The sequence below is a fragment of the Somniosus microcephalus genome, chromosome 19 (genome assembly GCF_052327205.1).
Source record: "Somniosus microcephalus isolate GS21.2 chromosome 19, FLI_Smic_1.0, whole genome shotgun sequence".
Classification (NCBI taxonomy): domain Eukaryota; kingdom Metazoa; phylum Chordata; class Chondrichthyes; order Squaliformes; family Somniosidae; genus Somniosus; species Somniosus microcephalus.
The window spans coordinates 36283191-36415260 of NC_141005.1; the positions used below are offsets into that span (position 1 = coordinate 36283191).

Genomic DNA, 132070 nt, shown 5'->3' on the forward strand with positions numbered 1-132070 from the left:
CGACACGCCATGCTTTATACAAAATTACTGGCGAACAGTTAAAGGCAATTGGAAATTTAAAATAACAACAGAAAATGCTGGAAAAACTCAGCAAGTCAGACAGCATCCGTGGAGAGAGAAACAGTCGAGGACCCTTCGTCAGAGCTGCGCAGAGTGTTCCCAGCATTTTCTGTTGTTATTTCAGATTTCCAGCATCCGCAAGTATTTTACTCTGGAAATTTAAAAGATTGTTTAAGAAGCTACAAAAAAAAATCATTCATAAATCGGTTTGTCTTTTTTTATCTCTAGGAAGGGTTAATGTGTTGTCAATTTAATTTTCACCCGTCAGCCTGGATGCAATTTTCCACTTCAGATCCTGTGGATTATTTTGTTGTTGTGTTGGTAAAGTGGAGATAATCTTATCTGTGGATTGTTAGTTCAGTAATAATGCCCTGGAGCACTTTTCCCTTTTTTTTTGCTCTGAGGTTTTTGGATGGGTGGGCGGGGCTCCGAACCGGGACACGCATGCGCATTTGGTCGGGAGGTTTTTTTTGGGGCTTGCAAAGGCAGTCGGTGGCTGGGAACGCGCTGAAGGGGAAGCGGCTGTGGAAGTGGTTCGGTTGGCCTTTTTAAAACGAACGAGCGATGTGAGGCGGTGGGGACTCGGGAAAAGGCGAGCGGCGCGGGGAGCGTGTGAAACTCCGGAGCGGCGACGACGCAGCGAGTCCGGTGGGTGGGCAGAAAGAAAGTTCCCGGGGTGCGGGTGGTTGTTGGGGAACGAGAGAGAGAGAGAGAGATTAGTTCCGCACTGGCCCCAGAGCCATGAAGAAGAGCCGGGAGGACGATGTGAGCGCGGCGTGCCCGCTGGGCACCACCGAGAGCCTGGCCGATCCCGACCTCGGCCTCCGGGCCGACGTCAGCTCGCTGGGCTCCGACTCGGAGATCAACGGCTTCGTCAACGACGACCAGAAGATCGACAAGTACGGCTTCGTCGGCGGGGCGCAGTACACGGGCGAGCTGTAAGTAAAGAAGACTCCCTCCTCTTCCTCCTCCACCCTCGCCATTCGGGCTGAGCTCCCCCCGCCGGGGGGATCCGCAGCCCATCAACTCTCAAGCCACAGTTCAGCCTCTGTTTTCAAAACAAATCACAGCGGCGACACTGATGCAAAACTACAACCCTGAAGTTTTTACACAACTTTCCTCAATTCGCTCCCTCTCTTGTGTGGTCCCATGTTTAAAGATGCAAATTCCAATTTTTTTTCCCAATTTTTTTTCCCCCCCCTCCCTCGGGCTGGAGTACTTTTTGAGTGAATGGTGTTTTTTTTTGGTTGAAGTGAACACGTTATTTTCCCGAACTAAGTGCAGAGCGCATGTAACAGGGCCCACTGTTTGACAACTGACTGGATGGTCATGTAACTATCAATCCCCCCCTTCCATGAACCTCGGCTAAACATTAAGGATATCCGTTAAACCATCGGTGATATAAATGAAGTTATTACTGATGGTAGGGAGAGATAAAACAGGGGCTTTTCACACAAAAAAGCCCTAATCGGAGCCACTTGGAAAATACCAAGCAAAAAGATACCATGGGCAAAATGATGGGAAATCTTAAGCTTTTGTACGGGAGTGAAAATCCAGCAATGTTTCTCCGCAGTTTTGGTGATGACGTGGGATAATTAGAGCTTCACTCCAAGAGGTCTGGAAAATGCATGTTCTGAGCCCTGTTTCTGCTTATGATGCTAGAAAGCCACGGAGGCATATAGTGATAGGTACCCGCCTGAAAGCCTGTGCTTTTATTGGGAAATTTAAAATAATTGACCGTTTTAGTTTTGTAAAAGGGACCTTTCTGGGAAGGGATTTAAAACGGTTGGCATAAGGTTTGTGAACTTTTTTTGTTGCAACCTAGGTGAAGGGCCATGGCAACAAGGATGTGAGTTGGGAAGTGGTAGAGTATATAGGTATTGTGACTTATAGTTTATTATAACAATGCTACCCCAGTTTATAAACCCCAGTAAAATTGAATATTTTTTTACCTGACCGTGATGCCTCTATTTTGGAAAATTCTAAAATCTGCCAAAATGATTGAAATCTTAAAATCCTTTTTGACATTGTAGTCTTGTAGAACTATTGTAATATGACTAGAGGCATACCCTGCTAGTGTCCAGAAATGACAGTTCATTTGATTGGAACTTTGTTCTTTATGGTGTAAATATTTAAAAAGCTAATTATTGCATCAGTGTCTGTAAATATCTTTTGATGCAGCCAATTTAACCAATCATAATTACAGCTCTAATGATGCTGGAAAATAATCAGATTAGCCAGAATAATCGGAGATTTATTCTGAGCCAATTTGTCAGTTACTAAAGCAGATTAAGAACTTGTTTAACAAAACATTGTTTCTGGTTTGGTTCCCTTTTTTCCTTTCTCCTACTCCCTTCCACTCCAAGGATAAGCGTTGACTTCTGATAGGCTACCATTTCACAGGTGCTAGTTGCTTTCCAGTCTTTGCTCAAGTGGCCATTCTTCATGTGAGCCAAGATAATGTGTTAACTGGCTACTTGCCCCTTTTTTGAGGGGGAAAGAGGAGTGAAAGTGATCACAGCGTAAGCCCACACATCACACATGCAATTTCCAGCAGGGATTACTAAATAATAATCAGATGCAAGACCTTTCCCTAATGTAGGGATATTGTAGCTTATTATAACACCCTTAATGTCACCTTGGTTAAGCGATCTTAACATTGCGCGCACCTGGAATTGAACCTGGACCTTTTAACAACTGAGTTGTCAGGAGAGCTAGTGAAATAATAGTAAAGGAACTTTTTTCCATATTACGATAGCAAAATACTGCAGATGCTGGAAATCCGAAATAACAACAGAAAATGCTGGAAAAACTCAGCAGGCCAGGCAACATCCGTGGAGAAAAATTAGAGTCAACGTTTCGGGTCAAAACCCTTTATCAAGACTAAAGAGGCACAGGAAATGAAATAGATTAAGAGGCCAGGCTGGGAGAGAACAAAAGAGAAGAGACATTAAGAGGTATTCAAAACGAGACGAGATGGTGATAGGACTAGTGGAGACAAAAGACAGCTAGACATCTAGAGCTGTCTTTTGTCTCCACTAGTCCTATCACCATCTTGTCTCATTTTGAATACCTCTTAATGTCTCTTTTTTGTTCTCTCCCAGCCTGGCCTCTTAATTTCATTCCCTGTGCCTCTTTATAGTTTTGATAAAGGGTTTTGACCCGAAACGTCGACTCTAATTTCTCTCCACGGATGTTGCCTGGCCTGCTGAGTTTTTCCAGCATTTTCTGTTGTTTTTTCCATATTAGTTTTGCTTCAGATTTGAATGAAGTTTTTTCTTCTTCTGTCTTTTCATACTCTCTTGGTTTGGAGGGTTAATGGGTACAACAACAACTTGCATTTATATAGCACCTTTAACGTAGTAAAATGTTCCAAGGAGCGTTATCAAACCAAATTTGACACCAAGCCACAAGGAGATATTGAGGCAGATGACCAAAAGCTTGGTCAAAGAGGTAGGATTTAAGGAGCGTCTTAAAGGAGGAAAGCGAGACGGAGAGGTTTAGGGAGGGTAACTCCAGAGCTTAGTGCCTTGGCAGCTGAAGGCACGGCCGCCAATGGAGAAGTGATTAAAATTGGGTATGCGCAAGAGGCCAGAATTGGAGGAGCACAAATATATCGGTGGGCTGTTGTCAGTGCTGCTGTTGAGGTTGTAAATAAAAGGTGCTTGAAAATGACATTTTCTGAGTGACTTTGTGGTCTGTTTACCCTTTGTTCTGGACAAACCACTGGAGCCACACCTGCCGCCTAGAACTCGCGGGGTCAGAGATAATGAATACGGATTTGTGTCCACACCATGCTGCTCCACCAGGTCACCTAGATTGTTGTTAGATTGTTTTCATAGTGAATTTAGAAGCAGCAGGAAGGAAAGAGAACTGAATTGTCTGCCCTAGTTCCATCATTGCGAATAGGAATCCTCCAAGGATTTACAGAAATGCTACTGTACCGTGCTAAGCCTTATTAAAGACAACCCTGTTATTGTGATTGAAATGTTTAAAACTGAATTAAGAAATGCTGTGTGGTTTTGTAAATCTTTCATTCTATAGTATACTTTGCTGCAGATTTGTTTCTGAAGATACTGAATTGTAGAAAAATGAGTGCACATTTTGAAATTTGAAAAAGATAATCCGTGCTCAAAGTAAGTCAGCCTATAGTGCAGGAAATTAATGCTAAAAATATAATATTTCAAAACAAAATTTCTTGCTCATTCCATTAATATTTACCCTATCTTTCTAAGTGGGCAGATTTTTTTTTCTCTGCCAATTTTTAAAAAATTCACGGGATGTGGGCATTGCTGGCAAGGCCAGCATTTATTGCCCCGTCCTGAGTTGCCCTTGAGAAGGTGGTGGTGAGCCGCCACCTTGAACTGCTGCGATTTGTGTGATGAAAGGGGTACCCCCATGGTGCTGTTAGGTAGGGAGTTCCAGGATTTTGACCCAGCGATGATAAATGAACAGCGATATATGTCCAAGTCCGGATGTTGTGTGACTGGAGGCATCTGTTGCCCTTGTCTTTCTAATTGGTAGAGATTACAGGTTTGGGAGGTGCTGTCGAAGAAGCCTTGGCGAGTTGCTTTCGGAAGTCAGGAGGTGAATCACCCGCCATCGAACACCCAGCCTCTGACCTCTTGTAGCCACAGTATTTATGTGGCTAGTCCAGTTAAGTTTCTGGTAAATGGTGACCCCAGGATATTGATAGTGGGGGATTTGACCATGATAATACCATTGAAAGGTGAGGTGGTTAGACTCTCTCTTGTTGGATATGGTAATTACCTGGCAATTCTGTGGCACAAATCTTGCGTGTCACTTATCAGCCTAAGCATGTACGTTGTCCAGGTCTTTGCTGCATGCGGGCATGGACTGCTTTGTTATCTGAGGAATTGTGAATGGAACTGAACACTGCAATCATCAGCGAACATCTGCACTTCTGCCCTTACGATGGAGGGAAGATCATTGATGAAGCAGCTGAAGATGGTTGGGCCTCGGGCACTGTCCTGAAGAATTCCTGCAGCAATTTCCTAGGGCTGAGATAATTGGCCTCCAACAATCCCAACCATCTTCCTTTGTGCTAGGTATGTCTCCAGCCAGTGGAAAGTTTTCCCCCTGATCCCCATTGAGCTCAGTTTTACTTGGGCTCCTTGGTGCCACACTTGGGCACATGCTGCCTTGATGTCAAGGGCTGTCACTCTCAGCTCACCTCTGGGATTCAGCACTTTTGTCCATGTTTGTACCTTCCCTTCTTAGGCAGTCCCTCGGAACTGAGGATGACTTGCTTCCACATTAAAAATGAGTTCTCAGGTGACTGAGTCCAATGTGGGACCTACAGTCTCTGTCACAGGTGGGGCAAACGGTGGTTGAAGGGGTGGGTGGGGTGCTTGGGTTGACGTGCGTTCCTTGCGCTGCCTGCATTTGGCTTCCGCTTGCTCCTGGCGAAGAGACTCGAGGTGTTCGGCACCGTCTCAGATGCTTCCCGGATGTTTGTACCAAGGCTGTAATGAGGCCTGGAACAGAGTGGTCCTGGTGGAACCCAAACTGAGCATCGGTGAGCAGATTATTGGTGAATAAGAGCCGCTCAATAGCACTTTCGACGACACCTCCATTACTTTGACGATTGAGATTAAGCTGATGGGGGCGGTAATTGACCGGGTTGGATTTGTCCTCCTTCTTATGGACAGGACATACCTGGGCAATTATACTTGTAACTCATCCTCACTCACTGCTTGTTCATTTTTCCTCAACCCTCTTGGTACCTCATCTTAGTATTCTTTTACCTGGGTCTGAAAAATTACTGTTTGTGAATCTTGGGGAAGAAGACTAGAGTAGTATACCTCTGAGCGCTGACATGATGCTTCACATTTTCTTCATTGTCAAAACCTGCTAAATGGAATGATTATCGCCAGATGATTACGTTTTTGCAAGTAATAAAAAAAAGATCTTGCATTTATGTAGTGACTTATCAAGTTTCTGCGGATGTCCCAAAGTGCTTCTCGTACAATGAATTACTTTGAAGTGCATCAGTTTTGCTGCGTTGCTGAATGTGGCAGCCATTTTACACACACCAAAGCCTCTCAAGTAGCAATCACATGAAAGACTAGTTAATCTGTTTTTGGAGTTGCAAGTTGAGGGGATAATGTTGACTCGTACAGTGGGAGATCTCCATTCTCCTCTTCGAGTAGTACCCCAGGGGCTTCAAAATCCCCTTGAACAGTCATCCGAGAGCACCTCATCCGAAGTGGAGCGCTTATGACAATACAGCACTGCCTCATACTCCACTGAGGTGTCAGTCTATTTTTTGTGCTCAAGTCCTGGACTGGGAATTGAACCCATAGCCTTATGAATCAGTGGCTTGTGTGACTATCGTTGGGCAGGTGATGTCAATACTCCTATTCGTATGGCATAATATGTTACTTTAACCTTTTTGTGTGTTTTTTCATAGTGGTAAGATGAAAAACAGCGTGCAAGTGTTTTTTGGTTTGTTGAGTTATTTACTTCCTTGGTTACTGAATAGTGCTAGATGTTTAAGTAAATACACACATGTGAAGTACGTGTTGCCATAGCTAGTCAGCAGTTTCTATTGGACAATCCTGTTCTACGTGAAAGTAATATTTTAACTCTCCAATCACTTTAGCCAAAAGAGCTTTTGTGTTCTTTTGGATAAGTGGCCATTTGATGTGGTTGCCAACTATGTAATGTGCAAATAGCAGACGTGAGCCACAGGTACATTTGCTATGTTTATATAGGAAGACTGTAATATTATGCACTTTTTCTTGTCACTAGTAAAGTAATTACATCGCATCTCTAATTTGATGGACTAAAGACTGAACCAGATGTACTGAATAGGTCAGTTCAACTATATTAAAATTAAATTGCATTAGAAGATGTAGTGGCCTAAAAATGTGGCTTATACCACAAAAATGTTAAGGTTTAGTTCTTAATTGTAGGATTTTTTTCTGAGCGTTGTTAATTTAAAAAAAAAAAAAACCTGAACTTTTGATAAATGTTAAATCACCATATGTAGTAGTTCTTGATCTTGGTTAGCTAGGTCAACAGCAAGAGTGGTATTCTCTTTCAATTAGAACAAGTTGGAAGTCAATGAGTATATGTCAGAGGATGGTGGTAAACCTAGTGAAAACCCTTAACTAAGTAGGAACAGATGAGCACTTTCATTATTTTACAATTAGCCTTGTTTTACCTACTAATTAAAAGCCTTCCCTCACCCACAACTTCCTCTCCAACTACCATCCTACCACTCAATTCTGTGCCACCTCTCTCTGTTGAAATTCCTTTGGTCTGGTTTCCATCCCACCTACAATACTCAGACCATCTGGTCAAAGACCTTCCTTCTGTTTGACTGAACTCATTCTCCACTGCCCTTCCTCCATGGTACTGTTGACTCAGGGTTCCATTGTCCTTGCTGTTGCTGAAACCCTGAAACATACCTTTTTGTCATCTCCAGACTCAACATATCCCACCACTCCTTCCAGCCTCCAAAGCCCCACCCTCCTTAAATACCAATTCCTCCAGAGTGCTACCATCCACATTCTATCCTGCACAAAGTCCTGCTCACTTACCACCCATGCCATTGCTGATCTCCATTGGCATCCATCCCATGCGCATTGAAGTTCAAAGCTGTAGGATACAAATCTGTTCCCTACCTACACTACTTCCTCCAGCCTTATATTCCTGCTTGACCCTGCATTTTTCCAATTCTGGTCTGCTGTGCATTTTCCCTCTGTCCTATCATCACTGGCAAAGCCTTCAATCATCTTGCCTTCATAATCTGGAACTTTCTTCATAAATCCTTCCACCTTGCTACATTCCTTGGCTGTTCAATAGTATATTTGGCTACAACCCCTTCATTTCATTACTGTTGCTCTGTTCTGAACCTCCATTCTGAAGTACTTTGGAATGTTTTGCTATGTTAAAGGTGCCAAATGTTTCTTGGTATCATCCATTTCCATCACAATATAAGGTATTCAGTTGCCTACAAATTTGGAAGGAGATGTAAGGCGAGATATTCAGTACACATCATCCTTTTTACAGGCTAATGTATTACACATTGCAGGTTTAAATCCAGATCTCTCCATTCTTGCCCATTGACGTGGAACATGAGATTTATAATGGATAACAACAACGGCTTATATAGCGCCTTTAACACAGTAAAATTTCCCAAGACGCTTTACATGAGTATTATAAGACACAAAATTTGACCAAGCCATATAAGGAGAAATTAGGGCAGGTCAAAGAGGTAGGTTTTAAGGAGCGTCTTAAAGGAGGAAAGAGAGGTTTAGGCAGGGAATTCCAGAGTTTGGGGCCCAGGCTCGGTCACCAATGGTTGAGTGATTATAATGCGGGATGCTCAAGAGGGCAGAATTAGAGGAGTGCAGATATCTCGGGTGGGGTTGTGGGGCTGGAGGAGATTAGAGAGATCGGGAGGGGCGAGGTCATGGAGGGATTTGAAAACAAGGATGAGAATTTTGAAATGCTGGATACTACACCACTGAAATAGCTTTAATCTTTAAAGAGGGGTATAAATTGTGAGTAGAGTGTCATTGTGACTGACAAGCATGTAATGTAATAGTCATGATCATTTTGATTTAAGTTTTTAATTGAAAGACCTCTTGGGAATTAAATTTGAAATAAATCTAAAAGTATGAGTACCCCCCCCCCCAAAAAATGTCCTTAGATTAGAATCTCCAGGTCACTGCTGTCTGTTTTTAACTTGTTATATTAGTGATAACAAAGTATCTTGAAGATTAGTTTTTAATCCAGATGAAGAAAGAAAGACTTGCATTTATATAGTGCCTTTCACGACCACCAGACGTCCCAAAACACTTTACAGCCAATGAAGTACTTTTGAAGTGTAGTCACTGTTGTAACTGAAGCATTGTTCGTACTTCAACAACTTCTAGATTAATAACAGAACTAAGTCCATGTTGGCACTTCCTCTTTATATTGTACTTCTGTGAAAAATACATTTTGCATAATCTATGCTTGACCGCTTGTGGTGTAGGTAGTGGTAAAGGTGTGTGTGCTTGGTTTATAGTGAGTAGTTTGTGTAGAGAAGCTCTGAACATTCACTCTTGTCCCCAATTATTCCACAGACCGTCGGTAGTGAATATATTTGGCCATTTTGCCTTCCCACTCTGGAACAGCCTATTTTTCACAAGTGTACTTGAAAGAGGAAGTGCCAGCATGTTGGCAGCTTGGATTTTGCTTTCAGTAGTTATTGTTTGCCTTTAGATCCGATTGTAGTGATGTGAATTCAAAGCGGAAACTCGTCTTCCTGAAATTCCTAGAACCCAGGCTACTCTGGATATATGAATTCCCCCGCCCCCCCCCTCGAAATATAGCTTTTCATCTCCTCATTAATGCTGCTTGGGAGCGTGGGGAATGTGTGGGATTCAACATGACACAAATGTTGAGACTGATGGCAAGACTTTTTAAATCCTAGTTTTTAGGCTTCAACTGATGTCCTGCATCAGAGTTATTTCCAGCTCAACATCTTGAATTCCATTATGTTGCTTCACAGAACTACCTGTGTCAGACAGATGTGAATTCCCCACCTAGTCAGCTGCTGCAGTCAACAAAATTAGCATGCAGTTGAATTTCCTTTACACTTCTTTATTTGGCTAAAATGAATAAACATTTCAGTGATCGATGTTTACTGCCCCCAAGCCACAACCAAAGTACTGTCTGCCCCCCCCCCTCCCCCTTTTTACTTAGTAAAAGTTGCTAACTAAGATTGTTGGGAATGATTTTATGAAGCAATGTTATTCCCAGGACACCTTGCGTTGCATTGAATGGGAGGATTTAGAATCAAAGCTAAATTCTCTCTGAATCTGTATTGGGTGGGGAAATTGTCAGCATTAAGAGTTGGTTTTGTTTCTGTAAAGTTTGAGTTCAGGTTTCTATTTGTTTCCGTGGCTCCTGCAAAGCTGCTTGTTCACCATTACACACATTATCACTATAGCATATTTACCAAAATATATTCACCTAATGTTGTTCACAAACATTGCAACTGGCTGCCTGTCTGCCTTTCTTGAGTGCTCTTCTCCCTTCTTAGGCAGTCCCTCGGAACTGAGGATGACTTGCTTCCACGTTAAAAATGAGCTCACAGGTGACTGATGAGTCCAATGCGGGACCTACAGTCTCTGTCACAGGTGGGGCAGACGGTGGTTGAAGGGGCGGGTGGGTGGGGTGCTTGGGTTGACGTGCGCTGCTTGCGCTTGACTTCCGTTTGCTCCCGGCGAAGAGACTCGAGGTGTTCGGCGCCTTCCCGGATGCTTCTCCTCCACTTTGTGTGGTCTTGGGCCAGGGATTCCCAGGTGTCGGTGGGGATGTTGCACTTTTTCAAGGAGGCTTTGAGGGTGTCCTTGAAGCGTTTCCTCTGCCCACCTGGGGCTCTCTTGCCGTGCCGGAGCTCCGAGTAGAGCACTTGTTTTGGGAGTCTCGTATCGGGCATGCGGACAATGTGACCCGTCCATCGGAGCTGATTGAGCGTGGTCAGAGCTTCGATGCTGGGGATGTTGGCCTGAGAAAGAACACTGACGTTGGTGCGCCTATCCTGCCAATGGATTTGCAGGATCTTGCGGAGGCAGCGTTGCTGGTACCTCTCCAGTGCTTTGAGGTGCCTGCTGTACATGGTCCATGCCTCTGAGGCATACAGCAGGGCAGGTATCACTGCTGCCCTGTAGACCATGAGCTTAATGCCTTGCCCTTTAAAATGAAGTTCGGGACCTGGAATGTCAGGACCCTCCTGAACAACCCCAACAGTGACAGACCGGAACGCCGTACTGCTATCGTTGCCCGGGAGCTCAGACGCTTCGACATTGACATCGCCGCCCTAAGTGAGACCCGGCGGGCAGGGGAAGGCCAGCTCAAGGAGCAAGGCGGTGGTTACACCTTCTTCTGGAAAGGCAAACACGAAGAACGTCGCCTCCATGGGGTAGGCTTCGTCATTAAAAAATGAACTGGTCGGGCGTCTCGGAGACTTCCTTAGTGGTATAAATGAGCGCCTCATGACTCTTCGACTCACCCTAGCCCGAAACCAGTGCGCTATGGTCATCAGTGCGTACGCCCCAACACTGGAAGCCACAGACGAGACCAAAGAGGAATTCTTGAGTGCTACATGGCATGGCACAACCTGAAAAAGTAATGGGTGGGGTAGAAAGGAGCACTTTATTTAAAAAAAAAAAAAAAATGTAATTAAAATATCCATAGAATGTATTGTGTGCTGTCTCTGCTGCTTTGCGTTATAAGCCAAACCTGAAATTGTCTGTACTCTGCAGATTCTTGTAGCTGTGCACGATCGCTTTAAGGGATTTGGTTCTTTCAATTGTCAGGTGTGTATTCACAGACATCACAGAAACCCCACAGTGCAGATAGAGGCCATTTCGGCCCATCGAGCCTGCACCGACACACATCCCACCCGATCCCCGTAACCCCTACACCAACACATATCCCACCCTATCCCCGTAACCCCACGTATTTAATCCCCCTAACACTAAGGGTCAATTTATCATAGCCAATCAACCTAACCCGCACATCTTTGGACTGTGGGAGGAAACCGGAGCACCCGGAGGAAACCCACGCAAACACGGGGAGAATGTGCAAACTCCACACAGACAGTCGCCCGAGGCTGGATTCGAACCCGGGTCCCTGGCGCTGTGAGGCAACAGTGCTAACCACTATGCCACCGTGCTGCCTCAACCCAGATTTGAATTTAAGCCAGTCAGATGAGAGATTCTATACATGCTTACACTCTGGTGTGAAATTCTATGTCTGTTTGCTCTATAGTGAGGCAGAGGGTGTAATGTCTAGCCTGGGTGCTTTAAAATGTGAGCCACCCCTTGCTGGCCTGTAAATGGGGGAGCGACGTGCAGGGATATTAAAAAATTGTACGCACACACTGAGTATAAGATGAGTGTATCTGAGTGATGCTCGAGCACCTTGAATGGCGTTTGAACTTTTTTCCAGTTATTATAGGGTGTGAGGTAAACCAACAATTTTTTTAATGACTTGGAGCACAGCTTTCAGTTTGAGTTAATTAGAGATGTCTACAAAGAAGCAAATTCAAGCACTACTTCCCTCCGGACCATTTTTGTGGTGGGAATTGGGCAGATCGCTCAAATTTCCCACGAAAACTATAAACCAAAATTAAATTATTCCTATCAATTCGCAGAGGAGGTGGCTATTTCTGTTATATGTATGTGAAGAAGTCAAAGGATTTGGCCGTATTGTTGAAAATAATCTTAATGGTGGGTTCGTGAGTGCAAAAGTAAGTAGCCCTGAATTATATCATAAGTAAATTTGAATATTGGGGTATTTTTCCCCCCCATATCATGTTTGCTTTATGTCTGCCCATTTGACATAACCAAGGTTAATTACATTTGTTATTTAGATGGAGTGTGTTTATTAGGGTTTATTCACAGTACAACTACAGTGTTGGTGTGGAGTAGTTTTACTTTGCACCAATGCTGTAGTTAAAATGTAAATATAGCCTGAATCCAGAGTCCAGATCTGACACGATACTGGTGTGAAACAGTGATGTGGTAAATAGTGAGCATTAATTATAGCACACTTCAGGAGGGCATAGACAGACTGGTGAAATGGACATGTGGCAGATGCAGTTTAATGTGGATAAGTGTGAAGTGATGCACATTGGGAGAAACATGAAGGGGCAGTATAGTCTAAATGGTACTATTTTGAGGGTGGTGCAAGAACAGAGGGACCCGGGGGTGCATATTCACACATCTTTGAAGGTGGCAAGGAAAGTTGATAAGGTGGTTAAGAAAGTGTATGGGATACTTGGCTGTGTAAATAGGCGCGTTGAGTACAAAAACAAGGAAGTCGTGCTAAACCTTTACAAATCTCTGGTTAGGCCTCGGCTGGAGTATTGTGTACCGTTCCGAGCACTACACTTTAGGAAGGATGTCAAGGCCCTGAAGAGGGTACAGTCGAGGTTTACTAGGATGATACCAGTGATGAAGGGCTTCAATTATGAGGAGAAATTGGAGAAGCTGGGATTGTTCTCCTTGGAGCAGAGAAGGTTAAGGGGAGACCTAATAGAGGTGCTCAAAATTATGAGGGGTTTTGATCGAGTAAGTAGGGAGAAACTATTTCCTCTGGCAGGTGGGTCGATAACCAGAGGTCATAAATTTAAAATAATTGTCAAAAGTAGTAGAGGGGAAAGGAGGAGATATGTCTTCACACAGAGGGTAGTAAATATCTGGGATGCATTACCTGAAAATATGGTGGAATCAGATTCTATAGAAACTTTTAAAAGGCAATTGGACATGTACTTGAAGAGGACTAATTTGCAGGGTTATGCGGGAAAAGCTAGGGTGTGGGACTAAATATGGACAGCTCTTTCAGTGGCTGTAAGATTCTATGATTCTAGGTGCGTTGGAGGAGATGGCCTTACTCCCATTTTACTTAGTGAGTTTGGGCTTCAACACCCAATTTACACTCCAAGTTTAGTATTTGTGCAAAGCCACATTGTGCCGATACTAAACTCTTTGTGAATGCACCATTGGGTAAAAAGGCTGAAGCTCTGGGCCAAGGTTAGTTAACTTTGTTATGTGAATGCTATTTAAGATTCATTACGGCCTTGTAGACCAATTGTAGATCCTTGTGATGTCCCTGGGACTTCAATGTTTTATGTTAGATTGGCAAATTTCTGTTCTTCACACAACTATAAGTGAAATGGTATGGAAGCAAGTTGTGGTCCTTAAACCATTTTCTTTATTATTTCCTGAGGTAAATGTTTGCACATTTTGGAATGTTAACTTCTGAAACTTGTATTTTTCCTACAAACATTTGGAAATTAGTATACTTTTTAAATAAAAATGTAGTATGTATAGGTCATGTAATCTGTTATCTCCTCTTCGGCAGTCCCTCGGGAACCGAGGATGACTTGCTTCCACATTTAAAATGAGTTCTCGGGTGACTGAGTCCAATGCGGGGCCTACAGTCTCTGTCACAGGTGGGGCAGATGGTGGTTGAAGGGACGGGTGGGTGGGGTGCTTGGGTTGACGTGTGCTGCCTGCGTTTGGCTTCCGCTTGCTCCCGGTGAAGAGACACATAGAATCATAGGAGATAGGAGTAGGCCATTCGGCCCCTCGAGCCTGCTCTGCCATTCAATGCGATCATGGCTGATCATCCAAATTCAGTACCCGGTCCCTGCTTTCTCTCCATGTCCCTTGATAGAACTCGGTGTTTGGCGCCTTCCCGGATGCTTCTCCTCCACTTTGTGTGGTCTTGGGCCAGGAATTCCCAGGTGTCGGTGGGGATGTTACACTTTTTGAAGGAGGTTTTGAGGGTGTCCTTGAAGCGTTTCCTCTGCCCACCTGGGGCTCTCTTGCCGTGCCGGAGCTCCGAGTAGCGCGCTTGTTTTGGGAGTCTCTTATCAGGCATGCGGACGATGTGACCCGTTCATCGGAGCTGATTGAGCGTGGTCAAAGTTTCGATGCTGGGGATGTTGGCCTGAGCCAGAACACTGACGTTGGTGCGCCTATCCTGCCAGTGGATTTGCAGGATCTTGCGGAGGCAGCGTTGGTGGTACCTCTCCAGTGCTTTGAGGTGCCTGCTATACATGGTCCATGTCTCTGAGGCATGTAGCAGGGCAGGTATCACTGCTGCTCTGTAGACCATGAGCTTAGTGCCGGGTTTGAGGTCCTGGTCTTCAAACATTCTCTTCCTCAGGCGACCGAAGGCTGCACTGGCACACTGAAGGCAGTGTTGGACTTTGTCGTCAACGTCTGCCCTTGTTGACAGTAGACTCCCGCGGTATGGAAAGTGGTCCACGTTGTCCAAGGCCTTGTCGTGGATTTTGATAATCGTGGGGCAGTACTGTATGGCGGGGGCAGGTTGGTAGAGGACCTTTGTCTTACGGATGTTTAGTGTAAGGCCCATGCTCTCGTATGCTTCGGTGAAGGTGTTGACAATGATTTGGAGTTCGACCTCCGAGTGAGCACAGACGCAAGCATCGTCTGCATACTGTAATTCGACGACAGAGGATGGGACGACCTTGGATCTGGACTGGAGGTGACGGAGGTTGAACAGTTTCTCGTTTGTTCTGTAAATTAGCTCCACTCCAGTGGGGAGCTTACTGAGGGTGAGATGCTATCGTTGCCCGGGAGCTCAGACGTTTCGACATTGACATTGCCGCCCTAAGTGAGACCCGGCGGGCAGGGAAAGCTAACTCCAACGGTACCCTCCTGTCGATGCTTAGAACATGGCCTTGTCATAACCAACACCTTGTTCCGTCAGAGACAAGTACAAGGTTTCGTGGCAGCACCCTCGCTCCAAGCACTGGCATCTACTGGACTACTTCATCGTCCGAGCGAGGGACCGCAAGGACGTCCACATCACCCGCGCCATGACAGGAGCTGATGACTGCTGGACAGACCACCGCCTAATCCGCTCTGTCATCTCTATTAATGTAGCCCCAAAACAGCGGTGGCAACAGAAAAAATGCCGCAGGAAAATTAACGCTGGAGCACTCAAAGACCCCGCTAAGAAAGCCCTATTCAGCCTGCGCCTCACAAACAACCTGACGACTTCCAGTGATGCCGAGACACAGAGTGCCCACTGCGCCTGGTCTGCACTCAAGGCCTCCATAATCAGCACCTGTGAAGAGATGCTCGGTCACTCGACCAGGAAAGACCAAGACTGGTTCGACGAGACCTGCTAATGAGCTGCAAGCGCAAGGCATTCCTGATCTGGAAACAGCAACAGAACTCGAGAGCAAGAAAGCAACTCTACAGAAGCCTGAAGGCCGAGGTCCAACAAAAATCTCGCGACCTAAAGAACAGATGGTGGGTGGAGAAAGCGCAGGAGATCTAGCAGCTAGCCGACAACCACGACGTGCGTGGATTCTTTAGCGCAGTCAAGACCATCTATGGCCCAAGCACCCAAGGCCCTACCCCACCGCGGGCCAAGAACGGAGAGGTACTCATCGAGGACAGAGAGGCAGTCAGTGCCCGCTGGAAGGAGCACGTCGAAGATCTCCTTAACCGCGAATCTGTTATGATTGATAAGTGACTGTCAAGTCTGTTTCAAGCACTGTTTCTGTCCCTCCGTTATTGTACAAATTTCTGTTCACTTGCTTTGCAATTCAAATTGCCAGTAGGAAACTAATTTGGGAGGTAAAGATGCTTGCCAACATGCTTGGGGAAATTGTTCACTCATTGAGCTAAAAATCAAACATCTGCGTGCTTTCTAAATTGGGACCATGGCCACTTGATTGCATTTTTTCCCCTTTCCTCCTGCCCCTCCCCAGACCACTGGCATTTGTCTCCACAGGCCACACACCATTTCCTGGCTGTGAGCACAGTGGCGCTATTGGTCTTAATCAATAACATTCTTGGGAGATATGAGAGCAGCCTGAAGAGATGAACATTAGTGGTTCCGATATCCAGTTGTGGATAAGCTGCAGTTTCCTGCATTGGGAAGACTGAAGCAATTTTCTGTGGCCCCTGCCACAAACTGCCACCGATTTTCATCCCCCTCCCCAGCCATTATCTCAGGCTGGACCAGACTGTTCACAGTCTCGGCGTCCTATTTGACCCAGAGTTGAACTTCTGACCCCATATACTCCATCACAAATCCGTCCACCTCTGTAATGTTGCCTGCCTCCACCTCTGCCATCTGTCACTGAAGCATGCCTTTGTCACCTCCAGACAATTTTAGAGTTCACAAAAATAGGCAGTAAAATTCGTTTGCGTACATCCACCTCTGAGGTGGCTTATTTAGGTTGCAGTGTATAAAGGGCCAAACTAATTCATAATGAGAGTGTGAAAAAAGCAAGCCTGAAGGCTTTGTATCTTAATGCTAGAAGCATTAGGAACAAGGTGGATGAATTAGTTGTGGAAATAGAGGTAAACAAGTATGATTTGATTGGGATTACAGAAACGTGGCTGCAGGGTGGGCAAGGCTGGGAACTTAACATCCAGGGATATACAATATTTAGGAAGGATCGGCAAAAAGGTAGGGGAGGTGGGGTAGCATTGCTGGTAAAGGAGGGGATTAATGCAATGGAAAGGAAGGATATTAACTCGGATGAAACGGAATCTGTATGGGTAGAAATGAGAAATAGCAAGGGGAGGAAAACGTTAGTGGGTGTGATATATAGGCCTCCAAATAGTAATATGGAGGTGAGGGAAGGCATAAAAAGGGAAATTAGAGAAGCGTGCGATAAGAGCACAGCTGTCATCATGGGTGACTTTAATTTACATATTGATTGGACTACCCAAATTAGTAAAAATTCTGAGGAGGAGGAATTCCTGGAATGTTTTCGGGACGGTTATCTGGACCAATATGTCGAGGAGCCGACTCGAGATCAGGCCATTTTAGACTGGGTATTGTGCAATGAGAAGGGACTTATCACCAATCTTCTTGTACGAGGCCCCTTGGGTCAGAGCGATCATAATATGATCGAGCTCTCAGTCGAGATGGAGAGTGAGGAAATTGAATCAGAGACTAAGGTCCAGAACTTAAATAAAGGGAATTACGAGGGTATGAGACGGGAATTGGGTAAGATTGATTGGGTGGTGTTTCTGGGGGGATTGACAGTGGATAGACAATGGCAAGCATTCAAAGATAGAATGGAAGAATTCCAGAACATGTTTATACCGGTTTGGCATAAAAATAAACCTAAAAAGGTGACTCAACCGTGGATAACGAGGGAAATTAGGGACAGCATAAAATCAAAAAAAAGGGCATATCAACTGGCAAAAAAAAGCACCAGACCGGAAGATTGGGGGCAGTACAGGATACAGCAAAAGAGGACAAAGGGATTAATCAGGAAGGGGAAAATAGAATACGAAAGTAAACTTGCAGCAAACATAAAGACAGACTGCAAAAGCTTTTATCGGTATATCAGGAGGAAAAGACTGGTAAAATCCCAAGTCGGTCCCTTGCAGTCTGATTCGGGAGAATATATAATGGAGAATAAGGAAATGGCAGACCAATTAAACTCATACTTTGGTTCTGTATTCACAAAGGAGGACACAAATAACCTCCCAGGAATATCGGCAAACATAGGGACTAATGAGAGGGAGGAGCTGACAGAAATTAGTATCTCTAGGGATATGGTGTTGGGTAAGTTGAGGGGACTGAAGGCCGACAAATCCCCAGGGCCTGATAAACTACATCCTAGGGTACTTAAGGAGGTTGCCCTGGAGATAGCAGATGCTCTAAGGATCGTCTTCCGGAACTCCATTGACTCGGGAACAGTACCCGTGGATTGGAGGGTAGCTAATGTTACCCCAATATTTAAAAAGGGGGGTAGAGAGAAAGCAGGGAATTATAGACCAGTAAGCCTTACATCGGTTGTGGGCAAAATGCTAGAGTCCATTATTAAGGATAAAATAGCGGAGCACTTGACAAATGGGGAAAGGATCGGACAGAGTCAACATGGATTTACAAAGGGTAAATCGTGTTTGACTAATCTGCTGGAATTTTTTGAGGAGGTAACTGGTAGAATAGATGGGGGAGAGCCAGTGGATGTGGTGTACCTTGACTTCCAGAAAGCCTTCGATAAGGTTCCACACAAAAGATTATCATGCAAAATTAAGGCTCATGGGATTGGGGGCAAAGTATTAACGTGGATAGAGAACTGGCTGGCGGATAGAAAACAGAGAGTTGGAATAAACGGCTCGTTTTCGGAGTGGCAGGCAGTGACCAGCGGGGTGCCGCAAGGATCTGTCCTGGGACCCCAGCTGTTCACAATATATATAAATGATCTGGATCAGGGAATTGGATGCAATATTTCCAAATTCGCTGACGACACTAAACTAGGAGGAGGGGTGGGCTCTGATGAGGATGTCAGGAGGCTACAGTGTGATTTGGACAGGTTGGGGGAATGGGCGGATACGTGGCAGATGCACTATAATGTGGATAAATGCGAGGTTATCCACTTTGGGGGTAAAAACAGGAGGGTAGATTATTATCTAAATGGCAATAGATTGGGAGATGGGGAAGTGCAGAGGGACCTGGGTGTTCTTGTGCACCAGTCACTGAAGGAGAGCATGCAGGTGCAACAGGCGATTAAGAAGGCAAATGGTATGTTGGCCTTCATATCAAGGGGGTTCGAGTATAGGAATAGGGATACCTTACTACAGCTGTACAAGGTGCTGGTGAGACCGCATCTGGAGTATTGTGTACAGTTTTGGTCGCCCCATCTGCGGAAGGATGTTCTTGCCATGGAAAGAGTGCAACGGCGATTCACCAGGCTGATACCTGGAATGGCGGGAATGACCTACGAAGAGAGATTAAATAGTTTGGGCTTGTACTCACTGGAGTTTAGAAGATTGAGAGGGGATCTCATCGAAACATATAAAATTATGGCAGGCCTGGACAGGCTGAATTCAGAGAGAATGTTTCCAATGGCCGGGGAGCACAGAACCAGGGGCCACAGTCTAAAAATAGCGGGCAAATCATTTAAAACAGAGATGAGGAAGAATTTCTTCACTCAAAGAGTGGTGAGCCTGTGGAATTCCCTGCCACAGAGGGCTGTGAAGGCTAATTCAATAAATATTTTCAAGAGAGAATTGGATATATTTCTGAAGGCTAAGGGGATTAAGGGTTACGGAGAAAAGGCGGGGACGGGGTACTGAACTGGTAAGATCAGCTATGATCTCAGACGAAGATCAGCCATGATCTCATTGAATGGCGGAGCAGGCTCGAAGGGCCGAATGGCCTACTCCTGTTCCTATCTCTATGTATCTTTTGTCTTTTTATTTGTCATTGTACTGTAGTAGGTTTTAAGTCTTTCAGGCTGCAGATCAGTAAGCAGGTAATTATTCCTGTCAGTTCAGATGGATTAATGCTTAATTCCTAAATAGGTCATGTGTTTTAGTGTGAGTTAATTGTAACTGAAACTCAGCTGAAAGTTTGATCAGTTCAAAAACTGGTTTCGAAGTCGAATACCAGAAGGAAACTAAGGTATTCCACCTTGGGAAGAAGGAACAACCAGTTGAACTGCCGCTTATTCTGGCCAGTTTGAGCCCAGAGAATGCTTTATGGGGCAATTGTTGGCTGATTATAAAAAGTTAGAAATTGTAAGAAATTCTAATTATACTGTATTAATTGTTCTGTGAACCTAAAATATTAACATTCTCCTTTATAAATAATTTTTCCTTTTTTTTTGTGCACACACATCAGTCACGTCATTTAATTTAGGCTTGGTACCATTTTAATGTGTCCTTACAGCAAGGTTATGGTATTTGCTGAAACAGTATGCAGACTTTTCTACTTGTTCTCAATTGATCTGTGCAAGATTTAGTCTGATCTTTATTAATGGACTGAAACCTTTTGAATGTTAAGCCCAGATAACTCTCTTCATTCTTGAGCTGTTTCCTTTTTGCATTATTTACTTAAGGATAATAAAAAATGAGTTTGATGAGAACTTGTGTGCAATGATCTAGATTTCCCAGATAAACCCAGTAAAGCCAGTTTCTGCATGGTAGCAACAGAAAATGACAAATATTAAATGAAACACTGTACCTGATGGCAGTGACTTCCTCACGAACGCTAGACATGCTGCACAAGTCTGGGAATTTGACGAGAGTTACTCCAAATTGTTGCTAACTCAAAAGCAGAGATTTAGGTGGAAGTTGCCAGCCAAGTCTCTTGGCTGGAACTAGTATCTGGGGCTAAAAGAATAGAAAATGTTTACATGAGTTGTACATATGAGGTACACTCCAAATGGCTCAATGCATTTCTCCAGTGAGTAGTTCAGCCTCGCAAACCAGGAAAGCCACCCTTGCAAGTTGGATCCTGCTGCTATGTTGGGTTGTGTTGGCTGGAGAGAAGTTCTAATAGCTTTGATCCTGGCCAGGGATGGAAAGATTAGTCAAACAGTCTGTTCTTGTAAGTGCTGCTGACCCCTGTTTGAATGTGTGGTTATTGGATAAGGGCAGAATTAGGCTTGACTAACTGCCCGTTTCCCCCCCCCCCCCCCCCCCTCCTGTCCTCCGTCCCCCCGCCCCCTCGGGTCTCTTTCTTCTCCCCCCCCCTCGGTCCCTCTCTCTCGCTCTCTCTGTCTGTCTCTCTCTCTCTCTCTCTTTCTCTTTTCCCCCCCCCCTCTTCAGATTATGACTGGTATGGAAAGGCTGTTCCCACTAGTTGATGGTGCAAGGACTAGGCGACGCAGATTTAAGGTTTTGGGCAAGAGATACGAGGGAAAAACTTTTTTTATGCAGCGAGTGGTGAGGACTTGGAACTCGCTGCCGACAGAAGTGGTGGCAGCAGAGACACTCAATGTTTTCAAGGGGAGACTGGATAGGTACTTGAAACTTGCAGGGATAGAGTGGGGGAAATGGGACTGACTTGATTGCTCTGCAGAGAGCCGGCACGGACTTGATGGGCCGAATGGCCTCCTGTGCCGTTATGACTCTTAAGATGTTCCTAATGAGTGTTGTCAACAATATCTGTGCTCCAAGCCTAAAGTGACGATTTTGTTCAGAATGGTGTGGCAATAATATCTGAAACTTAACAATTGAGAATTCTGAAAATTACAGCAGATTCCATCAGTGCCAGATATATCCTGAACGCCCTTTATTCTGGCAGCCATCTATAGCTTGTAGTCCTTTACAAACTTTTTCTTAAGACAAATTCTCTTCTTTTCCTCTTTCCTTGATTTAGTCTTGTGAAACTGTGCTGTTAGATTTCCCATGTTCTCCCCTATTGAAAACATTTGAATGCAACCAAACAATAAACTCGGGGTAGTTTGGATGTGTGTTGCCCTCATTTCCTTCTGTTTTTGTGTCTTTGCTCTAGATTTTTCTTTTAGTTCTCATATCTTGGATTGCTCCCTCTGCCTTTGGGACTGACTTCAGTAGCCTTACTATTTAAGTGAAATGTTCTTTAATGCGCTCAGGACAACAATCGGAAAACTTTGATCTGCCCATTATTTTTAAGCTACTGCAAGTATTCTTATGCCTTTGCAAGGTATATTTCCAGGCCTCGAGAAGCGATAGAACGTCACATCAGACCTCGTTCTAGTTTTAAACTAGCTTTTTATCCAATTCTAGTATCACAGGCACTAGCTAAAGTGGTGCAGTCTTTAATCTTAGTACAAGTTTTGTGTAAATCAAAGATGAAACGCTCAACTGTTGTCTGTCTAGAACTAAAGTACAGTAGTATTTTTTAGGATCTTTGGCAATAGCTGTTTAGCAAAGAAAATAAAAGTAAACTTTTTGGTCGGAAAGATTAAGTGTTTTGTGTTAATGTAAACTGGGAAAAAGTGTTTGAATATCAGAAGAGAAGAGATTGAGAATTGGAATGAATTTTTTATTGCTGAACATGGGATTACAGTAGAATATATTCTGTGCTCTTTAAAATAAGTGTAATGATGGATAAATGTGACTTGTAATAAAGAAGCATTTGTTGCTCTGATGCACCGACTGAAGAGAGATTTTTAGCTCGGTCTGACACTCCTGGCAATCCATCACCATTATTAAGAGCCTCAAAATGAAGCGACTGAGAAATCCATGTACTGTATGTTGTTTCACTTTTACTTGATCTGGAGTACACATTCACTCTCCCTGCAAGGGCAGACCCCACTTAACATAAACTGAAGAAACCTGTGACCAGGTTGGCAAATTGGGATTCTCAATGGGTAAAGAGTTACTGTTGGCTCAGACCCGTTAGGATATTGGCTCGCAGACTTACCTGGCACCAACTGGGAAGAATCCCAGCCTGAGTGATTGGTAGGATGTGGATGAGTCCACCCATGAGGTAGACATGCTGGTCAATTAACAGTGCCTTGGAGTACTGCTAACCTACCTGCATGAGGCTGCCACAGAGGATCAACTCTTCCATTGCCAGGTTTACCTTAAAAGTGAAGGTACTGCATTGACTTAAATCTCTGCAGTTTTCAGTATTTTAGCAGCATAGAAATATAGAAGATAGGAGCAGGAGTAGGCCATTTGGCCCCTCGAGCCTGCTCCGCCATTCAATGAGATCATGGCTGATCATCCAAACTCAGTACCCTGTCCCTGCCTTCTCCCCATATCCCTTGATCCCTTTAGCCTTAAGAAATATATCTAACTCCTTCTTGAATATATTTAATGAATTGGCCTCCACTGCCTTCTGTGGTAGAGAATTCCACAGGTTCACCACTCTCTGGGTGAAGAAATTCCTCCTCATCTCTGTCCTAAATGGCTTACCCCTTATCCTTAGACTGTGACCCCTGGTTCTGGACTCCCCCGCCATCGGGAACATCCTTCCTGCATCTAGTCTGTCTAGTTCTGTTAGAATTTTATAAGTTTCAATGAGATCCCCTCTCATTCTTCTAAACTCCAGCGAGTATAAGCCTAATCGACCCAATCTCGCCTCGTACGTCATTCCTGCAATCCCAGGTATCGGTCTGGTGAATCTTTGCTGCACTCCCTCCATGGCAAGAACACCCTTCCTCAGATAAGGCGACCAAAACTGCACACAATACTCAGTGTGGTCTCACCAAGGCCCTGTACAACTGCAGCAAGACATCCTTGTTCCTTTACTCGAATCCTCTCGCTACAAAGGCCAACATACCATTTTGCCGCCTTAACCGCCTGCTGCACCTGCATGCTTACCTTCAGCGACTGGTGCACAAGGACACCCAGGTCTCGTTGCACTTCCCCCTTCCCCCAATCTATTGCCGTTCAGATAATCTGCCTTCCTGTTTTTGCCACCAAAGTGGATAACCTCGCATTTATCCACATATGGCAGATGCAGTATAATCACCCAACCTGTCCAAATCATACTGGAGTTTCTCTGCATCCTCCTCCCAGCACACACGCCCACCCAGCTTTGTGTCGTCTGCAAACTTGGAGATATTACATCTAGTTCCCTCGTCTAGATTGTTAATATATATTGTGAATAGCTGGGGTCCTAGCGCCGATCCCTGCGGTACTCCACTAGTCACTGCCTGCCGCTCGGAAAAAGACCCGTTTATTCCAACTCTTTGCTTCCTGTCTGCCAACCAGTTCTCTATCCAAGTCAGTACCTTGCCCCCAATCCCTTGTGCTTTAACTTTACACGCTAATCTCTTATGTGGGACCTTTATCGAAAGCCTTCTGAAAGTCCAAATACACCACATCCACTGGTTCTCCCTTATCTATTCTACCAGTTACATCCTCAAAAAATTCCAGTAGATTAGTCAAGCATGATTTACCTTTTGTAAATCCATGTTGACTTTGTCCAATCCTGTCACTGTTTTCCAAGTGCTCTGCTATTACATCTTTTATAATTGACTCTGGCATTTTCCCCACTACCGATGTCAGGCTTACCGGTCTATAATTCACCGTTTTCTCTCTACCACCTTTTTTGAACCGTGGGGTAACATTAGCTACCCTCCAATCCATGGGAACTGTTCCAGAGTCTATCGAATTTTGGAAGATGACCAGCAATGCATCTACTATTTCTAGGGCCACTTCCTTAAGTACCCTAGGATGTAGATTATCAGGCCCTGGAGTATTATCGGCCTTCAATGCTGTCAATTTCCCTAACACCATTTCCCTACAAATACTGATTTCATTCAGTTCCTCCCTCTCATTAGACCCTATGTTCCCCAACATCTCTGGGAGGTTATTTGTGTCCTCCTTTGTGACGACAGAACCAAAGTATGTATTTAATTGGTCTGCCATTTCTTTGTTCCCCATTATAAATCCCCTGAGTGCAGAATACTGTCAATTTGAAACAGCTTTTCAACAAAGTGAGTGAATTACAGTTTATAATCCCATCTATAAATATTTAACCAGAAATCGGCATCTTAGTAAAATATAATGGATTCTAACCCACTTGCTGAGTTTAAAGTCCAGTTTATGGTAAAATGTATATAATGCTGCAAAGGAAATGGCTAGTCTTGTTTCTGTGGACCAACAATTGACATGGCATCCTGTTTTACAGCAGCACATCCTTGTTTGCAGCTAAAAGTAGAGTGAAAGAATTGACTGATAGAATTTGATGTAATCCACCATCCTTCAAATATAATTGCTCCCACTAAGTCTTGTATAGCAAATAAATGTAGTCTGTAGCTTAATGTGAAACAGCACAAGCAAAAACATTCCTTTATGCTGCATAGTATGAAATTAAAAATGTTTTTTTACATTTTTGTTTTGACTGGCTTAGAAAATCTTCAAGTAAAAAATTAAAACCTGACAAACCAGGTTAGTAATTTTTTTTTTAAATAGCCCCTCAACCACCATTTCCAAATGTCAAACCCATCCAGTAATAATGATGCCAACATTCACTAACGAGGAGTGGAATTCTAAAAATGAGACGCACTTCTAGACCCTCTATACCAAGAACATACAAAGACAGGAATGTGCTGGGCCAAGACACACTACATCTGGTTGTGCTAGGAGTGGAATGTAAAATCCAACAATCCAGGCAAGAGCCAAACCTCAAATGATGCTGAGTTCTGAATGATCAGTAGAAGACACTTGACCAATTCAGGGTCTGCACTCAACGAACCCCAGCAGCACCACTTTTTCTCCCTCCCCAGATAAATTATCATTCATATTTGTTCATTCTAAAGTGTTTGGACCAAGGTGCTCCAAGCAACAGTTGAGAAAAGGAACTAATTTGAAATTAACACATTGAAGCCTAATCTTTTCAGACCAGACCATTTGCTAGGTCACCTGGAACTAGGCAGACCATGATGCCAGTGCCATACAACTGGGTTGTTATAAACAGTACAAGGTAGGGAGTCACCAAATGTATTGACAATCATTTGAAGGGTATCAAGAGCTATCAGTATTCCAGTAATACAATTGACCTCCTAATAATCAAGTAGAATTGGGCCCATCGGCTGCTCCACAAATTGTGGAGAGGGTTGCAGTTCCTCTAACACGTTGGGACAATTGACATTCTTAGTTCTATAATCCTACAACACATTTTAAACTGCCCTTCTATAAGGGGTTGGAGCAAAGTTGAGAGATTTTCTAGTCAAATGGATGGAAAGTAAGAAACTCCTTCAGAATTGCAAATGGCCAACCAGCTTCTCTAGAATTTGGACATTACGTAGAAAATGTTGCTTATGTTAAAAAAAAAAAGTTGCCACCTCCAAGGCAATATTATCTCTCGAGTATTATAGGATCTGAGAGTTTGAGGTAATAGAGAGCGGTGTCATAGAATCTTTTTACTCTCCACTTGGGAAGCCTGGCCCATCACTGGAAGGGATGTCTTTGGGGTAAAAATGACACATTATGTTGAATTTGTACAAGATATTGGTTAGGTCACACTTGGGGTATTGCATGCAGTTCTGGGCACCCCATTATGGGAAGGATTTTAAAGCAATGGAAAGGGTACAGTGAAGATTCACTACAATGATGCCAGGTTACATTTACAAAGGAAGCCTCATAAACCTTGATCTTTTTTCACCTGAAAAAGAAAAGGTTAAGGATGGCTTTAATAGAGGTTTCTAAAATTGCAAAAAACTTTCAAATGGAAAGACTATTTCCATTTACATAGCGCCGGTAAAATAGAAAAGTGTTTCAAGATGCTTCACAAATGCAGGATCCTTTCCACTAGTTGGTGAATTGGTAACAAGGGCACATGGATTCTGGGTCACCAAAAGAGTAATGGAGGAAATTGAAATAAACTCTTTCCTACAGAGGGTTATTGAAACATGACCTACTTTAAGTGGCTATTGAAGCAAATTCTATTCAGAAAATTGATAAGTATTTGAAAGGGAAGAATATAAAAGGATATTGTGACAACGTAGGTAAATACATTAAGAGTAGACAGCTTAAATTGAAGAGCAAGTACAGGCAGGATGGACTGAATATTCTGTACAATTCTGTGACATTTCAACAGACCAGGAGCATGGCCCAAACCAAGAGATGAGGTAGTATGGAGCCACTTGAGAAAGGGGAAGTCTGATGTCAATAGATGTCTAGGCAGTTGGAGCTAAACCTGCTTTTACTGTCATGTAGATTGATAGATTTTTAAATAGTGACACTGTATGTTTACTTTTCAGAAAATATTGTTGATGCTTATGTGTTTTTAAGGAAATGTTCTCTACCTCCTCTAGTGCAGTGCTGAGGGAGGGCTGCATTGTCAGAGCTGCTGTTCTGGGAGGAAATGTGAGGAAACCGGCTTCATCTGCCTATTCAGGCAATCATTAAAAGATCCATGGCACTATTCAAAGCTGAGCTGCTGTCCCAACATTCCCCTCAACCAAAACCATCAAAAACAGTTTAACTGGTCATTTCATCTCATTACTACTTGTGGGACCTGGCTGTGTGTAAAATGCAGACCTCCCTCAGTACTACACTAGAGAGGAGGTAGAGAAAATTTCCTTAAACACAAGGACCCACAATACGTTCTGAAAAGTAAACATAAGGCTGCATTTCACAGTGCTACTTTCATTTATATGTGAAGTGTTTTGAGACATTTGAGAGATGTGCTAAGCCCCTGCATAATACAAGTTTTTCTTTTGAACACACCGCCACAATTTATAGTAATCTACAGATTGATAGTAACTGTAAGCAGTACAGTCTCTTTCCCTACAATAGTGCTTGTGAGTCAGTAATATTATTTTACAGTTTCAAATGTTCAAATCAATACTTGTATTAAATATCGTATTTTTAAGTTTTTTATAGTCTCCTTTTTCTATTTTGGGTGTATAAGCAACTCACTTCACTTTATTCAGTAATAACAGAAAATGCTGGAAATACTCAGCAGGCCAGGCAGCATCCGTGGAGAGAGAAACAAAGTTAACGTTTCAGGTCTGGGATCAAAGGGTCCCAGACCTGAAACGTTAGCTCTGTTTCTCTCTCCACGGATGCAGCCTGGCCTGCTGAGTATTTCCAGCATTTTCTGTTATTTCAGATTTCCAGCATCTGCAGTATTTTGCTATTATATTCACTTTATTCTGTCTGGTTGTTCAGAAAGTTTGGTAATCTTGCAAAGTGTTAGCAGCTGTAGCTATTTAGCTGATTAGTGACAATCTTCAAAAAATGAGTCTGTTCAACTAGCAGTGTTCAATCTTATAAGTGAATGTCCAGTCTTAAAAGTAATCTGCAAATCATTGTTTCTAGGCAACACGAAGTGCCACCTGAGGTATTGCGACAGCGGGAATCAAAATGGCTGGACATGTTGAACAACTGGGACAAATGGATGGCAAAAAAGCACAAGAAGGTGAGAATGATGTGGGGAAAAAAACTGTACAGTTGCTGACTGAGAAAGCAGTAGGTTAATAAAAATTAATTCTTTCTAGTACATATAAATGTTGTATTTGTAATTAAATTCACCTTTTAAATTTGTATATATATTTATAATCAGTACTTTTTTAAAACTAGTAGCTAGAATCTTCGAATGGTTACAGAAGGAGTCCACACTGCCCGTCGAGCCCGTGCCGGCTCTCTGCAAGAGCACTTCAGTTTGCCCCACTCCCCCACCCTTTCCCCATAGCCCTGCAAATTCTTTTCCTTCAGGTACTTATCCAATTCCCTATAACATTTTATGTACACAAAGGACCAAATTTGATAAATTCATCTGTTCAGCTGCACACTAAGGTTTTTGGGTATGTGTGTTAAAGTAAGTCTCAACTTCCCAGTTCAAAGAGAAAATCCGCTAGGGTTCCCCACTCTACCCAGCTTCAACTATGCCCAATTGAAATATCAAAATAGTCCAGAAATCTGTACAAACATAGAAAAAAGACAAGAAAAAACAAGCTTGTCTATTGAGCCTGTCCTATACACGCACCATAATTTACTCTTTCTCTTTCCCCCCCCCCCCCCCCCCCCCCCTCCCCCTACCCCTACCCTCAGTCTCCTGGTGGAGGGGCAAAAACCATAGGCCAGTGTATGGGGGGGGGGAAAAAAAACTCTGGAAAATTCCTTATTCATATACAAAGCTCCTGTTAAGCCTGCTCTTTACCACTTTGAGTTCTAGGGGTTAAATTTGTGTGGAATAGACATTTAAAAATCTGTAAAATTACAGTAAAGTTATAAGGCTGTAACAATTTTAAGAGTTAAAGAACGTCATAAGACCTAAGTATATTACTTTGGATGTTATCTTGTGTACACTTTCTCATCTGTTCAGGTGTCCCACAGTAGCTTTGCTAAGAAGGTAGCTAGCTTCATGCTTCCAGTACCATGTTGGTAATTAGGAGTTGTGCTTTGCTGACACACAATAACTTGTGTCTCATCTTTTTATTTTCTCTTTCACCCTCCTTCTCAATGGGGATGTATCTGGTCTTTAATTTTCCTTCTCCAAATTTCTCTCTTCTTGAAGACTTATGGTTCCATTAGCACCAACTACCCACTAGCACTACACTCAACTGTCTTGTTTTTAATTTCTGGCACTAGACAGTGATGTTGCCAGGCTACTCCACTCTGGGGGCATTATCGTTACACCCAGTCCTCCTCCATCTCACCTGATGTTTAGATTGATGGGCTTTCTAGCAGGAGTCCCTGGATGTGAAGTAGGAGTGGAAATTGTGGCTGTTTCTCTTCCTTGTGCATCAAGCACAAGAATGCTGTGACATTGTGGCTGAGATACGCTGAATCAGCGCACACACACAGTGGTAGGTTCCTAGTCTAATTTAATTCCATGCTGTTCATCTTTTGAGGGATATCTGGCAGTTGGGTTCTAGTGCCTTCACAGACAGCATGACTGCAATTGGGAATTGACTGGGGAAACCTTGGTTTGCTCTTCAGCGCAACTCATTGATGCATGACTCTTAAACCTCTCCTCACGTATTTATACAATGCTGTACTCGTGGCAAGCGTGAACTATATTTGCTACCTGAGCTTTAGGCGCTCATAGTTCTTTTGTTTCTGGTGTGCTGCATACGCAGTTGTTGTCCAAGACACAATTTCAAACATTTCCAACGTAAAGAAATGTTATACAGTAACCTGCAACTCATGGCATATTCAGAATTGTGCTTTGAAGCACTATTATTACTTACTGCATATGTAACAAGTCTAATAACCTTCATCTGGAAGCCAACAGAGAGATGGGGGAGGGGAGAAGAACCACCAGAACTGTCACCTAGCAATAGTTAAATATTGATTGCAAGTAATCTTATTTAAACCAGATGTGTAACTTGGCCAGAGTTCAGCCATTTGTAGCCATGGTTACTCAGCGGTACTAAAAGAATGCAACAATCCCCAGTTGTATCGCTCAACATTCTTAATCTAATTTTCTTCTTTTAAAGATTGTTGAACCATCTTGTAATTGAATTATATTAAGTAACTCAATTTTTAGAGGGCTTAATATGGCTTTACAGCTTGACCGGTTCTAGATGCTTGTCTATATAAGTAAACATTTTTTCTGCATTTGGCCCAGTATTGTAGCGTAGTGTTCTGCTAATGTGCAGAGCTGCGAAGTGGTAGAATGGAAGATTAATGTATGTAATTCTGATCAGTTTTTGTCTTCAACGTTGAGCAAGCAGCAGAATGGAAAATTGACTACTTGAATGTCTGATTTCCATTGACCATCTTTTTATTGCTTGGACACTTTCAGTGACTCTTTGACCACAACCAGATTTTTCTCGTTTACTAAATTCAGTGGTCACCTATATACGAAGTAACTGTTCCAAAGTGTATTAGCTTCATTTTTTTTACATTGCTATTTACCATTTCTTGGTTCATCTACTTACTTTGTTGGAGTTTACTTTTTAATGGTCAATATCTGCTGCAGTAATCACTTGGCCACACTTCTTTCTCTTTGAGAGGAAGTTCAGAGTACAGTCATCTTGCAGTATGTTTCATGTTAGTTTTATATAGCTAATCCATCTCAAACTATTTGTTACATTAAATGCAAGAATCTGTTTCAAATATAACCTTCTCCCCAATGGGTCAGTGTTACACAAAGTGTGGCACTGAGCCATGGTGACTGGGAAGGACCTTTTATGGTTCAGGCTCTATAATTATAATTAATTTCTCTTAACCGTTTCATACCACTTCCCCCAAGTGGTGCATGGATCTGCTGATTAACCACTGTCACGGTAAGCTGCATACTGAATTTTCTGTACCGTCGAGCAACTTTATCAATTACTACAACAATAACGTGTATTTATATAGTGCCTTTAACGTAGTAAAACTTCCCGAGGCGCTGCACAGGAGTATTAAAAGACAAAAAATTTGACACCGAGCCGCATAAGGAGAAATTGGGGCAGGTGACCAAAAGCTTGGTCAAAGAGGTAGGTTTTAAGCAGCGTCTTAATGGAGGAAAGAGAAGTAGCGAGGTGGAGAGGTTTAGGCAGGGAATTCCAGAGCTTGGGTACTTGGAGCTTACTCCAGTGTGAAGACTATCATGGTACAGATTAGATTTATGCAGGTTAAAATAATACAGTATTTACACTTAAAGCAGAGAATCTCCCTTCAGCTCTAAAAAGGACTTCAATAAACTGGAGTGGTCTTTTTGATGAAGATATGAAAGTAAAGTCCTTATTGTTTCAAAATGTGCCTGGATTGTACAGGCTAAGTCTCAATCAGAAGGACATGCGCTAGAGTTTCATCTAAGGAAGGGGTTTTCTATATGCCACATTTCCCTTGCCTTCTTTTCCCACCCCCACCTGATAAATTGGGAGTCACTGTTGGACTCTCTCCATCTGTCATTAGTTTATTTTCCTCTATGCTTCATCAATGACCTTCCCTCCAATATAAGGTCAGAAATGGGGATGTTCACTGATGACTGCAGTGTTCAGCGCCATTCACAACTCCACAGATAATGAAGCAGTCCATGCCCGCATGCAACAAGACCTGGACGACGTTCAGGCTTGGGCTGATAAGTGGCAGGTAACATTTGCGCCGCAGAAGTGCCAGGCAATAACTATCTCCAACAAGCGAATGTCTAACCACCTCCCCATGACATTCAATGGCATTACCATCGCCGAATCCCCCACTATCGACATCCTGGGGGGGGGTCACCATTAACCAGAAACTTAACTGGACCAGTCACATAAATACTGTGGCAACAAGAGCAGGTCAGAGGCTAGGTATTCTGCGGTGAGTCTCACCTCCTGACTTCCCAAAGCCTTTCCACCATCTACCAGGCACAAGTCAGGAGTGTGATGGAATACTCTCCACTTGCCTGGATGAGTGCAGCTCCAACAACACTCAAGAAGCTCGACACCATCCAGGACAAAGCAGCCCGCTTGATTGGCACCCCATCCACCACCTTAAACATTCACTCCCTCCACCACCGGCGTACCGTGGCTGCAGTGTGTACCATCTGCAAGATGCACTGCAGCAACTCGCTAAGGCTTCTTCGACAGCACCTCCCAAATCCGCGACCTCTTCCACCTAGAAGGACAAGGGCACACCACCACCTCTGAGTTCCCCTCCAAGTCACGCACCATCCTGACTTAGAAGTATATTGCCGATCTTTCATCGTCGCAGGGTTAAAATCCTGGAACTCCTTACCTAACAGCACTGTGGGAGTACCATCACCACATGGACTGCAGCAGTTCAAGAAGGTGGCTCACCACCACCTTCTCAAAGGCAACTAGGGATGGGCAATAAATGCTGGCATTGCCAGTGACTCCTGATCCCATAAATGAATAAAAAAAATTAAAAAATTTAGTATGCTTAAATTCATTGGGGTTGCCACATCTGATCTACAATATTTTGATAGTTACTGGTCTTTTTCCAGTATCCAGAGGAAAGCTGTCTCTATATAAAACATATTTTGCTTTTGAAGATGAAGCCAAACTTGATAAAAACAATCATAAAATGCAGTTAATAATGGAGTTTTGTTTGCTAGTTTGAAGTCAAATAATTTAACATCTAAACTAAAGAGCTGTCAACAATAAAAGTACACCAGACAGCACTGCTGATAATTCGGAAGCCAAGAATATGTCTGAATTTCCTAATAGCTGGATTAAAATAAAACATTATGAACCACTGAACAAAGTGAGACAACAAGTTGTTTTACCAATAGTCTTCGCCTATCTAGCTACATAGCTTGACACACAAACTTGGAAACATCTACCTTAAACTCTAGATCAAAAGTACTCTTCCTATAATCTTGGAGTTTGACAAGAGTCTGATCCTCCACTTAAAAGTCACAGAAGAGTGACTTCCATTTTAACTGATTTATAACAGCTTTTAAAAAATAAATAATACAAGACACTTGTGTATTTATCACAGGCCTGAGGTTCAGTATTTGATCTCTGCTGCATTAGTGAATCTCGGCTGGGATGGTGAGACACATGGCTAGCCTTAGTGTCTCCAGGTTCGTGATGGGAAAATTCACCTAAAGTACCTGCTGTACAGCAACTTTTAGAAGTATGCACGTGTGTTGAGCGAGAACAAGGTCAGTTGTAATAGTGACTGCATTTTTGTTTTAGATAGTTCACTGGCACATAACTCTGTAGGCTCGCGTGAACAACAGGTGAACTAACACAGGGCGAGCTGACTGTAGAATCGTATTACCATCTTCAGAAAATAAGGCATAAAAATACAGGAAACTTTATGGTATCCGGCACGGACGGGACCGACGTGTTGCCGGTTCATCAATTCCGGATAACCGAACGCTATAGTAAAAGATAAGGAGCTCAGAGCTCCATATGAAGCAACAAACCCTGTTGCACAGCTTCAAAACAATCGGCACAAGTTGCAAGTGTCTCTGTAGCTTAGCAACAGCTTCAGCTACACCCTTGCACAGCAACAAATGGAGTAAAAAAAGTAATAAAAGTTACCTGTACCGACTCCTGAATTTTGCCGGTGGATAGAGCGTTCCGGTTATTTAGGGGCCGGTTAATCGAAAGTTTTCTGTACAGGTGTAGGGATCTGCAGTTGGGATAAGACAGTGGGTTTTAGTATGGTAGATAAGTGGAGCTGGCCCGTGTGTTTGCTTTTCTGTGGTGTTCCATTTAACAGAGCCCAAGGAACTGATGGAGACTAGCTCTCCAGTTTGAATATAAAAGCAGGAGAGGATGCTGAGTCATTGAGTATATTCAAGGCTGAGGTAGATAGATTTTTTGAACTCTACGGGAATCGAGGGATATGGGGATCGGGTGGGAAAGTGGAGTTGAGGTCGAAGATCAGCCATGATTTTATTGAATGGCGGAGTAGGCTCGAAGGGCTGTATGGTCTACTCCTGCTCCTAATTCTTATGAGAGCAGCTAATGGACATTGCTCTCCTGTCTATTTTATGATTACTACTTATTCAAAAGCTCCAAGTGTACAAGTAGCTTCCCAAAATTATAGGCAATATAAGAATCCATGGAAAAAATTTCTAAATCAAATTATGATGATTTTTCACTTGCCTTGGATTTTTTTGAGTCTTAATTGTTCACAGTTGGTTTACTAGATAAGAGCATTGTGGAACAAGGATTTCCATCTGAGAAAAGGAAGAATTAACAATTCTTACTTGAGTTGTGTTTTTCAGAGTGCCTTTGATTACAGGTATAGAGGATCTATTGCAAAAGTCAAAGCACTTTTGATTAAAAGGATGTTCTCTGTGATCAGGGAAGGAGGAAGTTGAATATGTTGCTGTGTTTCCCAAAGGAGGAGGAGGAAGGGTGGGGACAAGTTTAAAAATGGCCAACTGCCTCAAATTGAGCAATCTTTTCTGGAAACTGTCTAGATATGGCTTAATGAGGGTGCAATCTGTATTGTGCCTGGTTCAACCCAATAAAATGTTTTAAATACTATTAAAAATGGAAAATAACTGAACATACTTTCTTGTGGATATTTGTCCACAACACAGGAAGTTCTTTGGATTGCATGTTTTGAAAACCATGCAAAGTGTTCCCTTTTTTGAGTGTTCATGGAATTCTTTTTCACCCTCCTTCAGACTTTGCCTCTATGTCTATAGATTTTTATATTTGCGTATAATTTCATCTTGTGTTGGGAGAGCACTGTCTGTTAGTTGCTCTCCTTTTACATTCAATCTGGAGAGTCAGTCTCCGTAAGTGCCTTGCGCTCTGTTTTTAAACGGAATGCTACAGAAAGCAAGCGCACTGGCCAGCTCCGTATATTTATATTACTAAAACCGGCTGCCTAATCCCAGTGGCAGATTTGTAGACCCACATTTTTATGATATCTGGATACGGGTCCTAAGCTGAGTAGCCTTTTCTAGCTATATTTTCTTCTTTCTCTCCCGTCTAGAAATCTATTAGCAAGACCTGGCCTCTGGTGGAAGACTGAGTACAAAATACTGATCGAGACTAGAACTAAATGTCACAAGGTAGCTTAGAGCCTCCACGAGGGAACTGCTGTTGGCTTTTGTAGATGACCTGAGAGAATTGAGCAAAATTTTCTTTTAGACATTTTGCTAAGTTTTGGTGCAGGAGGTTGTGATGTTTGATTGCTAAATCTCTTGAGAGAATCCTGGAGCTTAATGTTTCAGTAATCAAGCCTCCACCCAAAATTCTATTTGATAAATGTTTTTCATGTTGCAGTGACCCTTATGCTGTTGCTAGAATTTGTTGTGTCGGTACCTTTCTACCTGGACACAATTTAGGACTCGGAGATTCAAACATGAAGTGCTTTATTGGAAGGAAAGGAAGTTCTGGCAAGTTCCGAACAAAGAGAGCTAAACTTAAGAGAACACCCAACCATTTAGCTCCTGTGACAGCGCCACCACAGGTGGGAGGAGAACACCCAATAGAACACACAATACATAACATTTCCTCCCCTCTTAAATGGAAGGTCCACATTATTCCTCAACAGGTAAGTTACTTTCAATGCACTCAACTAACCTAGGGTAGAGGTAGACTGCCTCAAACCCTGACTTTACCCTGGGGTTTATTCTGCCCCAGTCTTGTGGGTAAGTCACTAAGCCTACAGATCCAAGCGTCTTGGAGGCCGCCGCTCTCTGACAGGATACCGGCAGTCTTCGCTGGCTTCCACAGCAGTAGGCATTGACACAGGCCTGGATGGAGAAGGTGCCTGTGTCAGTCGAAAGTCAGGAGTTTGCACAGGTGGAACAGTCTCTTTGACTTCCTGTGTTGGAGAAGAGCACTGTGGCAAAGGATGCTGGTTTGCGGTATCATTCGGAAACAGTTCAGGCCAACCAGCCGTTGGAGCCTCTGTGGCTGTCTCTGCTCCTAGCAACAGTTGATCTGTGTGTCTTCTCCAGACGACGTCCTCGGCAGTCTCAACCGTGTAAGACACAGGGCCCGTCTGCGCGATCACCGTAGCAGGAACCCATTTCGGTCCAGTGTTGTAGTTTCGAGCTAGGACGTGCTCTCCAGGGTGAAACCGTCTCTCCGTGGCTCTTTTCTCTCTCTTTTCAACTTGAGCTTGTTGTTGACAATGGACAACCTGTTCTGCCCTTGGAGGTTTGAGTAAGTCAAAACTTGTCCGCAACTGCCTCTTCATCATGAGCGAAACGGGGGAAGTTTTGGTTGTGGCATGCGGCTCATTCCTGTAGGACAACAGGAAGCTGTTCAGACGTTGGTGGATTGAGCCCTGACCTTGCGATGCCTTCAAGGCGTGCTTCAAAGTTTGCACAAACCTTTCTGCCTGGCCGTTAGTAGAGGGATGATAGGGCGCAGACCTGATGTGTTGGACACTATTCACGTGCAGGAAGGTTGCAAACTCCTGTGATACAAATTGTGGACCGTTGTCACTTACGAGTTGTTCCGGTGGGCCATAACGGCTGAACATCTCACCAAGTTTCTCAATTGTTTTCTCTGCCGTGGTAGACCTCATCACAGCGACCTCTGGCCACTTGCTACGAGCGTCCACAACCACCATAAACATCTTCTCTTCGAAAGGACCGGCGAAGTCCACATATACTCGCTGCCACACTTCTGCAGGCCAGTCCCAGGGGTGTAGGGTTGCCAGCTGTGGAACATTTTGGACCCTTTGACATGGGGAACATGTTTTGGCTTTCTCCTCAATATTCCCATCGAGACTTGGCCACCAGAAGTAGCTTCTTGCCATTTCCTTCATCCGAACCATCCCACTGTGGCCTGTATGAAGTTGTTGCAGTATAGGTTCCCTCGGAGGTGGCGGAATGATGCCACGGCGTCCCCAAAGAAGACAACCTGCCTGGACGGAGAGCTCATTTTCCTTTTGAAACGTAAGGTTTCAAACTAGGAGAATCTCCTATAGCTCTCCCTCGAATGACATCGTCCATTACCTCAGACAGGACTGGATCGTTGCGGGTGTACCTTCGCACCTGAACTGCAGTGACAGGTGCTCCCTCCACTTGTCTAAAGTAGATGTCGTCTATCTGACGAGGCTCTGGGGGAGTAACAGGCAAGGGTAGCCTCGAGAGACCGTCTGTGTTGCCGTGCAGGTCTGATTTGCGATACTTGATGTCGTATGTGTGTCCTGACAACAGTAAAGCCCACCTTTGCATCCTGCTTGCAGCAAGAGATGGAATTCCGGTGTGGGGCCCGAAGATTGAAGTCAATGGACGGTGGTCCGTCAGGAGTGTGAACCTTCTCCCAAACAGGTACTGATGACATTTTCGAATTCCAAAAACGATTCCCAAGGCCTCGCGCTCGATCTGTGCATAGTTACTCTCGGCCTTGTTCAAGGTGCGTGATGCGAAGGCGATAGGTTTCTCTTCACCCGAAGGCATGATGTGGGATATGACTGCTCCCACACCATATGGTGATGCATCACATGCTAGCTGCACGGGTAGCTTTGGGTCGAAGTGTGTCAGGACCTCCGATTTCAGCAATGCTTTCTTTGCTTGGGCGAAAGCTTCATTGCACAGTTCAGTCCATTTCCATGTTTTGCCTTGACATAGCAACTGATGTAACGGCTTCAGCAATGTTGCTAAGTCTGGAATAAACTTCCCATAGTAGTTAAGTAGCCCCAGAAATGAACGTAACTGGCTCACATTCTGGGGTGCTGGGGCCTCCACGATCGCCTTGACCTTTGACTGCGCCTTATGCAGGCCAGCAGCGTCAATCACGTGCCCCAGGTACTCGACTGAAGACTGAAAGAATTCACATTTGTCTTTATGAACTCTGAGTCCGTACTCTTTCAGTCGTTGTAGTGTTGCATCCAAGTTCTGAAGATGATCCTCATTTGTCCCAGTGACAAGGATGTCGTCCAGGTAGCACTGGACTCCTGGCAGTCCACTCAAAATCTGATCCATTGCCCTTTGGAATAGAGCAGGGGCCGACGTAATTCCAAACGGAAGGCGGCAGTACCTGTATAGCCCCTTGTGTGTCACAATTGTCAGCAGCTCCTTTGATTTGTCATCGACATGCATTTGTAGATAAGTCTGGCATAAGTCTATTTTGTTGAACTTTTGCCCTCTGGCCAGGCCCGTAAAAAGATCATCAATGAGGGGAAGAGGGTACTGTTCCGCAGACAGCACCGGGTTAATAGTCACTTTAAAATCCCCGCAGATTCGAACAGATCCATCCTTTTTCAGGACAGGAACAATGGGTGTGGCCCATTTGCTCACGCTCACAGGCTCCAGGACTCCATTCTCGACTAAGGCCTCCAAGTTAGCCTCAACTTTTGGCCTAATTGCATAGGGTACAGGTCGGGCTTTGTGAAACTTCGGCTTGCTGTCAGGTTTAATGTCCAGTCTCACGCTGATCTTTTTCATGCTCCCAAGTTCCCCATTGAAGAGTTCTGCATGTTTAACACTGCAGTCAGACCTGACTCCCCTTTTGACATCATGCGGACTGCAGGCCAGTCCAGCGTGATTTTCTCTAGCCACGCACGTCCCAGTAGTGATGGGTAATTTCCCTTTACCACATATAGTGGCAGTTTTGCAGTCTGTCCGTTCAATTTAACTGTCACCTCAATGACGCCGCTCATGGCCACAGGTTCGCCGGTATACGTCTTTAGCACAATGTTTGTTGGCTGAAGGGTAAGATGCTTTAGCATTTTGTTGCAGACAGTGTCTGAAACAAGGGACACAGCCGCGCCTGTGTCCACCTCCATCCGCACTGATTGTCCCTCCACCAGTGGTGACACCCAGTAGCCATTTAAATCACCTGCAACCGTCAGTATGTGCACCTCTTCCTCCTCAGAGGTGTCGCTCCCCTCTGTTTTGCTTGTTCCATCATACTGCACTGAATGAACACTCTTTCCTCTCTCGTCCAAATACAGACATTTTGCTTCCATGCTTCCCAGCTCTCTGTTCTTTTTTTACCTCTACAGGCGCGTTCAATGTGACCCTTTTTGCCACAATTTCGGCATTCCAGCTCCGTACACCAGCAGTCATTAGCGTGATGGCCCATTTTCCCACAACGGTAACATGTGCCGTTCCGCGCACCTTTAGGCTCAGACGACACCTTGTGAACTCTCCCTGTTGAACTCAACTGGTGAGCCTCCTTTTCCGCCATCTCCATGGAGACACCAACTTCAATGGCCTTTTCAAGAGTAAGGTTGTCCTTAGTAAGAAGGCGCTTCTGTGTGGCTGCATTTTGCAGACCACCCACAAGTCTGTCTCTAATGGTGTCATTCAGCACCTCCTTGAACTGGCAGTGTTCCGACAACCTTTTTAAAGCAGCAATAAACATCGTCACTGATTCCCCCTCCTCTTGATTCCGTTTATGAAATCTAAATCTCTCAGCAATAACCAGAGGTTTTGGTGAAAAATGTGCTCCAAGAATTTCCACTAGTTGCTTATATGTTTTAGTTCCTGGCTTATCTGGTTGCACGAGGCTGCGAAGTAAATTGAATGTCTTCGGCCCGATTACACTCAAAAAGGTAGGCACGACCGTTTCATTTGCCACCGCATTCGCCAATACAAAATAGTCAAAACGTTCTGTATAAGCGCTCCATTGCTCCACATTTTCATCAAAATCACCGATGTTTCCTAATATAGTAGCCATCTCACGTTTCAAATTAAATTTTCTGTTTACTCACTGCACCCGTAACGTACGCAGATTTGTCCGCTCCTCGTTGCCACTTGTTGTGCCGGTACCTTTCTACCTAGACACAATTTAGGACTCGGAACTCGGAGATTCAAACATGAAGTGCTTTATTGGAAGGAAAGGAAGTTCTGGCAAGTTCCGAACAAAGAGAGCTAAACTTAACAGAGAACACCCAACCATTTATCTCCTGTGACAGCGCCACCATAGGTGGGAGGAGAACACAATAGAACACACAATACATAACAGAATTGATTTAATATTCTTTGTAGTGTATGGATTAAGTTACTTATTGCAATATTTGAGCCTCCATTGATCATCTCCTGTTGGGCTGTTATTGCACTGAGTATTTCAGTAACTAAGCTAATATACACAGTGCTCTATCAGACCTATACTCTTTTAGTATCCATGAGGTATGTTATAGACCACAAAGGGCAACGTGTTTGCACGTGTGGTCTATAATTCTAGTGCAGTCAGTGTTGCTGGCTATTGAGTTTGTGTTCATCATGCTAGTTACTTAATAAATCCACTTGCAAGTGTGCTGTTTATCATTTCTGACCATCCCACCCTACTTTAAAAAAAAAAAAAAAAAAATAGATTGGCCCCAAAAAAATCAAGACTTCCACTTATTTAACACTTTCACCTTTCAAAACCTCTTGAAGCACTTCACATGCAATGAATTACTTTGAAGTGCAGTGTCCTTTTTATGTAGACAGCCATTTTCCACACAAGATCCCACAAACAGCAATAAAAGGAAGTGACCAGTTTATCTCTCTCTGGTGTGGGTTGAGGGAGGAATGATGGTCAGCATGCTCATAGAATGCCTCATTCTTTTTGCAGTCCACCTGAACAGGCAGATTGACCCTCTGATGGAACATCTGACCCTTTGATTTAACCTCTCACCTGAAGGGCAGCCCCCCCCTGGCAATGCAGCAGTCCCTCAGTAATGTGCTGGAGTGTCTCCTTGGATTATGTGCTCGAATCCTGGAGTGAGGCTTTAACCCACAGCCTTCTGAGATTGTAGCAAGAATGCTACCAACTGAGACAAGGGAAGGTACCTACAACCAGACCACAGACCAGCCATATGCTAGTCGGAGGTGTGTGACGACAGCTTCACCCACCCTTCTTATTTAATTTCCTTTTTATTCTCTCGTTTCACTGCCTGCACTTGCACGTAAGTTCACATCCTACCATGCCATGGTTTATAGAATTATAAAGTAGTATAGCATTGAACTGGAGTTCAGCCCATCAAGTTTGCGCTGGTGTTTTTCTTCACTTGAGCAACCTAATCTAAACCTGCTCACTGCCCATGCTTTTTAATAGTCCTCTTCTTCAAGCGACTAGTTGTGATAGAAAATTCTGTGTTCTAACCATCTTCTGTGTTCATTTTTTTTCTAGTCTTTAATTATTTACTGTAGTCCCCCTTTTCAAGCTTTTTAAATATCTCTACCATCCCTAGATCACTATTATGCCCATATTGATTGGCTGTTTTGACCAATTAATTGACCTTTTCATTCAAATTCCCAATTGTGTGCAGTTTCTGTTCTGGTACTGCCTGTTAGGCAACAAATATATTGCTGTAAAAGCATTCTTTGGCAGAAAAAAAGGTAACTAAAAAGTGGTGTAACCCAAAGCATAAAACTAATAGGTGAATAAGTTAAACATTTCAATGCAATGTTTAAAATAAAAAAATCAAGATTTAATTTTTTTGTCCATGGACTGCCAGCATCTCCATATTTTCCACCCCTTGGCCTGGCTCATGTGGTTACTGCCCCATTTATACATTTATTTGTGGCATTCGCATCAGAAATTCAGCAACACCACACCTTTCAAAACCTCTCCCCATTCTTGTACATATACTGAATAATTTTCTAAATTTGAATGTTGTAAAAGTAGAACTTGGAGACTGGTGGACCACACCTGCATTAGATTGCATGTTTGGCAAACTGCATATAGTTGGAAAGAGCTGTAATCTGTCTACAAGTCTCAAATATATATGGGAGATACATTTCATACTTGCAATGACGTTTATCAGAAATGATGCATATTTTTGAAAGACAATTGTAATTTTATAAGAAAATAAACCAATGTTAGAAGTTAGAAAATACGTGGTAACTCCCAAACCTGCAACCTCTACCACCTAGAAGAACGAGGGCAGCAGGCGCATGGGAACACCACCACCTCCAAGTCACACACCATCGTCGTTGGGTCAAAATCCTGAAACGCCCTACCTAACAGCACTGTGGGAGTACCTTCACCACACGGACTGCAGCAGTTCAAGAAGGCGGCTCGCCACCACCTTCTCGGGGGCAGTTAGAGATGGGCAATAAATGCTGGCCTTGCCAGCGACGCCCACATCCCACAAACTAATCTTAAAAATAAAAAAAAAATTCAGCTCTGTGGATTATGGCAGTATTTTGGTACTAGAAATACAAAATCAGTTTTTTTTTTTTTGAAGAATCAGATTGATTTAAAAGTCTCCTTGCTTAAGTTTCCAAGTTTGTTCAACATGAAAAATTTAGGGAATCAATCTGTAGCTCTTGTATAAAAGAGCAGTACAGATTTTCAATGCCTTTCAGTATTAAAAGGGTTAATTTCTTGTGCAAGATTCCGATTAATGGGTGTAAAACAGGAAATGTTTAAAAGCCACGGCCATATGAGTCTATTTCCACAAGGGCTATTTTTGAACTGTTTCAAATGTAGTTAGACTGAAATTGTAAGTCCATTATTGTGGTATTGGCTCACTGAAAGCAAGTACAGTTATCACACCCAGTCTTGCTCCGATTAACTGCTGCTTGCAAGAATTACTGTCTTCCAAGTCCTAAACTTCTGACAATGTTTCTTATGAGTTGTCTAATGGTGGGTGTTACCATTTTATTGTTGGGATTTCACACTTCAGCTAGTCCAGACTTGGAAGCAGTTTTCTGCACATTACTTTGGGAAAGATAGGAATCTCTGGGTAAATTGCTTGTGAGCATTTGGGAAACATGCAGTCTGCTACAGCATAGTTCAAATAAACTTTCAGGACATACTTTCTAAATAGTTTTCCTTCCTGAGTAATTGTTCAGTCATGGTTAAACACAAAGAGCCGCCTTAAACTACGGTTGGATTCCATGCAGAATAAGTCGTTAAGAGAATTTGCAGATAATCTTGAAATTATTTTACAGGTTGAACTGTTCTAACTTTCTTGCTATCAATTTTTGTTTTTCAGAAAGGCTGACTTGTACACTAGTCTAGACGTTACTGTTGGCGATATTAGTCGATAAATACTTAACACTTTCATGTGACTAGAAACTCTGGGTGGGGGGGTGGGGAATAGATAACAAGAATTTTCAAGGAAAGGCGAGGTGCTCAAATGAGAAGGTGCCAGATCAGGGGAACGAGACCAGTGTGACTTGGTGATGAGGGCCATACCACCACTGCGGCAGCTTGGGGGGGGTGCGTGTAAGTGGTGGAAACTTAACCAGGCAGGGAGGCTTCAGTAAGGGGCAAGATGTCATCACCTGTGAGCCAAAAATCCAGTGAAAGCCAGAATATCAATGCGGTCATCCACAATAAAGTTATGAATGGGAAGGGCCTTGTTCACAAGTGAAAGGATCTTCTGGAGAGAAATGCAGAGAGGGGCAGTGATTGATTGATTGATTGCTGGCATAGTCTAATGGGGTACTGGCGGCTGGAGTGAACAGGCTAGGAAGGAGATTGGCAAGTTTAGCCCCGAGTGTGAACACACGGTGACAAAGTCGGCGAGAGGGGGATGGGGCACTCGGGGCTGCAGCTTGTAAGGAAGCAGCAAAGGTCTCTTCAGAGAATGTCAGGAGAGGAATGGAGGGTAGGTGTGGGCTTATTCAAGGGGAATTCAAGTGTGGGATGGTGGCAGGGGTATAGGAACACAGAGGAGTAATGAGCGGCTGGGGTAGGGATTAGGAGGCCAAGCACCTGAGGTGCGAAATTAAAGGTGGCATGATGGGTCGACTGTCAGACCACAGGTGCAAAACCTCAAAATACTTAATTGGCTGTGAAGTACTTTGGAACTTCCTGAAGTCATGAATAAGTGTTGTATAAATGCAAGTTCTTATTTGTATTTCCTCACGCCGGGCAGCGTCCTGGTGAATTTGTGCTGTACCCTCTTGTTACCTCAGCACCCTTACTATAGTGTGGAGCCCATAACTGCATGCAGTACTCCAACCATGGTCTATAGATTCACCATTGCATCTCGACTTTCATATTCTATACTTCTGGCTATAATTGGCTTTTTATGGCTTTATTTAATTGAGCTACTGTTTTTAAGGTCTTTGAACCTGAACCCCAAATCCCTCTGCTCTTTCCCATTGCCCTGCTTTCCCTCATTCAAAGTTTAATTACTTTTATTCTTTTTACCAAAATGTAATGCCTCACATTTATTGACCTTGAATTCCCTCTGCCACTTAAGGCGGCAGAAAGTAGTGGTGAACTGATGTTTTCTGACTGGAGAGAAGTATGCAGTTGAGTTCCCCAGGAATTAGTATTGGCACCGTTGCTTTTCTTGTTGCATATAAATGACCTGGACTTTGGTATAGAGAGTACAAGAAGTTTGCAGGTGATGCAAAACTTGGTAATATAGTAAGTGAGCAGGGTAGTAGCAGACTTCAGGATAGACTGGTGAAATGGGCAGACACATGGCAGATGCAATTTAATGCAGATAAGTGTGAAGTGATGCACTTTGGGAGGAACAACATGGAGAGGCAGTATAATCTAAATGGTACTATTTTGAGGGGGCTGCAAGAGCACAGGGACCTGGGGGTGCGTATTCACACATCTTTGAAGGTGGCAAGGCAAGTTGTTAAGGTGGTTAAGAAAGTGTATAGGATACTTTGCTTTGTAAATAAGGGCATTGAATACAAAAATAAGGAAGCTATGCTAAGCCTTTATAAATCACTGGTTAGGCCTCAGCTGGAGTATTGTGTACACTTCTGGGCACCACTCTTTAGAAAGGATGTTAAGACCTTGGAGAGGGTATAGACAAGGTTGACCAGGATGATCACCGGGATGAGGGACTTCAGTTATGTGGAGAGATTGGAGAAGCTTGGAGCAGAGAAGGTTAAGGGGAGGCCTAAGGGGTGCTCAAAATTATGAAGGGTTTTGCTCGAGCAAGTAGGGAGAAACTCTTTTCTCTGGCAGGTGGGTCGATAACCAGAGGTCATAGATTTAAAATAATTGGCAAAAGAAGTAGAGGGGAAATGAGAATTTTTTTCACAACGAGGATTAAGATCTGGAATGCACTACCTGAAAATGTGATAGAAGCAGACTCCATTGGAACTTTCAAAAGACAATTGGACATGTACTTGAAGAGGATTAATTTGCAGGGTTATGGGGGGGAAGAAGCTGGGGCATGGGACTAAACTGGACAGCTCCTTCAAAGAGTCAGTACCAGCACAAGCACAATTGGCCGAATGGCCACCTTCTGTGCTGTAAGATTCAATGATTCTACTCTATATTGTTGGCTGTAGGGAGAGGGTCAAGTTTATAAAAAAAAAAAAAAATGTGGCAGGTTGTCTGACGGGTGGCTTTCAGATTAGTCAAAGATTCAAATACATGTCGTTTACTATCTCTTTGTTTCCTTATTGTTGGTTAGAATGCAGTATCTTTTCTCTAATAGCTGAATTTATGTTCCAAGTAACCTTTTAATTTGGCCTAATGCAGTATTTCTTGGTGAATGCGAGGAGAGTTAAATGTATTCACCTCCGCTTGAAGAAATGCAAAATCCAACTCCACTTCTCTCTCTCCTGTCAGAAAATCTGCCTGGTTCAGTATTGGAAGTCAAACTTAACACTGATACAATTATCACTTTGCATGTTCATTGCAAGATTCATTAAGGGGACATAGAAACTGGTGGAAAGTCTTATTGTTTATCCTACGCTTGTGTATTATAAGATTTCAATTGAAAATACAAGCACTGGCACTTCCCTTGGGGTTTAAAAATAACACTTTCAGGTACTTGTGGTAATTCAAGTACTTTGGTCTGTCTCGATTATTTGGATATCCTATGCCACTGGAGAATACTAAATATAATCCTTGATCCTTTTTGTCTTTCATATTCACAATTTTCCAAAGATAATCATTAGTTACTGAAAAGTTGCTTTGTCATCAGACTTTTTTGTTTTTCTTGTGCTTGATGAAAAACAGCTGAATGAATCTATTCCTTGGCTGTTTCATCCCCAAATCCTGGTTTTACTGGACTCTTGCTAACCTGTGACTTCATCATTTAGAAAGTAATTGAAAACAGATTTTTATAAACCTCTGCATCTGAAGTACATAGCAAAGGCCAGTTATTTCCTTTGCTTGGTTTCAAGACCTTAATTTGCTACAGAAGTATTTTTTCACATCTAGTAAGACGCTGTATAGCAGTGTATTAATGTTCCTGTAAGCCATGAATAGTCTTTTATGCACTTACATTAATTTACATCTTGCATGCAAGCTTGTTAAATTTGCAGGCAATACAAAAATGGGGAAAGCATTAGCAACAGCGAACAGCTTGCAGGGGGAGTTGGATCAGTTAAGGGATTGAGCAGAAAAATGGAATGTAATCCTAACCATACATATTGGGTGGTACAAAAGAGCAGTATAAGTATACAATGTCGATTTAGCTCAGACACATTGGGGACATGAGGGTAACAGTAGACTTGTGGATTTGTGACTCTCAAATTTGAGACGATATGAAATAGCAAGCTAAAAAAAATTGAATCTTTGTATACATAGCCAGAACAGTACAAGTCTATGAAGGTTTTACTGAGGCTTTATACTGCACAGGTCAAACCACATTTGTGGTACTGTGTACAAGTTTGATGGTTCTGCTTCAAAAGAGAGACGCATGCATTGGAGAGTGTACAGAGAAGAGTAATAAGAATGATGCCAAGTGTAAGGGGTGAGAATAATAAGTTTAAGGCCCGAAATTCCTAAGCTGGGGGTGGGGGGTAAGGCGCACAGCAGCCGCACAATAAGAACATAAGAAATAGGAGCAGGAATAGGCCACTTGGCCTCTCGAGCCTGCTCCGCCATTCAATAAGATCATGGCTGATCTAGGGCTCAAAGCCACTTCCCAGCCTGCTCCCCATAACCCTTCACTCCCTTATCTTGCAAAAATTTGTCTATTTCCACGTTCAATGTATTTAATGACCCAGCCTCTACAGCTCTCTGGGGCAGAGAATTCCACAAATTTACGACCCTCTGAGAGAAGTTCTTCCTCATCTCAGTTCTAAAAGGTCGACCCTTTATTCTGCGACTATGCCCCCGAGTTCTAGATTTCCCCACGAGGGGAAACATCATCTACCCTGTCGAGCCCCCTCAGTATCTTACATGTTTTGATAAGATCACCTCTCATTCTTCTAAATTCCAATGAGCAATAGGCCCAGCCTACTCAACCTTTTCTCATAAGTCAAACCCCTCATCTCTGGAATTAACCTAGTGAATCATCTCTGAACTGCCTCCAGTGCAAGTAAATCCTTCCTTTAAATAAGACCAAAACTGTACGCAGTACTCAAGGTGCGGTCTCACCAATACCTTGTAACATAGAAACATAGAAGATAGGAGTAGGCCATTCGGCTCCTTGAGCCTGTTCCGCCATTTAATGCGATCATGGCTGATCATCCAAATTCAGCACCCTGTCCCTGCTTTCTCCCCATATCCCTTGATCCCTTTAGCCTTAAGAAATATATCTAACTCTTTCTTGAATATATTTAATGAATTGGCCTCAACTGCCTTCTGTGGTAGAGAATTCCACAAGTTCACCACTCTCTGGGTGAAGAAATTCCTCCTCATCTCAGTCCTAAATGGCTTACCCCTTATCCTTAGACTGTGACCCCTGGTTCTGGACTCCCCTGCCATCGGGAACATCCTTCCTGCATCTAGTCTGTCTAGTCCTGTTAGAATTTTATAAGTTTCAATGAGATCCCCTCTCATTCTTCTAAACTCTAGTGAATATAAGCCTAATCGATCCAATCTCTCTTTATACATCATTCCTGCCATCCCAGGTATCAGTCTGGTGAATCTTCGCTGCAGTCCCTCCATGGCAAGAACATCCTTCCTCGGATAAGGCGACCAAAACTGCACAGAATACTCAAGGTGTGGTCTCACCAAGGCCCTGTACAATGGCAGCAGGTTGTACAGTTGTAGCAGAACTTCCCTGCTTTTATACTCCAACCCCCTTGAAATAAAGGCCAACATTCCATTTGCCTTTTTGATTACTTGTTGTACCTGCATGACAACTTTTTGAGTTTCATGCACAAGGACCCCCAGGTCCCTCTGAACTGTAGCATTTTGTAATCTCTTTCCATTTAAATAATAGTTTGCTTTTTTATTTTTCCTGCCAAAGTGGATAACCTCGCACTTTCCCACATTATACTCCATCTGCCAAATGTTTGTCCACTCACCTAGCCTGTCTATATCCCTTTGCAGGTTCTCTGAGTCCTCTGCACAACTTGCTTTCCCACCCATTTTTGTATCATCTGCAAACTTGGCTACATTACACTCGAACCCTTCATCCAAGTCATTAATGTAGATTGTAAATAGTTGGGGCCCCAGCACTGATCCCTGTGGCACTCCACTAGTTACCGTTTGCCAACCAGAAAATTACCCATTTATCCCGACTCTCTGCTTTCTGTTAGTTAGCCAATTCTCTATCCATCCATGCTAATATATTACCCCCAACTCTCTGAGCTCTTATCTTATGCAGTAACCTTTTACGTGGCACCTTATCGAATGCCTTCTGGAAATCCAAATACACCACGTCCACTGGCTCACCCTTGTCCACCCTGCTTGTTATATCCTCAAAGAACTCCAGCAAATTTGTTAAAACATGATTTCCCTTTCATAAAACCCAGCTGATTCTGTTTGACTGCAGTATGTTTTTCTAAATGCCCTGCTACTGCTTCCTTAATGAAGGACTCCAGCATTTTCCCTAATGACAGATGTTAGGCTAACTGGTCTATAGTTTCCTGCTTTCTGTCTCCCTCCTTTCTTAAATAGGGGGGTTACATTAGTGGTTTTCCAATCCGCTGGGACCTCTCCAGAGTCCAGGGAATTTTGGTATATTGCAACCAATGCATCCACTATCTCTGCAGCCACTTCTTTTAAGACCCTGGGATGCAGGCCATCTGGTCCAGGGGAGTTGTCGTCTTTTAGTCCCATTATTTTACCGAATACTGTTTCCTTAGTGATGGTGATTGTCTTTAGTTCCCCACTCCCTGTGGCCCCTTGATTATCCATTATTGGGATGTTGTTAGTGTCTTCTACAGTGAAGACAGATGCAAAATATTTATTGAGTCTGCTATTTCCCTGTTCCCCATTATTAATTCCCCAGTCTCATCTTCTGAGGGACCAATGTTTACTTTAGCTACCTTCTTCCTTTTTATATACCTGTAGAAGCTCTTACTATCTTTTTTAATGTTTCTTGCCAGCTTGCTCTCATAATTCATTTTTTTTAGTCATCCTTTGCTGGTTTTTAAAAATTTCCCAATCCTCTGGTCTCCCACCAATCTTGGCAACATTGTATGCCTTCGTTTTCAATTTGATACCATCCTTTATATCCTTAGTTAGCTATGGATGGTGCTCCCTTCTCTTAAAATATTTCTTTCTCACTGGAATATATTTTTGTTGAGAGTTATGAAATATCTCCTTAAATGTCTGCCACTGCATTTCAACTTTCTTAACCTTTAATTTGTTTTTCCAGTCCACTTTAGCCAGTTCTGCCCTCATGCCATTATCTTTGTTTAAGATCAGGACACTGGTTTGGGATACAACTTTCTCACCCTCCAACTGAATTTTAAATTAAACCATGCTATGATCACTCTTTCCTAGAGGATCCTTTACTATGAGATCATTTATTAATTCTGTCTCATTACATAGTACCAGTTCCAAGATAGCCTGCTCCCTGGTTGGTTCCATTACATACTGTTCTAGGAAAACATCCCGGATGCACTCTATGAACTCCTCCTCCAGGCTGCCATGGCCAATTTGATTTGTCCAATCAATATGGACATTAAAATCACCCATGATTATTACCGTACCTTTTTTACAGGCCTCAATGTGGGTGGGTGGGTTGAAATGATGGGCAAGACCTAGTTATGCTGGGAATTTGCTCCTTTGTTCATGTTGCTAATTGCCACCCGAAGTGGGGACATACCCCTTCTGTGCAGGTGTCGCCAAAAGAGGTGAGGCTGGCAGGGTGACATTGTCCAACAGAAAGACAAGCCACATCAATTGTCCTCAACGCTAAGTACGCCTGCATGATGCAGTTGTGCTTCATTTTGGGGGCATGATTCAGGCATACTAATGTGGCAGGACTAGATCCTGGCGGAAATGGGACCCACAATTGTTTCAAATGCCAGAACAATCATTTGGAAAAGTGGCAACTTCAGAATTTCGAACTATCTGAGCAGTTCATGGCCCCTCATGCTGTGGCAAGTACTACAGGGAAATTCCCCTCTTTCCTTCCCCCTATTGAGGTGGGCTCCCCAGTAATGCTACAAAAGGTGAGTGTGCCCTTCACCCCCCCCCCCCCCCCCATATGCAAATAATTCTGACCGAGATTTGGGATGAAGTCAGTAAGTGGCTGGAAGTCACAGGAATTTTGGGCCTTTAAGCACTTCAGTCTAAATAGAAGATTAAAGGGGATCTTGGTAAAGTATTGAATGGTACCAGTAGATGAAATGAATGCAGAAATTTACGTCCATGTAAGTCAAGCTAGTAGGACTACCAGATATAAAATTAAATTGTTGGAAAGTAAACTTAAAACAGAACTTGGGGAAGGGGGTGGGGTGGGGGGGGGGGGGAGCGGGGGGGAAGTTTACTGAAAGGGTAATAAAATGTTTGAAATAATACCAGATTAGGTAGAGTCAAAGATGTTGAGTGCATTCACATTATATTTAGAAGCTAGTCTGTTTGAGCTAAAGTACTAGAGGGCTGAACCTCATCCCTGACTTAATTTTCTTTAATGGGTTTAATTATGTTTGTGTATTAACATTTCCTATTTCTATGGCACAGGTAAAACTACGATGTCAGAAAGGAATTCCGCCCTCACTGCGTGGACGAGCTTGGCAGTATTTGTCGGGAAGTAAAGTAAAAATGGAACAAAACCATGGGAAGTTTGATGTGAGTATTAACAGGAACAAGTATTTACATCAGCTGTTGTTAAAATATTCACTCTTGAAAATTATTAAGAAATCTTAATGGATGACTTTACACCACTCTGTTTTACAGTACCTTTTACCCACCCCTTTCCTCCTGAGGTCTTTGACACCTTCACTGGAGTAAGGTTTCACAGTTGCCTCGTCCTCTGGTACCTTGTCCAAGTGGCTGCTGTTCAAATGTGATCCTTGGCAGTGAGTGCTGGCAAACTATCCACCAGTAAAGCACTTCACGTGCATTTCCTATGAGGGTCGCTCTATATGGGAACCCTAGTTATTTTTCTTCCTCTTCTCTAAACCTACCATGCCCTGGCTGAGCTCAGCTAACTCCGCATAGCTCAGGATTGAAACAGAATAATCTTTTTATGGATGAGATGTCTTTTTTTTTTAAATAGCCTTCCCTCAGGTACTGTACCCCCTAATCTACTGTCGTCATCCCCCTTACTCGAAGTGTTGTCGCCTCCTAAATCCACGCCCATCTTTACCATAACTCCATGTTTGAACCCCTCCAATCAGGTTTCTGTCCCTACCACAGTACAAACAACCCATATCAAAGTCACAAATGACATCTTATGTGACTGACCATGGTAAACTACCCCTTCTTGACCTGTCTGCAGCCTTTGACATGGTTGACCACACCATCCTCCTCCCGTGCCTCTCCTCCGATGTCCAACTAGTTGGGACTGCCCTCATCTGGTTCCATTCCAAGTTATCCGGGCGTAGCCAGAGAAATCACCTGCTGTGGCTTCTCTTCCCACTGCTGCACTGTTACCTCTGGAGTCCCCCAAGAATTGATCCTTGGTCACTCCTATTTCTCACCCTTTCAATTTTTTATAAACGACCTAGACTCTGATGTAGGGAGCAGCGTTATAAAGTTTGCAGATGATACAAAACTTGACAACGTAGTAAATAGTGATGAGGATAGGTGTAGACTTCAGGATGATGAAATGGGCAGAAGCATGGCAGCTGGAGTTCAATGCAGAGACGTGTGAAGTGATACAGTTTAGGAGGGCTAATCTAGAAAGACGGTCTACTATAAACGGCACGAGTTTGAGACGTGTAGATGAGCAGAGAGACCGTGGTATCCATACACACAAATCGTTAAAGGTGGCAGGGCAAGTTGATAAGGTTAAGACGTGACCTAATGGAGGTTTTCAAGATGATGAGGTTTTGATCGAGTAGATAGAGAAAAGCTATTTCCTCTTGGGGAGTGGATCAATAACCAGAGGTCATAGATTCAAAATCATTGGCGAAAGATCTATAGGGGAGATGAGGTGACATTTTTTCATTGAACGTTGTCGGGATCTGGAACACTCTACTTGAAAAGGTGGTGGAAGCTGATTCCATAAATAATTTTAAAAGGGAGTTGGTTGGACAGGTACTTGAGGATGAGGAACTTGCAGGGTTAGGTACAAAAAGCAGGAGTGTGGGACTAAGCACAACTGCTCTTTCAGCACAAGAACGACTGGCCAAATGGCGGCCTCCTGTGCTGCAGGTTACTTTGGTTCTATCTGCATGCTGCCCCTCGGCGACATCATCCGAAAACACATGGTCTGGTTCCACCCAGCTCTATCTTGGCACCACCCCTCTCATCCCCTTGACTGCCCCTGATTTGTTATGCTGCTTGTCCGGCATCTAGTTTTGGATGAACAGAAATTTCCTCCAATTGATCATTGAGAAGACATTGCTTCCGTTCCCTGGCCATTGTCTGAGGCTGAACCAGACTGATCGCAAACTTGCGGCCTATTTGACCCTGAGCTGAGCTTCTGACTTCAAATCCTCTCCATCACCAAGACCGCCTACTTGCACCTCCGTAACACACCCGTCTTTCCATCTTTCTCACCCCCACCCCCCACCCCCCCCCCCCCCCCCCCCCCCCCGGCTCGTCAACAAAGGAATGGTAAAATAGGCATGGCCTTGTAAAGTAGTCTGCTGCTTAAGTGCAGTTGTATATGTTAAAGTATTTTAATTATACAATATCCTGCTATGGTGCTAAGTTGTAGTTGGTACAGTTAGAAAGCTTATCAAACATTTTTATGCTGCATCAAAGTAACAAAATGTTGAAGTCTGGTGGTATAATGGTTGCTCCTTTCTTTAGGAGATGGATGGGTCACCTGGAGATCCAACATGGCTTGATGTAATAGAAAGGGACCTGCATCGCCAATTTCCTTTTCATGAGATGTTTATTGCTAGAGGAGGCCACGGGTAAGCTCATGGTTTTTTGTATTCGGTCCTTTTAAAAATGTAAAGCGCAATGTTAAAGGGAAGGGTATTGTTACCTGTAGAACAGTTTCTTTTTTTAAATGCTTTGATAAAAATGATCTATTTACATGACCCCTACATGAAGCCCTGAATCCATCCATCTGAAGTGGTACTTCGTGTAAGCAGATATGCTGGAGTGAGATGGGGCAGCTCTGTTTGAAGCTGCAACAAATAGAAGGATACAGAACTTTACAGTAGACTCCTGGAAAAAAGATTGTAATAAAGAACAAGGAGGTGCTTTGCGGGTATTGGTGGTGTCTTATCCCTTAAATATTTTATTGTACTCTTACTACTTGTGTGTAGATAATTACATTTCTGAATCATTTTGTAAGTGTCCTTTTATATTTTGTTTCTTTTAAAGCTTACTGCTTTAAATTTCAGTTGTGGCTCCGTGGTAGTACTCTCACCTGAGTCAAAAAGGTTTGGATTCAAACCCCACTTCAGAAATTTGAGCACATAATCCCAGCAGACACTTCAGTGCAGGACCGAGAAAGAAAGACTTGCATATATATCTCCCCCTTACACGATCTCGGGACGTCCCATTAATTCACCTTCCTCACACACTTTTTAAGGTTCAGTAACTCGTCCAAGCGAGTTCTTCCAGTGTTATTGATACTTGCTGTTAATGAAACACTGTATGAACACTGCAAAAAAATTAGGTAGCATTTTATTGTTAACTAGTAACTTTTTAAAAGGTACTGATGTGTGAATGCCCTCTCCAACTTGATTTTAAAATGGGAAATGTGATTGTAATGCTTAAATTTGAGGTGAGTTCAAGAGTTGAACGTGGGGAATCGTTATGTGGAACCAAGTAAAGACGATTATAAATTGAGACCTGAGGTAACTGAGAAGTAGCTGTGGCACCTACTTTAATGTTGATTTCATTCATGTATCCAAAAGAAAATCTGAATCTATTAATGTTCACAGTGAGGGAAGCGGAAGATGAAAATAGCATGTTCAGATCCAAAACTAGATCTAAATATCAAGGCAATGGTTTTTTTCTTGTTTCTTTTTGTCTCCTCAATACTCAGTTGATTCTTTGTTTATTTTAGGCAACAGGACCTTTATCGAGTTCTAAAAGCATACACGATTTACAGGCCGGAGGAGGGGTACTGTCAGGCACAGGCTCCAATAGCTGCTGTCCTTCTAATGCACATGCCTGCTGAGGTAACTGAACTGCGTATTTTTTCTCATTGCTTGAAACTAATTCAGAAAGTCTATTTGGAGAAAATGATGTTTGGCCATTAAAAATGTATGTAGAATAGGGAAGCTCCAGAGCAGTGTGTGTTGCAAAGTGGAGGCTCGCACTTCCCTACAGGGAGGGAAGGAGGAAGGAAAAATCAGAAGTAGAGTTGACCCTCACTACTGTTGTGCGTCTTGGTCTCTGCTTGCAGAGAAACCTCAACCTCTGAGCACGTGACCTAATTGACTGGGAATGGTGCCTGGTACATCTCTGGGAAAAGAAGTAAACTTTTAAAGGGTTGAGGAGAGGAGTGTGTTTTTAAAAAAAAATAATTGTTCCTTGTTCCCCCTTTCCTGAAAATAGCGATTCATACTTGTGTGAAATTCCACAGGTGGCAGCCTTCTGCTACCACATATAAGTGGCATTGTTTCCTCATGTATGAGGCTGCACACAGTGATGGCAGAACATACACGCCACTTTATGGGCCAGATTTTCCGACCCCCACGGGTGGGTACGAGGTGTGTACGCACCCATAGGAGCCTCGCAAGTGCTGGTTTCAGGCATGTGAAGCGCATGCGCTGAAAACCGGCACTTCCGATCTGTCAGAAATTCTCTTGACCGATCCTCCGCCTGGCCGGGAGAAGGGCCTCCGCGGGCAGAGTTCCGCTTTCTGCACGACCTCCGCCCGCTGAAAACCTTTAAAAATCTTACGCCTGGTTAAAGCATAAGCGTTTATAAAAAAAAAAAATCATTTATAATTTAAAAATACATGTAAAAAAAAAGTAAGTTTACTTTTAGCCCTGTAAAAAAACAAAAAAAACTTAATTTTTTTCAATAAATTAAATTTTTGTTTAAAATATTTAATGTAATTTTAACTAATTTTAAATGTGATTTTTAAAAAATGTATTTAATTAACTTTTTTTAAAGTGATCCCCATTCATACTTTTGACAGACCTGTCAAAAGTGTGAAGGGGAAATTCCCTTCTTTGGTTCCCCAGGGCCCACAAGATCCCAGGAACGTTTGCGAATTGCCTGTGCCCCCAGCGGGGGGTGTCAATTGCTCAAATTTCATATTCACAAAACAGTAGTAAATAGCAATTTTATAGCTTCACAAGTAAATTGATATCTCAATGAAAAATTAACTAGTTAGGAGCTACTAAACATTTTACATGCAAACAAATCAACAATTGCTAGTCTAAGGTTTACCCAATAAAAATCATGGCAGAGCAATTCAAAGCTCTTGAAATACTTTTTTGGACAATGATTTCATCGGCCATTTTTACCTTTTCATGGTCTGACAACTATGGGATCAAAAGGTTTCTAACATTTCTGATGCGCCTGCAAAAAATAGATCTTTTACAACGTGATTGAAACTTACCTATAAAATTCTTTTGTCTGTAATTACCTTCATTAAGGTTCTTTTATTTGGAGGTCTCTCCCGCTCCCAAAAAACTTGCACCTGCAGTTCAGTTTGCTATACAGGAAACTCTCGATTTACCGGCAGCTAAATAACCGGAAATCTCTGTTAACCGGCAAAATTCAGGAGTAGGTTCAGGTAAGTTTTACTTCATATTAGTGGCCTGTTCCTGCACCTGTTGCTAAGCAACAGGGACGTTTGGATCTTGTGGCCGGGTTCCTGCACCTGTTGCTAAGCAACAGGGAAGCCTGGATTTGTTGCTGTGTATGGAGCTCTCGTACCTTTTACTATACCTCCTATGTAATCCGGACTTTTTGATAAACTGGCACCACGCCGGTCCCGTTGGTGCCGGATAAAAAAGAGTTTCCTGTACTTGCAATTCCCTGAATGCCCCAGTCTGACCATATGCAGTGTTGCCCAGCATGCACCAACATGATTCTTTCACTGCAATTGGCAAAGTATGCCTCGTCTTGTAACAGGATTTCTGAGTAATTTAATTTTTAAAAATAAATTAAACAGCTGTACAGAACCCTGGCTAGACCACGCCTGGAGTACTGTCTTCAGTTCTGGGCACCACCTCTTAGGAAGGTTATATTGGCCTTGGAGGGAGTGTAGTGTAGATTTACTAGAATGATACCTGGACTCCAAAGGTTAAATTACGAGGAGAGATTACACAAACTAGGGTTGTATAAGGGGTGATTTGATCGAAGTTTTCAAGATATTAATGGGAACTGATAGGGTAGATAGAGAGAAACCATTTCTGCTGGTTGGGGAGTGTAGGGCTAGGGGACATAGTCTAAAAATTAGAGCCAGGCCTTTCAGGAGTGAAGTTAGGAAGCACTTCTACACACAAAGGGTGGAAGAAGTTTGAAACACTCCTGTAAAAGGCAGTTCATGCTAGGTCAATTGTTAATTTTAAATCTGAGATTATTTTTTCTTAACCACAGGTATTAAGGGAAAAGGTAGCTATATGGAGTTTAGGTTACAGATCAGCCATGATAAAAGTAGCTGTAGAATGATTTTTTTTCTGACTTTTTTTTATTAGCATATTTAACCTGCTGTAGAAATTTGCCATTAGTGTCTTGGTTCACAATTCCAAGTCTTTGTGTACCCCACTTGTCTGAATCCTGAAAGCTGATCTGGCAGAGTCCAATCTAGGAGAATATTCCACTAACCTAGGAAATATCTTCATTTGATAGATTTAAAAATATAAAGATAATGCCAACAAATATCATCATTTTCTAATCTTGCATTTAATGCCCTTATTTCAGTATTGCTGCTGTTCTTGAGCATGAGTAGATCTAATTGTTTTCTTTGTGTTTCATAGCAAGCTTTTTGGTGCCTGGTTCAGATTTGTGAGAAATATCTTCCAGGATATTACAGTGCTGGATTGGTGAGTTTTTAAACCTTCTACTGATAGGAACTATTAACTTTCAGAAATAGAAATCAGGAATGCCAACCACAGAATTACAGCGTTTTGGTTGTGCGCAGGGGGGAATGGGTGGCACAAGAGAACAGTGGTGCGAATTCTGTAGTTATGCACAGTAGTGCAGATCTCTTTCTATGTAACTGACTGACTACATGTATCTGAATATATGAGAAATATAGTCGAAAGATGCTCCCTTCACTCAGCTCATTTAGTATATTTGCTAGCCTCTCGGGGATATTTTTATCATATCATGAAGAAAAATAACAATTTTGCCTTCTGGAACAACAATGCTACCATGAATTTTACGACATTCAGTAACTAGTAACTATATGCTCAATAAGTTACACATGTAAGACCTGCTTCCTGCCAGTCACCCTTGGTTTCAATTCACTGATAATGTGCTGCTTGACTTGAATTCTCTGCTTCACATCATTAGAAACTGGAGCAGCACGATTCTGCTTTGGGTGCAGTTTATATGCTCACTCCCCTGTCCCTTTCTGATTGGACTGAAATAGACTAGGGGCGAGAATTTACTCCGAGCTTCTCCCACTCTGTCGCCGGAAGTTCAGCAGAGTACCCTCCCCAATTTTGATAAAATTCCTGCTATGATGCATTATTTAGAGACGTGAACTTCAGCTTTGAGCATTTATTGCTGTCACCTGATCTGTCAGTAATTCAGATGCCCCAGAAATGTCACAATCTATACAGGCTCTAAGAAAAAGTGCAGCTTTTATTCGCATGGCTTAATTTAATAAGATTGATTTATTAGAGAATTGTATAACTAGGTTTAAAAAAAAAATACATAGTTGTAGGCAGCCTTTTGGCTAAAAATCAGTTTTGTTTTTTAGTAAGACCTACATTTGAAAATCTTAAGTACATGATGTCTCAATTAAATAGTTCAGTTAAACACATTTCATAATATTGACTTTCACATCCACAAGGCTGCATTTTTAAGTTGTATAATCAAGGATATTGCTGCAATGCATACGTATTTTGCCTGTTGAGTATAGCTTGGGCTCTTCCGTACCTTCCCCAAGTACAAGCTTATAGACAAACCTGCTACAGAGGACAGAATTCAACCTCGAAACTTCCATTTCTACAAACACTTGGACATTGTACATTTCTTGCCCCTTCACACAAGGTTTTACTGTTCAGTTGAGACCTAGTTTCCCAAGTCTAGTTGCTAAACACAGTTGCCTTTATCTACTAATTTGGCAGCTACTCAGTTTTGCTGTTTTCCACCGTGAGGGAGCTTAATTTCCTTTCGCACTCAGACAGTGCTATTCTAGCCCCTGTTGCCAAAAGTTTTCTTCCAGCTAAAGTGTATTAAGTTTTATACAAAAGTGGCATTGTGTAGGAATCCCTCGTGTGAATCTAATACACTGCCAACTAAAGCTCTATAAATGAAATGCCATATTTAATTGTTAAGAAATTGGCCTGGATCCAAAGAGTACCTCCAATGAGATATTTATAAATTCCACAGATATGTACAGTATTTTACACTTGCAGTATCTAGTTGTAGAAAAGTGCCAAATTGCTGCTGTTGCTCTTTAACAAGATATGGTTTATTGGATTTTATCTATCCATGTGGAGTCTCAAATTTGCATGTTAAGCAAGCTGCCAATACTGCAGAAGGACAGTGTACATGACCTCATTGTGTGTTTCTGTAACTAGTAACAGGGTTACAAACTAGACTGTGCTGGAATGTAAAAGCAATATTTTTTGACTTTAGAACAACATGCTGAAACATGTCTAGTCTCATTACATCAAAATGTTTTATACAGGACATCTTGATTGATGTACTTTATTCCATCCAGCATCATTACTTTCATAAGATTCCACCTGAATGATGTTTTCTCCCATTTTCTATGCACCTCTCCTGAAGACATCGACTCTAGGTGGGATGGAATTCCATAGTTGTAGGCAGCCCTTTGGTACTTCACGCAGGTGTCTGTTAATGTGTGAAAACAGTGAGTGTGGTCAGGTGATTTGACTAAAGTGGGATCATACATGAGCCTGATCCTATTCACAATGCAGCTTCCAGCTGGAATTTCCCTTTCCTTGATCTTAGAGTATCGAAGCCAATTGTAGCACCCCAGCTAACTTAGAACGGGCTAAGGATTGAGCGGAGCACCTTCTGGTCTAAACAGCTCAGTACTACACTGGTTGGGGCTTTTCAATAAACCTTTTCTATGGATAATTTTAAAATATTGCTTTCAACGTCGCTACTAATTACCACTCAAGTTTATTGTGTATCTACCAAATGTTGAGTTTAAAACATCCAGATCAGGATAAACTTGACCTGTATCTGTGACTCCTACATTACCAACACAAACCGTAGTTGTGTGCTGATTTTTATACTGTATTCCAAAGATTGGTTTTGCATTTCACAACTATTTAAATCTGTGAAACCCCATCTAAGGTTACATAGTTTAAATACTGTATAAAATTGTGTCAAGCTAAACTTTTTTCAGATGAAATGTATAGAGCTTACTTTCATAACTATATGATTTGTTCTTCAGGAAGCAATCCAGTTGGATGGGGAGATCTTTTTTGCCTTGTTGCGCAAGGTTTCACCAGTGGCATATAAGCACCTTAACAAGTACAAAATTGACCCCATCCTCTACATGACCGAGTGGTTCATGTGCGCATTTTCAAGAACCTTGCCATGGGTGTCCGTGCTGAGAATTTGGGACATGTTCTTCTGTGAAGGTACATAATCAAAACTATTTTGTATTGTTGGCTATATTCACACTAGCATCATCCATCTGATATAGAGCTGAAGCTGAGATACAAGCTCACAGGAGACAGCCAGTAGTTCTCAAATGCATTTAATGGCCTGGCTGCTAAGAAGTGCATAAAAGCAGCTTGGCTGACCTGACTTGGAAAATTTTCTCCTCTCCTTCCTCATTAAGCATCCAGCTTTTGCTATGCATCTTTCCAATTGCACAGCTAGGATTGGGAACTCTCTGGGGAGTCCTGAATACTTTCCCATGTACTATCTTGTAATATGGTGTTGAGCATCATGAAGTGCTACTAGTGTTCTAAATTTGTGTCTACATGTGTGCCATATAGTGTATTGCTTCACTGATATTTTAGGTGCTGCTGACTTCATTAGCAGAAGTGAGATGAGTTTGTGCAGTCGCAACCCAATTTGTAGAGCGCATAGGCCACAGAAAAGTTTGTCCTAATTGTGGTAAACCACTGTTTGTTGTTGTTGCACACTGTTGTGCCTATGCATGCCTCAGCTGACTCCGCCCCTGGCTCCACCCACATGCCCGGGTATAAAGGTGACTGCTCTGCAGCCCCCTGCCCTTTTGGATACCAGGCAACCACGAGAGGCATGCTCTGTTCTTTGCTAATAAAAGCCTGTTAATTAACTCTCTGTCTTTTATGAGGAATTGATAGTGTATCAATTTTATTAGCAAAGCAAAATGTCGGGTCCAAATGTTGAACAGCAGGAGCTGCATCAACCGACGGCGCCAAACGCTGAGCAGCAGGCGCTGCTGCGAGCCCTCAGACCAACATGCCTGGACCTAGACCCCCAAGAAGCGGGTTCGGCTACCAAATTAGCACAATGGCTGTGTTGCTTCGAGGCTTACCTGGAAGCCTCAACTGTGACCCTAGACGAAAACAAGCTGAAAATCCTGGCCTCAAAGGTGAGCCACCAAGTTTATACTCTAATCCAGGACGCGACGACCTACGCGGCGGCTATCGATCTGCTTAAAGGGCAATACGCACGCCCGGTAAATACGGTCTATGCCAGGCACCTCTTAAGATCCCGCAGACAGCAGCCCGGGGAATCGGTGGAGGCTTTCCTACGGGCACTGCGGATACTCGGCCGAGGCTGCGATTGCAAAGAAGTATCAGCCGCAGCACACACGGAGGGACTGATCCGAGATGCTTTCGTTGCGGGTCTAAGGTCCGACTACTCCCGGCAGAGACTGTTGGAGAAGGGAGAAATAGACCTGAAAAAGGCAGTGTCCCTCGCGCTCTCGCTCGACGCGGCCCATAGGAATATGGACGCTTTCTCCCCTAACCGCTCTGCACCGTGGACACCGCAACCTTGGGTCATGGGACTGCCACCTCCAACTGCTGCAGCGATGTCCAAGGCACAGAAATGTTATTTTTGTGGCCAGGCAAAACACCCCAGAGCACGCTGCCCGGCGAAAAACACCACCTGCTCCGGCTGCGGGAAGAAAGGACACTATGTCAGCGCCTGCAAAGGCAAAACCGCTAACGCCAGCAGCGCCGCGTGCGAACCGTGGGGGCAGCCATCTTGTCCGCCATCTTGGGCTCCCCCAGCCGCGTGGGGATCGGGATCATGGGCGCCGCCATTTTGTCCGCCATCTTGGACGCCTCCAACTTCAATCACGGGGGACCCGGACTCGACCACCGCCTCATCTGACGACCACATCGACTCGCTTAACCATACGCTGGCCTCCGTGACGCTGGACCAATCTCTCCCTCATCAACTGTCCAGGTCCATGATGGACATTACGGTAAACGGCCGCGCCACTACCTGCCTTTTTGACAGCGGGAGCACGGAGAGTTTTATCCACCCCGACACGGTGCGCAGTTACTCTCTCCAGGTCCTGCCGACGCACCATCGGATCTCTATGGCTTCCAAAGCCCAGTCAGCGGACATCGGTGGCTACTGTGTGGTGACCCTTTCGGTACGGGGCACAGAATACAAAAATTTTAAACTTCTGGTCCTGCCCCATCTCTGCGCTGCCGTTCTACTGGGGTTGGATTTTCAGTGCCACCTTAAAAGTGTCACATTGGCGTACGGCGGACCCCTCCCCCCACTCAGTCTGCAGCCAGCAGCTTTTAAATCGCCCGCCGCGCACCATCTGCAGCCTCTCTACCCTTAAAGTCTCCCCCCGCTCCTTGTTCGCTAACCTCACCCGCGACTGTAAGCCCATCGCTACTAAAAGCAGGCATTACAGTGCCGGGGATAGGAGTTTCATTAAATCCGAGGTAGCGAGACTCCTGAAGGAAGGGATTATTGAGAGTAGCACCAGCCCATGGCGAGCACAAGTGGTGGTGGTGAAGACTGGCGGAAAACAGCGCCTAGTTATCGACTACAGCCAGACGATCAATCGCTACACCCAGTTGGATGCATACCCACTCCCCCGCATATCTGACATGGTCAATCAGATAGCACAATACCGGGTGTTCTCGACGATTGATCTGAAGTCGGCATACCACCAGCTCCCCATCAGGGCTGAGGACCGTCAGTACACAGCTTTTGAAGCTGACGGTCGTCTCTACCACTTCCTCAGAGTTCCCTTCGGCGTCACCAACGGGGTTTCAGTCTTCCAACGGGAGATGGACCGGATGGTTGACCAGAACGCGCTCCAGGCCACTTTCCCCTATCTAGACAACGTCACCATCTGTGGCCACGACCAGCAGGACCATGATGTTAACCTAGAGAAATTCCTCCGTACGGCCCAGCGGCTGAACCTAACATACAACAAGGACAAATGTATGTTTCGTACCACGCGCCTTGCCATTCTTGGCTGCGTAGTGGAGAACGGAGTCATCGGCCCCGACCCCGACAGAATGCGCCCCCTTATGGAGCTCCCCCTCCCCCACTGCCAAAAAGCACTGAAGAGATGCCTAGGGTTTTTCTCGTACTATGCTCAGTGGGTGCCCAACTATGCGGACAAAGCCAGACCCCTCATCAAGTCCGCCTCCTTCCCCCTGACAGCAGAGGCATGTGCAGCCTTCACTCTCATTAAAAAGAGATATTGCGAAGGCCACAATGCACGCAGTGGATGAGTCCATCCCTTTCCAAGTGGAGAGCGACGCATCCGACTTTGCCCTAGCTGCGACCCTTAACCAGGCGGGGAGACCCGTGGCCTTTTTTACACTATCAATTCCTCATAAAAGACAGAGAGTTAATTAACAGGCTTTTATTAGCAAAGAACAGAGCATGACTCTCGTGGTTGCCTGGTATCCAAAAGGGCAGGGGGCTGCAGAGCAGTCACCTTTATACCCGGGCATGTGGGTGGAGCCAGGGGCGGAGTCAGCTGAGGCATGCATAGGCACAACAGTGTGCAACAACAACAATAACAAACAGTGGTTTACCACACTAATTGGCACTAAATTCCCAGTCTCTCTGGAGTTCAGTGGGTAGCTGATATGAGAAATAGAAAATATAATTATTGCATTAGCGGTGTTCTGCTGAGGATGAGCCCAAGATGTATTGTTGGGAGTGCTTTACCCTGTAATTAACCATGCTATAACTGGCCAAGAATGCTGGATAATAACACTAAGCGCACAAAACGTGAAATGTCTCATTTCCCAGCACCACCTACATTCCTCACGGATGAGCACCATGATTATAAAATAAACAAGATTTAAAAAAAAATTAAAAATAACTGCCATAAGTGAGTCTGAAGCCACACAATGGTAGCATTTTCCTTGAGGTTGTTTCCCAAAACTACTTCTATTTGCAGATTAATTCAGACCAAGCTGGATAAACTCATGGATAAAGGGAAATCAATAATGGCCCGGAATTTGCAGTCAGCAGCGAAGCAACGGCGCTCACCGCTGACCTCGAAGAAAGTTGCCCATAAAGATCTAGCGATCTCTGTGGCTTGAATTTCAGCGCTCCCCACCTTTGTTCGACTCTGGCGCCAAATCAAGCGAATTCTAAACATCCAGCAACAGTGATGTCATCAAGCTGGCTAAGCAGCCAATCACATTGAAGAATTCTCAGACAGCAAACCAGGAAGTAAAATGGACAGATCCTAATTTACTTTTTATAAATTTTAGAGCGAAATATAGATTGGGACATACATAGTTCAGCTACTACCTTAATCATCATAAACTTAAAAAAATATATCTCAAAACTTGTCATTCTTAATCATATTAATGGAAAAATTTGACATTCCACAAATATAAAATTAGTTTTCAGGGCCAGAACAGTTGTTCAGCAGTCAGTACGCCATTAAAAGCCCAGTTACACCTTTCAACAAGGATTAAAGTTTTAGGTTTTTTTTTTAACATCGATACAGGTATTCCATCCTAAAAGGGGAAGTTTTTGTCCTTTGTATGTGATTTCAATTGATTGCCAGCTCTGGGGAGTTCCATAGTGCAGCCTGTGATGGAGCAGTGAATGACTGACTGACTGGATTTCCCCATTTATCTACGCATGAGCTAAATCCTGAAGTTGTGGTCAGTTGCAGAGGGGTAATGATGGTCAACACTGACAGTATTGCTGTCCTTACCACTGCAAAATCTGGGCGGCTATTCTGTTTTCCAGGACTTTGTACCTTATGGCATAAAAATTATTTGAAAAAACTGGAAATTACCAGTATGAGATCATTTTGATATCCTATTTTGCTCCTTATCATTCATAAAATTTGAAATCCTGACAATTTGAATGTTTTGCCTCGGCATTCAGCAATTAGTTTTTTTTTGTTCACTGTCTATTTTAAGAATAGAATTTTTCTGTTGCTGTGCTTTTTACTCTCTAGTTTGAGCCCTTGGTCAGCTGGATGAATGTTTCTAAAGGTTGTAATCTACCAAAACTCCCTGGATTCTGGAGAGGTCCCAGTGGACTGGAAAACTGCAAATGTAACACCCCTATTTAAGGAAGGAGGGAGACAGAAAGCAAGCAACTATCGACCAGTTAGCCTAACACCTGTCATTGGGGAAAATGCTGGAGTCCATCATTAAGAAAGTGATAGCAGGACATTTAGAAAATCATAATCTAGTCAAGCAGAGTCAGCATGGTTTTATGAAAGGGAAATCATGTTTGACAATTTTGCTGAAAGGGAAATCATGTTTGACAATTTTGCTGGAGTTCTTTGAGGATGTAATGATCAGGGTGGATAACGGGGAACCAGCAGATGTGGTGTATTTGGATTTCCAGAAGGCTTTTGATGAGGTGCCACGTAAAAGGTTACTACACAAGATAAGAGCTCACTAGGTTGGGGGTAATATATTGGCATGGATAGAGGATTGGCTAACTAGCAGAAAACAGTCGGGATAAATGGGTCATTTTCAGGTTGGCAAACTGTAACTAGTGGGGTGCCGCAAGGATCGGTGTTGGGCCCTCAACTATTTACAATCTATATTAATGATTTGGATGAAGGGACTGAATGTAATGTAGCCAAATTTGCTGATAATACAAAGATAGGTGGGAACGCAAATTGTGTGGAGGACACAAAGAATCGCCAAAAGGATATAGATAGGCTAAGTGAGTGGGCAAAAATCTGGCAGATGGAGTTTAATGTGGGAAAATGCGAGGTTATCCACTTTGGTAGGAAAAATAAAAAAACAATTTATTATTTAAATGGAGAGAGATTACAAAATGCTGAGGTACAGAGGGATCTGGGGGTTCTTGTACATGAATCACAAAGTTAGCATGCCGGTGCAGTAAGTAATTAGGAAGGCAGATGGAATGTTGGCCTTTATTGCAAAGGGAATGGAGTATAAAAGTAGGGAAGTCCTGTTACAACTGTACAAGGCGTTGGTGAGACCACACCTGGAGTACTGTGTACAGTTTTGGTCTCCTTATTTAAGGAAGGATATACTTGCATTGGAGGCAGTTCAGAGAAGGTTCACGAGGTTGATTCCTGAGATGAAGGGGTTGTCTTATGAAGAAAGGTTGAGCAGATTGGGCCTATACTCATTGGAGTTTAGAAGAATGAGAGGGGATCTTATTGAAACATATAAGATTCTGAAGGGGCTTGACAGGGTAGATGCAGAGAGGATGTTTCCCCTGGTGGGGGAATCTAGAACTAGGAGGCATAATTTCAGAATAAGGGGGCACCCTTTTAAATTGGAAATGAGGAATTTCTTCTCAGAGGGTCGTGAATCTTTGGAATTCTCTTCCCCAGAGAGCTGTGGAGGCTGGGTCATTGAATATATTTAAGGTTGAGATACAGATTTTTGAACAATGACGGCTATGGGGAGCGGGCAGGGAAGTGGAGTTGAGGCCAAGATCAGATCAGCCATAATCTTATTGAATGGTGGAGCAAGCTCGAGGGGCCAAATGACCAACTCCTGCTCCTACATCTTGTTCTTATGTAAGATACCTCCCATAACCATTTAGTAACTGCAGCATTATTTTTACATTATTCTAATAACAAACTTTGTAGTTCTTTTACATTCTTTTCTGCATCCTCCATGTGATATAACATTATTTTAAAATCTGCTTCAAATACAATCATTGGTGCAAAAATTGTAAGCTATCTTGACAAAATTAAACTAATAGCCAGTAGTTCCAGGGTTGAAAACAATTCTGTTCCTCATTTGACGTGGCAGTTCCCTAGCACAATGCAGATTATGTTTGACCTTTGCAAGCTTGTTCACAAAGCTGAATTTTCATTTTGTTCCTGATGATGTTAGTGTGGCCAATTGTTATTTGTTTTTCCATTTTCTGTTCTACCCAGGTGTAAAGGTGATATTTCGCGTTGGCCTCATTCTGCTGAAGTATACTCTTGGCTCATCAGACAAACTGAAGAAATGTCAGGGCCAATATGAGACCATGGAAAAACTTCGCAGCATTGATCCCAGATATATGCAAGAAGGCTTTCTTGTGCGAGAGGTAAGGGTCCGGTCAAAATTACTGCCTTTCCATCTGAATGCATGATGATGGAACTAGTAACATTCTATTGCAATCCCTGCTGAACTGTCTTGAAGTGGCATGTTCTTTTTGAAAATTTGTGCGATCCAGTCAGAAGTCTTCAGGAGAGAAAGATTGGCAAAACTGTTGTGTTCCAATTTAAGGCAGCTAAATGGCCACTGGTATGGGGGAGGGGGAAAGATATTGGTCAACCTTGGTCATGTGTAATACAACAACAATTTGCATTTATATAGTGTGTTTAATATAGTGAAACGTCCCAAGGCGCTTCACAGGAGCGTTATTAGATAGAATTTGACACCGAGCCACGGAAGGAGATATTAGGACAGGTGACCAAAAGTTTGGTCAAAGAGGTAGGATTAAGGAGCGTCTTAAAAGGAGGAAAGAGGTGGTGAGACGTTGCAACACTGGAGAGAGTTTTGGATGAGCTTAAGTTTACGGAGGGTGGGAGGCTGGCCAGGAGTGCATTGGAATAGCCGTGTCTGGAATAGCCATGTCTGGAAGCAACAAAAGCATGGATGAGGGTTTCAGCAGCAGATGTACTGAGGGTCAGAGACGGTGGATATTACGGAGGTGGAAATAGGCAGTCTTAGGGTTGGAGAGAATATGGGGTCAGATGTTCCACTCGGTCAAGTAGAATGCCAAGGTTGTGAACCGTCTGGTTTAACCTCACAGTGGCCAGGGAAGGGGATGGAATTGGTGGCTAGGAAACAAAGTTTGTGGCGGGGACCGAAGACGATAGCTTCGGTCTTCCCGATATTTAATGGGAGGAAACTTCTGCTCATCCAGTATTGGATTTGGACAAGCAGCGTGACAAATCAGACAGTGGAGTGGCCGAGAGAGGTGGTGGTGAGGTAGAGCTGGGTGTCATCAGCGTATATGTGGAATCTAATGTGTCGCCAAGGGACTGCATGTAGCTGAGAAATAGGACGGGGCCAAGAATTGGAGGACTCCAGAGGTAACGGAGCGGGAAGAGAAGTAAGGGTTCAGTCAAAATTACAGCCTTTCCATCTAAGTGCAAGACGATGGAACAAGTTACATTCTATTGCAACCCATGCTGAACTGTTTTGAAGGAGATTCTCTAGCTGCTACTGGATAGATAAGCATGGATATTACCAGGGAAACTTAAATTCTTTGCTACAATTTTAATATGTTTTAATATTCCATAAACTATATTAAGTTCTAATTTTTTTTTTGACTTGATTAACAAAGAAATGCCTCGACTAATTACAAAAATCAAAGTAAACCTAAACATCTGATGCAGTTATCAGGAAAATGTACTTTTTAATCGAACTTTGCAGGCAAAGATTAGTTGATATGAGTGAATCTGGATGGACTGTGTGCTTCTCAAGAAATTTCTGGATTGAGCCTGCACTTTCTGTTGCACATTACTTCAGAACAATGTGGTTCCCATTTGCAGGGTTTTCACTTTCGAATCACGTAACCATTTTAAGACCATTGTTCTGTAATTCGGGTCACTTGTGCACTGGTTTGGTTGGGCTATCTGATTTCCTGTCTATAGCCGAACCATACATGTAATGTCTTCATTTTAATTGTGTGGTTTATTTTGTACATTTCAGCAGTGCTGTTAATACTGGAGAATTAACAGTGCATTAAGATATTTTGAAAACTAGGTTTTGTGCTTTCGTTATGCCTCTGAAGGGCCTTGGGGCGTTTTGTTCTATGTTAAAGACGCTATGTAAGCTGTTGTGCCAATTTGTTTTGAGGGTTGATAGCTGAAGACTTCCTGCAGTGGACAGTATTACAACATTCTCTTATACTGTATATTTCAGTGGTTCATAAATTTTCCTTGTGTAATCACAGAAAAGGAAATGATTTTATTAGTTAGCTTTATCCTGTAGAGGAAATACTTAGTGTTACTATCTTTCAGAAAGTACTGTTGATGGGTGCTGTTGTAGGCCATTTCAATGCTAGAAGTATTATTTTTGACTGGAAAAACAAACTGACCACAGAGTAACATTTCAGCTTCCCCATAGATAGCTATTTTGGGTTTAGTTGCCAGATAACCACAGGATGAACAAGTAGCAAATAATGAATGAAAATTGTGGCCATCAGAATTTGATTTGACCTGAATTTGTGTTAACGCACTACTAGATAACTTCCATAAGTTAACAATTTGTTTACACAGATATTCTGTCTAAACAGATTGCAATTTAGCATTTGTCAGCTCACAATACAATTGAACATATATATTTAAAAAAGGAAGTTGGCTAATAGTGCAAATACTGTTCACAGCATGATTCAAAATAGCTCAATGGGATTATACTGTGTTCATTCCATGAACGACATAGATACAGTATCAGATTTAAATATTAAAAATCAGTAACTTGATTTAACCAGGATTGTGTTGATTCATTAAAAATTAACTGATTAAATTGAATTTGAAAAACTTTTGATGATTACAATAGAATCCTCAAAATTGGAAAGCATCAGAATATGATTACAAAATTGATGTTTGTTTCATTAGGGAGAGTGCTATCAATTGAGATTAAATCAACAAATGTATTTCTACTTCAATAGTTGAATTTTTATTTGCTGCTGTTTTTGTACCTCTCCACCATTGTCCAACTGGGTGGTACAATTCCTATCCTTTGTAGCCAGAAAACCACCTGCGTTGGCGTCTCTTCCTGCTCCTGCATCGTTACCTCTGGCGTTGCCCAAGGATCTATCCTTGGTCCACTCCTATTTCTCATCTGAAAATACAACACCCAGCTCTACCTTGGCACCACCTTTCCCGAACCCTCCAATGCCTCTGGTTTGTCACGCTGCTTGTCCGACATTCAGTATTGGATGAGCAAGGATTTCCTCCATCCTCTTTGGAAAGCCATTGTCTTCAGTCCCTACCACAAGCTCTGTTCCCTAACCACCGACTTCATGACTCTCCCTGGCGACTGTTTGAGGCTTAACCAGACTGTTCGCAACCTTGGTGCCCTATTTGAGCCTGAGCTGAACTTCTGACCCCATATCCTCTCCATCACCAAGATCGTCTACTTCCACCTCTAACATCACCTGTCTCCACCCCTGTCTCTGCTCATCTGCTGAGTTACCTATAGACTAGATAAACTTGAGCTCGTCTAAAACTCATCTATCCTAACTTGCATCAAGCCCCATTCACCCATCATACCTGTTCGCTGACCTACATTGGCTCCCAGTCTGGCAACACCTCAATTTATACCTTCCACGCTTCGCACCGCCCCCCTCCCCCAACCCCCCTCTAAACCTCTGTAACCTCCTCCAGCCCTGCAACTCTCCAAGAACTCTGCACCTCCAATTCTGGCCACTTGCCCATTTCAGATTTTTCAACTCCACCATTGGCGGCTGTGCCTTCAGCTGCCTAGGCCCTAAGCTCTGGATTTCCTTCCCCAAGCCTCTTCTCCTTTAAAGACCACCTCTTTTCACCTGTCCTAATTGGGGGGGGGGGGGGGGGTGGGTGTGTGTGTGTGTGTGTGCGCGTGTGCGCGCGTGCGTGCGTGTGTCCTTTTTCCTCAGACAAAAATTGTTTGGACCGTATACAAAAAACGTTCAAAAATCCACTCGTTAGCGGTTGACCAATCCTACCTCTCATTAGCGTTGAGTGACGTGCTGCTTGACCAACCCTACAGTTCACTCACCTGATGGTTGACCAATCAGTGCGTCATGGGCAGGTCCTAATCCTCCAGTCTCCCCAAACTTCGCCGCCATTTTTCCATCCCCACAGGGACAGCAGCAGCAAAAGAAACCCCCACATTGCGGCTCCCGATCCCGCCCCGCCGGAGCGGCAGGTAAGTTCGGCTCACTCGGGCCATGCCTCGCAACCGCTCGGCCCGACGCGCACACCGGTCGGGGCAGCGGCCGGCCGTCAGCCGCGGGGGAGCTCAGCTCGGGTCCGTCTCGGCCCGACAGCCCGGCCGCGCCTCAAGCACTAGGCCTCGCACGGCCGCTATCACAACGGCACCGGGCCTCAGGCGCTAGGCAGGGAGGGGGAGGGAAGGGAAGGAGAGGACAGCACGAAGAGGGGGAGAGAGAGAGGGGGAACAGGGGCAGGGAGACCGCGCGGCCCAAAATTGCCCTGGCAACGCCGGGCACCCCCTGCTAGTACTATATAAATGAAAGTTGTTGTGCTGGTGCAAGTTTTAACTCTTGCTATAGTACAACTGATGCCAAAGTGCAAAAGCTCCTGTGACACTCAGTCCTCAAAAGGTTGACTCTTGTCACGTCATCCTTTATGGGCTTGCACTTTACAGTATGGAATAGCTTAGTTGCTTGAATAGAAGGCCTTTTATTAGCATGGCAGTCGACATATATTGGTTGGTTGTGGTTGAAAACACATCCCAAAAATCATTACGGCTCCATGAATTTAATATAAAGTGCCTCCTAGCAGTTAATTACGGAGTGTTCCAAAGCAGTGATGCATCAATGAATTTGTTCAGATGTCGATGACTGAGAGTGAAGTTCTAGTTAATATTTTTGAAGGTTAAATTGTTTAATACTCAGACTTACTTATTAAAGTCAAGGAAGAGTACTTTGTTATAGTTTCTGTAATTTTAGATAAAATGACAAACTCCCAAGCATTTTGATTTGGTAAAAATGTTTGTTTTCATTATGAAAAAGGAAGCAGTATGATATGAGGTCATTTGTCAGTTTTGTTCAGGAATGCATGGTAAACATGTAAAACAAGTTGATGTACAACATTCCAAAAAGCAACGTCTATTTATGAAATCTATTGGCTACGGGCACACCCAGTACTGACCTGGTAGAAACCAGGGTTGCCAAAACGGTCATAGATGAAACTTGTATTTCCATCTACAAATGAGGAAACAAATCAGGCTACCAAACAATAAGCATGGGTGGTACCAAGCCACGCCCCCAAATTAAAATAATTGGTGGGTTGAGGCAATAACACGTTTTCAAGGCTGCCCCAAAAAAATTAAAAATTAAAAGCAAAAAACTGCAAATGCTGGAAATTTGAAACAAAAAAAGCTGGAAACTCACAGCAGGTTGGTTGTTATCTGTGCAATGAACAAACGCTCAACGTTTTGTGTTTATGCTTTTCTTTAGAACTGAAAAATAAGAGACAAACAATTAACAGAAGCAGAAAGAGGGAAGTGTAAGGAAAAAAAGAGGCAAACAGAAACATGATTGTTGGATGATGTAACGTCCTCTTAGTTAAGTGATGGAAAGAATCATTAAAGAAATGAAAGAAACCAAAGGATGTGTGAATAGCTGGGCAGTGGAAGGAAAAGGCACAAAAATGAGAGAGCTGGGGCTCAGGTTTGAAACTAAAACAAAAATTGCTGGCAAAGCACAGGAGGTCTACCAACTCCAAAAAGAGAGAGAACAGGTCAATAGTGGGCACAGCTACACCAACCCCACCCCCTCCCATCCCAACAGCAACATAACTTTGTTTAATCATTTTGATCTGGAAGTTTAAAAGCCATCTGATCAGTTCTTTATGACTGTATGGTGGTCATTAAATCTGTGTTCAATTTACCACTGCTAGTGAGTGAAGTTAATTGCAATTATCATAAAACTCATCCATCAAACAGTAGGTCCAATATGCTTTGCAACGGATTGTACGTTCACACTCCCCCATATTTCCCACATCATTATTCCCACAACTGTGTGTGTTTTGATGGGCTCCGTGCCAACCCTGAATGCCCTAGACAGGCAGCCATGATGGTTCATGAGAGTTATGGGGATCTATGCATTGTAGATGTATGGCAGACCTTTCACTTATTTGGAAAGGATTTCACCGTTTACTCCCAACTTACACAATTTCAACTGCGTCTTGATTACCTTTTGAAACAGTCCCACCTGGCTTGGGTGCAGAGTTGAACCATTGATGCTGTTGCCATCTCTGACAAGGCATCGATCACTATTCAGCTCATGTTAGACAAGCTACCCTCTTATCCACGACATTGTCGACTCAACGCCTCTCTCCTTGGGGACCCATGAATTTATAATCTCCGTTCGTATTTAACTTACCCAGTTATCTCCAAGACTGAGCGCCCCGACATCACCCTGACAGTACTATGGGAAAGCGCAAAAGCAGTCTTTAAGGGGGCCACTCAATCGCCTATTCAAGAGCCAGACCTTGCAAGAGGCTTCAAACTTGGAGGGATCCGGAACATAGTGGGTGAACTAGAAACCCACCATTAAAGGTTCTGCATGGCCAGTGCTGAAAGAGCCCTCATTCAGGTTGGTCGTTATCTGTGGAATGAACAAACGCTCAACGTTTTGTGTTTATGCTAAACAACTTACCCTGTGGGTGCTGAGTGGACGCTCTGCTTTACCAAAGCTAAATCGTTTTGAGCAGGGGGACAAGCCAGCAAAACTTCTAGCATGCATGTCCTGTGCAGACAAACGTAGAATAGAACCATCACGTCAATCCTAAAACCATCTGTGAACCCACTGAGATAAACGAGAGTTTGCTAGGTACTGGGTCTCCCGCTACATCTCTTGAGGTACAGACCACTCAGCAAGAAGCAGAGCGGCTGCTATCTGACTTCCCATTTCCTCCCCTCGGATGAAATTTCACAAGCATTAGATGCTCCAATTTCTGCTTCTGAAATCCAGCATCCTGTGCCAGGCCTGCAGTCCAGCAAAGCACCAAGGCTAGATGATTTCTCTGCTGAATTCTACAAAGTGCTCTCCCCTGATGCTGACAACACAATATTATTTCACCAAATGCTGGTGATGTATACCCTTCCCGACTCATTCAAATTGGTCACAGTCATTTTAATGCATAAGAAAGGCAAGGACCCCAATGCCTGTGCAGCATATCTTTCGTTATTTGTGATCATACAGGAGTGGCCAAGATCCTGGATCTAGGTTGGACTAAATTGCCTCCGGTCTAATGCACCCAGACGAAACCGGGTCAATCCAAGAATGCATCTTGGCAAACAACACCAAACGACTGTTCAATATTGTGCACTACTGCAAGAGCAGAATTGCTAGCCCTGAAAAAGCCTTTGACAGAGTAGAGCTTCCTCATCCCTGTGTTTGAGCAGATGGGCAACTCAAAATCCTCCACCACTCATACCTTACCCTGCGCAAACTTAGAAAATTCCACCCAATCCAGACAGACAAGTGTTGGCAGAATTAGTTCTGTCACACATCTTTTTCTGGCAGCAGTAAGATGCATCCTCTGATGTTGCATAATCCAAGAAAAGTGACCTAAGTGCCTGAAACATCTGCCAGTCAGAGCCAACTTCCCACCCATCCCAGTCTCTCAAACAGGGCTATTTGCTGAGGAGACAGCTCCCACAGTGTCCACGAAGACACGTTGCTGTTGATGTATTGCAATACTTCATTCTTCCCAGCACCCTATATTACTCCGGCCCAGTCATCAAGCATTCCTCACCCTAATGTATTGATATACCTATCAATTCGTCCAATAAAAAGCGACGAGTTAGGAACGTAACTAAAGGTTTTTATTGACTAAATAACAGAGCCCACCCTCGTGGGTGATCGGGTCCAACATGGAGGAATACCAGCCAGTCAACTACCTTTATACCTGGGCAGGTAGGTGGAGCCATGGGCGGAGTCGGAGGTGGTCAGCCCAGGTATAACAGCGCGACAAGAGGCGACCTCGTATAGTGATACAACAGTGATAACTATAGTGTAACAATACAACAGTGATAACTATAGTGTAACGATAGTGAACGATAAAAGTGGTTTACCACATGTGTATAATTGTGTAACTACATATGACTCAAACTGCAGTTACCTGTGCTCTAGCACAGACTCTGTACAAAGCCATATCCGAATAGCATGTACTTGTATAAAATAGAGGTAATATTCATGTCTGTGATTCCTTACAGTGCTTTCCTGATCTTGGTTATGCCATCAATGAACTAGGCAGAGGCCACATGCTCTCCCTGTGGAAGGAATGACTTCATCTAGGGGCAGAAGTTGTTCAATGGCCCTTAAGACAAGGGTAGCAGAGTCATTCAATAGTTCCATCTCACAGGTGCAGGCTTGGTTTTGGATGTGGGTGGGGGGGAAATAAACCATCATAGAAATCCTGAAAGGACAATTGAGCCAAAAGTTTGAGTTAGGGGAAGATTTGGTTCCAAACTTACCAAAGTGCCCTTCAGGATTAGTCAGAATTATTTTGGTGCCATTGTAACTAGGTGGAGATATTTCTATTCAGACCAGGATGCGAAATGTTATTCTGACAGTATTCCTTCAACAAGGGGTCCAAATGGTATTTGAAGAGCATTTTGGGAGAGTACTTATTAGGTGTAGTAGGTAAAGTTGATATGCTGGCAGGCAAGCAAACACAAACCCTTGTTAAATCATTGTAGATCACATCAACGTCATCATCGAAGAGTTTGATGCTAATATTTTTTTTTAACGACGTTTGTGTCTGCCTGTACTTTCATCTGCAGGGATGTTATGCGCAGCGTCTAATCCTGCAAGCTCACTTTCACACACAAACTTAACTGGACCAGCTACATAAATACTGTGGCTACAAATAATTTTTTAAAAAAAACACAAAGGAGCCAGACGTTTTAACATTAAAGTCAATTTACGGACATGCTGCCAGACCAGAGTTGTTCCCAGTGTCACTGTATCTGAAATACTTTAAGTAAATGCATGTTGAAGATGGGTTTATGTGCAAGTGTTCTCAGTTGGCTGGCTTTGATCCAAAGCAAAACTATTTTGTGCATTCATGAAATAGTTTATCGTAGTCTCCTTTACTTGCATTCAAAATTGGATCAATTTTCAATGCAGGATAATTCAGAATATTGAGGGACAATTGGAACCTCCTGAAGTGTTGGTTGACTCACCGCTCCCCTTCATGTTGTAAACTCCTCTGGGGAATCTGACGGAACCCAGATTGAACTCGGAACATTCTTCGAACTGAAATAAAATCAGTAGGATCTTCCACTTGTGTTTTTGTTTTTTGAATTATTGCCGAAGGCATGTGGAAACTTTGGCCGAGAAATTGATTTCTTTCCGGAAGTGGGCGACACGCCTGGAACGTGCGCCCGAAGAGTAACTCCAAATTGGGCTGAATTTCCATAAAACCGGCGAAATGCCGATGCAGCTTGCCTCGCATGTTGCGCCCAGTTTCTGTCAAATTTGGAAGTGGTGTCCTAAAATGGGGGTTAGTCCCCTGCTTAACATTCTCCAGGGGCCTAAGGCCTGTTTCAGATGGGAGCCCTGGACACTCTGAAGTTGCTGGCTTCCAATTTGGCAGTCACTGCACTTCCAGGGATGATTCGGCTCGGGATAGCGCCACCCGAAATTCATCCTCCGAATACTCATTTTAGTGCCCAGAAATCGGGCGTGGCGCGGGGCCAAGTGATTATTTTCCCTTTTTCATATCTGGTGAATCCATTGTGGCCTCAACTATTTCCTCCCAATGCTTCATGAGCTCTGGTGTGCTAATATTTTGATGAGTCTGCACTAAATCTTTCCAACACTGAGGTCACAACATAAGTTGCTTTTGAAAGCTTATCAGATTAGAGCTACAGTAAAAGATTTATCCTCATGAATTTGCGCCGTATCTGTCCCAGTCTGTTCAAGCACCTTTTGTGACACAAAAAGTCGTTTAGCTGGTTTAATGTTCCTTCAACATAAATGTTGTCCATATTACTTACTGATCGTATAGCAGCTGTTGGAATAGTCGTCTGTCTTTGCTCATAACCTTTATCTAGTACACAGTATAACCTTTATCAAGTACACAGTATAATATGGAAATGTCTGGAGCCTGTACTGTAATACTGGCTACTTCCCAGCTCATACCGCAGCCATCTGGAGCTTTTAATGGAAATCTAAGATGTGGTTGAGGAAAAAAATGATCCACTCTGTAGGAGATGGAATACTTCATGAAAGAGTTTTTGCTGGTAGCTTGTCTCCACTTTTTGTTAGTGTTACTTTACATGGTTTGTATTTTAACATCCTTAAGGTTTTGAGGATTATATTTTGCCTTCTTGCATTGAGTGGTGGTAGACCCCAAAAAACAGATTTTGCACATTTATGCTGTCCTTCCTGGATATTTATAGAACCCCCCACCCCAACCGTTGCTTGCTCCCCTTCCATGCCACTCCAGCTCCCTTCTGCTTGCATGGTAGTTGGGGTAATATAGACCGTAGATTTGTTGCTGTATGACCTACAGATAGAAATTACTTAAAATGAGGCAGTAATACTAGGATTATAATACTAAATGCTGCAGCACATCTCAAACCCTGAAAATGCAGCATTTTCTGTTAGAAAATCTATTTTTATTTTTAGACTGCTTGTTATTCAACAAAAATATGTGGGGGAAGGGAGAGTTTGTTTTATGTATACACATTCTGGATGGTAAGTATGAACACCAAGGTTAGGACCCACAAAAAGCACTTGAGAAAAAATTAGTGGCTTTTAGTACATCCTGCATCAGCATTTTTAGTGAAATGAGAACAATCAATTGCATAGTATTTACAGCACAGAAACTGGCTGTTCAGCCCAACAAGTCCATCCTGGTGTTTATGCTCCACATGAGCCTTCTCCCACCCTTCATCTCACCCTATCAACATATCCTTCAATTCCTTTTTCCCTCGTATGTTTATCTAGCTGCCCTTAATTGCATCTATGCTACTCCCCTCAACTACTCCTTGTGGTAGTGAGTTCCACATTCTAACCACAATGGATTAAAAAAAAAAAAATCTCCTTAATTCCCTATTTGATTAGTGACTATCTTATATTTTTGGCCCCTAGTTCTGGTCACCCCCACAAGTTGAAACATCATCTCTGTCTACTTTTTCAAACCCTTTCATAATCTTAAAGGCCTCCATCAGGTCACTCCTCAGTTTTTTCTAGAGAAAAGAGCCCCAGCCTGTACAATCTTTCCTGATAGCTATAAGCTCTCCGCTCTGGTATCATTCTAGGAAATCCTTTTTGCACCTTCACTAGTACCTCTGTATCCAAAGACTTGCATTTATATCGTGCCTTTCGCGACTTCTGGACGTCCCAAAGCGCTTTACAGCCAATGAAGTACTTTTTGACGTGTAGCCACTGTGGTAATGTAGGAAATGTGGCAGCCAGTTTGCGCACAGTAAGGTCCCACAAACACAAATGTGATGATGACCAGATAATATGTTTTTGTCATGTTGATTGAGGGGATAAATATTGGCCTCCCCAGCTCTTCTCTGAAATAGTGCCATGGGATCTTTTACGCCCACCTGAGGGCAGATGGGGCTGCGGCTTAACGCCTCATCTGAAAGACTGAAGAGACCAGAACTATTCACTATATCAATTTAAAAAAAATATATACAAATGAATAAAATACCTTTACTGTTTTTTTTAAACAGATAATCGAACTTCCTATCACAGAAAGGGAGGTTGAAAAAGAACATTTAACTCAATTAAAGAAGTGGAAGGGCACGCATGGTGACCTCAAGTACCAGCCTCCTCCTAGATTGCATGGTGCTAAAGCTATCAATGAGGCTGAGCCTCATTCTCATAAAGCCTTGGTGCAGATGCCCTCCATAGTGGTACACTCCCCACCTGTGTCTCCATCTTCGGATTCAAGCAGCAATTCAAAGAAGAAAAAGGATAAGAAAAAGACAAAAGAACAAAAGAAAGAAAAGAAGAAACTGGAGAAAAAGATGGGAAAAGTAGAACCAATAGCAAATGGATGTGCCCCTGATGAGACCAAAAGAATTTTAAAAGATGAACAACATGTTATCCAACCGGTAGATATCGCAGAAGAGCTGAATCAGTCGATGCTAAAAAAGGACACTCAACTGCAACAGTCTGAACAGAGTCTCAGCTCAGAAGGAACTGAACAGGACACATACTTATGAAATGAATCATTCCAGTACCCAGAGAAAGGAACATTCTACATTTGAATCATTCCATAAGTGAACTGACTTTTGGCTGGCACGGTGGAGCCATTGATACGTATGTTTATACTTAATGTCGTTGGTATAGTGACCCTTTCATGGCTTAACACAGTGACTTTAAATATGAGGAGTTAGTAAAAACTTAAAAGTATCAAATTTTGTTCCTATTTGATTTGTGTGGTTAAACAATTCTAAGAACTGGCCAAAACCAGGAACATACTTAATTTATCAGCTCGTGAAACTATTTAGGAAGAATCTGCTTAATATGTTCACCTTTAGTGGGTTTTTGTTTAACTCTTAAAACTCTAATTGAATGAACTGTTAGCTGTCATCAGCGTACATGTTTTTTTTAGGGGAAAATGTAAATATTTTTACAATATTTTTTCCAGTCAGCAATGTCTTGTTTCTGTAGTAGTAAAGATTTCCTCTTGGTTTTTGTTCGAAGTGAAGATGAATGATATTTATAGGACTTTTTTCCTCGATTGATTCTTTGGTCAGATACTGCTCTGCTCCCATTTCCATTTTGAAGTAACAAGGAATTCCAGTAGCAAGGAAGAGACTTATTATTGAGTTTTTGTTCAGATTAGCTCCAACACCGGTGTTAATTACAATTATTTGAATTAATTTAACTCTCTGTCTGTGCACATGGGGAGGTTGGGTGGGGTGGGGGGCAGAGGAGGAGAATACCTTTTTCTGTTCATAAGACAAACTAGGTTTCTGTCTTAGGATGGAGGATGTGCTGTCATACGTTTGTGTGATTAAAACACTTCTTGCACATACATGCATATTCATTTATTTGTAACATTTCTATGTACAGATAAAATGGGTGAGCAAAAGAAATTGTAACTGGGTATAAATATGCCACTTTAATAAATGTTTTCCATACAATGTTGAGAATACCATATATGCAGTAGTGAGCAGGATAATTAACCACGACACCTTACAAAAACAGTTTATGTATTTTCTAATTGAACTTTCTAGCACTTTTTTCCCTTTTAATTTTGAGGAATGTAAATTTAAGAAGCTGGTTTACAAGAGGTTTTTATGAATCCTCTTGATAAACTGACTACAGACCAGCGTATGGGTGTTTGCTGCTCTTGTATAATCCAGCTATTTTTCTACATAATTACCAATGCACAATGGATTTGCAGCAATTGTTAAGGTATTTAAGTGCTATTGTAAACCTCCTTAGATCAAGCAAAATTTTCTCTCCTATATTATGTGGAATATATAAGAACACAATACTATATAATGCCTAATTTTGAGTGTTTTATTGCTCTACATTCCTTGAGACTATTAAAACCGCCAAATATAGTGATGTGCAAATATAAGGTTAAACTATCTGGCCTGGCGTTAAGTCAATATACTTTTCTGTATTTGAAGAATCATAAACTTATGTGTCAGTTTGTTTTGTTACATGCAGTCTACCATGAAAATACTTGGAGCTTGTTGAATATTGTCTAAGTCTATGTGGCCATGTACTATAAGCACCACAAGCATAACATAACTTAATTAGTTTCTGTGCTTCCCTACGAACTGCTACATGCATAGAGTTCATCTAAGCTACACAGCTTTATTTTATTTTGCTGATACTATGGATTCATAATAAATCAATAAAATCTTCTGGAAAGCATTTCTTTTGTTCAGTTTTCTTTTCTCTCCAGGTTGCTATCCTCAGGAGATTAGTGAACTTGGGGACAATTGGAGGTGAGCCTGCTGTGGCTTTTTTTCTTTCATTAGTAACACAAACCACTTAGAGTTGTAATGCCCAGCATCTCAGATGTAGAAGGTGAAGTAGTTTTTACCCCCCTTGTGGTGTAGGAACGATACATTACCATAGCAATCACATCTAGCAAATTCCAAATTCGCTGCTGCTTCCACACACAATGCACCTGCATGTTTACCAAAAAAAAGTTTAGTGACAACAATGTTTTACGGCAAATGTGTGAAAACACCCAGCCTTACCCCTCTGCCACTACCCCTGTTCTGCCTGAAATCAAATCACAGATGAGTCACAACTTCCACCATCTCTGCAATCAAAGCCATCCTGTTTGTCTCCTGCCAGAAATGTTGCATTTTAGCCTCAATATCCTCCCCTTTCCTAGCTGCTTGGTGAACTCAACGACCTGTAACCTCTATTCTGTTTGACCTTGAACTGAGCTTCAAACTCTATATCCAATCCATCACCAAGACCACCTATTTCTACTTCTGTAACTGCATTGGCCTCTGTCCTTAGTACGGTATTAGTGATCAAAACACTATCCTAGAAGAATGCAATAATAGGTTTCTATCTTCTCCCACGAGGAAAAACTTTTTTACGCAACGAGTGGTTAGGATTTGGAATGCACTGCCTGATTTAATAGCTTTGAAAAGGGAATTGGATAAATACTTGAAGGAGAAAAATTGCAGGGGAAAGAGCGAGGGAATGGTAATAACTAGATTGCTCTTCGAAAGAGCCGGCGCAGACTCGATGGGCTGACTGGCCTCCTTCTGTAGTGTATACCATTTGATACCATGTAACAGATTTTAGATAGTCTCCTCACAATCTGGGAAGGAGAAAATCACACTGCCCTTTTGCATGTGTTTTCCCATCCATTCATTCAGGTCATACAGGAATTGTTGGAGAGGACCAGGTTGCCCACAGCTGGGAAATTATGATATAGGGAATCTAAAGAAATGGGAAGAGATGTACATTTTAAGGGAGAAGTGAAGTGACCAATTATACATTACCCAGTCAAAGTCAAAAAGGGGGGAAAAAACTGCCAAACGTGTACTAATCCGAATAGTACAGCACAGAAGGAAGCCAGTCGGCCTATCAAGACAGCGCCGGCTCTTTCAAAGAGCATTCCAGTTAGTCGCATTGCAGTCAGTCCCATTCCCCTGCTCTTCATTCCTGCAATTTTTTTCTCCTTGAAAGCTACTACTGAATCTGTATCCACCAAATCCTAACCACTTGTGTAAAGTTTTTCCTCGTGTCACCTCTGGCTCTTTTGCCAATCACCTTAAATCTGTGCCCTCTGGTTATCGACCCTTCAGCCATTGGAAACAGTTTCTCTTTATTTACTCTATCTAAACACTTCATGATTTTAAACACCTATCAAATCTCCTCTTGGCCTTCTCTGCTCTAAGGGGAACAACCCCAGCTTCTCCAGTCTATTCATGTAACTAATCCCTCATCCTTGGAACCATTCCTGTAAATCTCTAATGTACCCCCTCCAAAGCCTTTATGTCCTTCCTAAAGTGTGGTGCCCAGAATATGAGACAGTACCCCAACGAGCCGAACTAATGTTTTAAGAACATAAGAAATAGGAGCAGGAGTAGGCCCTTCGAGCCTGCTCCGCCATTCAATGAAATCATGGCTGATCATCTGCCTCAACTCTATTCACCGGCCCTATCACCATATCCCTTGATGCCCTTACTAGTTAGAAATCTATCATTCTGTTTTGAATATACCCAATGACTGTGCATCCACAGACCTCTGGGGTAGAGAATTCCAAAGATTCACCACCCTCTAAGAAATTTCTTCTCATCTCAGTCCTGAATGGCTTATCCCTTATCCTGAGGCCCCTGGTTCTAGACTCCCCAGCCAAGGGAAACAATCTCCCAGCATCCACCCTATCAAGCCCTGTAATAATTTTGTATGCTTCAATGAGATTCTAGAGAATACAGGCCTAGTTTATTCAATCTCTTCTCATACGACAGTCCCACCATCCCAGGAATCAATCTCGTGAACCTTTGTTGCACTCCCTCTGGCAAGTATATCCTTCCTTAAGTAAGGAGACCAAAATTGAACACAGTACTCCAGGTGTGATCTCACCAAGGCCCTATATAATGGGAGTAAGGCTTCTTTACTCCTGTACTCAAATCCTCTTGTAATGAAGGCCAGCATACCATTTGCCTTCCTAATGGCTTGCTGCACCTGCACATTCACTTTCAGTGACTCATGTACAAGGACACCCAGGTCCCTTTCAGCATCTGCATTCCCCAATCTTTCACCATTTAGGAAATACTCTGCCTTTTTGTTTTTTCTACCAAAGTGGATAACATCACATTTATCCACATTATAATCCATCTGCCATGTTCTTGCCCACTCACTGAGCCTGTCGAGATCCCCTTGAAGCCTCTTCACAACTGACGCTGCCACCTAGCTTTGTATCATCAGCAATTTTGGAAATGTTACATTTAGTCCCCTCATCCATATCATCATTGATATAGATTGAATAGCTGGGGCCCAAACACCGATCCTTGCGGTACCCCACTTGTCACAGCCTGCCATCCTGAAAAAGATCCGTTTACCCATACTTTGTTTTCTGTCTGTTAACCAATTCTCAATCTATGCTAGTATATTACCCCCAATTCCATGTGCCCTAATTTTGTTCACCAACCTCTTGTGTGGGACCTTATCGAAGGCCTTCTGAAAATCCAAATATACCACATCTACCGGTTCCCCTTTGTCTACTCCACTAGTTACATCCTCAAAGAACTCCAATAGGTTTGTCAAACAGGATTTCCCTTTCATAAATCCATGTTCACTCTGCCCAATCTTACTATTAGTTTCTAAGTGCTCAGTTATTGCATCCTTTATAATAGATTCCAGCATTTTAAAGGTTTAGCATAGTTTCCTGGCTTAATGTTCCATACTAGTACTTTTGTATGACTGGAAAAGTTTATAATGGGATGTCTAGTTTGGCTATCCATTTGATGGCCTCCTGAGATGCCAAGTTCCATGAGGGAAAATAATAAATGATAGACACTAATGAAATCAAACCTCACAATTATAAATCTCATCCCAGTGGCGCACTTATCAGGAATTCATCATTCAGAGAGTTAAGCTGCTTAAATCTGCTGTTTCACTCTGTTGCTCGTGAGCTGGAACCAGATCCGGCAAATTTTGGTGCTTTAAAAGCAGCCACATATCAAAATTAGTTAATTTATACTGCAGTAAAACTGAATGAGTTTAACAATGTGAACACAGCTAGTTCATCTAAAATGGGCAATTTAATTGACAGTTGTGCAGTAGCAATTTTGCAGTCCAGTTCTAGCTGCAGAGAACATGATTCATAATTACCCCATATACTGCTATACATTTGATCTAAGCAATGATGTTGCTGCACGTACATGTAAATCCTGTATGCAATCAACTATTATGCTAATTTTCTGTGATGAACCTGTAAAGCTCAACTCTTGGCTGAGAGGATTGAACTTGTTTAATGAACCATTTTGTCAGTTCCAGTCCCAGTCATGGAGAGCAAGATGGTTCTTCACAGGAGGCAGCTATCATTTACTGTTCTATAATACAAAGTTCCTGATTCTCGGATAAAAATTTGTAGCGGAATGCTTCCTACTGTCTAGGGAGGAGAAAGTATAAGTGTCATTAATATACTAAACTGGTACATCTGTGACATTGCACACAGTAAGTCAGAATGTGGTCACTTACTGACCTGTCACTAATGTCTTCATGTTGCAGTTTCTCTCGCTGCTTCTCTTCACTTTCTCTTCCATGAACTTGTTTTGGGAAGTGGTCAGGCAGGGAAGAGAGAAATCAAAGCCTCTAGGCTACATTTGAGGTGCGGTTGCAGACAAAATGGCCCTCAACTCCTTTTCCATCTCATTCCCCCAATCACTTGTGCTTCCCCGCCCCAACCCCTTGCTCCCATCGTATTCCCTATCCCTTCAACATCCCACTACCATCTCCCCTTTCTACCATCCCTCACTACTCCTACCTCCTTTTTGCTCAACTACTATATCCTCCCTTGCTCTGCTATCTCCATTCGCTCCACCACTCCTATTCTTTCACCCCCCCCCCCTCCAAAAAGGCAGGTGATGAAAGGCAAAGGACCCTGGCCCTTTGTACTTCCTTCCCTTCATAGGTTTCCCTGGCTTTCAAAATTCAACATTCAAAAAAGAGGAAAGTCACTGTCTGCCTGTCTCAAGTGTTAGAAATTAGAATCTACGTCACAGGTCTATGTGATGAGCATTGATTTATTCGAACTGTCAACAAACCACAGCTGGATAATTTGCTTCAAAATTCAGCTTTTTAAAATTGAATTAATATTAACATCTGTCTTTCATTTCTCCTTATCTGGCCTCAGTCTCTTCCTTCCCCACTCCCCTCAACTTAATGCAACACACAACAAACTATAACAGGTGTATACATCGGAAGTAATGCTTTCCTCATTCTCTCTTGCATACATACAGTCTTTGTTTCCTTATACAAAGTCAATGTAAATTTTACCCCAGTGAAGCTTTTGTAATTTGCTCGCTTGTCTTTGTTTTGACATTAGAAATTTCACTTAAAAAAATGTTGATGGATGAAAAAGAATTCAGCAAGCATTGAGTAATTTGTAGGAGCCTGATGGCCATCACAAAATGAAATATTCCAACTATAAAGTAGCAGCTATTGTGTTGTATAGTGTGACTGAAAATGTATAGGTACTTGAGTGTTCATTTGCACACATCACATACTGACTTTAATACATAATAACTACTCAAATCTCCTGTAGTGTTGTACACGGAGTCCAGGCCAAGTGCAGGATTCAGGTCAAGCTGGGTTAAAGAGGGTAGAGGGGATAACTGCTAAAAAGAAATATCAAAATAATTAGTGTATGGAGAGCTCCAAAAAAATATTGTTTAGGAAATTATGGCAGCTGACAGAAGGCTCGCTATCCTTCCTGACCACTACTCATGTAGACAGCGTGCTGATATTAGCATCAATATCATTGCAGAAAATTACTAGAAAAGAAAATTCAAACACTCAACTGTTCTTTTCCACGGTTCCAGTGACAATACTGTACTCAGTTTCAAATCTTAAATTAAAGTATTTAATAATTAAGTCTAGACTCTAGACACCAAGTTTTAATGGTCTACACAATGAATGGAAATGAATTAACACGGTGACTTAGTGTCCTGTGAGTAATAGTAATCGCATCACTCAATGTTCAAACAGTGTCACAAAGCAATGAAAGCTAACAGTGTCTTGGGTATATACCCAGATCAGTTGAACTAAATTCTACAGCAGTTATGTTAAGGCTTTAAAAGGCACTGATTAGATCACATTTAGAATAGCATGTTCAGTTTTGTTAACATCCGACAAAATACATACTTGCATTAGAAAATAGCAGTAAGAATAAACTGAGGAAAGATTAGAAGTTTAAGCCCCCATAAAATCTAGTTAAAGGGAAGACCTCATTAAGGGTATATAAAATATTACATGTGACAGATTATTTAAAAGCTAAGAAAATGGAACCAGAAGACAGGTGAGAATGGAACCAGAAGACAGGTGAGAATGGGTGAAAAGTTCATTCAGAACAGAATTCAGGAAAATGTCTTGGTAGATTATTCCAAATATTTCAGAGCCAAGTAAAATTAAAGGCAAAAATATTGGAGCTATACAGTACATAATATACATCATACAAATTGTACAACTTAACATGGCTGTATAGTCAGTGTACTGCTGTCACTAACAATTCAGTCACCTAATTGTCGTCTTATAATGGAAGTTTCCCATATACCTGGTTGTATTTTATTTGACACATTGTGAAAACTAGCTACTGTGCACATGCAATTCAAAAACTGAGAGAAATGGACTTGGCGGAAAAAGTCAGCCATGGAATACACAAATATACATGGAGTGATTACTGAATATTTGGGACAGATGACCATCACGAGCGTCAGTGATGTATAAAAGGGTAGATTGACATGAAAATAAGAATAGATGTATGTTAAATAGGCAGACAAGGCTATTGACTGGGTGAAAGGAATACATTGGGAAATCAAGCTGGTGGATGAGCAAATGGGCAGAAGTATACAAAGGTAATGGTAACAGATGGAGAAATAGGCAGATATATAGAGAACAGTTGGTAAACAGTACAAGTAGGAGATAATCAAAATTTTTTTTTTTGAAAATCCATATAATCAACATACATGATGACATACCTTCAGAAATAGAAAACACTTAACATAAAATTATTCAGCAATATACCCGATGACTGAACGTCGCCAAAAACAAAACTCCACGGCAACATTTTTAAATATTTTAGAGACAAAATGGGGTTTTGGGTTCCAATAGATACCAACCAATGAGGGACACAGTAATGGTCTGTGACACACTTTACTTCACGCCTGTGTTTATGTTCCAGACCATGTTTCCCTAAACCCTAATCTATCCAGTTTGTTCTTGCTCAATAATCTGAGGATAATAATTATACATACCTGATGTGGAGCTCTTACAGATTTGAGTCATTATAATGTCAAGATGTGCATCAGGCAGGTAATCTAATATTTCCTGGTGCACTAACTGACTTGGGGCATAATTTAAGATGAAGGGAGAGAGAGAGAGGCCTTTTGAATTTGTTAATACCATAAATGCAGTCTCTGCGGCTGGTCTATTGATGAGGATTGAACAATAAGCACCCCACACAAGGAACATTTGTGATAGTAGCTACACACAGGCCGATGGAACCAGAGAGATCTGATCCTAAGCTTCTGAGTATTTGAGCACTGGGGAATTTCAGCACTGTACTGTTTTTAATTGACCTTGTACTGACTGACTCATAACATCTGTAGCTTAGTGATAGTCAGGGAATCTTTAGGAATTCAAAACACTGGATGTAAAGGTCAAATAAGTCACTTATTTAAGATAAGTTGATATTTAGACCCGATCAGCAATCTGAAAGATATAGGCATTAGATTGTGGCCCATTTCCAAGTCTTTTCCTGGTTATCTTAAACCTGTTTCCATTATCACCAGTTTGTTCCAGTCCTTGCTAACATTGTAGCAGAAAAACATTGCGAGTAGCTGCTTATCAAAGCAGGTTGATTTTGAATAAGCTCTTCCTGCAGAAATAAATAAGCACTATAAATAAGCTGCGGAAGACAGCACTTAAAAAAAATCATCTATCAAACTATAAAAACAGATTTTTAAAAATTCTCTCAGTTTTCGGTACCTTGTTAGTTTAATTTGTGTTTTGTTTTGCAACCGTTTCACAAGAAAGGGTGTTCATCCTTTACTCCCGGTCTATTAGTCATGTTAAATCTGTGATGTCATCAGAAGAAACCACTGGGAGGAACAGTCAACATGAGGGAGTCACAGCAACTAGAAAACAATAAAGAATATTAAAGGATGCTTTTTTGGTGAGGGAGGAGTTTTATTAATCAGCATTTTTTTCCATTTATCTGTTGATCTGACTGAAATATTACCTCCATAACCTTTACCTCCACATTCTCTAATTATTACTTGAACTTCAATAGCAATCAACTGATGTGAGTATCTAGCAGTGCCCTTTCACCTCAAGCCCAATCCTGACCAAATTTCTCTCCTGTCGGTGCTGACTCTGCAACCAGCAATCCTTCGGTATCCTACTCAAACAGCCATTCTTCACGTGAGAGCCCAGGTAGTCAGTGTCAAGCAGGGTATTCACCCATGGAAGGGGTACCATTGTTGAGCCAATCATGTCCTCATCTGAAATTCATTATCCAGACAGGGCCACTGGGAAACAATCAGGAGGAGCCCTCTCTGATTTCCTTCCTCTGCACCTGACCACCCATCCCCCACCTGGGGCAGAGGCCATTTGTAGCGTCCCAGCTGTTTACTTTAAGCAGGACACACTTAGAAGGTGATCTAATTGTGGCTGTTAAAATGATAAAGGGATTCGATAACATAGATATCGAGAAACTAGGTTGAAGTTGAAGATCCACACTCAACGTCATGCGGCGCCACATGAACACTCTCGACCTCTCTCTTCAGCAGCACCGATACACTCTATCTCAAAGCTGTCCGGGTCCACAGTTCCATTTCATCCTTCGACTCATCCAACGCGTCAACAAAAAACTTTTTTTCTTCCTTTCTGATGTCAAGGATCGCAAGCTTCATCAACTCTTGGACACCAACGCCCCTCCGGAACCACCTTCCCCTTCACTTTCCTCTGACCCCATCCCTTCTTCCAATCTCACCCCCTGCCGTGTTTTCACTATTCTCTCTGACCTTCCCCTCTCTGACCCCGAACGATCAGTCCTCAGCAAAGGCCTGAGCTTCATCCCCTTACGCCCCCACCTCAATGAATTTCGAGCTCGGCACGATGCTGATCTCTTTTTCCGTCGCCTTCGGCTCCATGCCCACTTCTTTGGCCAGGAGTCTTCCCCCCGCACAGCTGACCCTTTCTCCCGCTTTCAGAATTCTCGTTCTACCTGGACCCCTCCCCCTGGCCTCTTACCCTCTCTAGATCTTTTCATTGCAAATTGCCGATATGATATCGGCCGTCTCCATTTCTCTGCTCCCCTCTCTCACTCCAACTTACCTCCCTCTGAACTTGCAGCACTCCGTTCTCTCCGATCCAACTCTAACATTGTCATTAAACCTGCTGACAAGGGTGGTGCAATTGTTGTTTGGCGAACCGACCTCTACCGTGTGGAAGCTGAACGCCAACTCTCCGACTCCTCCTCCTACCTCCGCCTGGATCATGACCCCACTAGCAAACATCAAGCCATTGTTTCCAAGACTGTCACTGACCTCATCTCCTCTGGCGATCTTCCCTCCATGGCTGTCAACCTCATAGTCCCCCAACCCCGCACAGCCCGCTTCTACCTCCTTCCAAAGATCCACAAACAGGACTGCCCTGGTAGACCCATCGTTTCAGCCTGTTCTTGCCCCACGGAACTTATCTCTTCCTATCTCAGCTCTATTTTTTCTCCCTTGTCCAGTCTCTTCCCACCTACATCCGCGACTTTTCCGACGCCCTCCGTCACTTTAACAGTTTCCAGGTTCCTGGCCCCAACTGCCTCCTTTGCACTATGGATGTACAATCCCTCCACACCTCCAGCCCCCACCAGGGCAGCCTGAGGGCGCTCCACTTCTTCCTTGAACAGAGGCCCAACCAGTCCCCATCCACCACCACCCTCCTCCGCCTGGCTGAACTTGTTCTCACATTGAACAACTTCTCCTCTGAATCCACTCACTTCCTCCAAATTAAAGGTGTTGCTATGGGAACCCGCATGGGTCCCAGCGATGCCTGCCTTTTCATGGGATATGTGGAACATTCTTTGTTCCAGTCCTACTCAGGTCCCCTCCCTCACCTCTTTTTCCGGTACCTTGATGACTGTATCAGTGCCGTTTCCTACTCTTGCCCTGAACTAGATAAATTCATTCACTTTACTTCCAATTTCCACCCTTCCCTCACCTTCACATGGTCCATCTCCGACTCTTCTCTTCCCTTCCTTGACTTCTCCATCGCCATTTCTGGCGATCGGCTTTCGACAAACATCCACTACAAGCCCACTGACTCCCATAGCTACCTGGACTACACTTACTCCCACCCCGCCTCCTGTAAGGACTCTATTCCATTCTCCCAGTTTCTGCGTCTCCGCCGCGTCTGTTCTGACGATGCCACCTTCCATACCAGTGCTTCCGACATGTCTTCCTTTTTCCTCAACTGAGAATTCCCCTCTACTGTGGTTGACACGGCCCTTGACCATTCCATTTCCTGCACTTCTGCTCTCACCCCTTCCCCTCCCTCCCAGAACCATGATAGGGTTTCCCTTGTCCTCACCTTTCACACCACCAGCCTCCACATTCAACGGATCATCCTCCGCCATTTCCGCTACTTCCAACGTGATCCCACCACCAAACGCATCTTCCCCTCACCTCTCCTTTCAGCATTCCAAAGGGACCGCTCCCTCCGCGACACCCTGGTCCACTCCTCAATCACCCCTAACAGCCCTTCCCCTTCGCCTGGCACCTTCCCGTGCAAATGCAGGAGATGCAACACTTCCTCCCTTCCCACTGTCCAGGGCCCCAAACACCCCTTCCAGGTGAAACAGCAATTTACTTGTACTTCTTGCAATCTAGTATACTGTATTCGCTGCTCACGATGCGGTCTCCTCTACATTGGGGAGACCAAACGCAGATTGGGCGACCGCTTTGCGGAACACCTCCGTTCAGTCTGTAAGGGTGACCCTGAGCTTCCGGTCGCCTGTCACTTTAATTCTTTGCTTCACTCTCACCCTGATCTCTCTGTCCTCGGCCTATTACATTGTTCCAATGTAGCTCAACGTAAGCTCGGGGAACAGCACCTCATCTTACGATTAGGCACTTTACAGCCTTCTGGACTCAACATTGAGTTCAACAATTTCAAACTATAATCCCTGCCCCCATTTTTCATGCTGTATGATTTTGCCATTCCCATTTGCAACATTTTATCTTTCTTGCCTCTTACAAAAGCACAGTATGTTCTTTCAATTCCTTCCTCCCCTCCCACCCCCCTGTCTCTGCACCTGCTTAATATCTGTTACATCTCCAGCTTTTTCCAGTTCTGATGAAGGGTCCCAGACCTGAAACGTTAACCCTGTTTCTCTCTCCACGGATGCTGCCTGGCCTGCTGAGTTTTTCCAGCGTTTTCTGTTGTTATTTGCTCTGGTGGGGGAACCCAGAACAAGGGGGCATGATCTTAAAAGTTAGAGCTAGGCTATTTAGGAGTGAAATTAGGAAGCACTTTTTCCACACAGAGGGTAGTGAAAATCTGGAACTCACTACCCCAAAAGGCAATGGATACTTTTGTTGGGTAAGGGTATCAAGGGATATAGATAAAAGGCAGATAAATGAAGTTTAGGTTCAGATTAATGGTGGAACAGGCTCAAGGGGCTGAATGGCCTACTCCTGTTCCTATGCTAACTCAGTGCAGCCTACGCGTCAGAACTGGGCACTGCTTGTCTGTATGGCTCAGTATTGCACATTAAGCCATCGGTGGAACCGGATTTGTTTTTACCTCCTTCCTCCTCTCCTTACCGGGGTATGAGTCCATGGGTGCTGGTCACTCTTCTGTGGCCATTCACGTATGAGCCATGCTAACTGTTGGCAGGCTATTCCACAATAGGAGACCTCACAATCTAATTGGATTCTGACCTCACCCAATTTGCAAACGCATGCACTTTCCAGGAGGGGTCACTGGATAGTGATGTAAAGTGGGGGTCCCGGCTGATTTTCCCTTAGGTGCAGTCAATTGTAGTGCTCACCATTAAGTGGGAATTGAAGCTGGGACCTTCTGGCTTGCATGGCTCAGTTACATATTGTCATTGCCAAATGAGCTGCCAGGGAAGTCTTTGGAAACTAGGAAGCTGTTTTTTAAACAGTTGATGTGTTGCGCGATTCTGATATGCTGATGCTTCCTCCCGATGTTATCCTTTGATTATGTCACAGTTCCATCAATATAAATTGGTTCTGTTCAACATTTTCATTCATGATTTGGATGGAGGCATTACAGGAATCATTTGTAAATTTGCAAACAGAAAATGTCCATGGGATAAGTAATTTATACCAAGTTAATAAGGCTGCAGGCCAATTTATGTAAGTTTGATTCGGCCCAAGTGTCGCAGATGTCCTTCAATGTGAACAAGTGCAGTGTCATGTATTTGGGGTGGGGAAACTCCGGGCATGTTTATGCTATGCAGGAGTAGGCATTAAAGATTAGAGATTGAGAGAGAACTGGGGTTAATAGTTGACAGCCTGTTAAAAGTGCATAAGTAGTGTGAGGTGGTAGAGAGGGCAAATGGGGCTCTAGGATACATTGCAAGGACTATCGACTATAAAACAAAGGGCATTGTACTTGGGGAAGGATGCAGGCTATTTGGGTTCTGGAGAAGGTACAGAGGAGGGTGACAAATGATAGCTAGGCTTAGGGCTATTAGTTACCAGGATAGGCTCCAAGAATTGGATCTATTTATGTTATGAGAAACACAGATTTACAGAGGACATGATTAAGGTTTTTAAAATGATGAAAGAATTAGATGCAGTGTGGCGGTACCACCGGTTGTCCCTTACATGGATATACATAATTCCCTTTAACTTACCTTACTGTATGTGTCTGTTACTATACTCAGGCTTCTCTCCTGTACTCTGACGTCATGACGTCAGAGCTCGGAACCTTTCAACAGTAGAGCTCGGAACCTGCTGGCAGTTGAGCTCGGAACCTGCTGGCAGTTGAGCTCGGAACCTGCTGGCAGTTGAGCTGGGAAGCTTCTAGTTAGTCCTCGTGGAGTCCCCGCTGGGACAAGACCTATACCACGGTGCTCCTACAGTCAGCCATCTTACCTGCCATCTTACCTGATGTAATTAGTCTGCTCCTGTAAATAAACAACTTGTTAATAGTTCGTCGAAGTCAAACTCTCTTATTTAGTGGCGATCTACACGAACCGCTACAGCAGTCTAGTTGTATCAGTTATTTGAGCTAGATAGGGATTATAGGACTGCAGCTCATGCTCATAAAAAGAATTAAGTTCAATGCCAGGAAGCATTTCTTTTTGCAGAGAGTCAGCACCCTCTGGAACAGACTGCTGAGATATGAGCTGGATATCGATTTAATGTTTATTTTTAAAAGGAACTTCCAGGAGAAGAGGACATTTGCAGTTATAAATGGTGAATTCTTATTAGCTCAAATGATGATGAGTAATGGGTTTTCACGGTCTCCCGGAGCCTTACTTCATTGCCTTAGGGAGGCAGAGAGGCATTTCATAAGAATTTTTCTTAAAATGGCCACAGGCTTTATTTTCACTTTCCCAGGAAATTGCATGGTTAACGAGTCGGGAAATGGTATAGAGAATTGCACCGTAACTGGATAGGGCAGGTTTGATGGGATGTTTTCCCTTCCATTTTTCGTATGTTTATGTAGTTGAGGTGGGAGATGACAGAGTGTTTTCAAGAAAATAGAATAATTCAAGTCAGCAGAAAGGTGAGGATAAAATAATCGTGGAACTATTTATAACTATAATTTTTACAGTAAGATTACCTTTTTGAGATCAGCCCTTATAAGATCAGCTCCCGGTTTAAGATCATCGCTCCATGATTAAAAGCCAGTATACGTTTTGCCACGTTCAAGTCAACTAATCACAACAAAGGTAGAGTTTGTGATCCAAGTAAAATTACTGATAAATTTTGACAGTTTTTATGAAGGTTAAAACTTTAGCCAATCAAAATGCAATAATTTGGCCACATTATGATGTCACTATGTAAATGTAATATTTAACCACATGACATCATCACTTCAAACATGGAGCTCCTGCACAACAGAGTTACCAGCCTGGTCAAACAAGAAAAGGAAGGAAATACTCAATGAAAAAATAGAAAAAAAAAACAACCCAAGTGGGCAGTCAGGTTTGGTTAAAGGTAAGAATGAATGAAAATGGTCATAAAATTGATCAAATATATTTCCTGGTGAAAAATAAGCAATACTACCATTATTTTTAACAACTGCTTATTGAAATGGCTAACAATACTCCCACAGCGACCTCTTCTGGCAAAGATATGATATTACAATGATGTGTAACATCAAATAATATTGACCCAGAAATTCGGGTCTCCACGGGTGAGTACGCACGGGGTATTCACCCGTAGGCCCAATGGAAGTGCCGGTTTCCTGCATGCACTGCGCATGCGCGGGAAACCGGCACTTCCGTTCCCCTGAAAGAAGGGGTTCAGAGGTGGAACGCGTGCGCAGGAGAGGCTGCGTGTGCGCATCGAACTTACGTTTTTTTGCAGGTTTTCCCGCGAAGGTAAGTCTCCAGAAGTTAGACATGTAAAAAGCAGTCGCAAGTGGTGAATTAATTAAAATTAAAACATTTTTTCCACAGGTTTATTATTTTTAAATACTTTAAAGGTAAATTTATTTTTAGCCCCGTTAGAAAATAAAATTATTTTTTCCAAAAATTTAAATTATTGTTTAAAATGGTTATTTCATGTCACAGAATCACAGAAACCCCACAGTGCAGATAGAGGCCATTTCGGCCCATCGAGCCTGCACCGACACATATCCCACCCAATTCCCCGCAACCCCTACACCAACACATATCCCACTCTATCCCCGTATTTAATCCCCCTAACACTAAGGGTCAATTTATCATAGCCAATCAGCCTAACCCGCACATCTTTGGACTGTGGGAGGAAACCGGAGCACCCGGAGAAAACCCACGCAAACACGGGGAGATAGTTTATAGTTTATTTTTAAAATGTGATGTTTTTTAAAAATTTATTTGAAGATTTAGTGATGTTTTGGGGCTTATAGTATTTATAGGTTTGACAGGTCTGTCAAACATATGAATGAAGCATTCCCTGCTACCATTGGCTCTCCATGGTCCACGTGATCCCAGGGGACGCATTGAACTAACTGCGCCCCTGGGATACGCAAGCACTGCGCGCCGGCAGTTGGAGCAGGCCCAGGATCGGAATCCCACGCGGGCCCACAGCTGAACGGCCGGCGCGGTAGGTAAGTGCAGGTCGGGGGCTTGCACCCGCGGGAAGCCCCCGACCCGAATTTCTGGGCCAATGTCTTTCGGTGATGGCCTACAAATAAAATGGGCATATGCCATTATCATGGCGAAGGGGCAGCAGCACAGGATGGAGGAAAGGAGACTGAGGCAGCATTTGCTGCAAAAGGCATCACAGAATTTCATCAATGAAGTCTTGTCTTCTGTGGAATACCATCTACCTTTGACCCGCCAGCTTTACCTCCTCCTCCGCCACCTACCAATAAAGGGACATTCCCTCAATCCGCTATCCGTCCTACAACGTGCCAACACATCAGCTCTCTTTGCACCGACATAAGTCTGCCAATCATTATCATCTGAGTGAAAACGTCAACACCATAAATGCACCCTTTCCTGTATAACTCTAACCTCCATCAATAACAGTTCCGTGTCAGTTCACATTCTATTTTGTTGAAGTGAATTTCAAAATGCACACAATCAACCTACACTTTCTTATCGAAATAACAACAGAAAATGCTGGAAAAACTCAGCAGGTCAGGCAACATCCGTGGAGAGAAATTTGAGTTGACGTTTCGGGTTGAAACCCTTCTTCAAAACTGGAAAGAAAAGAAAATAGATCGAAGGCAGGGCTGTGATCGGACAAAAGAAGTGAAAGAGACAAAAGAAGTAGAAGAGACAATAAAAGGTATTCAGAGCCAGACGAGATGGTAATAGGCTGAGATTAGGTGTGAAGTGTAACTGGCAGGGCAAGAGATAGCTGCCAGGTGGGAGAGTGAAACAAAAGGAAAGGGGGGGGGGGGGGAAAGGAGTGGAAAAATTACAGGTAAAAAATTAATAGGGGCCAAGGTTATGATCTGAAATTGTTGAACTCGATATTGAATCCGGAAGGCTGCAAAGTGCCTAATCCGAAGATGAGGTGCTGTTCCTCGAGTTTACGTTGAGCTTCCGTGGAACAATACAAGAGGCCAAGGATGGTGAGGTCCGAGTGGGAATGGAGCGGTGAATTAAAATGACAGGCGACCGGAAGCTCGGGGTCACCCTTACGGAGGTGTTCCGCAAAGCGGTCACCCAATCTGCGTTTGGTCTCCCCAATGTAGAGGAGACCGCATCGTGAGCAGCGAATACAGTATACTAGATTGCAAGAAGCACAAGTAAATCGCTGTTTCACCTGGAAGGGGTGTTTGGGGCCCTGGACAGTGGGAAGGGGGGGAGGTATAGGGGCAGGTGTTACATCTCCTCCGCTTGCACGGGAAGGTGCCAGGCGAAGGGGAAGGGCTGTTTGGGGTGATAGAGGAGTGGACTAGGGTGTCTCGGAGGGAGCGATCCCTACGGAATGCTGAAAGGGGAGGGGAGGGGAAGATACGTTTGGTTTTCTTATCACCGTGCTTCTCCTGGATGCCTGTATGTGCATTTCTTTCATTAGGTGTCAGCCTTTGCTCAATTGTATTATTCTTGCCTCGAAGTCAGAAGATCGTGGGTTTAAGCCACTGGACATCCAGGAAGTCCCTTGAGATTTTTGAGTGGCCTGGTCCACATCATCATCCTCAATCTCTTTTCTGGCTGCTCCTCATCATTAGCTTCCTCCTCCTCTGCCCCCAAGTTGCTGTGGTGGATCTGCACGAGGGTGGATTCTAAGAATGGGTGAGCACTATCCTCTTGGGATTAAGGAGACAGAGAGGGGTTGGAAGGTTGTGGCTGTGTGGTGCTTCACAGGAAGGCCACGGTGACAGTGTAAGTGTTCAGTCACTAACCTGGCGCTAGCAATGTGCTGCTGACTGCACCATCTCCCACCACAAGAGCTGAATGTCACTCTATGAGCTCCATGCCCCCCTTCTCAAAGTGTATGAAATGGTAAAGGGTAGGGATGCCACCTCCAGTGGGCTGCCTCTTGTGGGATTTAAGCGCCAATTTGTCCTGCAAGAAGATACGAGTTAATGAGGAGAAGACTAGCAGTTGAGTGTGTGCAAGTGTCATGGAAAAGCAGAAGTAAGCAATTTGGGGGCTAACAGTCTGTTAATGTGGAAGAAGGGGTTTTAGGGTTGTGCATTTAATGAATTGCTATTAGGAGAGCTGGGTCGCCATAGTGAAGGATGCTGACTTAGAGCCTCCTCCCCCTCCCCATTCGTCAGAATGCTTTATGAAGGGTTACGAGTGCAAGTGTTGCTTTAGGAGGATGAAGAGTATGCTGGTGCTCAGGGTGGGTAAAGAAGAAAAGGCGAGTGTCCAGTGTGTTACCTTGCCTGCTCTGGTTATTGAGCCTGTTTCCAGCACTGGTCTGCAGACCTGGGGATGAGGAAGTTAGCTCTCAATGCCAGTGCCATTTTCTTCCAGTGATATTTCTGAGTGGTTTGTTGACACCCCACCCAGGAGTCTGTTCCTCTTGCTTTCAATCTCCTCCAGGAAGCCTTGGAGATCTGAATCAGTGAAGTTCTACATTCTTCTTCTGTGGATTGATGCTATACCTTACTGCCTTCTAGATGCTGATGTCAAAATTCTTAAAAAGTATAATAAAAGCTTTGATGAGACATGCAATTAAAGTGAATTGAGAGAGCCAAGCACTGTTCCTTCCTTAATAAAAACAAAAAAATGCTGGAAATACTCAGCAGGTCAGGCAGCATCTGTGAAGAGAGAAACAGAGTTACCGTTTCAGCTCGACGAGCTTTCATCAGAACTGGAAAAAGTTAGAGATGTAACAGTTTTTAGCAATAAAGATGGATAAGGTAAAAGAGACAGATGGAAATCCCCTTGGAGAGAAGAGCAGAATTTCTTCAAGATGGACATTCCTGGTAGAGAAGTGGCAGTGAATAAAACCGTAATACATTGTGGATGCTGGAAATCTGAAATAAAAGCAGAAATGCTGGAATTTCTTCCTTACCTGGCTATCCCCACAGTTGCTATCTGAAGTGTGCAGGCTGAACTGTCTCTTGAAAAGCTACACTGCAGTTTCTATCCGCTTTGCGCCCATTTACACCGGATTTACGCCACTCTCAATGTCAATACCTCAGCAGGCCACCGGCGGGCGCAATGGCATAAGTGACAGCATGCAGATTCGCCCCCTAACCGGTGAAGAGCCCCAACCCCACAAGAGCAGCCGGTCTCTTTCTCTTTCTTTCGCATGGTAATAGCAAAGCAAATCAGATGTCAATATCTAAGTCAAATATCCAGGCCAAAGCTTCTAGTGTAACAATGTAAGCTGCCTGCCAATTTCATCTGAGGGCAGTGCTCAATGATGTGCTCCAGGGTCTGATTAGGAGCTCCACAGTCGCATGATGCGGATGCTTTAATCTTCCATCTATGGAGAAGGTGGCAGCATTTACCATGGTGGTTGATGGTTGTCCACTGTTTGCGAGGAAGGTTTGATCCTTTAGGTCGTACTGTGGGGTCCTCTATAAGGAATCCATTCCGTATGTCACAGTTCTTCCAAGCATTTTGCCATCGGTCATCGAGGCTGAGGGGCAATCGCTGAAGGGCTTCGGTGACGGTCCAAAAATGACCTTCTAGATTTGAGATGAGTTGTTGGAGGTTGTTTGAGGTAGGTTGTTCAAGTCGGCCTGGATTGGCATCTCTTTGTTGGTGTAGCGGTTGTATTCTCTGGAGACTGCATATTCGCAGTGTAGGTGTGGCGGTGCAATGTTTGCAAGCCACAGTGTTGGTGTCGATAAAAGTCATCATCAGCAGCGGCCGGTGGTTGCTGCTGCTGCATTTGTCCAAACTCCAGCTGATGCCATGGGCCGCAGCAACTTGCCGAGCAACCGCGCTGCGTCACGGGGTCAGGGGCCAGAGGTCGGGGGTGAGCTCAGCGGAAGTCGGCGGATTTGGTGCTGGAGCTCGCTCGACGACGCCGCTTCTAGGGGTGTTTGTGGCTTTTTATCATTTCCACCTCCGCCCGCCTGCCTTTGGATTTCGGGCCGGAATCTCTTCGCCCCCCCCTCTAAACTTTTCGTTCGTTTTCTTTATTTAAATTTATTTTTTAACCCGGTCAGCAGGGCTGTGGGGTTTAACATATGAGCGTATCACTGGTCGCCGTACGTCTGGAGCTGGCGAACCATTCGCACCACCCGGAGGGTTTCGAGTATTTCGGTGAGTCTCGGGGCGGGGGGCCTTAGACTCCGGGTTCTGGGGCCTCGGGATCGGGGTTCTCGGGCTCCGGGGCCTCGGGATCGAGGTTCTGGGGCCTCGGGATCGGGGTTCTGGGGCCTCGGGATCGGGGTTCTGGGGCCTCGGGCTCTGCGGCCTCTCCCCCGTGTCTTGTGTCCCTGCTCAGCTGTCACTTGCTCCCGAGGAGGATGAGGAATGCCCGGCCTGGTGCTGATGGTGGAGGAGGATTCAGGGGAGGGGGTTTAAAGCCCAGGCCTCGCTGCTCAGCTGTTGCTCCAATGGGTTTCTCTCTCTGTGAAGTTAAGGAGTGTTCGTTAAAAAGAATCGGCTCGGGATCTTTGTGCTGCAGGTTCTGTCAAATCAAAGTCGCTTCAATTTGTGACAGTAACCCGCTCCTCCTCCCAAAAAAAGGAAAATAAACATTGTCCAGATGTAGATCCTGAATCAAATGGGTTCATAGGAACCAGAGGGGTTTTTTTTTTGGTGGGTGGGGTGGTGGAGAAAGCGATTAAAATTGTTCTAATCGGTACCTTCAGGGCCGGTGCATTGAAGCAATGTAGTAATTTTATCACCGTTTAGAAGATATTTTAAAGCTTTAACTCCCATCTCTCCCTTTGTTAATTAATGTCCATAATGTGGGCCCTTAAAATTCTGCGGCACTTGAAGGCCAATTTCTCCCGTAAGATCATTTAGATTCTGTCTAGTTTCTGCAGCACATTATAAAGTGACCAATACATATGTGTATCTTAAAAGGGCAACAGCAATTTTAATTTTTTTAAAGCACAAGCTAAGAGGGAGGCACTTGGATTTTAAACGTACAGAATCTGACAAGGAGAGGATATGCGGAGACTAAAATGACAGAGAGGGGGTGCTGGAGCAGCAGCTGGGCCACAGCTATCCATCGCCAGCCAGTTAGCAGAAGAAGGGTGGGTCAGGCCACCTGGAATATGAGAACAGTAGAGTGCGGAATGCAGATTTATGCTTGTGTTTTTGCTCATACTGCGTTCCAGTAGTGCTCATTTATGTGGAAGTGCTGAGCAGATGCCAGGTCCGTTACTGCAGACAGAGTTTGTGCTGCTGCTGGTGCCAAAGCTGAAGTCCTAGGCATAGGTCACCTTTTGCAATGACTGGTACAGGCAGTGCAATGGAAAGCCTCAAAATGAGCACATGACCCTAAAATCAAATATAATCTGAGCCCTGAGATAATTTTGCAGCTTTGGAATCATACCCAGGCAGTTTATTGGTTTGCTTTCCTTCAAAAGATAATGTGAAATTGAAGGGCTGATTTTGGACATTTTTTGTGCCTGAAACTGCTGTCTGTATGGATGCTGAAAAAGCAACTTGCATCTTTTCGTTGGTGCATAATGTTGCCCGTGCTAAAGCATTAAAATGTGTGACAACCTTACAGCAAATTCATTAAGAAAGAATTTGTTGTGGATGACTAGGAAATGCATGACCAGCACATACTGTATTATCAAACTGTTACCTCACCAGTGTTGTCACTAGGGTTTCAGAAAAGCATAATGGGTGTGTGAGATTTTCATACTATGTCCACTTGGATAATGAAAAACACCCAGCAGTTCAACTAAAGATTCTGTCTTTCCAAACATGAGTTGTATCTGGAGAGAGCACTTCGAATTGTATAACACTAAGGTGACATTGGTAGTGGAAGTGATTTCAGGTGATAAATTAAGAGTATCACATAATAAGCAACAATAAAGCATATTGCTTAAGTATGATTATTCCTGTGGGGTATTCATGCTAAATAAGCCTGGTGTCAAGGCTGCTTGCAAAGCCTTATTAGATTTGAGTGATTAAGGAACAAAGTAAAAAAAAAAAAAAAATCTCATGGTTTATAATAGTTTTAAAAATAAACTTTGGGGTTGCTAGGAGAAGTGGATGAATATACAGGGTAACTACAAATTAGTAGGAGATAATTTGATCTTGGCAGAACAGCTCTAACTGCTGGAGGTCTGACCCATGTGATTCTTTAGGTTTACACATTCCATTTGTTTAATGTACTTACTGGAAACTTCCTGGTCATGTTTGCTGACTTGTATTGTGTGGGGGTGAGAGAGAGGTTATAGGGAAGTTCACATCAGCCCCAGAATAAGGCTGCACACTTTGTTTTGTGTTTTGTTTCAACTATTGTATGCATTGTTTTAATAGAAAATAGGAAATGTACAGGCACAAATGACCACCCTGCTGTAATTGCCTACTTTTTATTCTATCTTTTGCCTGTATAGCTGTCAATATGGCAGACGATGAGAGTAAAGAGAAGAAATCGCTCAGTTCAGCAAAGCTCTTGCTGGAGGGTAAAACAACTGGGGAAAAATCCACTATCTTGCATCAACACATTGGTCGTAGAGAGATGAGAGACATGGTGATTGAAACTATAACCTCCAGCAAAGGTACAGTAAGTAATAGAATACTGTGTGTGAATACAGAGGAGTCATGCTAAACAAATTGCTAGTATTTGGAACAAAATGTAACCTTTTGTTAAGTGTATTCGCCCAATAGGAATTCAAACTGTTTTATGATTGCCTATTATTATAAATAACTACCATAGCGGCAGTGTTAGAGTACCCGTGCATGGTTCCACAGCAGTTTGGGAATGCAAGTTTGATTTCTACCCTCAGCTGTTTTGCTGACCAGAGGCCAGATACCTTCCATAAAAGGGAAGAGACAGTTGCGTCAAGGCTGTTATTGTTTCCCTCCTGCAGTGGTGGAAGAATTGGAGAGATCTGGGAGCAAATTGGTTCCAGGTGTTCCTCTGGAGAAATTTAAAAAAAGGATATAATGCTGCAGAAATGGATTATTTGTAAATAGTTTGTGTTTTAAACATTTAACAGGAAGCTGCAGCTAAAATTCAGTGTACCTACCACCTTCAGTGGCTCAGCGGGTATATCTAATGTGTAGCTGAGTCCTGCAGACCAGGAAGCTCTCGAGTTTAATCCCTGCTCTGTGCTGAGTTAGCTGATCTCAGCTACAAAGACAGTAGAGGTGCTTCAATTGGCCTTGGTGGCCCTGCATTAGGAAAGGGAAGCTCAGCTATGAGTCAATGCCTTTGGGAGCGGAGGGAGACATTTAAAATAAAATTCTGTGCCACTACATATTGATTTTATTCTGCAGAATATCAACATACTACTCCCAAAGCTCTGAAGAAAATCCAGAACTTCCTCAGAGCCCGTATCAATCCAGTTGTGATTTCTGAATTACAATTCAGTAACTAACTATTGTGTTCATTTTTAAATGCATGCAGTTTAAGGCATTTGTTTTCCCGTGCCAATTTTCTCCCTCCCCTCTCCCAAAAGAGATTGTCTTGCATTAATATATCACCTCATCTTGTCTCTCAAACTTCTTAAAATGTTTACAGTGAATTATATCAATTTTTGGAATTTCTGACCATGCCATCATGGGAGGACCTTGGTGTAATGTTAAAAATGCTACCGTTGAGCTAAACTTTGATTTCAGAGGGTTAAATTCACAGGACAGCAGCGCGGGGAGAGGCACAGTTTGATCCAGATGGGCTGTCTGAATCAAAGTGCTGTGGACAATGAAAGGTAGTTTTCCATTCTAGTGATCGTTCACAGTTATTGCTGAAATAATTGATTAAAAAGATGGGAATGGAAGGAAAATCCCCCAAAACTGCTGATGCAACAGAAAATCTGTTTGCATTGAAAGCTGAAAGAATCACCCAGAGCTTAAATAATTCATAAGGTTAGCTGACCTTGACATGGCTGCTGACTTGCTCCTCATTGCTCATTAAGCATCTGAGAGTCATATTCGGCAAATCATTGAGATTGTTCCATTAATTGCTAATGTGCTTTTTTGAGTCGTAGACTTTTCTGTGACAGCCCTGATGTGAAATGCATGTCTTTACAGACAAAGATACTGTGGACTGTTCACTGAAATCTGAGCAAAAGACAACATGTGACACCGACCCTGTGGAGAAAGCAAGTACTGCTGATCCAAATGACAATGGTAAAGTGTCCAAGGATCAGAGTGGGAGCGCACCAGACTCGCCATCTAAGCAGCTGCCTGACCAAATTTCTTTCTTTAGTGGGAATTCATCAGTTGAAGTAGTACATGGAATCATGCATCTCTACAAAACTGAGTGAGAAAGTTTTTTTTACACATGTTGCACTTTAGTGTTTGAAGAATCATTCAATCTTTAAAATTTGCTTTAGGATTTGTAGAATGTAAATCTATCTCCGCTTTCCTCCCGCCGCCCCCCACCACCACCACATGCGCATATGGGTGCGTGTGTGGAAAAAACAAAACACACGTAACCCACCCAGCAGAAACACTCAGATTTTTATTGGCCCAGTAATTCCGGTCCCAACGCATGAGTACGGACGGGGTACTCACGCGTGGGCCCGTTGGAAGTGCCGGATTTCAGCATGCACAGCGCATGCGCGGAAAACCGGCATTTCCTCTCTGAACCAAGGGGTTAAGAGGCGGTTCCCTTGCGACGTTGGAGGCAGCGCGTACGCGTTGAACTTCGTTTTTTTTGACAGGTTTGTCTGTGCGTGAAGGCCTCCACTTTTTACGAATGTAAAAAGCAGACGTAAGGACTTCGTTTTATAAGGTAAGTGGTCTAATAATTAAAGTTAGAAATTTTTTTCCACAGGTTTATTATTTTTTAAGAATTTACGGTAAGATGAGTGTATTTTTGGACCCGATTTCTTGAAAAAAATTTTTTGGCAGAAATTTGAATAATTGTTTAAAGTAGTTTTTAAAAGTTATTAATAGTTAATTTAATTATTGGAATTTAAAAAAACTTTTATTTAAAGTTTAAGTAGTGTTTTGGGCGCCCGGACTTTTCATGAGTTTGTCAGGTCTTATGTCTAACTCATGAATGGACTTTTGTAAACTCCCATTGGTTGCCCAGTGCTCACGTGATCCCAGCCGGCTCATCGTACTAAGTACGCTGCTGGATCACGCACGCACAGCGCGCCGGGAGCTGAACCGGGCCACAGACCGGAAATCCACGCAGGCCCAGTCTTCATATGTCAGCGCGATATGTAAGTGTAGGTCGGGGGCTTGCACCCGCGGGAAGCCCCCGACCCGAATTTCTGGGTCAGTATGCTTGGTTGACTTTCCTGCCATAAAACTTGGGGTTCCTTTGAAAATGGGGCGCTTGTCTTTGTAATGTCGTTGCCATACTTAGAAATACTTGGACATATATCACCATTCATCGCTGCTGGGTCAAACTCCTGGAACTTCCTATCTAACAGCATGTGGGAGTGTCTTCACCACACGGACTGCAGCGATTCAAGACAAGGCTCAACCACCACCTTCTCGAGGGCAACTGGGGATAGGCAATAAATGCCAGCCTTGCCAATGACATCCAAGAATGAATTAAAAGTCAATTTTAACTGATTTTATTTTGCAAAGTATCTATAGGGATAATGTGATTTGGTATTGCAATTGGAGAAAGTTTGCTCAATTCATAACTACAGCTTTATTGTGGATGTAGTTCCCCTTCAACTTCATGTATTGTTAAAAAGTCCCTTACTTTTACTGTCCCCTGCTCAGCCCCTTCTTGATCCACGCCGCCCGGTTGTTATGAAAGTCCAGTATTTGTACCACTCATTTCCTTCAGCAGTATATCTTATTGATGAATTGATAGTGTTATGTTCATCATCAAAGCATTGTGAGACGGTCCCATTATTTGCTAATGTGCTTTTGAGTAGTAGACTTTTCTGTGGCCACTCAGATAATGTCATTTTTCTTCTCAATTGTGTCTCCTCTGGGAGGTGCTGACTAAGTTCCACTGTATCTTCAGAACTTGACCCAAATGGCCATTCTTTGAGTGAGCTATATGGTGGTTTTGACAATATAAGGCATCACAGCCAAGTCCAATTTTGTTCTCGATTGATGTCCACACATTCTCGCTTCCAGCAAGCATCGCTGGATAGCGATCAGAAATAGGAACTTTATTTTACCCTCTCTTGCTGAGGCTTATTGTAACCCCTCCACTGCTGTCCCAGCGGAGATTAGCTAATTCAGCACAAACCAGGAATCAAACATGAGACCGTCTGGTCTTTACAACTTGGTGCTACATTGGGTGTTGACTTTACCCACTAGGCTATCGGGGGAGCTTAATGTATTTTATTTAAACTTGTAACAGTGCTATAAACAGAAAAATGCTGAAAATGTGCAGCAGATTGGTCAGCATAGGAAAGAAAGTAGTAGGTCAGCATATCTTTCTCTTTCAGATGCTGGCTGGCCTGTGCATTCCAGCATTTTTACACCAAAATTGATTTATTGGGTTATTTATTCCAAGAACTTGCTGAATTAAGAAATGTCCATTGGTGCTGCAAACTATCTTAATTTTGGTTCCATTTTGCTATTCATGTACAATATATTCATTTTGCTAATGTATTAATTAAGTGGGCATAATTGGAAAGCTGAAAGTGTCATTAGCTGAAGATGTAAAAGTGGTACGATATGTAAAGGCTGTTCATGTACAGACAAGCTTCAGATTCTCTTGAACCTCTGCAAGAATTGTCACTAGGTATATTTTAGCTTTGTGTTCTGTTGGAAAAATTGCACTTATGCCAATATTACATTGAAACAGGCCATTCGGCCCAGCTGGTCTGTGCCGGTGTTTATGCTCCACACGAGCCTCCTCCCACCCTACTTCATCGAACCCTATCAGCATAGCCTTGTAATGTGCTGTAATAGAGTCATAGATAGAGTCATACAGCACAGAAAGAGGCCCTTCGGCCCATCGTGTCTGCGCCGCCCATCCATCCCTGTCCAGTCTAATCCCATTTTCCAGCATTTGGTCCATAGCCTTGTATGCAATGGCATTTCAAGTGCTCATCCAAATGCTTCTTGAATGTTGTGAGGGTTCCTGCCTCTACCACCCTTTCAGGCATTGAATTCCACATTCCAACCACCCTCTGGGTGAAGAAGTTCCTCCTCAAATCCCCTCTAAATCTCCTGCCCCTTACCCTGAATCTATGCCCCCTTGTTATTGACCCCCCCACTAAGGGGAAAAGTTCCTCTTTATCTACCCTATCTATGCCCCTCATCATTTTGTACACCTCAATCAGGTCCCCCCTCAGCCTTCTCTGCTCCAAGGAAAACAACCCCAGCCTGTCCAGCCTCTCTTCATAGCTGAGGCGCTCCATCCCAGGTAACATCCTGGTGAATCTTCTCTGCACCCTCTCCAAAGCAATCACATCCTTCCTATAGTGAGGCGACCAGAACTGCACACAGTACTCCAGCTGTGGCCTCACCAGCGTTTTGTACAGCTCCATCATAACCTCCCTGCTCTTATATTCTATGCCTCGGCTAATGAAGGCAAGTATCCCATATGCCTTTTTAACCACCTTATCTACCTGCTCCGCTGCCTTCAGGGATCTATGTACATGTACACTAAGGTCCCTCTGACCCTCTGTACTTCCTAGGGTCCTACCACTCATTGTGTATTCCCTTGCCTTATTTGTCTGTCCAAAATGCATCACCTCGCACTTTTCAGGGTTAAATTCCATTTGCCACTTTTCCGCCCATCTGACCAACCCGTTTATATCGTCCTGTAGCCTGAGGCTTTCCTCCTCGCAATTTACCACCCCACCAGTTTTCGTGTCATCTGCGAACTTACTGATCATACCTTTTACATTCTCATCCAAATCATTTATGTAGATCACAAACAACAAGGGACCCAGCACCGATCCCTGAGGTACCCCACTGGACACAGGCTTCCAGTCACAAAAGCAACCTTCGACCATCACCCTCTGCCTCCTGCCACTCAGCCAGTTTAGGATCCAACGCGCCAAGGCACCCTGGATCCCATGGGCTCTTACCTTCTTGACCAGTCTCCTATGTGGGACTTTGTCAAAAGCTTTACTGAAGTCCATGTAAACCACATCCACAGCATTTCCCTCATCCACCCCCGTAGTCACCCCCTCGAAAAATTCAATCAGATTTGTCAGACATGATTTACCCTTGACAAAGCCATGCTGACTATCCCCGATTAATCCTTGCCTCTCCAAGTGGAGATTAATTTTGTCCCTCAGAATTTTTTCCAATAATTTCCCCACCACAGATGTTAGACTCACTGGCCTGTAATTCCCTGGTTTATCCCTGCTACCCTTCTTGAATAATGGTACTACATTAGCTGTTCTCCAGTCCTCTGGTACATCCCCTGTGGCCAGAGAGGTTCTGAAAATTTGTGTCAGAGCCCCTGCAATCTCCTCCTTTGCCTCCCACAGCAGCCTGGGATACATCGCGTCCGGGCCTGGGGATTTATCCACTTTTTGGCCTGCTAAAACCGCTAGCACCTCCTCCCTCTCGATGCTAATATGTTCAAGTATGTCACAGTCCCCTTGCCCGATTTCTATGTCTGCATCGTCTTTCTCCATAGTGAACACAGATGCAAAAAATTCATTTAAAACCCCGCCTACATCCTCTGGCTCTACACACAGATTGCCACTTTGGTCCCTAATGGGCCCTACCCTTTCCCTGGTTATCCTCTTGCCCTTAATATACTTATAAAACATCTTAGGATTTTCCTTTATTTTGCTCGCCAGTGTTATTTCATGGCCCCTCCTCGCCCTCCTAATTTTTTTAAGTATGCCCCTGCACTTTTTATACTCCTCTAGGGCTTCTTCCGTCTTTAGTCTTTTGTAACTGCCAAAAGCCCCCCTTTTATTTCTAATGCATTTTTGTATATCCATGTTGTGTGTTACTCCCAATTCATCACCTTAAATTGCTCCCACGCCTGCCAACCTCACCGACCGATTTGGAACCACCAATACTTCAGAATAATGTTGTGTAATGATCTCTCCAATTTGAAAGGATAGTATCTATAGGTATACTCGAGTATTTTTTGCAGTTCAAGTGGATATAAGTGTGAAAATGTTGCATGCCCATTATTACACTTTATTGAAGTTCTAGTAACTATACTGCTTCTGCTGGCATGTTCCATACTGCCATTTTGCTGCAGTACCAACTGCTGCTCTTGATACTACATTGATAAAATATTGCTTTGTAATTGAAGCTAACTTGGAAGTTGTCTGTGTGCTTGTTCTTTGACTAATTTTTAGTATAATCGATAGTTGCTGGGCTGCTGGCTTGGATTGTTTCCTATTCTATGTTTGAGTTTGTTGAGGCAAATAGTCATTCAGAGCTGTTCACACGTGCTGGGATGGAATGTGTTGACCTCAATAACATCACTGGAGTAATACCATGCAGTGTAGATGGGATGATATGTCGCTGCTAATGCACCCAATTTAGACCATTTCCCATCAGTAGGTCTCTATTTCAGGAAATGGCTAAATAGAGGAGTGAGTAATGCTTTTTAATTGGCAACATTTAAGCTAGATGCATGCAATTCCTATTTACTGTTTAGACTTTCTGTGACATTTATCCTACTTTTGGGTACAAGTGAATGGGTCTTCAGTTACCAATTGTGTTATGGTTACTAAACTACTGTTTGCCAAAGATCAGTTAATGTATTGTGGTTGTAAAGGGACCTGGGGGTGGGGTTGAAAATGGCAGCTTGAACTGAAGGGACAGTGAAGGGATGGAAGGAGGAGGATGAGGGCCACCATGGGGGAGGGGGAAAGAGGACCACCATGAACTGCCAGGGAGGGTGGGAGGGAAAAATGCCAGCATGAATTGAGGGTGAAAGGGGTGAAGATTGCAAGCACGAACTGGAGGAAATGGGAGAAGAGTGACCGGGTGAACTGAAGAATGAGGAGGGCAATGAAGATTGACTCTAGGAACCTGAGTGAGCAGGGAGAAACGTGTGTCCCATGTCACTGACAGCTGTATAAACAATTTAATAATCAGGTTTAGTAACTGGGTACTCGTACATTATCATGCAGGTTCTCTACAAGAAATATGAGGTAATTCCCCATAACTTCAGCTATAGAAGTGATGAAATGTTGGGTACACCTGCAACTTAAGTTAGGACGAGCCCTATGCACTACTGCGCTCTCAGTGTAACTATGCCACAGGTCTATATGTTTTTGAGTTGATAGCTTTTTTGAAATGTTGGTCAGGTTTTGCTTCTATTCTGGATTGGCGTATTTTCTGCCAGTCCCAGTTGTCTTTTGTACCTGATGGTGCTACTTCGAAACCTCACTGAGCAACTGGTCTCATGATAAATCAAAGTCTTGCCTGCAGCACGGAGTCCAATCCTGCAATGAAGCAGCACTATCAGATAGGAGCCGCAGCCAGGAGTACATCAAGGAGGTACAATGTCTGTTAGCTTTGGGGAGGGAGGTTGATTGAGGGAGATGGTCTCTATGAACTGAGGCAGTAGATTAGAGGTGTGTCTCTGTGAAGGGGGAGGGAAATAACTCTGAAGTGGAAAGAGTGAATGTTGAGACAGCCTTTGAGGAAGTGATGGTCTGTTGATTGTAGATTAATCCAAATGTCAATTGTTCCTATAGGTTTTTTAGCTAAGAATTTATGAATTGTGAAGTTAAGTGTTTGAAGTGAACCGAATGCACAATTTTAATTAAAATTCAATATTTCCCAAGGGAAGAAAGATGCCTCTGGAGCCCCCTACAAATGTGTGCTCCAGCGGATGTGGGAGGGGGAGCGGCATCTGAAAGTAGTTTGTACAATTTAAAATGTGTTGCCTGCATCCTCCATCAGCAGCTAGGTGATAAAGGGAGGAGCCAGTAAACTGAAGCTCATCTGTAGGTGCCAGTCTCAGGGTGCCAATCTGTTGATGAATTGTATCGTATTTCATGAAGAGCTTGTGATCCTGAGAGTGACTGCTACCTGCAGCTGATATGGAATGAACCCCAGGAGCAAGCATTGTAAATCTGGAGGCATCAATTTGCATTATTGGTGAAGTGAGTTCCAATTTTCATGAGCTAAAGGATGAGAATGAAATGCACTGCTTTTTATAAGTCTGCAAATCATTGAATTATAGTAGGGGTGTTACTGCACGGTATATTTTCTCTCTAATTGGTTCCACTGTATTTGAAGGAGAGGTCAACTATCATTTGATTTTTGTCCAACTTTGAAATGCTGCTATAAGCAGAAATTGTATATCAGTTTTTTTTAACAAGTTAACATTTTTCCCAGACTCGCTAATGCAACTGTATCTGATTGCAACCACATCCTGTGGACTTGCACTTGATTTGAATGCTTCACTGTTCCCAGTGCAGGAAGTGCTTACCAGAGAAAATGAATCTGCCTGCATTCTAAATAATCCCTTTTGTCTGATCGGGATCAGAGAGTTTGTCTTGTTGAAGGCAGGAGTGACTAATTATTGATTTTTTTTCATTTGCATCGCCTAATGTTGGAGCTCTGGTGTAGTTTTATACACCTCTTCCCCACTCCCCATCATTCCTCATGTCCTTCATTGGGAACTTGGAGTGAGTCTAGTTCATGCATGTTTCTGTCGAGACCATCAGTACTGCTTGTTGATCAACTTGCCAGGTGGCTCGCCTGAATTGTGTGGGAAGAGACCCGTGCCAAAATGACTGAGACTGGTGAAACTTCTCCTCTATAGGGAAGGAGCAAGTGCAGCCTTCGATCTACTCTCGTTTGAACACTGGTCTCCCAATTGAGTGTCCAGCACTGCGGTGTTATGTCTACCACAAATATTGCCTAGAACCTAAAGTTCTATTTCCTGAAACTAAGTGACAGGTACCCAAAGGAAAACAGTGTTGTTTATTACAGAAAATACAGTATACAGCAAGAAATGTTATTATGCTAGTAAGTCAACAAAGACAAAAAAAATTAAATTGGAATACAGAATTCTCAAGAGTCTCCTCCCAGTACGCAGTCTGCCCTGTCCTAGGTGCACATAAGAAATAGGAGCAGGAGTAGGCTATTTGGCCCTTCGAGCCTGCTCAAAAAGATCATGGCTGATCTTCTACCTCCTCTCCACTTTCCTGCACTATCCCCATATCCCTTGATTCCCTTATTGTTCAAAAATCTATTGATCTGTCTTGAATATACTCAACGACTGAGCCTCCACAGCCCTCTGGGGTAGAAAATTCCAAAGATTCACCACCCTCTGAGTGAAGAAATTTCTCCTCATCGCAGTCCTAAATGACCGACCCCTTATTCTGAGACTGTGACCCCTGGTTCTAGACTCCCCAGCCATGGGAAACATCCTCCCTGCATCTACCCTGTCAAGCCCTGTAAGAATTTTGTATGTTTCAATGAGATCACATCTCATTCTTCTAAACTCTAGAGAATATAGGCCTATTCTACTTAATCTCTCCTCATAGGACAATCTCCCCTTCCGAGAAACCAGTCTGGTGAACCTTCGTTGCACTCCCTCTATGGCAAGTATTATCCTTCCTTGGGTAAGGAGACCAAAACTGTACACGATACTCCAGGTATAGTCTCACCCGGGCCCTTTACTCTCATACTCAAATCCTCTTGTAATAAAGGCCAACATACCATTTGCTTTCCTAATTGCTTGCTGTACCTGTATGTTAACTTTCAGTGATTCGTGTACAAGGACACCCAGGTCCCTCTGAACACCAACATTTCCCAATCTCCATTTAAAAAATACTCTGCTTTTCTACTTTTCCTACCAAAGTGGATAACTTCACATTTCTCCACGTTATATTCCATTTGCCATGTTCATGCACACTCACTTAGCCTATCTATATCCCCTTGAAGCCTCCTTGCATCCTCCTCACAACTTACATTCCCACTCCACTTTGTATCATCAGCAAACTTGGATATTTTACATTTGGTCCCCTCATCCAAACCATTGATGTAGATTGTGAATAGCTGAGACTCAAGCACTGATCCTTGCAGTACCCCACTAGTTACAGCCTTCTAACCCGAAAAAGACCTGTTTATTCCTACTTTCTGTTTTCTGTCCATTAATCAATCCTCAATCCATACTAGTATATTACCCGCAACCCCATGAGCCCTAATTTTGTTTAATAACACTTGTGTGGCACCTTATCGAATGCCTTCTGAAAATCCAAATGCACCACATCCACTGGTTTCCCCCTGATCTATTCTGCTAGTTACAACCTCAAAAAACTCTTAACAGATTCATCAAACACGATTTCCCTTTCATAAATCCGTGTTGACTCTGCCCAATCCTATTATGATTTTCTAAGTGCCCTGTTACCACGTCCTTAATAATAGATTCTAGCATTTTCCCTACTACTGATGTCAGGCTAACTGGTCTGTAGTTCCCCGTTTTCTCTCTCCCTCCTTTCTTAAATAGTGGGATTACATTTGCTACCTTCCAATCCGCGGGAACCATTCTAGAATCTATGGAATTTTGGAAAATGACAACCAATGCATCCACTATAACCACCTCTTTCAAAACCCTAGGATGTAAGCCATCAGATTTATCGGCTTTCAGTCCCATTAATTTCTCCAGTACTAAGTTTTTACTAATACTAATTTCTTTCAGTTCCTCATTCTCGCTAGACCCTTGGTTTCTGGGGAGTCTTTTGCGTCTTCTTCTGTGAAGACAGACACAAAGTACAGGGAACTCTTTTTTTTTTTATCCGGGACCGGCGTGGTGCCGGTTTATCAAAAAGTCCAGATTACAGAGAGTTATAGTTAAAAGGTACGAGAGCTCCGTACACAGCAACAAATCCAGGCTTCCCTGTTGCTTAGCAACAGCTGCAAGAACCCCGGCCACAGAGCAAGAGTCCCTGTTGCTTAGCAACAAGTGCAGAAACCCCCGATTACACAGCCAAGAATCAAGACACGGCCACTAATATGAAGAAAAACTTAACTGAACCTACTCCTGAATTTTGCCGGTTAACCAAGATTTTCGGTTGTTTGGGTGCCTGTATATCGAGAGTTTCCTGTAGTTGTTTAATTTCTCTGCCGTTTCCTTATTCCCCATTATAATTTCTCCTGTCTCAGCCTGTAAGGGACCCACATTTACTTTTGCTAATCTTTTCCTTATTACATACCTATAGAAGCTTTTACAGTCTGATTTTATGGCTCTCGCTAGTTTACTTTCATATTCTATTTTCCCTTTCTTTATCAATTTCTTGGTCCTCCTTTGCCGAATTCTAAAATCCTCCCAATCCTCAGGCTTACTATTTTTGGCAACATTATAAGCCTCTTCCTTTGATCTAATACTAAAATTTGCTTTCTTTTTACTACTTTTGCTCCATTTCTCCTTTCATTCTCTTGCTTGTTCCCTTCTAAAGTAACAGAAAATGCTGTAAGCACTAAACAACATCTCGAAAGGGAACTGATAAGGGGGTCAAAGATCTGATGGTCTCCTGGCTCCTCGGGATCGCTTTGTGAACCCCCTGGAGAATGCAAACTCCATTGTGAAAATCTACGCTATAACTTGTAGTGATCATATACTGTAGGCTTGTAGAACAGTTTCATTCTTGCCGCTCACAATGGCTAGGCGGCCCCTCGCTGAAGCATAAAACTGACTCTTTCAATTTTTGTACGTAGTGGGGGAGACACAAATTAGGGAAACCAAGCAAGAAACACAAAATGGTAAGAAACACAAAATGGTAAAAAACGCAACAGTAGAGATTAAAAAGAAAAACTGGAAATCTGAAATAAAACAGAAATGCTCGTAATACACAACATCCATCGGCATCTGTAAAGCGATAAAGATGGCCTAATATTTTGAATGGACATGTCCAAATAAGTGATGAGCATATGACCCCCCCCATATCATTTCCCTTTAGAAATGTTGTTTAGTGTTTATAGCATTTTCTGTTACTTTAGAAGGAAACGAGAATGAAAGGAGGAATGGAGCAAAAATAGTAAAAAGAAAGCAAAACTAGTACTTCACTTGCTGGCTGGTAACATCTATCAGGTGGAAATGGTCACTAAGACAACCCCCGGGTTTTTAGCTTTCAAAAATAATGAGAGTTTTCTGGGCATACTGTTGTTTTGGTTGCTTTTTATATTATTTTCATTCAGGATTCTGCATGTTTTTCATCTATATATAGAATCCCAATATGTTATGTGGTAGCAATTCTATGGAAATGTATGAATTTACATTTTTCATACCAGTGAAATGTAATCGAGTGGCAACTCGTGCACTTGTTTTAACAGTAGTCACATTGTTCACTACTTTTGTATTAACATAAAAGGTCAGATAATCTTTTAATCGTTTACTGCTGAATGTCCTACTATGACACCACATGAAAGCTGTCCTAACTCCTACACGCTTGTGAGTTTTGAATCTCTCTTGCCTCATTGTATGAATTCATCATTGACTTTAGCATCTGTGTTCTTGCTCTTTCATGGAAATGGCCTATTTACATGGAGCAGTTTCAAGAGTTATTAAGTAGGGGGAGAGAATGGGTGTTTGATTTTCTCCTTACTACCAACTGGGCTGAATGGGGCCAGGCTAACGAAAAATACAAGTTACTGTGCAGGTGCATGTGATACTTGCAGTAATTATTTTCAGCTTTTTATTGTCCGGAAAGATGAATAATTATATTGCTGCTGATATCCTCCAAAATCTATTGACGTGTTTAATCAATGTTTTATTTTTATAAATCTACCCATGTTATGTAGCAGAAACTGTCCTTTCGATTAAAAAGGTAATGAGCAGCAATTCATGCACGTACAACTTATTTGTTGCTTAGCAAAATAGTGCTTAGCTACCAGGAAGCCAATGAATATTAAGCGGTGTAGTTTCCTCTAAGAATAAAGAAAAACCCTTTCATTCAACTGTCACAAACCCAAAACAGTTTTGTGCAATAAATTTTATTTAGTTTTGCACACACGGGGGGTGGGGGGGTGGAGGGTGGAGGGGGGGGGGGGAAATATACCTCCGAACCGTTTTTAATTTGAGCTTTTAAAGGAAACTAGAACATTAGTAATGTTTTCACTTAAGGTGAATGTACCTCTGGAGACTATCCAAGAGCTTGCCTCATATCATCCAGGTAATGGATATGTTGCAGCGTGTTTCCACCAAAGGCATTAATTCTTTCACTAATGCCAGATCCTGAAATACTGGCACCCTGTTTCTGTAACTGTTGGTACTAAATGCTGATCTGTTGTTGGTACTCATGAATATTTCATCATTATCGTCCTGCAATTTCTAGGAGAGTTGAGAAGTATAGTCTTTTTTTTCTTCCATAGCAAGATGACGTCCTTAAAAGAAGATGTGAGGCGCAGTGCCATGTTGTGCATCCTTACCGTCCCAGCCACCATGACCAGCCATGATCTTATGAGGTTTGTTGCTCCATTTGATGATTCGATTGAGCACATGAAAATAATAAGAGATTCCACCCCAAACCAATATATGGTTCTCGTCAAATTTTGTTCTCAGGTAAGAAATTAGTTTTTTTCCCGTTCTGGTCAGAATTGTGCATTTGGGGTTGTAGAAGTGTTAAATATACTGCTTTGACCAGTGCAATCTTTTTACTCCCCTTTCCCCATTTTTAGGCAGAAGCAGACAGCTTTTATACTGCTTGTAATGGTCGGCAATTTAATTCTATTGAGGATGATGTTTGTCAGCTGGTATACGTGGAAAGGGCAGAGGTCATCAAATCTGAGGATGTAGGTATTCTGCCATATTTATTAACATGACAGCATTGTAATGCAGTCAAATACTGTGGCTAAATAGCAGCAGTGGATGCCTAGCCAGAAGAATATAAGTTTATTCTGTCATTTGGTCTGCGTGAATTATAATGTTCAATGGATAGGTTTTGTCGGTTGTCAGCACCCTGTCTCACTATAAGGGAGGGGAATGAAAGAAGGAATGGAAAATAATCGAGATCAACCCCCTCCCCATTGAAGTGAGCTGATGGAGCAACCCTGGCAACTGCGAAAATGTCTGTGACTTTGACTATCCTCTTCCTCCCTATCCTGACTGAAGAAGGAAGCTAGACACTTAAAATAATAGAGTTAAAGGAAGAGGAATATTTGTACTGGAAGAAATAGAATTGTCTTAGCTGCAGTGGAGCCTACTTGACAGCAACTCTTTAGCAAAATTCCAGTTACGAGCTGTTACGGGCTCTGTTTGAAAAACATTCTGTTTCTCCCATTGTGATTGCAAGAATCTGACTTTCTGTTTTCCCTAGAAATGTTGTTTTTATATTTTCTCTCTTTTTAGGGAGCCAGTCTTCCTGTAATGGGTGTAACTGAGCTACCACCGTGCATTGTGTGCCTGGAAAGAATGGACGAATCTGTAAATGGGGTTCTAACAATACTCTGTAATCACAGCTTTCATAGTCATTGCTTGCAACACTGGGAGGACACAACGTAAGTCACACAGAATTTAAACTGAGGAAATACAGGATAGTTATCAAGAGTAAGAACGTCTCCATGTAGCAGCTCCCACTGTCTGCATAGTTGCTGTGTGATGTATTTGATGTACAGTGGGGTGGGGGTGGGAAAAGATGTTTAAAGGTTTGATTGTTGAAAATGTATTCAGATTTTACTCTGCACACTGCAAAAATCCTACACAACAACACAAAATCTTTCAGTGAAATATCTTGGTAGTAACAGCATTTAAAATCTGATAGCTAATGTTTCATCTGTGGAAGGAAAAGCTCTGTCAGATACATGAAGCAAGATCTTCCATTTCAGCTTTAAGTGCTGACATATAATTCAATTCAGATATGGGTGCTTTCAATCAAAAATATGCATATGTAGTCAAAGTATTTCAGCGGGTGAGAAACTGAATTGTGCGATGCATGGAACAAGTTATAAAAGAATGGAGGGAAAAACTAGTAATAGCACATTATATTGGTACAGAATGAAACTGTTAATAGAAGAGTCATGATTTTTTTTATTTGTAGAAAAATGCTAGACAAACCCCAGTTTAATTTATCTTGCCACCGCAAAGTGCACGACGCTGCTTACTCTGAGCACCTTTATAGCTTACCGAATCCTGGTGCTTTGGTCGGCAAATCTGTGTTGGTGGATTTAGTACAATAGTTGGCTCTCATTAGGGTAACACTGCAGCTATAAAAAATGTTAGCTGCAAAAAAAAATGTGCAGAGAGCACACCAGGTTAAATGAGATGGCTCCAAATTGGACGAATTTGGCAAACTTGGGGGGAAAAATTCAGTTGGTTGCACCTCCCGTTAGTGCCTTAAGAGGGCGCTAACAGGACGCAAACCAACTAACGCCCGGGCGTGGCACTGCCCACGCCTCCCGCAAAATTCAGCGGGAGGTTAGTGGTGGCACTAACTGGTAGTGCCCTGCGCCGCTGGCGATGACGTCATTGGCGTGCGCATCGCCCCGGCCACGATCTTCATGAGCGCCCCCTGACTTGCCGCCGGACGCTATGTCCAACGGGGTTGGGGGCGTACCTGTGGCCGGTGAGGCGCAATTTAAAGGTGAGGTGCGGGGCAGCCATTTTTGTTGCTGGCCACCTGCCTGCGCTGCTGTCCCAGACCACCTGAACCGCCCCCCCCCCCCCCCCCCCCCCCCAGGGGAGTGCTGGCTGCGCTCCAAGAGCCCGGCACTTCTCTTGAGTGCCGGGCTCTTTTGCCTGCACTCCTGATCCCCGGGGGCCCAGCTGGGCCCCAGGTCGCGCTGCACAAGGCCCCTCCCCTTTAAGAAGGGGAGGAAGGCCTGCAATACCGCGGTGCAATGTGCCGCAGCGTGTGGCGCTGCGGCACATAACGCCGCAATATTGACTCACAGCGCCCCAAGAGGGATGCAGGGCGCTCCCAGTAGCGCCCTGCTTCCCCCTTGGGGCGCAACCACTCTCAAGTTCCAGCGCGGGAGCGCTAATTTTTCTGGGGTGCTAAAAGTAGCACCCCGGCGAAGTGGGGCGCTACTCAACTTTTAGCCCTTGGTGTTTTAGCTCACTGTACCACGCAGTCCTCTATTGTGCCTTTGAAGTTGTTTGTTCAAGATAAACAAATTTTACCTCATGACTTGGTATCTTGATTTGAAGCTCTTCCAAGCATTCGTTTTTACTATTAAGACTTGGTTATTTGCCATTATGTAAATATTTTAGAACTCAGAGATGTATTCATTTGCACCTGCATTTGGCATTTAGTGTGCATGAAAGTTGCAACATTCCTGCAACTTGCATGTAAATAAAGATAGTGAGCAGTTTGCTTACCTAATGATAAATGTCACATGCTGGGTTAATTAATAACCTAAGAATCACTTTATTTGTCTTAGGTGCCCAGTTTGCCGATACTGTCAGACCCCGGAGCCAGTAGAAGAAAACAAATGTTTTGAGTGTGGAGTCCAGGAGGTAAGTAAGTAAGAACAATAAAGAACGCTTGTAATGGGATTAAAACACTTCAGGTACTAATTCTTTGTATTTTTTTTAAAAAAAAGGAATGCTTGCCATGGTGAGTGTTGTCTGGATTATAGAGTGGAATGTATTTCCACTTTTGGCACCAGTGTCTCATCAAGCCTTTGTGGGTCACTTGTAGCAGGTGCAGAGAAAACTCTGTTCTGCCTCAGCAATGTGCCTTAGCCACATCCTGAGCAAAGCACCCCCTACTGCGTAAGTGTAACATTTTCCATTCCTCACACCTGTTACTCTGTGGCCTTCTGAGTGTGATTGGTCATTTGAGCTGAACTATGGCCAGCTATGTCTGGTGGACACATGCCAGAAGGCACTGGGTTGAGACTGCCCAAACTCCTTTCGCATGAACAAACTTTCACCCCGAGGGCTATTTTATTTTGTCTTCTGTGCTAGTTTGTTTGGAGTAGATTCAAGCCCACACCTCAGATCAGAGGACTGTATGCCTCACCCTATCCTTTTCATGTACCAATTCTGTATTTCTTGTGCATGTAAACCATTTTGTAGTGTTTTCTAACTTTCATTTGATTGTTTCAGTCTTTATTATTGACCCTTTTAACAAAACTGTTAACATGTCACACATAGCATTCAGAGTGGGGATAACCCACAAAACCTCACTTTGCTCCTGACTATTGAAGTATTCTCATTGGAAAAGGGGAGAAGCAGATGTGCTACTGTACAATAATTTCCCCTTACCATTAAAAATAATGCTTTCTAGTTCAGAGTTATTCTGTCCTCTTATGTACATGGAATAACAAGATTATTTTGTTTTTAAGACCACACGTGTTACATAAAGCAGGTTTAAGAAGTAATCCATTTAGAATGTACCTGTTAGAGAAGCTGTGTCAAGAGCTCTGAATTTCGTGTTAAGATATCCATGCTTGTAAAGCTGCATTTGTTCTTTGAAGGGACCACATTCCATTTCTTTTCAGTAGGCTACCATCTGGGTCGTTTTCAGTCGCTGTGCTGGTTAACTTTCTTTGAGACAAAAGATTTGTGGAGTCTGCTGTCGCATTGTTATTTGCCCTTGCTTATTGGCTGAATCTGTTCTGTTTCAGTACTTCAGTGGTACACAGCAGAGATGTTTATTGCAGTATTTGCCATTTTATTCAACTGTAGCATAGTTTGCTATAGAAATACGAATGGTACTGTCAGACTGCTTTGGCCTACGTTACCTCACGTGCTGTCGCATTCTCTACCGTCTGCCCCAGTTGTGGCAGTTTTGCTGTGTCTTTCCCAACCCTAAGGGGTAAACACAAGATATTCTGTGCGGAAGTTTCCATTTACAAATGGAAAACCATCATCATTATCCATGCCTGGCCGTGCACTTCAGAATAAAAAGCGTGGAGCTCAGTTTTACTAAGATCAACCTCAGATGGCCACCTGGCCATTCGTGCTCTTGGCAAATCCAAGATCTTTGTGCACAGACCCGTCATCAATAGCAATGGTTGAGGGGCAGTTGGTTTCTGGTTGAGTATGTTACATTCAGTGGCTTTGGGTGTAGTGGCCTGTTTAAAGCCATCTTCTAAGTTAGTGTGGTTGTCATAGAGAATGGTGCCAATGTGAGAAAGTTATGCAGGATGGGGGCTCGGAGTCTGCCTACTTCAATAACACGCTACCCTGCATGAATGCACAGCCCTGCTATATATCACACGCTCAAATTAGAAAAGTATTACTAACCAAGATCATAAAATCTGGGGGGGAGGTTCCTGAGGTTGTTTTAAAGGCGAGCTTTAGGGGGTGAAAGTGTACCTGGGTGGGACACAAGACCGGCGTAATTGCTTTTGCAGCCCGTTTACGACACATTCAAGTCTATTGAAGTGAACGGAGCAGAATATTGGGCGGGGCGTGTAACGGGCAACCGGTGCGATACTGCCTGTTTTGCGTCCCCGCCCAGGTCAAATTTCACCCCCAATGTCACTCAGACTGTGCGGAACACCTAACGTCCATAATCATTCCTTATGGTCACGTACAATGTTTAGAACTGTAGGGGCCTTGGCTCCCAACGTTTACACTTTACTACAGCTTTCCGAGGGCCTCACTAGTGCAAATGCACCTTGATGCAGGAAGGCTGTTCCCGATGGCGAGGAGTCCAGAACCAGGAGTCACAGTCTAAAGATAAGGGGTAAGCCATTTAGGACAGATATGAGGAGGAATTTCTTCACCCAGAGAGTGGTGAACCTGTGGAATTCTCTACCACAGAAGACAGTTGAGGCCAATTCATTAAATATATTCAAGAAGGAGCTAGATATATTTCTTAAGGCTAAAGGGATCAAGGGATATGGGGAGAAAGCAGGGACAGGGTACTGAATTTGGATGATCAGCCATGATCGCATTGAATGACGGAGCAGGCTCGAGGGGCCGAATGGCCTACTCCTGCTCCTATCTTCTATGCTTCTATATTTGCTGTTCTGGAAACTGATCCGAGAGAGGGAGGAAGGGAGGGAAACTTACTTTAATTTTTTTGCTTCTGTTTGTGAGCAGTGGTATAGAAGATCAACCAGTAAACCTGGATGATAACTTGTATTCTTCAATACATAATAATGGAACATCCCACCACTGACTGGATAAAAGATTCTTTCACTCATCCGAGACATTAAATCTGTGTTGCTGCTAACATTGCAGAAAATGTGTGGAAAGAATTCGAGGTTATTCATGTTCAGTGTAATTTTTTTTAAATTTCAATTTCTTGTTTCCCCCTCCCCCCCCTCACCCACAGAACCTGTGGATTTGTTTGATATGTGGACACATAGGATGTGGTCGATACGTCAGTCGTCACGCATATAAACACTTTGAAGAAACGCAACACACGTATGCCATGCAGCTCACCAATCACAGAGTCTGGGACTATGCAGGAGGTAACTATGCTAATAACGTTCTCTTTCACAAGCAAACAGCCTTTGAATTGCTGAGTCATATCATTGATCTTATTGACCTAGCTATATATTTTTAAAATAAAAATAACTTCAGTACTTTTACGATTAATGAGTTATATTCTTATGATGCAGATGCAATGATTAATGCTTGGTACCCTAGTATTAAGAGTACTACATGCTTCTGGCTGTGGATTCAAATCAGGCAGCTGTGGATATCTGAAACTAATAGTCATTATGTGTTAAATTACTATGGCCCTGAATTTGCAGTCGGAGGCTTCCCGCGGGGAAATGCCTCCGATCCGCAAATATCTATGCCAGCATACCTGGGGCCTCGGGATCCATGGAGACTCGCGGTCCTGGGCTTCTCCGGGTACCCGCGCGTATCTCTGGCGCAGGCGGTTCGCGAGCGCCCCTGGGATCACGTGGGCCGGACCAACAAATGACAGAAGGGAATCCCCATTCATACTTATGGTGATTCCGTATGTACAGAAGCCCTATAAGCATGAATGGGAATACCCCAAAAAAATACACGTAGATGTCGAATAATTTTTTTTTTAAAACCATCACATTTAAAATTAATTAAAATTGCATTTAATTAGATGTTTAAAACAATTAATTTTTTGAAAAATAAATTGACTTTTTAAAGGGGCAAAAAATAACAAGTTTTTAAATGTATAAATTATTGATAACATTTTAATTTTCTGTTTTTTAAAACTCTTAAACTGGTAAAAGCCGGCCTTACGCCTGCTTTTACCAGGCATAAGAATTTCACGGGCATTAGCTGGGCAGAAGTTGGGCAAGTAGCCCAACTCTCCGCCTGCGGGGGCCCTTTTCCTGGGGATCTGGCAAGAGAATTCTTGACATCGCAAGTTCTGGGTTTTCGCGCATGCGCAACGCATGCCTAAACCCGGACCTTGTGCGGCCATTGCAGGCATGTGCGCACATCGTACGCACCCATAGGGGCTGCAAATTACGGCCTATTAACTCCCAACCAAGCAATTAGCTACCAGGTATCTCACGCTCTGATCAGGGCAGCAGTGGTGTTAAAAACTCTGAATTAGCTTCCTATTTTATGGAGAGAATGATGGAGTTAGCTTTTGGTACTTGGTATAAGACTGGAACCTGTTGCTTGCAGTTTGACATTTGCTAATGGCCCAGAAATTTGGGTCGGGGGCTTCCCGCGGGTGCAAGCCCCCGACCTGCACTTGCCTTGCGCGCCGGCCGTTGAGCTGTGGGCCCGCGTGGGATTCCGATCCGGGGCCTGGTCCAGCTGCCGGCGCGCAGTGCTTGCGTATCCCAGGTGCGCAGTTAGTTCGATGCGTCCCCTGGGATCACGTGGGCCATGGGGAGCCAATCAGAGCAGGGAATGCTTCATTCATAAGTCTGACAGGAAGTGCTGTCAAGACTTATAAATACTACGGCCCCAAAATAGCACTAAAACTTCAAATAAATTTTTTAAAAATCACATTTTTTAAATAAACTATAAATTACATGAAATAACTTTTAAACAATAATTTAAATTTTTGAAAAAAATAATTTTATTTTCTAACGGGGCTAAATAAACTTACCTTGCTTTAAAGTATTTAAAAATAATAAACCTGTGGGGAAAAATGTTTTAATTTTAATTAATTCACCACTTACCTTGTAAAAAGCAGGAAGTGCCGGTTTCCCGTGCATGCAGGAAACCGGCACTTCCATCGGGCCTACGGGTGAGTACCCCATGCGTACTCACCCGTGGAGACCCGAATTTCTGGGCCAATATTTATTTTGTTGTGTGAGGCCATTGGCTCAAAAATTTGAAATTGATCAAATTCTAGATGTTTTAAGAATCATTCGGCCATAATAATTAAAATACAAAATTAAAGTAGACTGATTCTTTTGAAATATTATTAAGGAGATATTCACAATGATACTTCTCCCAATTATGCTGAGTTACTAAGATTCCCAATTCTCAAAGGGAGTACTAAGCAGCATCCAGAAGCAGGAATCTCAAGGAAGTGCTCAAATGGAGCCAGTGATGTCATCCCTGATACCATGGTTCTGCTTTGGCAGTACTTTGAGATTCCTGTGGAGAGGCTGCATCAGGGCTCCCTTTGAGAATCACAAGTGTTGACAGACCTCACGCATCTGACTAGTCTGTATCTAGACCAATTTAAGTGTGGGAGGGACAATACTACTTTGCCTCTCAATTTGCTGGCTAAATTAGCTGAAGGAAAACTGATTTTTTTAAAAAAGCTTAAGTATTTCCAAAGCATTTCTTAACGTAGAAAAATTATTTTTTTCTTTTTTGCGGGGTGGGGTGGGCATCAGACTAAATACAATCATAGCATGGTTACAGCACACAAGGAGGCCATTCAGCCTGTCGAGTCAGTGCCGGCTCTCTGCAAGAGCACTTCAGCTAGTCCCACTCCCCCGTAGCCCTGCAAATTTTTTTCCTTGAGAATTGGACACAATACTCCAGTTGCGGTTGGACCAGTGTTTTATAAAGGTTCATCATAACTTCCTTGCTTTTGTACTCTATTTATGAAGCCCAGGATTCCGTATGCTTTTTTAACTGCTTTCTCAACCTGCCCTGCCACCATCAACGATTTTTGCACTTACACCCACCAAGTCTCTCTGTTCATGCACCCCCTTTAGAATTGTACCCTTTAGTTTATATTGCCTCTCCTCGTTCTTCCTACCAAAATGTCCGCCCATTCCACCAGCCTGTCTATCTCCTCTTGAAGTCTATCACTATCCTCCTCACTGTTCGCTGTACTTCCAAGTTTTGTGTCATCTGCAATGCAATACTATTTTTTTTTTTAATCCAGGAAACTTTCCGTTTTTATATTTTAAATGGTAAGTTGCTTTTAGATTAGGATGTTGGTAGATATGATTAATTTTTGGGCGTACAACAAAACTAGTTGTGAATGAATGCAAATGTAAAATATCAAAAGGCTAACAATTGCCGATGCTTTTTATATTTGCTGGACAGCAACTCAATGTCTTTCGCCAGAGTCTTCAAACTCTTCATTATTTTGAAGTTGTGTTTTGGTTTCTCTAGATAACTATGTTCATCGCTTGGTGGCCAGTAAAACAGATGGAAAGATTGTCCAGTATGAGTGTGAGGGTGACACTTGTCAGGATGAAAAAATTGATGCCCTTCAGTTAGAGGTCAGTGGACTTTTCAAGTACTTGCTCATAACCTTTTTTTTTCCTGTTCTTTTCTCAACACAACCTTCCACCCCTAACACTCGTGTCCATCACTGCTGTCCGCTATTGCGCTGTTTTCTCCAACTGTGCTAGTGGAGTGTCCTGGCTGCAGAATTCCACAGGCATTGTTTGGTCCTGTGGAAAGTGTACCTGTAAGAGATTGTTCATATTCAGCTCCTGCTGCTGTTGCCTTCCCCTGCAGGAAAGTGGAATGTGACATGGTGAAATTATTTTGGCCACTCTGCAGTATAACGCATATATGTTTAGATGTGAGAATGCGTTGAACACAGAAATATTTATTTAAATGACGCATGCTGATAACCTGCTGCCTAAAGATTTGTTGCTGGGATTTGTTTCCCACTGTTTGAGTGAGCATTGACTATTGGTAACTGAGCCACTAGATGGACCAGCTTGTGAATACTTTTTCATGGTCTTGGAGCAGACAGATTGTTAGCAAGCAGCAGTGGCATTGGTGTTTTTCACTGAGTAGGCTTTGGTTCACCCCACCCACCTCTCCCAGCTGAAGGAAAGTTGATGGTGAGAAGCAAGAAATGTGAGTGGTTTCCTACAAATGTTTATTTTAAAACTCATTTATCGAAGCAAACGGGGTCCAAGTAGTTCATAACTTGGATCTGATTTGCCATTATAAACAGTGCAGTTTTGCTGCTGTTGAGAGTTTTTGGAAATTCACATTTTTGACAAGTTTGCAAAAGCCAGTGCTTAGTGAACTGTGTCCTTCCCTGTCATCTATATATATAAAACGGTCTGTCTGTCTGTACAATCAAAAGTTATAGAGCGTACCTACGCATATGTTATATCAAAAGAAAGCTTATCATTAGGGGAGTCCAATAGGCGTATTTACTTTTTGGTCAGACAAAAATTGTTCGGACAGTATACAAAAAAGGTTCAAAAAACGGCAACATTCCGCTCATTAGCGTTGAGTGACGTGATGGTTGACCAATCGTACAGGGGATTAACCTGATGGTTGACCAATCGGTGCATCACGGGGGGTGTTTCATTGCGTGTGTGGGCAGGCTTAATCCTTCTGAGCTAAGGTGAGTGGCCGCCATCTTGATTCCTAACGATTTATTTTTCCCACTTTGTGTCTTTTATTTTTCCCACTTTCTGTGTGTGGAGGGGAAGTTGTTTTTTAAAAAAAAAAAGTAAATTAATTTGTAAATACTTTTTCTAAGCTGATTAATTTTCCTACCTTTCACCCTCTTTTTTTTCCTCTTGACTCGCTACCTCCGCCGGGCGCCGCAACCTTGGAGGCTTACCCCACCTGCAGGCCTCGAAGCCTCGGCCTCTCCTAGCCAGCCACGCCCGAGCTAGACACCGCCCGTCCCGTCCTGTCCCGCCCCGTGATCGCTGCCATCTTGGTAAAAGCTGGCGGCGCAGGGCTGAGCTGAGCGAAGCCATCTCCGCCATCTTAGTAAAGGCTGGCGGGGCGGGAGTCGGCGCGCGCATCAACGTCGGCCTGGAGCGTGACCTGAGCTAAGGTGAGTCAGGCCGGGCCTCACGCGCTAGGCCGCGCACTGGCCGGCCCTGAGGCGCTGATCGGTGGAGGGGGGTGAGGGAGAGGAGAGGGGGGGTGAGGGGGGGGGTGAGGAGGGGGGGTGAGGGAGGGGGGGGGGTGAGGGAGGGGGAGGAGAGGGGGGTGCGAGGGAGGGGGAGGAGAGGGGGGTGCGAGGGAGGGGGAGGAGAGGGGGGTGCGAGGGAGGGAGAGGAGAGGGGGGTGCGAGGGAGGGAGAGGAGAGGGGGGTGCGAGGGAGGGAGAGGAGAGGGGGGTGCGAGGGAGGGAGAGGAGAGGGGGGTGCGAGGGAGGGAGAGGAGAGGGGGGTGCGAGGGAGGGAGGAGAGGGGGGTGCGAGGGAGGGAGGGGAGAGGCGAGGGAGGGAGGGAGGGGAGAGGCGAGGGAGGGAGGGGGGCGAGGGGGGTGCGAGGGAGGGAGGGGGGCGAGGGGGGTGCGAGGGAGGGAGAGGAGAGGGGGGTGCGAGGGAGGGAGAGGAGAGGGGGGTGCGAGGGAGGGAGAGGAGAGGGGGGGGCGAGGGAGGGAGCGGAGAGGGGGGGGCGAGGGAGGGAGAGGAGAGGGGGGGGCGAGGGAGGGGAGAGGAGGGGGGGAGGGGAGAGGAGGGGGGGCGAGGGAGAGGAGGGGGGGGGCGAGGGAGAGGAGGGGGGGCGAGGGAGAGGAGGGGGGGGGCGAGGGAGGGGAGAGGAGGGGGGAGAGGAGGGGGGGCGAGGAGGGGGGGGCGAGGGAGGGGAGAGGAGAGGGGGGGGCGAGGAGGGGGGGGGCGAGGAGGGGGGGGGCGAGGGAGAGGAGGGGGGGCGAGGGAGAGGAGGGGGGGGCGAGGGAGGGGAGAGGAGGGGGGGCGAGGAGGGGGGGGCGAGGAGGGGAGAGGAGAGGGGGGGGCGAGGGAGGGGAGAGGAGAGGAGGGGGGGGCGAGGGAGGGGAGGGGAGAGGAGGGGGGGGGCGAGGGAGGGAGAGGAGGGGGGGGCGAGGGAGGGGAGGGGAGAGGAGGGGGGGCGAGGGAGGGGAGAGGAGAGGAGGGGGGGCGAGGGAGGGGAGAGGAGAGGAGGGGGGGCGAGGGAGGGGAGAGGAGAGGAGGGGGGGGCGAGGGAGGGGAGAGGAGGGGGGGGCGAGGGAGGGGAGAGGAGGGGGGGGCGAGGGAGGGGAGAGGAGGGGGGGGGCGAGGGAGGGGAGAGGAGAGGGGGGGGCGAGGGAGGGGAGAGGAGAGGGAGGGGAGAGGAGAGGGGGGGCGAGGGAGGGGAGAGGAGAGGGAGGGGAGAGGAGAGGGGGGGCGAGGGAGGGGAGAGGAGAGGGAGGGGAGAGGAGAGGAGGGGGGAGGGGAGAGGAGAGGAGAGGGGGGGGCGAGGGAGGGGAGAGGAGAGGGGGGGGGCGAGGGAGGGGAGAGGAGAGGGGGGAGGGGCGAGGGAGGGGAGAGGAGAGGGGGGAGAGGAGAGGGGGGGGCGAGGGAGGGGAGAGGAGAGGAGAGGAGGGGAGAGGAGAGGGGGGGCGAGGGGAGAGGAGAGGGGGGCGAGGGGAGAGGAGAGGGGGGGGCGAGGGAGGGGAGAGGAGAGGGGGGGCAGGGGAGGGGAGAGGAGAGAGGGGGGGGCGAGGGACGGGAGAGGAGAGAGGGGGGGGCGAGGGAGGGGAGAGGGAGGGGAGAGGAGAGAGAGAGGAGAGAGGAGGGGAGAGGAGAGAGGGGGGGAGGGGAGAGGAGAGGGGGGGAGGGGAGAGGAGAGGGGGGGCGGGGGAGGGGAGAGGAGAGGGGGGGCGAGGGAGGGGAGGGGAGAGGAGAGGGGGGGCGAGGGAGGGGAGAGGAGAGGAGAGGGGGGCGAGGGAGTGGAGAGGAGGGGGGGGCGAGGGAGGGGGGGCGAGGGAGGGGAGAGGAGGGGGGGCGAGGGAGGGGAGAGGAGGGGCGAGGGAGGGGAGAGGAGAGGGGGGAGAGGAGAGGGGGGGGCGAGGGAGAGGAGAGGAGAGGGGGGCGAGGGGAGAGGAGGGGGCGGGCGAGGGAGGGGAGAGGAGAGGGGGGGCGAGGGAGGGGAGGGAGAGGAGAGGGGGGGGCGAGGGAGGGGAGAGGAGAGAGGGGGGGGCGAGGGAGGGGAGGGGAGAGGAGGGGAGAGGAGAGAGGGAGGGGAGAGGAGAGAGGGGAGGGGGGGGCGGGGGAGAGGAGAGGGGGGGGCGAGGGAGGGGAGAGGAGAGAGGGGGGGGCGAGGGAGGGGAGGGGAGAGGAGAGAGGGAGGGGAGAGGAGAGAGGGAGGGGAGAGGAGAGAGGGGAGAGGGGGGGCGGGGGAGAGGAGAGGGGGGGCGGGGGAGGGGAGAGGAGAGGGGGGGCGAGGGAGGGGAGAGGAGAGGGGGGGGCGAGGGAGGGGAGGGGAGAGGAGAGGGGGGGCGAGGGAGGGGAGAGAAGAGGAGAGGGGGGCGAGGGAGGGGAGAGGAGGGGGGGGCGAGGGAGGGGGGGTGAGGGAGGGGAGAGGAGAGGGGGGGTGAGGGAGGGGAGAGGAGGGGGGGCGAGGGAGGGGAGAGGAGAGGAGGGGGGCGAGGGAGGGGAGAGGAGAGGAGGGGGGGCGAGGGAGGGGAGAGGAGAGGAGGGGGGGCGAGGGAGGGGAGAGGAGAGAGGGAGGGGAGAGGAGAGAGGGGAGAGGGGGGGCGGGGGAGAGGAGAGGGGGGGCGGGGGAGGGGAGAGGAGAGGGGGGGCGAGGAGGGGAGGGGAGAGGAGAGGGGGGGCGAGGGAGGGGAGAGGAGAGGAGAGGGGGGCGAGGGAGGGGAGAGGAGGGGGGGGGCGAGGGAGGGGGGTGAGGGAGGGGAGAGGAGGGGGGGCGAGGGAGGGGAGAGGAGAGGAGGGGGGGCGAGGGAGGGGAGAGGAGAGGAGGGGGGGGCGAGGGAGAGGAGGGGGGGGCGAGGGAGGGGAGAGAGGAGAGGGGGGGGAGAGGGAGAGGAGGGGGGGGCGAGGGAGGGGAGAGGAGGGGGAGGGCGAGGGAGGGGAGAGGAGAGGGGGGAGAGGAGAGGGGGGGGCGAGGGAGAGGAGAGGAGAGGGGGGGCGAGGGGAGAGGAGAGGGGGGGGCGAGGGAGGGGAGAGGAGAGGGGGGGCGAGGGAGGGGAGGGGAGAGGAGAGGGGGGGCGAGGGAGGGGAGAGGAGAGAGGGGGGGGCGAGGGAGGGGAGAGGAGAGAGAGAGAGAGGGAGGGGAGAGGAGAGAGAGAGGGGGGAGGGGAGAGGAGAGGGGAGGGGAGAGGAGAGGGGGGGGAGGGGAGAGGAGAGGGGGGGGAGGGGAGAGGAGAGGAGAGGGGGGGAGGGAGAGGAGAGGGGGGGGCGGGGAGGGGAGAGGAGAGGAGAGGGGGGCGAGGGAGGGGAGAGGAGAGGGGGGGCGAGGGAGGGGAGGGGAGGGGGGGGGCGAGGGAGGGGAGGGGAGAGGGGGGGCGAGGGAGGGGAGAGGAGAGGGGGGCGAGGGAGGGGAGAGGAGAGGGGGGGCGAGGGAGGGGAGAGGAGAGGGGGGGCGAGGGAGAGGAGAGGAGGGAGGGGAGAGAGGAGAGGGGGGGCGAGGGAGGGGAGAGGGGGGGGCGAGGGAGGGGAGAGGAGAGAGGGGGAGAGAGGGAGGGGAGAGGAGAGGGGGGCGAGGGAGGGGAGAGGAGAGGGGGGCGAGGGAGGGAGAGGAGAGGGGGGGCGAGGGAGGGGAGAGGAGAGGGGGGGCGAGGGAGGGGAGAGAGGAGAGGGGGGGCGAGGGAGGGGAGAGGAGAGAGGGGGGGCGAGGGAGGGAGAGGAGAGAGGGGGGGCGAGGGAGGGGAGAGGAGAGGAGAGAGGGAGAGGAGAGAGGAGGGGAGAGGAGAGGGGGGGCGGGGAGGGAGAGGAGAGGGGGGGCGAGGGAGGGGAGGGGAGAGGAGAGGAGGGGAGGGGAGAGGAGAGGGGGCGAGGGAGGGGAGAGGAGAGGGGGGGCTAGGGAGGGGAGAGGAGAGGGGGGGCGAGGGAGGGGAGAGGAGAGGGGGGGCGAGGGAGGGGAGAGGAGAGGGGGGGCGAGGGAGGGGAGAGGAGAGGGGGGGCGAGGGAGGGGAGAGGAGAGGGGGGGCGAGGGAGGGGAGAGGAGAGGGGGGGCGAGGGAGGGGAGAGGAGAGGGGGGGGCGAGGGAGGGGAGAGGAGAGGGGGGGCGAGGGAGGGGAGAGAGAGGGAGGGAGAGGAGAGGGGGGCGAGGGAGGGGAGAGGAGAGGGGGGGCTAGGGAGGGGAGAGGAGAGGGGGGGCGAGGGAGGGGAGAGGAGGGGGGGCGAGGGAGGGGAGAGGAGAGGGGGGGCGAGGGAGGGGAGAGGAGAGGGGGGGCGAGGGAGGGGAGAGGAGAGGGGGGCGAGGGAGGGAGAGGAGAGGGGGGGGCGAGGGAGGGGAGAGGAGAGGGGGGCGAGGGAGGGGTGAGGAGAGGGGGGCGAGGGAGGGGAGAGGAGAGGAGAGGGGGGCGAGGGAGGGGAGAGGAGAGGGGGGGCGAGGGAGGGGAGAGGAGAGGGGGGGGCGAGAGGGGGACGAGGGAGAGGAGAGGGGGGACGAGGGAGGGGAGAGGAGAGGGGGGGGCGAGGGAGGGGAGAGGAGAGGGGGGGCGAGGGAGGGGGCGAGGGAGGGGAGAGGAGAGGGGGGCGAGGGAGGGGAGAGGAGAGGGGGGGCGAGGGAGGGGAGAGGAGAGGGGAGGGCGAGGGAGGGAGGAGAGGGGAGGGCGAGGGAGGGGAGAGGAGAGGGGGGGGCGAGGGAGGGGAGAGGAGAGGGGGAGCGAGGGAGGGGAGAGGAGGGGGGGGCGAGGGAGGGGAGAGGAGAGGGGGGGAGAGGGGGGGCGAGGGAGGGGAGAGGAGAGGGGGGGGCGAGAGGGGGGGACGAGGAGGGGAGAGGAGAGGGGGGGGCGAGGGAGGGGAGAGGAGAGGGGGGGGCGAGGGAGGGGAGAGGAGAGGGGGGCGAGGGAGGGGAGAGGGAGGGGAGGCGAGGAGAGGAGAGGGGGGGGCGAGGGAGGGGAGAGGAGAGGGGGGGCGAGGGAGGGGAGAGGAGAGGGGGGAGCGAGGGGAGGGAGAGGAGGGGGGCGAGGGAGGGGAGAGGAGAGGGGGGGGCGAGGGAGGGGAGAGGAGAGGGGGGGCGAGGGAGGGGAGAGGAGGGGGGGGCGAGGGAGGGGAGAGGGAGGGGGCGAGGGAGGAGGAGAGGGGGGGCGAGGGAGGGGGAGAGGAGAGGGGGGGGCGAGGGAGGGGAGGGAGAGGAGGGGGGGCGAGGGAGGGAGAGGAGAGGGGGGGCGAGGGAGGGAGGGGGGGCGAGGGAGGGGAGAGGAGAGGGGGGGGCGAGGGAGGGGAGAGGAGAGGGGGGGCGAGGGAGGGGAGAGGAGGGGGGGCGAGGGAGGGGAGAGGAGAGGGGGGGCGAGGAGGGGGAGGGGAGAGGAGAGGGGGGGGCGAGGGAGGGGAGAGGAGAGGGGGGGCGAGGGAGGGGAGAGGGAGAGGAGGGGGGCGAGGGAGGGGAGAGGAGAGGGGGGCGAGGGAGGGAGGGGAGAGGAGAGGGGGGCGAGGGAGGGGAGAGGAGGAGGGGGGCGAGGGAGAGGGAGAGGAGAGGGGGGGCGAGGGAGGGGGGAGAGGAGAGGGGGGGCGAGGGAGGGGAGAGGAGAGGGGGGGGAGGGAGGGAGGGGAGAGGAGAGGGGGGGGCGAGGGAGGGGGAGGAGAGGGGGGGCGAGGAGGGAGAGGGGGAGAGGGAGAGGGGGGGAGAGGGAGAGGGGGGGAGAGGAGAGGGGGGGCGAGAGGAGAGGGGGAGGGCGAGGGAGGGGAGAGGGAGAGGAGGGGGGGGCGAGGGAGGGGAGGGGAGAGGAGAGGGGGGGCGAGGGAGGGAGGGAGAGGAGAGGGGGGGCGAGGGAGGGGAGAGGAGAGGGGGGCGGGAGGGGAGAGGAGGGGGAGAGGGGGGGAGGGGGGCGAGGGAGGGGAGAGGGAGGGGGGGAGAGGGGGAGAGGAGGGGGAGGGAGAGGGGTGGCGAGGGAGGGGGCGAGGGAGGGGAGAGGGGGGGCGAGGAGAGGGGAGAGGAGGGGGAGGGGAGAGGAGGGGGGGGCGAGGGAGGGGAGGGGAGAGGGGGGGGCGAGGGAGGGGAGAGGAGGGGGGGCGAGGGAGGGGAGAGGAGAGGGGGGGGAGAGGAGAGGGGGGGAGGGAGAGAGGAGGGGGGGGAGGGGAGAGGAGGGGGGGAGGGGCGAGGGAGGGAGAGGAGAGGGGGGGCGAGAGGGCGAGGGAGGGGAGAGGGAGGGGGGGGAGAGGAGAGGGGGGGAGGGAGGGGAGAGGAGAGGGGGGG

The 132070-nt window shown here is 44.7% G+C and overlaps 2 protein-coding genes and 1 long non-coding RNA gene across 9 annotated transcripts in view; 2 read left to right on the plus strand and 1 right to left on the minus strand.

The window, feature by feature from the left end:
• The first annotated feature begins 541 nt into the window (after window positions 1–541).
• Window positions 542–80332, plus strand: tbc1d10ab (TBC1 domain family, member 10Ab). The gene is made up of 9 exons (XM_085961553.1): window positions 542–998; window positions 28095–28194; window positions 50828–50935; window positions 53069–53175; window positions 54285–54399; window positions 57160–57225; window positions 59784–59973; window positions 66672–66826; window positions 78166–80332. The coding sequence occupies exons 1-9, from the start codon at window positions 802–804 to the stop codon at window positions 78658–78660; spliced, it is 1533 nt and encodes a 510-aa protein (XP_085817679.1). The 5' UTR covers window positions 542–801; the 3' UTR covers window positions 78661–80332.
• A 5207-nt stretch (window positions 80333–85539) lies between these two features.
• On the minus strand, window positions 85540–98007 carry LOC147104320 (uncharacterized). 2 transcript variants are annotated; one of them, XR_015072314.1, is made up of 3 exons: window positions 97822–98007; window positions 87644–97440; window positions 85540–87533 (listed from the first exon to the last, which is right to left on the minus strand). It is a non-coding gene; the product is annotated as an uncharacterized LOC147104320 (long non-coding RNA). The 2 variants fall into 2 exon arrangements; XR_015072313.1 differs by having other exon boundaries at window positions 87644–98007.
• brap (BRCA1 associated protein) overlaps window positions 93754–132070 on the plus strand; it is a 69647-nt gene continuing 31330 nt past the window's right edge. For 4 of the 6 annotated variants that reach the window (XR_015072311.1, XR_015072312.1, XR_015072310.1 and 1 more), the window contains exons 1-9: window positions 93754–93849; window positions 101291–101455; window positions 102930–103161; window positions 115089–115278; window positions 115395–115508; window positions 116065–116213; window positions 118095–118170; window positions 120947–121085; window positions 124147–124256. Coding sequence is in view for 3 of the 6 variants with exons in the window: in XM_085961550.1 (XP_085817676.1) it covers window positions 101299–101455; window positions 102930–103161; window positions 115089–115278; window positions 115395–115508; window positions 116065–116213; window positions 118095–118170; window positions 120947–121085; window positions 124147–124256 (1167 nt within the window). In the remaining 3 variants the exon portion in view is untranslated. Of the gene's footprint in view, window positions 93850–98392; window positions 98479–98729; window positions 99027–101290; window positions 101456–102929; window positions 103162–115088; window positions 115279–115394; window positions 115509–116064; window positions 116214–118094; window positions 118171–120946; window positions 121086–124146; window positions 124257–132070 lie in introns of those variants that run through there. The other 2 variants (XM_085961552.1, XM_085961551.1) reach the window with 2 other exon arrangements.

Bases quoted from the DNA above. Each gene is read 5' to 3' on its own strand.
- tbc1d10ab (XM_085961553.1), top strand. From the start codon at position 802: ATGAAGAAGAGCCGGGAGGACGATGTGAGCGCGGCGTGCCCGCTGGGC. The intron at 28,195-50,827 runs GTGAGAATGATG...TCTATGGCACAG, and splicing joins TGGCAAAAAAGCACAAGAAG to GTAAAACTACGATGTCAGAA. The intron at 57,226-59,783 runs GTGAGTTTTTAA...TTTGTTCTTCAG, and splicing joins GATATTACAGTGCTGGATTG to GAAGCAATCCAGTTGGATGG.